The following is a 143,777-nucleotide window of genomic DNA, read 5'->3' on the forward strand; positions in this document are numbered from 1 at the left end:
GCGGAGTCTGCGCATACTCTCGGTGGACTCTGCGTGGACAGGTTTGTGCAAAGCTCAATTTTTCGACCGCATACCGCGGATTCACACTATAAACCTCATGGAGATAAGAAGTCTTTACATTAAACTGTTTTCTATGTGACACCGAGCTTGATACACTGAGCTGCTTTTTTTCCTTCCCTTCCCTTGCATCATCCCATTGGCAGAAAGTGTGGGAATTGTAGGAATTTTCCACAAGAAATGGGAGCAATAGGTACGATTTTTAAAGAAAATCCTTTAAAAATGAGACAATTAGTTGCAGCCTGCCCTGTGATAGACTGGCACCCTGTCCGGGTGTACACCGCCTCTCGCCCATTGGCAGCTGGAGATAGGCACCAGCACCACTCGTGACCCCAGTAAAGGATAGACGTGTTAGAACATGAATGGATGGATGGATGTTTGGAAAAAATAATGGAATTACTCAAGATAAACCCGCGGTCATTGTTATTAAACTTATTAAGATCGTCCTTGCAGATGGCCTATGTGGTTTTAATTTGAAAATTATAGCAGTTCACACTCAGGTTTTTTGTGAGATTAATTTTCTACCAGAGATTTAACTGTCAACTGATTTTGAAAACATTGCAAAGCAAAGCTAACCTCAAAAGGTCCATACTGACCTTTTGATGTCAGTATGGAGGAAACTCTACACAGGTATAACTAAAAAAAAATACATGGTCTATTCAGAAGTTCTCCCTTTGAAATGTTCTTTTAAGATACTGGGAACAATCCAGTTGATAACAGTATAAAATGTAAAAATACATTTTAAACATAAGTGGATCTTGACAAAAGTAAAATCTGAGCAGTTTTATCACAATTGTTGATTGAGTTTTAGTCTGTTTAATACAGTTTTGCACAAGAAGCCTCTGTAAATTGGAATGATTAGTTTGCTAAATAGATATTAAAGTGTCTTGGATGTAACTCCAAAATGTGCCTGAGTTCTTTTATCAGTCTGTGAACATTCAAATAAGTTGTCTTTCTTCACAAAACGTTTCTAATGTTGTTTAAAGCTTCTTAATATCTGGCTTTCAAATGCCTCTGAGGTGTTGATGTACTTTTTGACACATTTTATTTACTTATTTTTAGTTAAAGAGTCTAAAAAAATCTTTGATTAAATTGAATGGATGAATGAATGATTTCTTTCAGACAAACAATCCAGCAAACCTATAAATTTAACACAAAAAACATGTTCAAATAGCAATATATGTAATTAATATTATATGTATAATTTAGTGATTTTATGTAGTTGTGGGGTTTTAACAAGGTTTCATGTAATGTGTCAGATGATGGCGAACTGCAACACAACAACCTCCTTTTTAAGTATTTTTTTAACTAAATTACACTTATTTTTAACTAAATTGTTTTGTAAATCGACTCTTCTGTAAATAAAGTTAAAAGTTAAAAAAGTATTCTTTTTGAGCTGTGCTTGGACTGAATTGGATTGTATTTAATCAGCTGGTATTTTTTTTATTCTGTAAAGAGCATTGAAAGGTTAGTGAATCTTATATAAAAAAATTATTTGAAATTGATGTCGTGGCAAGATAAATCTATTTGAGTATTACAATATTTGTTCTTTCCCATACATGCCGTCTTAATCTGAAATATTAATAGGAAGTGCTCTTTGAATTCAGAACTTTACTCGTCATTCATTGGTCAGTGAGCAGGAAGTTAACGGATGTGTCAATGTTAGCTTGGCTGGCTAAGTCCTGAGTCTTGACAGAAAAGCGCCTTAAAGTAGATCTAAAATAAATGTGTAGTTAGTGTCTCAGACTCTACTTACCGTGAGGCTTCTACGTGTTTGTTTTGAATCACCGTGATTATTTTTAGGAGACGTTTGATGCTAGTTTTCTTTAGCATATTTACCTGTTAGACACCATGGGGCTAAAGCTGCTAACAGCAAGGACTTAATCAGTGTTTCTGACGTTGAACCTCTTATAAGTTCATGGTTTAGAGCTACGAGATGAGTCCATTCTCCGAGTTGATCAGACTGTGTGAGGAAGACTCCATCCTCTGTGGACACCTCCTCTAACCTTGTTGTCCAGCTGAGGACCGAGAGACTGGGGACAGTTCCAGAGAGGACACAGAGCTGCTGACCAAGGTATCAGACTCTCTGCTCTGCAGCATCACTGCAGCTCTGCTACTGTTTACATTTTCTGTTAATGCTCTTTATCTGATCAGATGCTGATTTGTGTCTGATTCCAGTTACAGGCAACAGAAAAAACAGAAGATACAAGTTATATGACTGTAAACTTGATCTACTAGAACAAGTAAAGCGTGCACACAAGGATTGTGGAAAGGAGAATCCCAGGTGTGCAGAGGATGTCTGAGATGATGAAAGTTGAAGCAGAGGACCCTGGAGGACTGAGTTCAGTGTCCTCCATACCTGCAGCATCCTCATCAGAACTGGAGCAGAAACAAGATAACAAAGATCTCAGTAAGTGACACAAAAAAAGGCAATTATAAACACGCTACAATCATTGCTTGTGCCAAACACATTGTCAAACTGTTTTCTGGACTGGGTGTTTCCACTTTCTATGCTGTATTACATAGATTAGCTAACTCTACAAATTACATCATCTTAACGCTGACGAATCCTGCACATAGTTCAGCCAGGTGTAAGTCCAAGATGTGGAACCATTGGCGTTTTTAGTCTTTCTGTACATTTGTGATTATTTTTCATTGATTTTTATATATATCTTTTATTTTATTGTTTCTTCTGTTATTTATTTGGTTGCATGGCTGTTTATATGGACCTATTTGTGTCTTTAATAAAGTGATGATGATAATAATGCAAGGTAAGTTTGAAGAGTTGGAAATAATTTTGTGAAATCACTCCCTCTAGTCCCTTCTAGGACTGTGGCAGACCCTGGCTTTGAGATCAGATAAAGTGTAAAATGTTTTGTACTGGTAGATATTGTCCAACAAAATTTAGTTATAGCAGTACAATGACAAATAAACATTCTTTTATCATTCTTTTAAGACAAAGCCACCAAAGGACTCCTGTAATTAACTCTCTACCTCTTCTTTAGCAGAAAGTGTTTTGGAATTGGTGCTGTTTTTGTTAACATACCTAGTCTTAAAACACTCTCTATGGTAGCTCTGTAGAAGTTCTTTAGTAGTTTAGTGAAAAGTTCTTTTCAGTGTCCTGAGGAAGAAGAGCCGTTGTTGGGTCTTCTTCACCAGGTGGGAGGTGTTTGCAGTTCAAGAGAGGTCGGAGGAGATGTGAATGCCCAGGAACCTAATGCTGTCCACGCGCTCCACCACCTCCGCCTGTATGCAGAGAGGAGCGTGTTCAGCCCTCCTGGACCTCCTGTAGTCTATTATTACCTCCTTGGTTTTACTGGTGTTCAGGATCAGGTTGTTCCTGGAGCACCACTGTCTGACATTGCTGACCTCATCCCTCAGTGGGACTCATCATTGTTTGGAGATGAGACTCACTACAGTGGTGTCGTCCGCAAACTTCACCACTGTGTTTATGGGGTGGACAGCAGAACAGTCCTGGGTGAAAAGGGTGAAGAGAGCAGGCCTGAGGACACAAGCCTGCAGCGTTCCTGTGTTGAGGATCAGTGGAGCAGATGTGCGTTTCCCTATCCTAACCACCTGGGGTCTGTTGGTGAGGAAGTCACTGATCCAGGAGCAGAGAGGTGTGGATAATCCAATGTTGTGGAGCTTCAGAGCCAGCATGTCTGGGAGCATGGTGTTGAAGTCCATGAAGAGCATCCTTACATAGGTGTTGGGATGCTGCAGATGAGTAAGAGCTGAGTGCAGTGCTAACGAGACAGCGTCCTCTGTGGAGCAAATCTCCCTGCAGGTGAACTGAAGGCTGTCCAGCCAGCAGAGATGGTGTCCTTGATGTACTTTAGGAGGATCCTCTGGAAGCCCTTCATGATAATGGGGGTCAGAGTGATGGGACGATAATCATTGAGGCAGGTGATGATTTGTTTCTTTGTGACAGGCACGATAACAAAGGATTTCAGACAGGCAGGAACCATGTAGAGCTGCAGGGTTGAAGATGTCCAGAAAGACCCCCGCTAGCTGGTCCGCGTATGATTTAAGCGTCTGGGCTGACACTTGCCGCCTTGTTGGTGTTGACCTTTTTCAGGGAAGAGGTCAGTTGGTGGAGCTGCAGGACGAGAGACTGATGGTGCTCCTCTGGCTGGGGAAGATGTGTGTGACAAAATGTAAAGACGCCATGGTTTAATTAGATATGTTTGTTACTCCTGATAAACCCTTTACGTTATTTACAGACATTTTTTAAACCCATACAACCCACACCCAAACAAAATGTAAAAATGTCTTCATGTTTGTACTTGTCCCTCTTTTCTCACATCTTTTTTTGTTTTTGTTTTGGACCAACATATTTCTAGGCACAGTTTGGCTGACCATGTAATTGGTCAAACAAAAAAATAAGTTTTTGCTTCACCAGAAGAAGCAGAGTCACGGACAGATGTTCTTTTCTCCTTTCAAACATGTTTAAAGTTTGAGGGTTGTATGTTTCATCTTATTCATCACAAAATGGTCTCAAAATTTAAATAAATTGTCTTAGAATGGTCTATTTAACTAAACTCATCCTTGTTTTTTTTTTTTTTTTAAAAGCAAGGCAGCTGCACTAATGGGTGCCTGTCAAACAGCAGTAAAGTAAAGTTGCTACCAATGTTTAGAGGTTGTTATGGTTTTAAAGAAATTACTTTTGTTGGATCGCTTTGTAATATTGTGGTGTTTTTTCACAAGTAATAAATGTCCATGTGTTTTTAATTGTTCCCAGTCCATCACATGTTGGTGAAGAAAGAGGAGGTTCCCCATCGCCACAGACACGTTAAGGAGGAAGAGGAGGAACTGCGGATCAATCAGGAGGAAGAGCAGCTGATTGTGAAGATTGACGATGAAGAGAAACCTCAGTTATCAGAGCTTCGTCACAACAAAACCGAAGACAAAAGAGAGCCAGAAGCTCACACGGGCAGCTCAGTGGAACAGGTGGAAACAGAACCCGATGAAGAGGACTATGGAGGACCAGAACCAGACAGGAACCTGGATCCATTATGTTCTTATCAACACAGTAAGATAACTTTTCACAAAAGGGATAAAACATATAAACTGTCTTCCAAACTTAATGTAAAAGAAGCAAGATTTCGTTGCAATGTTTGTTGTGAAAGATTCAAACGGAAGATTCTTGATGCTGCGAAGGGAGAACATAGCTCTGATCGTTGTGGTGAAGGATTTAAAGAAAAGGCGTCTCCTCGGACACACAGGACACTCGACCCAGGAGGAAGACCATTGGCCCAGGATGGTTGTGGTAGGCTTCATGCAAATAAACTCTTTAAACAGAACCCAGAGGACCACTCACAAGAAAAACCCTTTTCCTGTGATGTTTGTGGAAACAAATTTAAAAGAAAGCACCACCTCAAAAGCCACATGTGGATCCACACCGCAGACAGACCATTTGTCTGTAGTGTCTGTGGTAAAGGATTTTCACAACAAATGCGCCTCAAGAGTCACATGCGTGTTCACACAGGAGAGAAACCCTTCGTTTGCAGCATTTGCAGTAAAGGCTTCGCATTACAAGAGAATCTGAAAAGACACATGCGTGTTCACCAAGGACGGAAAACGTTTGTTTGTGGAGTTTGTGGTAAAGGGTTTTCACTACAGCAGACTCTAAAGCGACACATGCATGTTCACACAGAAGAGACCCCGCTCATTTGTAGTTATTGTAATAAAGGATTTCATCAACATTGGTTGCTGAAGAAACACCTGCGTGTTCATACAGAAGAGAAACGGTTTATTTGTAATACTTGCAGTAAAGGATTTTTATTCCAAGAGAATTTAAAGAAACACCTGCGTGTTCACACAGGACAGAAACGCTTCATTTGTAGAATCTGCAGTAAAGGATTTTCAATCAAATATAATCTAGACAGACATATGTTCGTCCACACGAGAGAGAAACTGTTTATCTGTAGCGTTTGTAGTAAAGGATTTTCCGAACATCATCATCTCAAAAGGCACATGAAGGTTCACAACGGACCGTTTAGCTGTGGCGATTGTAGCAAATGTTTTGCGAACGAAATCCAGTTACAGCGGCATGTGAAACTCCACACAGTGGAGAGACCATTTGGTTGTGATGTCTGTAAAAGCAGATTTATTCAAAAGTGTCACCTTGAAAAGCACATGAAAGTCCATACTGGAGAGAAACAGTTTATCTGTAGTGTTTGCAATAAAGCGTTTTCCCTTAAAGATCGTTTAAAACGACACATGCGTGTTCATGCCAGAGAAAATGGTTATTTGTAGTAAAGCTCTTAAATAATAATAATAAAATCTGAAGGGTCTTTTATCTATTACATTTTCCGTTGATATTTTTTCAGAGGTTATACACTGCCTGGTAATAAAAAACATGTCGTCACCCAGGTTTAACTAAGCAAAGAGGTACGAGCCTCCTATTGGATAATTACTGAATGGAGTATCAGCTTTCCACTGGGAACAAGTTATTTTTAACCCCATCTGATGCAATGGGTTGCTTCTCATTTCTTAAACAATACCATCGAAAGGCAAATCCTGTGATCGTGGAAGAGATGCTAGTCTGTTTAAGAACAATGAAATCTTTGGCATACATCAAGCAAAGAAAAAAATCTAAGCAGATTGCAGACACTACTAAAACCTGATTCAGAACTGTCCACCGCATTATTAAAAACTGGAAGGACTTTGGTGAACCATCGTCTTCAAGGAAGAAATGTGGTCGTAAAAAACTCGGTTGAGGCAGATGACCGTTCATACTGAGCCCGGTTCTGCTGGAGGTTTTCCTTCCCGTTAATGGAAAGTTTTTCTTTCCGCTGTCGCTTCATGCTTGCTCAGTATGAGGGATTGCTGCAAAGCCATGGACAATGCAGACGACTCTCCCTGTAGCTCTACGCTTCTCCAGGAGTAAATGCTGCTTGTCGGGACTTTGATGCAATCAACTGGTTCCCTTATATAGGACATTTTTGACCAATCTGTATAATATGATTGATATTGACTTTGTAAAGTGCCTTGAGATGACATGTTTTATGAATTATGGCGCTATATAAATAAAATTGAATTGAATCATTTAAAGGTTTGGTCAAATCAAGTCGAAGAGAAACCAACATTAGAACTCATGGGTGTGTTTTAATAGTCTTTAATAGGCTTTAGCCTGTGTGGGCAGTAATATGACCTGGGGTTGCTGCACTTGGTCAGGTCTAAGTTCAGCAACTGTATGTGCCCAAAGAATGAGATCAGCTGACTACCTGAATATACTGAATGACCCAATTATTCCATTCATTTTCTTTTCTTCCCTGGTGGCACGGGCATACTAAGACCTTGGTGTAAAACTGATGCAACGCTGAATGGAAATAAATCTTGTGGCATTGCAGAAGTTTATCGAAACAAGGCCACAGCCAGTGCATGCTGTTATCAAGGCTAAAGGCGGTCCAACGAAATATTAGTGTGTGACCTTTTATTTGATCAGGCAGTGCATTAATCCAGCTCTGCTTTTTGTGGCTGAACCTCTGTTTTCATTACTGCTACATGTTTTATACAGTTGTCTCTACTGTAGACCTGTGAGTTCCACCCTGGTGGATCTGCCTTATTATATGAAGTTCCCAGTAAATAAAAAGACTTGTAAAATGTGAAGTTTAAATTTATTTTTAGTTTGATCAACTCTTGTTCAAAATCCAAATTTATTAAAGGCAAGTTGAACCTGAACTGGGTTATATCAACAGATATGTCCTGTACTAGAAATGTTTCTACGGAGTTTTGCTGAATATGTAATATGACTATAAAACATTTTGTCCTGTAAAGGAGTTCGAGGTTACGTTTTTGTGAATGTGACAAATCATAAACTCAGCTGAAATAATGGTTAAAAGGTTTAAAATCAGTGGAGTATAAATGATGGAAAAATGTAATGAATGTTTAATTATGAGTTGAGAAGGAAAGTGTTTTTAGAATAGGAGCTTTTATCATCATATTTTATTATCATTCATCATCAGTGTAAAAGAAAGCCAATTTCACACTGGCTAATGTGTTCCCTTAGTATTTGGAGGTCAAAATTTTCTTCAAGAGCGTCTAGCTGCTGATCATAAGCAGAATCTTAGCTGGGAACACAAGGCCTCCACTTCATTAAACACCCAAGCTCCACCAAGAAAGGTTTGAGAATGCACAAGAGAACAGGTGCAGTGACCTGTTCACTCGCTGTTCGCAGGACTAGAACTAGACAAAGTGAGACAACATAGTTTCTGTGCAATATGGAGGGTATTATAATCTGTATGATTTGATTGAATTGAATTTGACTTTGTAAAGTGCCTTGAGGTGACATGTGTTGTGAATTGGTGCTATATAAATAAAATTGAATTGAATTGAAATTATTATCCTCAATAATGGATTTTATAATAAATATTCTTTACATGGACAGATATCATTTAAAATCTCCTTTCTATCTGTAAAAGGGAACACATGATCTGTTAAACGGTAGATGAAAATGCCTTATTTATGTTTCATCAGAGCATCTAATGAGGCAGTATGTCTTGTTTCATTAAAACAGAGAATATTACCCATAATTGTGTCTAATTTTTTTATTTTTTTTTTTACTTTTTTCTGTTAGCCTTTTAATCTGAAGACTGTACAACAGTCTGACATCATTAATTTGATTCCCTGTAATGTTTTGATCCAGGTGGGACCTTTTTACTTCTCTCCACTGCTACAGACTAGACTAAATGCAGAAGTGGAGGACAGCTGCTTGATTGGCATCTCATACATTTCATAGCTCTATATTTCTATGAAGTTTGGATTGGAGTGATTTAAATTATGATTTAGAATAGTCAAGCTCGAATATCCAGGGGTGCCAGAATGAAATGTCCAAGTTAAGGGCCCATATCTGGTCGACATTTTATTTTGAAAAGAAAGATGTAGGATAATTTTTAATTCAAATACTGTCCTCTCTATCAGCAGGTTTTACTTTTTATTTCCAATAATATAATTTTATCACAGGCCGACATAAAATAACATCACTCACTGAAACAGTATTCTATAAAATTAGAGGAGGAAACACTGAGAGATGAACAGTTTCATTGTAGCTGCGAACAGTGCCTTTATAAATAAACTCGATTTAACGAATTAATATCCGTTTTAGTTTGATGCGTTCATACTTTCTTCTGAAAAGCTGATGGTGAGAAACGGAAGTGTAATCTCTGCGTCAAAGCTTTCCTCGTCTTCCATTGGTCGTTCTAGAGGCTAAGACCGGATGTTACAATATTAGCCTAAGTGCCGAGAGAAAAAACGTCTTAATGTTGGTATAAAACAAGCCTGTGATAATAAATTACTCAATGGTCTTGATAAAGATGGCGCTGCTGCACGTTTGTTATGAACCACTGATTATTTCTGGCCGAAATTTGCATTACAGAATGTAATTAGCCTCCATTAGCAACATGAATGGACTGGTAGCTAAAGCAGCTAACAGCAGAGATTTACATCAGTGTTTCCGACATTATGGATTTTAAAAGTTCAGACTTTAACGCTTAAGGATGATTCCTCAGTCCCAGATGTGAGACGGTGACTGGCTTGTTATCCAGCTGAGGACCGAGAGACTGGGGACAGTTGCAGAGAGGACACAGAGCTGCTGACCAAGGTACCAGACTCTCTGCTCTGCTGCTGTTTACATTTTCTGCTGATCCTCTTTATCTGACTGCATGATGGTTTGTGTCTGATTCCAGTTTCACGATCCATGGCTGAAACCTTGATCTGCTCGAACATGTAAAGGGTTCAAACCAGGATTGTGAAAAACAGAATCGCTGGTGAATCTAGGATGTCTGAGATGATGAAGGTTGCAGCAGAGGAGCCTGGAGGACTCAGGTTTGGTGCCACTTATACCTGCAGCATCCTTATCAGACCTGGAGCAGCAACAAGACAACAAAGATCTCAGTAAGTGACACACATTTGGTTGGGTAGAATCGGGAAAACTAAGTTTGATTGGACGTTTTAAAAGGACTGCTGAACTATGGTCTGTAAATTTCCAGCATTCATAGTAGAAAAGACAAAATAGACAGGTCAGAAAATTATCAGACAGACATTTCCTATTTCGTAACTGTACCCTTCAGAATTGTGTTGTAAAAAAGTGATCAAAACTGATTTTAGTCTACAGAACAGATTTTTCAGCTCGGATGATAAGGGTGTGGATATTTGCTGACTGCTAATTCACTCCTAATTAAAAAAATCGTACTATTAACCACTTACTTTCAATCTGATATTATATACCGGGTACTGGAAACCTGTGCTTCCCAGCATTCTGACGTCATCTGTGCCTCATAGTTGGTAGGATGTGCTTTTCCTGGGATGCTGTATTCATTGATACAGACCCTGGCAAGTGTCAGTGGGTAAAAAACAGCAAAAAACAAAGCAGGTGGAAATCCATGCTCACGCTTTACTAAACATTGTGCTCGGTTTTGCGATATGTGCGCACAGATTACTACGTACTGCCCTGTTTTAATCAGCACACCTCACAGCTTGTAACATGACTTTATTTATTTTACGCTGGGTTTAAAATGACGCTCGTGTGGGCCATGCGTCTGACAGATTTCACTAAGTAATCTGCTTGAGGGGATTGCAAAACGGAGTGCACAGTTTAGCAAACCATGCACATGGATTGCAGAAACTGAAATCCCACTCAATCTGTCCGCACAGATTCTAGAAACCGAGAGCACACTTTAGTAAAGCGTGAGCACGGATTTCCGCCTGCTTTATTTTTTTAATTTTTTACCTGCTGACACTTTCCGGCCTACATACATTTAACTCTTTGCTTTGTGCGTGTGTGTGTGGGTATCTTTTTTATTTTTATTTTTTTTTATGCAAATCGTGTTGTCTGTTCTGATATCCAAATAATTTGCTTTTATTTCAGAACGTTAAAGTAGTTTAGAAAAGTTTCTGGTGTCAACTTTTTGCTTTGTATCTATGTACAATATTGTAAAATGGTCTAAAAAGCTGCTATTATTCAGCAATGATACCACTTAGTAATTACTGACTATTCACTAGCAGAGCTCACATGTGTAGTCCACATGAGCGACTCCGAGAACTTGCACTAACGGCTCAGTGAAATACAACTTAACTCGTTTAGTAAAGCAACACCAAGGACATGTGATGGTGACATTTAATTTAACCATTTTATCATATGTGCTAGAAAAAATTATCAGAGTAAAATAAAGTAACCTAATGTTGCTGCTGAAATTCTTGCTACCGCTATGTAGAACTCTGTGCCCATATTCGCAAAGAATCCTAAGACTAAATTTAGCTCTTAGTTGCATCATTTTAGGAAAAATCGTAGAACGTCCCAAACTCTAAGATTTTTATTTTTACCTCTGTAAGATAAAAGTTATTCACACAGCATCTTAAGGCGCTCAGAGAGCTCCTAAAGTGGAGAAATGTCAGATATAAGTCCGATGAGAGTGGTGTCGTCCGCGAACTTCAGGAGGAGCTTTACAGACTGATGACTGGAGGTGCAGCTGTTGGTGTACAGGGAGAAGAGCAGAGCAGAAAGAACACAGCCTTGGAGGGAACCAGTGCTGATGAGCTGTGAGTCAGAGACATGTTTTCCCAGCTTCACGTGCTGCTTCCTGTCAGACAGGAAGTCTGTGATCCACCTGCAGGTGGAGTCAGGCACATTCAGCTGGGCGAGCTTCTCCTGAAGGTTTATATGAACTAGCTGTCCTTCATGAGTCACATATAACAAATAATGAGCTAATGAGGTGCTTTTGTGCAATAATTTGAGGCTTTATTTACAGAAATGTGCATTTAGACATTCTGAGATAATAGTGTGCAGTAGGCAGTAACATTAAAGTGATTGTAACGCATGACTGGCTACTAACAGTGGGGTGATTTTAAAGCGTTGGACTGCCGTCTCCCATTAGGGGGCAGTTGGCTTTTATGCTTCTAAAGCGTTTACCTGATGGGAGAGAGGCAAACAGTTCATTGCCTGGGTGGGTGGGATCAGAGGAGCATAAACTGAGTCTAGATCCTGCAGACGGCATCCCACAATCCCCTGTGCTGTTCTCACTACCGGTGTCAAGTCCTTCCTCTCCTGGACTGTGCAGCTCCCATACCACACAGTTATGCTGATACATAAAACACTCTCTATTGTAGCTCTATAGAAGTTTTTTTTAGCAGTTTAGTGGGAAGTCCAGATGTTTTCAGTTTCCTGAGGAAGAAGAGCCGTTGTTAGGCCTTGTTCACCAGGCGGGAGGTGTTTGCAGTCCAGGAGAGGTCGGAGGAGATGTGAATCCCCAGGAACCTAATGCTGTCCATGCGCTCCACCACCTCCTCCTGTATGTAGAGAGAAGCGTGTCCAGTCCTATGAACACGTTGATCCGTTGATCCCCATAGATCAACAGTTATAGAGACTCTTTGTGAATACAGGCCCTGAAGTTTTCTATTCACTTTTCACACACTAAATGTTTGCACAAAATACATAGATGGCTTGTACAGCGCTTTATCAAGTCTGACGACCCCATAGTGAATGGGTCATTTATCCATTCACGGTGGTGAGCTATGTTGGTAGCTAACTGCCAAAAATTGTCTCCCTCCGACCACTGCCAGCAGGCAAAGCAGGTGAATTGCCCAAGGACACAACAACTGGAATGGATGGAGCGGGGGATCGAACCGGCAACGCACAGAAAAACTCCCTAACTCCTGCACCACCATAATCCATAACCATCACATGTCTCACATAATCTCAACACTAAAATGTTTCTTGGACAAGATACTACAGGAGCAAGGTGCTCAGTCCACTAATATGACCAATATATAATTTATTCTGTATGTGGTTATGAACGCTACAGTTTTTCCTACTCAGATAATTTTAAAGTAGTGATCAAACAAAACTGAAAGACAAATTGTAAATTAATCTATCCACAATTTATTAACAATAAATAGCTTTTTTTTCTTTCTTAAGCCCCTTTCATACATAAGTCCCATTATGGGGACTACGTTCCAGGCTCGAACCTAACCCGGCAACAGTGGACTGGATGTACATAATATCACCTGGTGTCACCAGGTGTCAGTAATGCAAAGGGTATAACTATAACTGATCAAGCCAACCTTTAAAGAACATTTTCAGTGGAAATTATGTTTGTCAAACAGCTGATAAACCACAACATACAATAACTTTGGCATGAATGGTTCTTACCAGAGGTTTGTAGCTTTATGAAAACTGCAGAAGATATATAATTTCAGCACATTTCTCAGCCAGACAAGCGACTTGGAGACAACAGGGGAAGAGCTAAACCATGACTAGAACATGATCTTGCAGTTACTTGCCAAAATTATGAAAAGGACAGGCAGTTGTGGATTAGGCAGTTCAAACGGAAACAGTGTTTGAGCCACAATGTAGCATCTGACAGCAAATGTGTGCCTTACCCAGGAATGTAACGCCTATATTCACATGAGAGCAGTCCCAGTAAATTACTGGGTATGATACTAGGTCTTGACCCAGTAAATTGCCGGGTCAGTTTTACCCTGTAAATCAGTTCTGGCTTTATTCACACGGTAAATTACTGGGTAAGGTTGTAAGTGTGAAAGGGGCTTCTGATTTCAATAAAAATGAATGCCAATTAATTTAATATGCAAATGCTTAGATTTATTTTTAATTGTTGTTAGAGACCAATGTCCTTGTTTATTTTGATGTTTCTAGACTACCGGGTGTTGGTGATTAAAGAGGAGGTTCTCCCTGACTGGAGCTCCAGTTTGGACCAGCAGGACCCAGAGCCCTCCCACATAAAGGAGGAAGAGGAGGAACAGTGGATCAGTCCGGAGGAAGAGCAGCTTGCTGTGAAGAGGGAAGATGAAGAGAAACCTGAACTAGCAGAGCATCATAAAATCAAAAGTGAAGAGAAAGAGACAGAAGCTTCAAGCAGCAGCTCAACTGAACAGATAGAAATAGAACTAGATGGAGAGGACTCTGTAGGACCAGAATCACACAGGAACCCGGATCCAGCAAGTTCTTCTCAAGAGAGCAAGATGGCGGTTCACAGGAGAGGTAAAAGTTCTAAACTGCGCTCAAAGCTTACGCCTCAGATTGGAGAGAAACCATTTGCCTGCAATATCTGTGGTGAACGATTTAAAAAGAAGTCTCATGTTAAATTACACATGATGACACACATGGGAAATGAAGAACACGGCTGTGATCTTTGTGGGAAGGTATTTAAAAAAAAGAGTTACCTTCAGATACACATGAGAGTCCACACAGGTGAGAGACCATTTGCCTGTGACGATTGTGGTAGAAGGTTTCATAGAAAGACCATTCTTAAAAACCACCTGGCAGTCCATTCAGGAGAAAAACCTTTTTCCTGTGACGTTTGTGGTACAAGATTTAAAAGAGAGAAATCTCTTAAAAACCACACATGGTTGATCCACACGGCAAAGAAGCCATTTTCTTGTACTATTTGTAGTAAAAGATTTTCACAACAAGAACATCTAAAAAGTCACATGGGTGTTCATACGGGAGAGAAACAGTTTGTGTGCGGGTTTTGTAGTAAAGGTTTTTCCCTGAAATCAAATCTAAAGACCCACATGCGTGTTCACACAGGAGAGAAACCTTTTATCTGTAATATTTGTAGTAAGGAGTTTTCGCGACAAGATCATCTAAAGAGTCACATTCGCGTTCACACAGGAGAGAAACAATTTATATGTGGGGTTTGCAATAAGGAATTTGCGCTAAAACAGAATCTAAAGACTCATATGCGCGTTCACTCAGGGGAGAAACCATTTATTTGTAGCATTTGTAGTAAAGGATTTTCACAACAAAATCGTCTCAAAAGTCATATGAGTGTTCACACAGGAGAGAAACCGTTTGTTTGTAGTGTTTGTAATAAAGAATTTTCACAGCAGCGGAATCTAAAGATTCACATGCACATTCACACAGGAGAGCAACCGTTTCTTTGTAGCGTCTGCGGTAAAGGATTTTCACTGCAAAGGAATCTAAAGATTCACATTCGCGTTCACACTGGAGAGAAACCATTTGTCTGTAGTTTTTGCAGTAAAGGCTTTTCACGACAAGATTATTTAAAGAGTCACATGCGTGTTCACACTGGAGAGAAACCATTTGTTTGTGTTGTTTGTAATAAAGGATTTACACAACAACAAAATCTGAAAAGGCACATGGAAGCTCACACTGCGTGATTTACCTGTAGTGATCATAGTGAACGTTTGGTCGGGGAAATTGAGATAAATCTACTTGTGACACTTCTCCCAGTGGAGCAGCTATGTGTTTGTAATGTTCGTAAATACAGATTAAATCAACAGACAGATCTTGTAAATCATGAGACTTCATTAATGTATAAAGCATTTGTAGTCTTTACAATGATGATATTTCACAACCTGTGAATCTAAAGAGATTCATGGGTAGCATTGGTTGATATAGCAAAAAAATAAATAAATAAAAATATCAATTTCATTCTTACTTTAAGATCATGATCATGACATCATCACAGTTTGCCCATAGGCCAATGGGAATTTCTAAGCACATTTTAATAGGCTTGCATAATTTTGCACAGCTGAGATTAAGTAAAAATATATATATATATTACGGATGCACCTATATAAAATTGTTGGGTCACTTTCAATGTCCAAGACTGATATTACTGTTAAGGGAATATCAGGGTCCTTCCGTAGTGCAGCTTCAAGGGGGCTGTTTGTCAGGCTAATAACAGCTAGCACTAGCTTTAATGTTGTCTGGGAGGTTTATAGTTGCGCTGATGTACATTCAAGAGCTCTATATAGTCATATATTATTATGAGAATATAGCTGCAAAATCGTAAAGTTGTTCAGCAAATCAGCACAAAATTATTATTAGTGCCTGGACTTTAAACCAATTATGCAAATGATTGTGAAACTTTACTCTCTTAATTTTAGGACTTTGTTCTTGTATATGACTTTATTCTCATAATGTTCTTTGTTCTTCTACATCTTCATTATTAAGTCTTTATTCTTGTAATTTCCAAAAAATAAACATTTGTATTACGGTCTTTGTATATTAAATAAGTACATTTCACCTATAAAATTCAGAAATTTTGAGATTGGTTTAACATATTTACAAGAAAAACCTTGGATGTTTTCTGATGTCAAAATGTTGTACATTTTCGAGAAAATATCTTTATCCATCATTAAAGGAAATTTGCTATATTTAAACAAGACATTGTAACAACAAGACATTGTAATATCAGAAAATTTGGATCATCATTTGGATCATCTCACAACCCCCACATAGGGTCAGACGCTGGAGAACAAATACCACATGGCCATCCAACCCCTCTGGAAACACACACACAAACATCAATAAGATGGGAATAAATATCAGTTATTATTGTTGGCCCAGTTTTACTTATAGGACCTATACCAATATGTTAAAAATTACAGCAATGTCAATGCTTATATATCCTGAATTCCTAATAAATATTATAGATTTTGAGTATATTCTATCTCAGACTGATTTACCTAAGGGGTTTTTCAAGATTCTCAAAATTTTCAAAAGGTTACTAAACATAAACTTTTTTGGCCACCCTCTTGACTCTGATGATTCCTTGGAGCAGGTACTTTTGCAGGCGACTCAATCTTTCATCACTGTCTTGCCTTCTCTTTCAGAATCTCTTCTGTATTGCTTTATATCTGAGACGAGTTACTGTGTTTTGACCTGAACAAAAAAAAGCACCCAAATATGCTTTTAAAGTTTAGACCTCCTTTCCCAATGTTAAGGCTCTTATTCAAGTTGGAAAAAAAGCTAAATAATGTAGCATTAGCCATTAGGCAGCAAGAGAAATGGGTGTCAACTCTCAGTTTGTAATAAACCTTCTGCATTTTATCATTGTATAGCAATATGACAAACATTTTGGAGCTACTTTATACATTTGTAATTAAAAGATTAAGTGTTTGGTCTAGTAAATGTTTTACTTTAAACGCTGTTATCTATGAGTGCCTGTTGGCTGGTCATCAGTTTCCTGGATCTAACAATGAGTTACTTGTGCAGGTAAAAACTGAGCGTCTCCTGAGTGTTCTTGTCCAACATATTAGAGTGAAAAGTAACAGCTCTCTGATCACATATGTTTAACTTCAGTAAAGTTATAAGTATTATTGTTTAGAAAGTAATACAGAGTTTGTTTACTTATGAGTTATGGAAAATTAAATGTCTGTGCTTACGGATTTGCAGTCTGGATTCTTCATCTAACCTCAGGTGCTTAAAATTAAAGGAAATGGATGCTTCTTGAATAAACTTTTCATATTGTTGCATCCTTACCTATAAAGTTTTCCCTGATGCCTCTTTTTGCATATGACAGCAACAAATTAAACAATGACGTGTGAAGGTTGTTTTTTCTTTTTTTCTTTGGATTAATTCTAGTTTCCAAATGTCAAGGACAAAACTGGATTTTTCTTCCCTGATTAATTAGAACTCATTTTGTCATTGTGGATCATTTATTATATCCATTAAAACACACAAAAAATGAACATTTCAATGCTTCTTAATAAGTCTGCAACTTTAAATAGTTCAAACATCTAGGTTGGATAATTCTATATTGAATGTAAGCTTTTTTGTTTATTTTCACCAGGAAAATGGGGAAGGTGATTTTTGCAATGCTTTGTGGGATGCGACCAATACATGCCCTTACAATTGCCCGACGTGTAAAATGGATTTTCTTCTAGTAGTTGCCTCTAGCCTCAGATGGCTAAGCTAGTGCTAACAGCCTGCTAAAAGCTCAGTGTAAAATACCATAACAAACTGAGAAACACACAGGCCTATTATTATTAAAATTACTTTAGTTATAATGGAATATCACTATCCTCCAAGGAGTGAGGACAATTTATGATAAAAAGTCTAAATGAATCTCGTAAGCATGGAGGAAATAGAGGGTATTCTACTTTGTAGACAAGGCCACATTCACCCCTTAGTCTCCACTCCCATTAAAACGGAGAGAGAGAGGACGAGACAGAGCCAGAGGGAGGGGGAGCTCCAAGAGTCGAGGGAGAGAAGGACAAGCAAGGGAAAAGGCTCAATCATCTGATTATGAAAGGCTACAGGACCTTCAACAGAAGAGAAGAGCTGACATGCAGGTTTGTGAACGATATTTACTGTATTTTGTAATAATAACCATGGCCATGACCGGTGGGACTCTTTCAGCCCTGCAGTTTCATGCCTCAGACCGACCCACTTAAGATAACGACCTATTATTATTAAAACATAAGCAAATTTATTAGATATTTTATCCTATTCCCTTTCACTTCAGGGCTTTGTGTGTTTGCTATCTTTTTAATGATAAAAAAAAATACCGGTAATGGGTCACGGATATGGTTTGGGCAAAGAAAGCAGTTATATTACAAATAATTCTTGTTTGTTCACTCAGTGTTACAACAGCTCGCCTGCTTCTTCCACACTAACAGGAGCAATCCCTTCATCACTACTGGCTCTGCTTCTGACACTTGATCACATTTTAAAAATAGTCAAAATTCTCAGCACAAATTAAATCACCCCTTGTTACAAAGCCATCTGATAAAATCAGGGCAGTTTCATGAATGTGGTGCTGAATCATCTAACATCTCAGGGCACTATTCAAACAGAACAGCACAATACTCTTCATTATACTAATTCTAATATTCACTTAATGAGTAATCCTATCTGCCCACTCAGGACTTGTGGGCTCATGGGTGGTACTTGGTGCTTTATCTTGCTTCTGACTCTGAGGAGCTACAACACAAAAAATCCCAGTTATGTGGCGTTGCATCATACTATTATGTAAGCTACATAACGTTACATTATACTCCACGAAAATCAATGACTTGATATTTTACTTGTATGGTGGTTTGCAAGCAAAGTTCAACATTTTTCCTTACCCATTTCATCGTCCTCATTTGACATTTCAAACCGTGAGCTCATTTTATGAAAAAGCTGCCAATTTTTTCACATTTAGCAGCGGCTGTTTTCAGAGTTTACCTCTTTTTAATTCTAGCTTTCTCCGCGCTACCCTTGCTCTTTTTACTCTCCATCTTTCAAACACCATTGGACGAGTACACTGACATTACATCAGGGTGCGTAAGGTTTGCTCTCATGTTTAAGGGGAGCTTAGACTGCCGTAAAGCGGCACTTTAGGTCACATGACCCACTCAGAGCTGGATCCTCACCTTTCAAGTTACATAGGCGGGTTTTTTGAGAAGGGCAGCTTGCACTGAGCATCCGTACGCACCAAGTGATGTGTATTGACCTCAGAAATCGTCTAGTATATCTCAAATTAAGCTAATACTTGAGTCAAAACTTACACAGATCTGCTTTAACTATAATTGCAGCAAATGTGGACTGAATCATCTGAAGAATATGTGTTCCACAAAGGTTTTAGTGGGCAGTGAGAACCTGTCAATTTGGTTTTTCACCTTTTAAAAAATGGAATCTAGTCAAATAAAAGTGTTATTTTCTATTATAGGACTCTTTCTGCATATGGCAGAGCCTTGGGTCATGTCATTTACGCTGAATATCATCAACTGTGTCCGGAGCAATTCCCACAGCGAACTGTGCGTAAAGCACGCAGGTCATAAAAGTGAGTACCACCACTCCTGCTGTGTGAAGCAGCCTTAAGAGCTGCTTCATCAACCTTCTTTGCTTTATTCACCATCGGTCTGACAGTGGGCAGCGTGGGTTCCTTCATAACCGTGGCTCCCGGGCAGCCTCACCCTTTGCACCCCCCATTAAGAAACATTAGGTTTCCTAATGTTAATGTTTCAATACTGTGGGGCGCCGACCCCTAATGTTCCTTACGCTAAAACATTTTACCACCAGCCTTCAAAACAAAGGTTAAATGGACAGGCCTTCTATATAATATGCGATCAGGCAACCAAATAACCAACTTGCAAAGAGTGCTTTTCAGATCATGACGCCAGTGTAGTTCTGTTGGACTCTTAACCCCATTTGGGTGAGTACCAGTTTTATAACCTCTGTTGTGCACGGAAATTGCATCACCAGACAATGTTGGAAAAAAAGAAACGTTCAATGGCTTATTGGGAAGGTGTGACTCCAGTTTTCAAGGATGCCATCCATGAGAGGTGATCAAGAACACATCTCCTAAAGCATTTTTCTGGAAGAGTTCACCATGTTTTCTAGACCGTTAAATTACATCTTCTATGTTTAAAGTGTTGTAAACCCAATAGTATTTGTGAAAGAACACTTTTAGCAACTAGTTTTAAAAACATTAAAGCCTTGTCCATCAAAGGATTCAGGGAAATTAAATATGACCATGTTTAAACTACTTTTAGAGACGAGTAGTTTCTAAAAAACCAGGGAAGAAGTTAGTTGATTTCTGATTTGAAATGCAATGTATTAAATATAAATACAAGCCAATTTTTTTGTCACTTTTCTGGAAATAAAAAATGTATTGGCTGGGAAAGAATAAAATTCCCCTTTTAAAATTTTTGATTGGAGGTCTTTTGATTAGCTTTCCTCTTGAAAGGGTTAATTTGGTACTCTTGTATTGCTTTTCTTCTCTCTTTTATGACGTTCATAACAATTATGTTTTCCAAGTTGATTTTGGAAATAAACTTTGTAGCTTCCCATCAAAATAGTTTATTAATATGGTTATAGAACAAAGGGATTTTCATGTTACCTGGCACAAAATGAACATGCTGTATGGAAAAAGTTTATCCAAAAAAACTGTTGTGAAATACGCACCTGTCTAACAATTTGTTTAAAAAAAGGTATTTAGGTTCAGAATTGTATTTTTTAAATAAATATTTCCCTATATATTCCCACTGAGGGGAAAGTTGTCTCTGCTTTTAACCCTTAGTGAGCAGTGGGCTGCAAACACTGAGTGGCACACGAGGTGCAATCTGTGGTTAAGAGTCTTGCTCAAGGATCCAGAGTGACAGACCTACTTTCTAATCATGTGCTCTTTGAGCCCTGTCCAAGATTCAAACACCCAGCTCCCTGATCACTAGGCCACCACTCCCACTGCTATACTTTGTATAATGCCACGAACTTTGTTACTTTATATAAGAAATTTTATTTAATCTGATGTTTTTCTTTATCAGAGCCATATAAGTAAACTCATTTGATAATGATATAAGTATTGTGAAATCTATTTTTGCCAAATCTGGATTTATTTTATTTTATTTTGAAAGGTTGAAAGAGGAAGCAGATTTTCGCCTGAGAGGAAGTTCTCGGCTTGTAGGCTGAACGTGACAGTTAGCTTGACTGGCTAGGTGCCGATGGAATAATAGTTACACACATTAAACCTTTGGTGTAATCCATGTCACTGACTCTCTCCTGAATAGTCTTGGTGTTTAGATCGTTTCCACGTGTTTGCTTTGAACTTCCGATTATTTCTAGACGTAATTTGCATTACGGAATGTAATTAGCGATCATTAGCAGCACGAGTCGACTGTTAGCTATAGCAGCTAACAGTAGAGACTTAATCAGTGTTTTTCACGTTAAAGCTCTTAAAATGTAATAGTTTAGAGCTACACGACTCCGAATTGATCAGACTGTGTGAGGACAGACTTCATCCTCCGTGGACTCCTCCTCTGACCTTGTTGTCCAGCTGAGGACCGAGAGACTGGGGACACTTTCAGAGAGGACACAGAGCTGCTGACCAAGGTACCAGACTCTCTGCTCTGCAGCATCACTGCAGCTCTGCTATGATTTACATTTACTGCTGATACTTTTGATTTAATCAGATGCTGATTTGTGTCTGATTCCACTTTCATATATTACTGAAACCTTGACCTACTAGAGCATGTGAAGGTTGCAAACCAGGACTGTGGAAAGAAGACTACCAGGTATACAGAGGATGTCTGAGATGATGAAGTTTGAAGCAGAAGTCCCTGGAGGACTCAGCTTTGAGCCTCCCGTATCTGCAGCATCCTCATCAGAACTGAAGCAGGAAGAAGACAACAAAGATCTCAGTAAGTGACACACGTTTGTTTGTCTGGGGTTGAACGTTAAACACGACAATGACAGGCAAGCACAAAAATCTTAATGAGAATAGTTCACACAGTATGACGGTGGTGGTAAACACATTTCAAATTACCACTGTAGAACAGGGGCCTGATGAATGTGCACATTTTATTGGAGAAAATAGTACATGCTCAAAGATTATTTATTATTACTGCGTGTTACTGTGGGGAAATTTGTTTTTGGCCACTTCGGCTAAGAGTACACATAAAAGACACAAACAGGCAATGAGCAAGGATTACGGTGTTTTTTTTCTTCTCATTATAGCATTCAAAACATTAAACAATTAAAAAGTTGAAGATTCAAAAGTTTGTATGAACTAGCTGTCCTTCATGAGACACAGATAACAAATAATGAGCTAATGAGGTGCTTTTGTGCAATGATTTGAGGCTTCGTATACAGAAATGTCCATTTAGATATGCTGAGATAATAGTGTGCAGTAGGCAGTAACATTAAAATGATTGTAACATGATGGAACGTATGATGGACTAGTAACAGTGGGGTGATTTTAAAGTGTTGGACTGCAGTCTCTCATTAGGGGTGACTGCCCTCACAGATCTTGGGAAGAAGCTGTTTCTAAGTTTATTTGTTTTGGCTTTAATGCTTCTGAAGCATTTACCTGATGTGAGAGGGGCAAACAGTTCATTGCCTGGGTGGGTGGGATTACAAGAGATGCGTCTGGCCCTTCTTTGGACTCGTTCTGCATAAATTGAGTCTAGATCCTGCAAATGGCATCCCACAATCCCCTGTGCTGTTCTCACTACCCGTGCTAAGTCCTTCCTCTCCTGGACTGTGCAGCTCCCATACCACACAGTTATGCTGATACATAAAACACTCTCTTTGGTAGCTCTATAGAAGTTCTTTAGCAGTTTAGTGGGATGTCCAGACATTTTCAGTTTCTTGAGGAAGAAGAGTCATTGTTGGGTCTTTTTCACCAGGCGTGTTCAGTCCTCCTGGACCTCCTGTAGTCTATTATTACCTCCTTGGTGTTACTGGTGTTCAGGATCAGGTTGTTCCTGGAGCACCACTGTCTGACATTGCTGAGCTCATCCCTCAGTGGGACTCATCATTGTTGGAGATGAGACCCACTACAGTGGTGTTGTCCGCAAACTTCACCACTGTGTTTATGGGCTGGACAGCAGAGCAGTCCTGAGTGAAAACGGTGAAGATAGCAGGGCTGAGGACACAACCCTGCAAACTATATAGTTCCTGTGTTGAGGATCAGTGGAGCAGATGTGTGTTTCCCTATCCTCACCACCTGGGGTCTGTTGGTGAGGAAGTCACTGATCCAGGAGCAGAGAGGTGTGGATAATCCCATGTTGTGAAGCTTCTGCTTAGTTTTATATAGATATTTTGGGGGTATTTACAAAGCTTTATTTCCTTATTCAGTTATCTGAGATAAAGATATAATCTTAGATAAAGGTAAAACTAAAAATCCCAATAGTTTCATTTATATTGGGCTGATGCCCTTTATCTTAGCCTTTAGACCCACTTCGATCAGAGTGTAGGAATACCCTAATATAACTTACAAATTCACAAACTGTAATAAGAATCAATTTTGACTAGTTTAAAGATGAAAAGATCATAAAATGTTTTCATTTTAGCCAGATTTTGCCAATTATTTCCAGTCAGGCAGATGTCTGCACCACTCTCCAGTAGTTTGGAACAGTTGGCATCTAAAGGTTCAAGGTATGAAGCCCTTGAGGACTTGAGTTTGTCTTCTTGTTTAAATGTTTGATTATAAATCTCCAATATTGCCTCCTTACATTAATTTTTGGCATATGCTTTAGGACAGAGGCTCTCAACCCTGATGCTTGGGGTGCCCACTGCCCTTCGTGTTTCAGATGTTTCTCTGTGTCACGGTCACCATACGGTCATTTCCTCCTCAGCATGTCATCCAGTGCTACAGAAGTCTGTTAATTTCTCATTCGGTTAGGAACATACCTAAAACATTCAGTGGACCCTGAGCACAGGGATTAAGAAGCCTTGGTTGAGAACAAAAAGACAATAATCCAAGAAGAATCCTCCAGCCCCAGTATCTTAGGACACCCCTCAGCTGTGCCTCCATGATGGACAGTTTCTTGGCCTATTAGGGCAGCTGAAGCTATTATTTTTTTTTAAATAATTACAAAATGTGATAGAAGCAGTCAATTTTAAACATTTGCCCCTAGTGGCAACTAAAATAATGTTCTATCAATTTGACAATCAAAGATATTTTCAGCACGATGGACAAGAATGGCTTTGCCCACAAATTTTGACATATTTGTCTGATTAGTTGTGTCTTCGTCTCATATAAGAATATTGCGCGAGACATTACATTTTTTTAAGTTGCTTATATGGTCAGTGTATGCAGTTTCCCTTGTTTGAAAAAGATAAATAAAACAACCTCATTTAAGCATTCTTGTCTTAAGTTTTTTTCTCCTGGGCTTTAATGAAATCAATGCTGATGTTTCTGATATGTGAATGATTACATTTTTTAATTGTTTGAAACCAATCTTTAATGCACTTTTCTGTTGTAATGTTCCCAGTCCATCAAAATTTGGTGCCTAAAGATGAGATTCCCTATGACTGGAGCTCCAGTTTGGACCGGCTGGACCCAGAGCCCCCACACATAAAAGAGGAAGAGGAAGAACAGCGGATCAGTCAGAAGGAAGAGCAGCTTACAGTGAAAATTGAAGATGAGGAGAAACCTCAGTTAACAGAGCTTCAACAAATCAAAACTGAAAACCACATAGAGACAGAAGCTCCAAGCAGCAGCTCAACTGAGCAGAAGGAAACGGAACCTGACAGGAACACAAATGGGGAGTGTTCTTCACCGCAAACTAATATGGCTGTGTACAGAAGAAGTAAAAGATCTAAACTGTCTTCCAAAGATACGGCTCAGGTAGGGCTACATGCAGAGAAGAGGTTCAGTTGCAATGTTTGCGACAAAAGATTCAAATATAAAACTTCAATTAAATTGCACATGATGACCCACACTGGAAGGAGAGAACATAGCTGTGGCCATTGTGGGAAAGCGTTTAAAGACATGAGCTCCCTGCAGACGCACATGCGACTTCACACTGGAGAGAGACCCTTTTCTTGTGGTGATTGTGGTAGAAGGTTTCATAGAAAGACCATTCTTGAGGGTCACTTAAAGGTCCATTCAGTAGAAAAGGCTTTTTCATGTGATGTTTGTGGTACAAGATTTAAAAGAAAGGCGACTCTGAAAAAGCACCTGAGGACCCACACCTCAGAGAGACCGTTTGTTTGTAATGTTTGTAGTAAAGGATTTTCACTACAAAATAGTCTAAATACTCACATGTATGTACACACGGGCGAGAAAATGTGTATCTGTAGTGTTTGTAGTAAAGGATTTTCTCAATACGAGTCTCTGAAGAGGCACATGCGCGTTCACACAGGGGAAAAACTATACATTTGTAATATTTGTGGTAAAGGATTTTCTCTAAAACATCACCTGAAGAACCACATGGAGGTACACACTGCACCATTTAGCTGCAGTCAGTGTGATAAACATTTTGTGAAGGAAATCCAGTTGGAGCGACATGTGAAGGTCCACTCAGAAGAGAGACCGTTTGGCTGTGACATCTGTAAAAGCAGATTTTATCAAAAGTGTCAACTTGAAAATCACATGAGAGTCCATTCAGGAGAGAAACCGTTTGTTTGTGACGTTTGCAGCAAAGCATTTTCATTAATTGGAAATCTAAGGAGACATATGGCCATTCACGAGGCCCCACCTGTTTAATTGTTTTGAGAGTCAACCAATGTAACAATATTTGATCAGTTTATCAATGATTATTATTTTCCATCTCTACTTTCTGTGTGAGCATGTTCTGTTCTCTATTGGTAAATCCTTTACATAACTCAGTAAACTTCTGAATATCACCCTGATGCTTCTACATAACAAAAATTCACACTTGTGAAACATTAATTTGAGAATTTTTTTTTTATGTTTTTGCCTTGCTAGCTGGTAGTAAAATCATACTAAAGACAAGTCAAAACTCAACATTATTATTTTTTACTAAAAACTGAAAAATAGCATGTCACACTGTAGGTTTTGACATGGGCTTTCACCAGTGACGTCTTTTCCTTTGAAATGCCTCTTGTCTAATTTTCCTACAAAAAAGCATTGTGTTTTAGTTGAGTTTATTCAGTCTTCTACATTTATTGCTTACCACAAAATAGAATGTAAACAGAGATTTGTCCTTTAAAGTACTAGTAAGCCATTACATGTATTAATACTACCTCCACTGTGATGAAAAGAATAAAACTAAGTCCTTGTTATTAATGAATTTACAAATAAAATTCCTTTCCCGTCATCTGTGCTTTTGTTTAAATAGGATACGTCTTTTACATTTCATTGATATTTTGTTCATTATCAGCAGTTCTGTCACTTCCTTTTTTCTATTCCTTCTGCTGTAAACATTAAAGCAGGAGGGTACAAACTTTTCTGTATGTGGGATAGAATTAAGTTAGAAGTACTCAAGGGCTAAAAAAGTGAATAAATGATAATTTTAATTAAACTAATTAGTCAGATTTTGTGAAGGAACGGGATGTGTAAACCAGTGTAGATCTAAAGTTAAAAATGGGTTTTGCTCATTTGCATTATTAAAAGAGTGTCACCCAGTTTGCTAATTATTTTAGGCTCGGTTGAAAGCAACTGAAATCTTTTTGGTCTAGCGATATAGGAACCGGATTCGGGTCTGTATTTCTTAGAAAACACTTCCTGTATTTAGCTAATTTGAATAAATTATTTCAAAACAGATTTTAATGCACAAAAGTCTGCATTTAAGTCAAAGCTCTCGAAGAGATGTCCTATTTACCATGATATTAAAGAGAATGTAAAAAGTGTGGTTATTAAAAGATGAATACCTTGTGTTGTACCTAACATTTTTAATTGTAGGACCTTAACCTGTCTATAATAATTTTGTCCTAATTAAAAACAAAAAGCTGCCATCTGCATTAGACATCTGTTTCCTGGAGGATTAGGTTAGTCCAGTGGCCACAAATGACCCCTGGGCCACACTTTGGACAGGCCTGCATTAAAGGAAATAAAATCTAAACATTAGATGCTGTTATTCAACTGTTTAACAATAGATGTGTAGGGATTGGAAACTTTTTCTGTGAAGGCAGCTGCCACTGAAACTCAAAAATCATAAAACATATTTATGATTTTCATAAACAAAGTGCTCTTCTTTGACAGTGTGATTTTCTGGCAATTAAGAGGAGCTTTTCAAGAAGCCTATACTGAGATGCAGAAAGATGTAAATTCCTAGAACGGGGGTCAAGAATGAAGCTGGTCTTTCTTGATTTCAGTTTTAAATATGCCACTGGTTACCTTTGCTATAAGTGTCCAGAATCTAGAAATACATTTATATTCCTAAAAGTAATGGAAATAGGTCCCACTTTCTGAGATAAATTTGATACAGAAAGGAGAAAAGGATTTGTCAATTTTGTTTAAAATGACAGGAGTAAGATGTAATCTATGCAATAGACCTCTGATGGATTTTGATCAGGCATTGGCACAGACACGCTTGCCTTTGGCCTGCCTTACTGCTGCCATCTTCTGGATGTAATCATCCATTACAGCATCTGAGCACGGAATGTGTATCTGCTTTTTGAGGTGAAGCAAAAACCATAAGTTTGGTGAGGTATTTCGACATCATCTATATCATCATCTATTTCGACGGTCATCTGAGGCAGATGACCGTTCATACTGAGCCTGGTTCTGCTGGAGGTTTTACCTTCCCGTTAATGGGGAGTTTTTCTTTCTTTTGACCAATCTGTATAATATGGTTGAATTTGACTTTGTAAAGTGCCTTGAGATGACATATTTCATGAATTGGCGCTATATAAATAAAATTTAATTGAATTGAATTTTTACTTTAAAAGTTTACTTAAAACAAGTGTTTAGTACCTTTTATATATCTAGTCACCAATGAGTTGTTTTCAAATGCATAATCGTCTCCTGGGATTTCTTTGGACAAATGGTTTTGGAAATGCTGAGGGCGCAGCGAGTCAGGCTGGCTTCACTTATTTTGAAATGGTCATCAATATTATCTTTGCAGAGGCCTGGTGTTGAGCATCACCATTATTTCAGGTATATGTGGCAGAGTTGGCATCTGATCAAAGACCCAATGAAATGTAAATTGTATATATATACAGCAGTTCAAACAGCCACTCACTCACTCACTCACTCACTCACTCACTCACTCACTCACTCACTCACTCACTCACTCACTTACTTTAGTTTTCCACCGGGGAGGTATAGTCATCCCTCTAGCAGACATTAACAGCAAAAGTCATTCCAGACAGATTCACCAGAGTTATATTTTGGCTTTAAACACAGATTATATTTCTGTTTTGGGGTAACATTACCATACAGAGTAAATTATATTGCCAAAAGAATAACAAGAACTTCAGAATCAGGAGTTTTGTTGTGAAAAACTTCCTGTGTTGAGGTTATGACCTGAAGCAGGGACATAAGGTTAATGGCAGCAAAGAAAATAGAAAGATAATTATTCAAATACCTAGAAAATACAGAAATGTGCATACTAACACTGTGGTGTAAGGATATCATTTGTTGTCCATTTATTCTCATTCAAGTGGTTTAGTGATGAATAGCAGGCTCGTTTTTATATTTTCTTCTACTTTTGGTATTATTTGTTACTGTCTCTCAAGGAATTTTATTTTCTTTTTTCCCCCCAGATAGATATCCGACTTTCCGTCGCTGACTCTTATTTTGAAAATCTCCCATCAGCGTTATAGCAACAACTATTGCGCATGCGTGCTCGGTGGACCTCGTAGTGGTCTGCAGCTCGATGGTTTTGAGCACTTGGCGGACGATTTTGTCTTTTCCCATCCACCACATGGTTCTGTTTAGATTAGGGGCCGTGAGCGCAGCCTTCAGGTGATGCAGCGCGGATTACAGAGCCGGGAGGATGCGGCTGACAACCCCCCGCATTCACCGGATGCCTCACATAGCTAATGTGTCGGGGAAATTTGAAACCGGTCTCTCTAGCTTAGCTTTTTGTCGCTGTCTGTATTTTTGATGCATGTGTTATTTTCATCAGTCTCTGCTGATCGCCGCATTTTCCACTTCAGACGGACACTGGAGGGTCATCCAGGGGGGGCTCTGCTCTGCTTGCATCCGAGGACGGTGCTCCTGCTGCGGGCTCTGCTGAGCATCGCTGCACAGGTAGCTCCACTAGCCAGGTTCTGATAGAGAAACGTCCCAAAGATGTTATTTCCCGGTCTGTCTACTCTATTGTGTAGGAAAGGGTTTCGACTACCTGTGTTTTTGAACCGCTGCGATCATGATCTGATCAGATCATGACTTGATTACAGTCATAGGTTGCAGAAACAGAGGATTCTGATCATGTGTCAAGGTTAACATGTTTTAAACGTTGCTCTACTAGAACATGTGAAAGGTGCAGACCAGGATTGTGGAGAACCCCAGGAGGAGCGAGGATGTCTGAGATGATGAAGGTTGAAGCAGAGGAGCCTGGAGGACTCAGTTCGGTGCCTCCCATACCTGCAGCATCCACATCAGAACTGGAGCTGACACAAGACAACAAAGATCTCAGTAAGTGGCACAGACATTGATTTGTCTGGATTGGAGCAAATAAGCTTTGGCTAGAAGTTGTGAACAGGTGCTAGACTGTGAAGACTTTAACAGACATTAAAGCAGTAATAATGATTTTTTTCCCTCCTCTGTGAGTACCTGCTATATACATTGTCATCAATACCCTGCAGGTGTTGAATTAGCAGCCTTAAAGCTGCTGTGACTGTCCTGGTGTCCTCCATCTGCCTGTCATAATGATCAAAGGCACGTTTATGTGTAAATGGGAATTAGCTGAGTGGGAGGAGATGCCGTACCAAGTGGAAAATGTTTTACAGAAGAGCATAAATATCTTTGTCTCTTCAGTGTTGTGTCCTGTTGATGCCAGTTTCTCCTTCCACACAAAGTGGAAGGCAGTCATAAGGCTCAATGGAAACACCAAAGGTTTATCCTAGCTTTAAACGATTGGTAAAGACACAGTCAAGATCAAGCTTCATATGTTACCTAATATATTTCACAAAATAACCTAATTGCTGCATTTTGCTGTGCTTATTGCTTGGTAATGAATATCACTTTGCCCCTATTTAACCCCCCCCCCCCCACCCCCACCAAAAAATAAATAAATAAAAATAAAAATTAGACAGATAAAATTATTGGGCCGTTCCTTTTTTTTCCTGACATGTAACAGAGTGTCTCGAAATGTTGCTTGCTCATACCATCTCCCTCTTTGTCAGGTTCTTTAGGCTCTTTGTAGGTAGTCCAAGTGTAGGTTTGGTAGTTTTGGTAGGCCATAATCTTTTCTAGTGCACCAGGACAGCTAGAGTTGGCTCTGCGGGACTCCCTTTGCTCTAAAATTGCAAAATATGATACAAGCATCAAATACCGAACAATTGTTCCCATATGTCATCTGAATAATTATTCTGATTATGTGTTCAAAAATCCAAGGTGATGGATGTTTTCAACATGGCAAACATATAGTAAGCCCCTTGAATCACATCTATCTGTCTAATTTGTTTTTATTTATTTATTTAAAAAAAATAGCTTGCTTCTGTGTTAAATAAATTGTGCTTTATTCTTTTTGTAATGAGTCAAGAAAAAATATATTTTTTTAACATACCTGCCTTTATCAGTATTGATCAGTTTTATTTCTTCCACTTGAAGTAAAGCAATGGTCACTTTTGTTGTTGTGTAAAAAATCACATTTTTTAAAAAGGTTTATGAGCAGTAACACTGTCCAAACGTGTTTTGATGTTTCTAGTCCGTCAGATGTTGGTGATTAAAGTTGTTCCTCATGACTGGAGCCCCAGTTTGGACCAGCAGGACCCAGAATCCCCCCACATAAAGGAGGAAGACGAGGAGCTGCGTATCAGTCAGGAGGAAGAGCAGCTTACTGTGAAGCTTGAGTCTGAAGAGAAACCTCAGCTATCAGAGCTTCAGCATCTCAAAAGTGAAGACAACAGGGAGACTGAAGCTCCAACCACCAGCTTAGCTGAACAGATGGAAGCAGAACCTGATGGAGAGGACTGTGGAGGACCAGAACCAGAGAGGAACCCGGATCCAGTGTGTTCTTCTCAACAAACTAAGACGACTTCTCACAAAAGAGCAAAAGCGTCTAAATTGCCTCCCACTGGAGTCCACATAGAAGACAAGCCGTTTTGCTGCGACGTTTGTGGCAAAAGCTTCAAACGTAACGCTCATGTCAAATTACACATGATGACTCACACCACAGAGAGAGAGCACAGCTGTGATATCTGTGGGAAAGGATTTAAAGAAAAGAGCTCTGTTCAGACACACATGAGACTCCACACTGGAGAGAGACCATTTTCCTGCGATGATTGTGGCAAAAGGTTTCATGCAAGGACCAATCTTAAAACTCACCTGAAGGTCCATTCAGTGGAAAAACCCTTTTCATGTGATATTTGTGGTACAAGATTCAAAAGAAAGGAAAACATAAAAAAGCACATGCGGATCCACACTGCAGAGAGGCCGTTTGTTTGTAGCGTGTGCAGCAAAGGGTTTTCACTGCAAGAGACGCTAAAGAGACACATGCATGTTCACACAGGAGAGAAGCAGTTTATTTGCAGTGTTTGTGGTAAAGGCTTTTCACTAAAACACAATCTCAAAAGCCACATGGAGGTTCACACGGCACCGTTTAGCTGCAGCGATTGTAGCAAACGTTTCGTGAAGGAGATTCAGTTGGAGCGACATGTGAGGGTCCACTCAGAGGAGAGGCCATTTCGGCTGTGATGTCTGTAAAAGCAGATTTTATCAAAAGTGTCAACTTGAAAATCACATGAGAGTCCATTCAGGAGAGAAACCGTTTGTCTGTAGCGTTTGCAATAAGGGATTTTCACAACATGGAGACATGAAGAGACACATGGGCGTTCACAAGGGCTGCGACTGAACATGTATTCAATAATCAGCTGATCTGTCATTATTTTTCTAATTCAGACTATCTGATGTCCATATTGTCTTAACAAAATTCACATTAAAGTAAAATGACACAAAAAAACACAAAGTTGAAATTACTTTTTCAACTTGATAAGCTCTAGTCTAAAATCCATAATATTATAGATGAGCTAATGCTCATTATTTTTAAGTGATACCTCCAAAGGCACTAATGAAAACTAAGATTTACACTAGACACACACCGTGTTTTTACTAAGGCTGCCTTGAATAAAGATGAGCCTTTTCAGTAGTATTTATTAAAGATATAAAAGATTTATTAAATATTATAAAAGAAATAAGACTGTAAATTTCTATATAGTGTAAAATTAGCTTGACCTTATTCACTGAACACACACACACACACACACATATAATATATATAATATATATATATATGTGTGTGTGTGTGTGTGTGTGTGTACTTATGCATATGTATGTGCATATATATATATATATATATATATATATATATATATATATATATATATATATATATATATATATATATATATATATATATGTATTTGTGTGTATATATGTATTTATGTGTATATATGTATATATGTGTGTGTGTGTTATTATTTTAGATATTATTTTAGATATTTACAACCGGTCTGCACTGTATATGGAAAATATGTGTTCAATATTAATATGCAAATGACACTATGTGAATGCAGTTATTTTTGAGCGATATATTGCAAGCATCATGAATACACATTCTGCATGCCATTAAGATATTCAGCCTGTTGGACCGTGTCTCACTGCAGTAGAAGTCCATACCTCACCCAGATGAGGGTCCAGGGGGAGGGACAGACGGAGACTAGCAAACATTGAAAGGAGCTAAGGTGTTTACATCTTTCTTTTAACGACAGCAGTCATTATAACTACTGAATATTTATGTGAAAGGGAGTCCATATGAATCCCAGAGTCTGCTTTACTTCTCATTCTCATAACGGTTTATTTATACTGGTTACACATTTAACAGAACATCTCTGAAACTGAAAAACTATAAAATTCTCCCAATTCACTTTGTATGTACTGAATACTGTGAAATCTGTTTATTTATTAAAACATTTACTTATTTATTACATTCATATGTCCATTTATTAAAGCATTGAGACAGTGACACTAAAAAATGGGGCGTCAGGAATGCACTAGAGGTCGAGGATTACAACAACACAACGATAAACTAAAAACAAACCTGTCCATGGTCACATGCCTGCTGCTGGATTATTAAGTAATTACCTTATGTGTTTTTTCCCTCTAACAAAAGGTTCATAAAACTGTATTTGTAAAGAAGTCGCCATTCTATCTTGTTTTCTTGTTGTCTGAGTCTTCCGTTTGGATTTGTATCCTTGAGAGAAATTCGCATCTGCACCAGCTTCCAAGGGTGAGAGGGATTAATTAAACTTAATCAGATGAAGGTTGACACAAAAAGCACTGATTGGCAACAAGCACAGAGAGCTGCAACTTAGGGAAGTTTTTAAGTAACCATTAAGAGACCAGCATGAAGTCACATGGAAGCCAGAAGGTCAAAAGCAGAAATGCACTTATCTGGCCAGTGTCCCTGGCCATTAAAATGTGACTCAAGACTTAAACCCAGAATGGGAATACTGAAAAATCAAAGGCAGACACATTTTATAAGATAGCAGATGTAATTACTTTTTATTTCTTAAGTTATGTTTCACCTACTGTCACTTTTACCTGCAGTGTTGATAGGGGTGATACCTGTGCGCCCTTTATTGATACGCTGCCGCTGTACTGAGGTAATATATGTTTTTTACTACTTATTGACCAGTCCTGTACAAACAGGTGAGTATTTCCACTTTAACATCTCAGCTGGGTCTCAATTGGTGGCCAGTTGGAGCCTGGACTTTAGCTGCTTTTTAGGTTTTTAGTTTTCTAGGTGCAGAACTCACATAATATGGACTGCCCTCTGTTCTTGGATCTGGACCAGGAGAATAAATGTCTGCTGCTCGCAGCAGAGCGGCTACCCTTTTATCCCTCCTGGGAGCTCTTATAAAAAAATAGTTTCTCACTGTTTTCAGGTGGTGGATGACACACTTTTTAGGCTTTTTAGTTTAATTAACTGACGAGGTATGGAGCTGCTCTACAGGAAAGGTAATCTTTAACTTCAAATGTTATAAATGCAGAATATATTCCAAAAAAAATCACACTTCGCCATGAAGGGGGTAAAGTGTCCTAATATATCGTTGGGGAGAAAACACTGAAGCAGACAACATGTGTAACACATATCCCATTAGTGCATTCAGAACTTTGACAGAAATTGTTTTATTATGAAAAGCTGATGGGTGGAAGCGGAAGAGGTTTCCGAATTACGAGCTTTACTGTTCATTCATTGGTCAGGGAGGAGGAAGTAACCGGATGTAGTCATGTTAGCTTGACTTGCTAAGCCCCAACAGTAAAACGTCTTAAAGATTGTGCAGAACAAGTAATTAATGTCTCCGAGTCTCACCTTGACATTCTTCAAGAAGCCAGTCCCCGCTTGATTATGTTATCTGGACTGCTGAGAGGTTTTTTTTTTTTCTAGCATACGTTTGCAAGTTCAGAAGGTAAATGACCTTAATTAGCATAAGTGTACTTTTACTAACTGGAGCTAAAGTAGCAAACTGAGACTTTAAAGGTTCATGGTTTAGAGCTACAAGAAAATGCTCGCTCCGAGTTGATCAGACTGTGAGGGACAGACTCCATCCTCCGTGGACACCTCCTCTAACCTTGTTGTCCAGCTGAGGACCGAGAGACTGGGGACAGTTCCAGAGAGGACACAGAGCTGCTGACCAAGGTACCAGACTCTCTGCTCTGCAGCATCACTTCAGCTCTGCTGCAGCATAAAAACAGAAGATGCAGTTTATAGGAACATGCGAAGGCTGTAAACCAGAGTCGTGAAAAGGAGAATCCCACGTGGATCTAGGATGTCTGAGATGATGAAGGTTGAAGAAGACAACTCTGGAGGACTCAGTTTGGTGTCCTCCATACCTGCAGCATCCTCATCAGAACTGGAGCAGAAACAAGACAACAAAGATCTCAGTAAGTGACACACATTGGTGTGGATTAGAACAAAGTAACTCTGGCAGGACGGTATAAAAGAGGTGCTGGAATGTGGAAAGGTTTTGATTAGGAAGTATATTTAACACACACACACACACACACACACACACACACACACACACACATTATATAAGTCCAATAATGTCTTCCATACTATCTTTTTGACTTATACGGCAAATTCCTGCTGTAAAGGACGATACGTGGCATAAATCCCCAAATAAAGCAAACTAAACAATTAAATTATACTGTAGAAGATAATTTTATCTAAATACATAAACACATTTATCTGTATTATCTACTTTAATATTCGTTTATCTTTTTATCATGGTTGTAATTTAACTAGCACTGTTCTTTCATTTTCTATTTATTTATTTTTATTTTGTAAAGCACTTTAGTCAATACCAGACACCCTCCACGGTATTACTCACCTGAAGGCTTGGTTTTTGTTTCTGAACATGAATGGTAAAAAAAACCCTCTGAATTATTTTACATTTTGGTTTCAAAGTCTAAGAGAGGGGCAACCCCCTCCACCCACCAATACTTTATTAACACCCAGAAGAGTGAGATAATATGTTAATTATTGTCTTATCATTCTGAAGCAATCAGTGATGTCTATGTGTGTTTTCATGTTTCCAGTCCATCAGATGTTGGTGATTAAAGTGGTTCCCCATGGCTGGAGCCCCAGTTCTGACCAGCAGGACTCAGAACCCCCCCACATAAAGGAGGAAGATGAGGAGCTGTGGATCAGTCAGGAGGAAGAGCAGCTTGCTTTGAAAATTGAGGATGAGGAGAAACCTCAGTTATCAGAGCATCATCAGGTCAAAGCTGAGGACGTCAAGGAGACAGAACCTTCAACCAGCAGATCAGCTGAACACATGGAAGCAGAACCAGATAAAGAGGACTTTGGAGGATTAGAACCAGACAGGAACTCTGGTCCATTATGTTCTTCCCAACAAAGTAAGGTGATGGTTGAGAGAAGAGGTAAGACATCTAAACTGTCTTCCAGCTTCACGCCGCAACATGGAGAGAAGCCATTTGGTTGCAATATTTGTGGCAAAAGATTCAAACTTAAGACCAACATAAAATTACACATGATGATTCACACTGGACTAAGAGAGCATAGGTGTGATCTTTGTGGTAAAGGATTTAAAGAAAAGCTTTCTCTTCAGACACACATGAGAGTCCACACCGGAGAAACGCCGTTTTCCTGCGACGACTGTGGGAGAAGGTTCCATGCAAAGAGAAATCTTAACATTCACATGAAGCTCCATTCAGGAGAAAAGGCGTTTTCTTGCGACGTTTGCGGCACAGGATTTAAGGTAAAGGAAAGCCTTAAAAAGCATATGTGGATCCACACTGCAGAGAGACCTTTTGTTTGCGGTGTTTGCAATAAAAGTTTCTCACAGCAAAATATTCTAAAGAGACACATGCTCATTCACACAGGAGAGAAACACTATATTTGCAGTGTTTGTAGTAAAGGTTTTCTGAGACAAGGGGATCTAAAGAGCCACATGCGTGTTCACACAGGAGAGAAACCCTTTATGTGTAATGTTTGCAGCAAAGGATTTTCCCAACAAGTATACCTGAGAAGGCACCTGGATATTCACAACGCACAATTTAGCTGTAGCAATTGTGGCAAACGTTTTGTGAACGAAACACAGTTAAAGCGCCACGTGAGACTTCACACGGAGGAGAGGCCGTTTGGTTGTGATGTCTGTAAGAGCAGATTTATTCAGAGGAATCATCTTGAAAATCACATGAGAGTCCATTCTGGAGAGAAGCAGTTCGTTTGTCACGTTTGCAGCAAAGCGTTTTCACTGCATGGAGATCTAAAGAGACACATGCGTATTCACACAGGAGAGAAACCGTTTGTTTGTAGTGTTTGCGGTCAACGATTTTCAAGACCAGCATATCTGAAAAAGCACATTGATGTTCATACTTTACCTTTTAAAAGCTTTAGTGATTTTAGTTAAGTTATTGTGAAAGAAACATAGATAAAGCAACAATAGACTCTTAAAATCACGAGGTCTTTTAGTTGTGATGTAAATGTGATATAGATTTGATATGAAAAAAACAGTACAGTAACGAAGTACTGAACCATTCATTAAAAGTGCATAGTGCAAGTTTTGATATCAAAAACTAAGTGTTTTCTTTCCCATACATGCCCTTACTATTGCCTAACATCTAAAATGAGTTTTCCTCCATTTACCACAGTTGCCTCTATAGGCTGGATTAGTCAGTTCATTAGGGAGTGATTCTGGACAAATCCTTTGGAGCGTGAGTATAATGCGCTGCATGCTCTGGTTCACCTTGCTACTTTGTTGAGTCTCGATCGTAATCGATGCATTAGCGAGAGAACACGGGCTAACTTCAATATTTATAGCTTTCTTACCTCAGAAGACTTTACGCCTCTAAACAACAGACCTGTGCAGTCACAGCGACAGATGCTTTTACTCCCATGAACATGCACAACACTGGTGTCATTTCAAGTTGTCACCAGAGGGGGCAGACGACCGCAATAAATCTTGGAATTTAAAGGTGCATCGTTACGTTATTTGACATTTTTTTTAAATTTATACATCAGTAACTCACTCTGGTTACATACAAAGTTTTTATGAAAGTTTATCACGTCCTGCTGACATAGTAGTTGTTATTACTTTGTTTTTGCTCAATTCGTTAAAAAATAAAGCCCTTCGTGTTCATTTATAATAACAATGGAAGTATGACACACAGCAGGGAATAAACCAGGAAGCAGCTAATGGCTATTAGCATCTCCCAGCAAACTATGTAAACAGTTCAGAAAGGTCCAACATCCAGGGGGAAAAATGCAAAAAATAAATGATTTCGCTGAGGAATACAGTGAGTAAATTTCTGATTTATACTGTGATATTAGTAATAGCAATGCTCTTCTTAGCCTCTACAGTCTAAAGTAAAAACATTATAAATTGATTGATTGTTCTTACCTTGATGTTCTGTCCTTGTTTCCATTTATGAACGGGAAATTAACTTCTCCATAATGTTCTGATATGACGCTGTTAGAGTTGCTATAGATTGGTTTATTTAATAAATAACGGTTGGTCTTCGATCACACCGAGTGGCTGCATTTCAGAGGGTCAGGCTTGGTTCGGCATTATTATTAATAGTGATTTCTTAATCGCTAAATAGCTTTCTGATAATTCTGCGGTACTGCTGATAGATGGCGCCACATCTGTTTATATCTGCTCATCGTGCCCGATGAGGTGGTTATTTTTAGGACTCAAAAAGGACAATCAGTACACTACCAGGATGGACACATGGAGTATATCACCTTATTTTACCATGATCAAACGGTTTTTGGTCTTTTTTTATAGGCATATAATGTGGCTATGTATCTTTAAGCTGTGCTCCTTTAAGACAACCGTCTCCTTTGTTTGCTGTAAATCTTTTTCTTCATACATGGGTGTTCAAAAGGGCTGCAATCCATTATTTTAAAATTGTTTTTGCTACCTTTGTATGCTTGATATGGAAATGCTGTTTATCAGTGCTGGTAAATTTTTGGCTACCTTCACAAGTTGCACACCTGAGAAGCATGAGCCAGTTTAAGCAAGCAGTATTAGGGTTTTTCTTTTTTTTACATGGTGTGCCAAACTGTACTAAAGTTTATGCACTTTTCTTTGTTTATCGAAGTTGTTGTCAGCTGATGTCGAAGCTTTTTCTCACACTTCTCTACATCATAAACAATAAAAGAGGGGCTTCAGCAGCTCCATGTTTGTGTCATGTGACCTGTTCTGCAACATTAATATCCACAGACAACGCTTGATGGAGGAGAGAGAGCTGAAACCTTGGTCATTCAATTACATTACTTAAAAAAATAAAGTGGCAAGTTTCTTGGAGGAAAGAACAACCTTGTTGTAGTTTTATCTGCACATATTTAAGTGGAACTTAAATAACATGTTAGCGGCTGAATTATTACAAATCACCCAAACTGAGACTAATCTCTAGTAGCCTTGGAGTTTAATGAATGTAGTTCAAGGTTCCAGGTTCAATGTTACTTTAGTAATACTTGTAAGTAGCAGTGGTTCACAACAGCCCATGTTGACATAAAGATTTTAACACAACCAGAGCCATTTAAATAATTAAGATGGTTGTCAAAGTTCTTCAGGCTCCATATATCAAATCCAAGCAGGACACAAATAAATAAATAAATAAGCAAGACTTATTAATTGTATACATTTATAATAATTACGCTTTTGATATCTAACGGGTAAAAACCATAAACCAAATGATCTCGACTTAAGATATGTGAAATCCATTTGATACAAAGGATAAAGCTATGTGCATTTTAGGTGATTTGTTTTCTTAAATAACAGTTCTAACAAGAGTTAAAGGGGACACATCATGCAAAATACACTTTGTAGCCCTTAAATACATTTTGTTGTGTACTTGGATTTACCAGGAATGCAGAAAAGTTGAATGTATTTTTATATTCTTTTTGGGTCATGTTTTTCAAGCCGTTCAGTTTTTTTCTGTTCTCTATTATATTTTTAAACAATTACGTCACAGTGTTTGCTGTGGTGCTGCCAAGCAAGGTAATGGAGTTCCAGCTTTCCAAATTCGCCAAACTGCCATTCATATTCCTCAGAGAAATTTTTGTAGTCCAAGCTGAAGAATGCTGAAGCTACAAGTCTAAATGTTTTTCCTCCTCATTTCACCGTCACCCAGTATTCTTCAAAAATGGCCGAGCAGGGTGCTCTGGAATAATCTGTAATCTGGAGGGGACGGGGTATGAAGTGCCTCCTTTAGATTTAACCGCACCAAAACGAGTCGCTCTCATACGAACCTCCGAACAGGGGGAGAAAGGGGGAATGTGTTTGGGTAAATTAACGAGGAATTCAGACCAAAGCATTGCAGTTCCACATCAAATAGCCCCCAACTGAATGATTTAAATATGAAAAAGAAGAACTGATATGTCCCCTTTAAACCCTTTTAAGAGGGGTTCCCACAGGAAATCCCGTCTCAAGAAATTTCAGTTTCTTTTTTTATCGTTTCATGAAGTGTTGTTTGATTTGTTGTGTGTGCTGTGCAGCACATTTGTGCATGTCTGTAAAATGCCATGTAAATAAAGTTGATATTGACAGTTATCTGTTGGTTCTGGTCATTGTGCATAAAGACTGAATCAAATTGCAAGTGTCTATTTAGGTAATCTAAGCTCTAATTACTACCCATCACTTTATTACCTGTTATCGAGTCCTGATCCGGTTTATAAACCACAGTGACCTGCAGGTTTTACTTATTTTCCTGATTTAAACAGAGTGTGCTTATATGGCGCTTTGCCAGCCTCACCAACCAGCCAAAGTGCTTTACACTGTTAGTCTTAATCAACTGGCTACACTCTCAATGTTCACACTAATACGCAGATCATTAGGCAACTTGACGTTAAGGTCCTTGCCCAAGGGGTATCAGAGAGAAGCTGGAATTGAGCCCACAACATTCCAAATGCAAGATGACCCCTTCAATTAAGCCACATACACTGCTTGAATAAAACTGGTTTCAATGTACTACAAATCTTGATGGTTACAGATTTTTATAACATTGAAGTAGCTGTTAAAGTTGACTCATTTAAATACTGTATATGATAATTATTTTAAGCTGCATCTGTTTCTTTTTCGTAAATGCCCTCCCTCCTATGGTCCTCCTAGCAGAAATACCACAAGGTGGCGGTAAAAAATCTCTGCTCTGCAGCATCGCTTCAGCTCTGCTACTGTTTACATTTTCTGTCAAAATACATTATCTGATTAGGTGCAGATTTGTGTCTGATTCCAGTTTCATGCAGCAGAAAAACTGAAGATGCAGGTTATATGACTGTAACCTTGATGTACTGGACCAGGATTGTGAAAATGAGAATCTCAGGTGTACAGAGGATGCCTGAGCTGATGAAGTTTAAAGCAGAGGATGGATTCTGGAGGACTCACTTTCGTACCACCCATACCTGCAGCATCCACATCAGAACTGGAGCAAAAACAAGACAACACATATCTCAGTGATTGGCACAAAAAAGTAGATGTGATATTGTGGTATCCTATTTGTGGTAAGTGTTTTGTTCATGTACAGCACTTTGAATCTTCTTGTTACTGCAACATGCTATATAAATAAGCTTGCCTTGCTAAACATACCATTTTCAAAATCAGAGTTAAACCAAAAAATAAGGCAATAAATAAGTTTAAGGAATCTGCACCAGTCAAGGATCAGACCTGTTATACAGTGATATATCAGCTTGGTGATTCATCTAAAGATTTATAGCTGAAGCTCTATAACAAGTTATGGGAAAAGAGGGAAATGACACAAACCTGGAAAGAAGCCATAATAATTCAAATATGGAATCCAGGAAAAGCTTGTACTAGTCCAGGTAGTTACAGACCCATTGCTTTAACGTCTAACATTTGTAAGGTTTTGGAAAAATTGATAAATAACACATTGATATGTAGAGACAATGGGTTATTTAGCTAGTTAAAAAAGTCGTTTTAGGAAAGGAAGGAGTACAATTTATATGTTTAGAGCATGAAATAATGAGAGCACAGATGAACAAGGAAAGTATTGCAGCTGTCTGTTTTGACATTGAAAAGGCATGTGACATGATGTGGAAGGAAGGATTGTTAATTAAACTTAGTAAATTTGGTATTTTAGGTCATATGTTTAAATGGATCAAGATTTTTTTATTTGGCAGAATCATTCAAGTTAAGGTAGGAAAATGTTATTCTCAAAAATACCTTTTTGAGAATGGTACACCTCAAGGAAATATTGTGAGTCCTCCGTTATTTTCTATAATGATAAATGATAAGTTTTATGAAATTGAAAGTGGAATGGGGTTTTCTCTTTTTGCGGATGATGGGGCAATTTGGATAAGAGGAAAGAACTTGGAATTTTTAGTAAAGAAATAACAGGAGGCTATCACAAAGATAGAGGAATGGTCATATAAATGGGGTGTATTTTTTTCTGTTGATAAAACGAAGGTAAAAATAAGTGAATGTAAGTTAAAACTCAAACTCTATAATCAGGATTTGGATAGAGTGAAATGCTTTACATTTTTGGGAATATGGTTAGATGAAAAATTAAGATTGGCATTCAGAAACTTTCAGATAAATGTAAAAAAAATTCTAAATATAATGAGGTGCTTAGTAAGGAGTTGGTGGGGTGCAGGTAGAGTGGCGCTAAGGGCTATTTATATTGGATTAATTAGGTTGGTTATAGACTATGGGTGTGTGGTATTTGGATCAGCAGCAGACATGGTTCTTAAAAACCTAGATCACATTCAATTTCAGGCATTGAGACTGTACAGGAGCATTTAGGACAACCTCTTTATCAGCTTTACATGTAGAAATGGGTGAAATGCCATTGAAACTAAGAAGAATATAATTGTTATTAACCTACTGGGCAAGTTTACAGATGATTGGATGGCTTTGGATGGATAGTGGAACAGAGAGCTGTAGAACTAGGAGTTGATCAACTGGTTATTAGTCCAACCATTCCTTTTCCAGTGATACATCCATGGATCCTCCCTGAAACTAAAATAGATTTTCCAGTCCTTAAAAGGAAGAAAGATAAGGAGTGTATACAGAAGTATACAGAATTATGTTAATAGTTATAATAGTTATATTATAATTTATAATAAAACTTAACAGGTCAACATTTCATTGTTTAATATATTAAGTAAGCCAAAGACCCAATTGTGGCTCTGGAACTGCAGGCTGCAGACCCCTGATCTTTTCTCAATACAGCGGCAGATTAACGTGAAACAGCTTAATTTTTAATTATTGTTATTTTTTATATATATATATATATTTTTTTTTTATTATTTTGTTATTTTATTATTGGGTAAAAACATAAGCAAAAAAAATACAACTGATCCAAATGATCAGTCAGTCACGGTATCTTTGTCAGCATTTATCAACCTAAGAAATTTAATATTATGTCTTTAGTACAGAGGCCATAACAGGGGCCAGGAACAGTTCTACAGGGGCACAGGCCCCTGTTGGCCCCTGTCTAGAACCGCCCCTGTTCTAATGTGGAGACTTTGAAAGTCTCCATAGCAGTAATTCAGAGGGTAGACCAGATATCCTTTTGGAGATACAGCAAACATTATTTAGAGTACAAAGAATGGGACTGGTAGTGGTGTTTTTATGGATTCCAGCACATATTGGTATACATGGAAATGAGATGGCAGACAAAGCAGCAAAGGAACACTGCAGAAAATCTGTTAAACAAAGATGCATTATAATCAGAAACCTTGAAAAGAATAAAACAAGATACAAATTAACAGAAGTTTTAGGGAATAAGAAATGCTATCCATTTATATTGCAGTTTCTTGGGAGTACTGGCTTATTGGATGATTTAATTTGTTTAAGTATGCATTTAGTTTATTGTTAATTTAATTTTTGAATGAACATTAGAATTCTGATCCACACTCCTTACCAGTTAGTGGCGGTAATGCGCCATTAAGTTGTTTGCCAACCGCCACAAAAACACATCACAAGCAGAAGAAGAAGTAGAAGGAGACGAAGAAGAAGAACACAGAAAAACATCTCAGTTGATCTAAAGCGTCTCTGACTCTCTACGCGACAGTTTTCGTGAGGATATCGCTTCTGCGTGTTTATTTTTAACATATGCGGTTATTTCTAGCAGAAGTTCGCAGTATATAATGTAATTAGCCTACATTAACAGAGTGAATGGACTGTTAGCCACAGTGGAGCTAAAGCTGCTAACAGCAGGGGGGCTAATCAGCGTTTCCGACCTTTAAAGCTTTTAAAGGTTCATGGTTTATTGCTACAAGAAGAATCAAGTGTGTGAGACAGCGCAGTCTGTGGACACCTCCTCTAACCTTGTTGTCCAGCTGAGGACCGAGAGACTGGGGACAGTTGCAGAGAGGACACAGAGCTGCTGACCAAGGTACCAGACTCTCTGCTCTGCAGCATCACTGCAGCTCTGCTGCTGTTTACATTTACTGTTAATGCTTTTTATCTGATCAGATGCTGATTTGTGTCTGATTCCAGTTTCAGGCAACAGAAAAAACAGAAGATACAGGTTCTATGACTGTAAACTTGATCTACTAGAACTTGTAAAGGTCTCAAGTCTGGATTGTAAAAAGCAGAATCCCAGGTGTGCAGAGGATGTCTGAGATGATGAAGGTTGAAGCAGAGGAGCCTGGAGGACTCAGTTTGGTGTCTCCCATACCTGCAGCATCCTCATCAGAACTGGAGCAGGATCAAGACGGCAAAGATCTCAGTAAGTGACACATTGGTTTGAAGCTATAAGTTATAAAAGGGCTGATGGACTGTGGAGAAAAATAAAAAAATAAGGTGATAAATAGCCCAGAAATCATAGCAATCAAAGTACATTCAATACAGATAAGCAGTCCATCAAATGTTTCCTGGTCTTCTTGCTTGGTTCCTACAATCTTAATGTGATGCAGATGTTTTTCTTCTATATCTTTATATTAATGCATAAAGTGAAATATAAACCTTTTGTGAGGCACTAATAATGTACTTTATACTTGTGGAAACCAAAGGCAGTGAGCCTCCCTAGCAGGTGGACTCTTTGGTGACCCTGCTTAATAACACAGGCATTTCAATGGAAATACTTCATCTTCTAACACACGTGTGGGATATTTATGGAAACCAGGACTTTCTCTCACCCTCCAGCAACGTACATTGTGGGTTAATTGGGTACTTTTAATTGGACTGGGAAGAGACTGTATGCATGCATGGTTCTCTATCCTGTGGGTCTCTGTGTTGTGCGGTAATGGACATAGAACTTGTCCCAGGTGTATCCTGTCTCTTGGTTGCTTGAAATATGGGCACCAACCCTCCACGATGGTGCAAGGTTAAGCCTGTATTAAAAGAAATGGTTCTGGGATGGATTTTAAAAAAAACATTTTGTTCCCATTCAAATTTGGAAAAAGTATTTGAGAATAATATTTCATGGTTATGAAATAATTCCAAACATTCTAATTGAAAGAATATGGGGATGAAAATGTAATGTGAAAAAATTAGTTAAAAATCAATACTAATTACATTATGTACTTTCTTATATGAAACCAACTGGTATAACCTTGGTCAGCTCCACATTTATATACTCAAAATAATGTGTTGTTATGTTATTGTTTTATTGTTTGTTTTACAAATATGCCAAGCATTTCTGGGATATTCAATGATAATAAACCACTTGCTTAACTATGGTAAATTTGTTGTATTTGTTTATATGTGTTGTCTGTTTTAAAAAATTATCTACTTAAATAGATTAGAAATATCATAACATATCTACAGTTATCAATATTGAAAAAAAATGTTTTATTGGACTTCAAAAGAAAAGGTTTGAGTTCTCTCAGCCTTGGAGACTTCATGAGCAAACTGAGTTTTTCACCTCGGATGGACAGTACTGACTTTCTTTATTGAGATTTCCAACCAGCTGATAATGTTATAACTGGGGAATTTGTTAGCATTCTCTGTCCCTGCAGTGTCACTCTTTGAGTGGGAACTGTAGTAAAACAATGCAATTTATGTATGGTAGGGATGCACCGATTCCAAATTTTCTTTTTCTTTTCCAAACGGAGTACGAAGTACCTACTTTTGAGTACTTGCTGATACCAAGTATGAGCACTAACAAATGCCATTACTCTCCTTTACAATTTCCATTTGGCACATTCAACAGAAATACACCTTTAGTGTATTTTACTTAAGGACTAGCCTTAATTGTATTTTACTGACATAGAACCACACGCTTAATGTAACAAAATGTTACTTAGAGTATATTACATAACATTTACATGTTTTAACAGACAAGCCATGCCAAAACATTCTCCTAAATGTTAATTAAATGTATAACTGTTTAAGCCTAAAACTTTGGCTGAGCAACTGATATTACATTGTGTTATCTATAAAGTCTCTGTAACATCTAAACCTATTTTAAGAAAGTGAGAGACAGGGTTTTGTCAATGAAAAGCAGCATTTCTACATTATTGGTTGTTAGTGTGTTTTGGTTTTCATCTACAATGTGTGACACTGAGCAGGTCATCAAACACATCTGTTATGGCTTGGCTAGTGTGTAAACCTCAAAACAAATTTATATGCAAGACGACTCTCTGTGGAGTAAAATATTTGCTTATCCACTGGACAGTTAAGCTAATGAGGGCTAATACTGCTCGTCCAAATGTCGGTTATCTGGCTAAGGACTGAAACCTCTTGCAAAAAGGCTGTAAATTTGACTCTGGAAAAGGTTTGTAGTTGAAGCGACATTGTGTCAGAAATGTGGTTCTCATACCTCAGTTTTAGCACACCAGGAAGTTGTCAGAATCCCATATTATCAGCAATTGATATTGTCTGGTAATCAATCTACTTGGTAAGAGCTTCCTGTTTTCATTGCGGTCGGATTATCTGTGGACATCTTTTCCCGCTTCTTGAGTGTTTGCTGCAAACTTGATTGCCGTTTCCGACTGCCATTGGAAAATTGCTTGAACTTGGCCTTGTGTTGATTTTTCAGATGTTTTATGAAATTACTTGTGTTCTACAAGTTCTACATTTTGTTCCTCCTCTTGACAACTTGGCCAAACGTAATTTGTGGTCGGCCTTACTTTAGCCACCTTCATTCCCTTGGAATACCTCCACACCGCTGACATGGCTCCTCTTCTACTTCCTGGCTGCTTAAAGTCACGCTGCCATTCAGTGGTTTGTCCAGGTACCGTACGTCTTCTTTTTATGTAGCTTGCAATAATGTTATGGTGTATTACTGCTGCTTACTGGCCTTGAATATTTCTCCACTAAATAATACTAGCTATTAGAGGGAAAGTTAGGCTCCTATCACACTATATCGGGTATTGTAGCACACTTATGAGTACAAGTACAAGATACCAGATGCTGGTATTGGCATCGGTGCATCCCTTAATCTGTCATGCTACACCTAATATTTTCTTTGATTAATTGCAAAATAATAATAAAAATGTTTATTTTTTATTTAAAATTAACAATAAAAAAGATATCATGTTTTTATTAGTAATTTATACGTTTTTTCATTGTTTTCTTAGATTTTAAGAAAAAAATGCTAACTTTTGTTGATTTGTATAATGAAATTGCTTGCAATATTTAAGGACTGCCGTTCCTTTCGGTGTCCGCAGGCCATCAGATGTTGGTGATTAAAGAGGAGTTTCCCCATGACTGGAGCTCCAGTTTGCACCAGCAGCATCCAGAGCTCCCCCACATAAAGGAGGAAGAAGAGGAACTGTGTGTCAGTCTGGAAGAAGAGGAGCTTACTGTGAAGTGTGAAGATGAAGACAAACTTCAATTAATAGAGCTTCACCACATCAAAACTGAAGGTGACAGAGAGACGGTAGATCCAACCAGCAGTTTAGCTGATCCTGATGGACAGCGCTGTGTAGGAACAGAAGCGGACGAGAACCCAGACCCAATATGTGCTTCCCAACAAAGTAAGATGATGGATCACAACCAAGATAAAGAAACTAAAGTATGTTCCAAACCCACGATTCAGGTTGGAGTTGCTGCCAGAGAGAAACCATATGGATGCAATATCTGTGGCAAAAAATTCAAGCACAAGACTTCTGTTAAATTACACACCATGACCCACACTGGGGAGAGAAAACATAGCTGTTGTCATTGTGGTAAAGGATTTAAAGAAAAGCGTTCCCTTCAGACACATATGACGCTCCACACTGGAGAAAAACCATTTGTTTGTTCTGTTTGTACTAAAGGTTTCTCACTACAGCAGAGTCTTAAGACTCACATGCATCTTCACAAGGGAGAGAAACCATTTTGTTGTAGTATTTGTAATAAAGGGTTCTCCAGACAAGGCAATTTAAAGAGACACATGCGTGTTCACACAGGGGAGAAGCCTTTTATCTGTAGCATTTGCAGTAAAGGATTTTCACTGCAGCAGAATCTAAAGAGTCACATGCATGTTCACACAGGGGAGAAACCGTTTATTTGTAGTATTTGTAGTAAAGGATTTTTACAACAAGTTAATCTGAAAAACCACATGGTGGTTCACTCAACACCATTCAGCTGTAGTGATTGTGGTAAATGTTTTGTTAAGGAAATGCAGTTGCAGCGACATGTAAGAGTCCACACAGAGGAGAGGCCGTTTGGTTGTGATGTCTGTAAAAGCAGATTCAATCATAAGTGTAACCTGGAAAGTCACATGAGAGTCCATTCAGGAGAGAAACCGTTTGTTTGTAATGTTTGTAGTAAAGCATTTTCACAACAAGGAGATCTGAAGAGACACATGCGTGTGCATCAGTGCATCTAATCTGTCAACGAGGCTGCATGGAGGGGCAGCAATTAGCACTTTTGTCTTGCAACAAGAAGGATTTAAATCCTGTGGTCTTTTTGCAATAAGATGGCATGATTTCTGTACATGCATGGGTCTTCTGCAAGTATTCTGACTTTCTCAAACAGTACCAAAATACACTATGTATGTAGCCAGTATTGCATACTGTTGTCTGCCACCTAATTAACTTGTACCCCAATTCAACATATGCTCCTTAATCACATAACATTCAGGGTTTTTTTTTATCAGTAAATCAGGATTTATTCTGTCAAAGGCTTTTTCTGAGCTATAAACAAACACACCAACATCAGTTTCCAGTTGTTACCATTAATATTTCTTCAATACCTTCAAGTGAGGCTAATGTTGATTATTTTGATCCAAAACCATATTGACTTTCACTGAAATAATTTAAAAAATATTTATTTTTCTCATTTCTTTGAGAATTGGAATAGCAGAAATACAAGTTTGCAGTCAGAAAACTGATCCTTATGTCCATTTTTTTGTATTAGGATTGGTTTCGTTTTCATTAGGAAATGAACCAATTTGAAATTAAAACTTTATCTTGTAGTGGTTTTGAAATTCCCACAGTTAAATCTTTTAGGTAAGGATGTATACCATGTAAATTGGTGGATCGATTGATCTCAATTTTTTTTTTTTTTTACTGTCAATTATAAATTTTTCCGTAACTCCACTTAAAAAGATTGAGTGTGGATTTCTATTTATTTGTCAAACTCTTGTGCATTGCTGGAAGAGTCAGCAATGTTTTTGGACAAATCTAATGCAAGATTTATGAACAATGTAATAAAACTGTCAGTTTATTTCATTGATTTTGTAATTGTTAACGTTTTAATCACATACCATTGGGGTATATTAATTTATTTGTGCTATGTTTTTAACTACTAACCAGCTTATTCCATGTTTGTTTCATGTTATATTTATCATATATGTCCTTACATTTACACTTGCATAACCTTAAATTATTTGTTAGTGTATATTTAAATCTTTACTTTTTAGTTTTTCCTTAGAATGTTTGTGTTAGGACATTTGTATAAAGTGCTTATTTTCTACAGTTTCACAATTCTTTTGTCATCCAGGGAGAGCTACTGTACTTTTTGTACTTGTTAAATATTTTCAGGGGACACTGCAGTGTTTATTATACACTGTCACGTAGTAATGGGTACAGAGTTCTGTACTTTAACAGGTACTGACTGAATTCCATCGGTACTACAGAGCACCTATTCAAGTAAAATCAAATAGTACCATGTTTCAGTATTTAAACACATCATTGCGACAAAAAAAGCGACTAGTGATAAATCTAGGGACTTTCTTCTGCTTTATCGATGATTTCCCATGAAGGCACCAATCGTTCTGCAGTTATTGTCATGAGAGAGCAGCGAGTGCTGCGGTGAGCGGAGCTCCTTCCCACTTCACCAAGTGCTGTATCAGACGCAGACACAGCTACTGCCTCGTCCTGAAACCCCTGTCTGCAGTCAGAGCAAAGATAGCAGAAAGGATTCCCTCCGTTTCCATAATGCAAATTTATCCAGCCCTGGATAACAAAGCAGGATACATTTTTTTTTATATATGTAATCCTTCGATAGCTGTCGTTATGGTAAAATATATATATATATATATATTTTCAGGCAATATATTAAAATTCATAAATTATTTTAAAAGATTGATTTTTAGATCCTAACAAGTTTAAATAAATATGTAAAATTGAACAAAAATTCAGAGATTTTGTTAGACTAACATTTATTATTACATAAACACAAAAAAGTACCAAAAAGAGGTATTTTTGAGGGTATCGGTACCGTATCACTTCAAATGTGAAAGGTACCCATCCCCAGTATCATGAATATATTTGATTCATATGCTGAAATGTTGCATTGATAGATGGTTTGCCAGTTATCTTCCATTAAATTGCTTTGTAATGAATTATTGGACTGCTCTGTTCTCACTATATTATACACTTTTCAGAGTGTATGTGGAACAGCTTGAACATCTTTCAAACTGGATGTGTAGAAACCAGATAGCTGCTAAAATGAAGAAGCTGTTTTGGGGTTATTACTGTTTCTAAGCTACGTATCTGCTGTCAGTGAGAAATGTCAACATGATCATCATAATAGGAGTGAAAACACAGACCAGTTAGATTTCCAGACAAATGGGAAAGTTATACTTTTAACTGAAGTCTAATCCGTTTAAGAGGTTAATTTCACAAATTAGTTTTGATATGAGCCAAATACGTTTATTTAAGCATTTATTAGGTAAGGTAGTACAGTTTTAAAAATTAATTTGTCACAATGACCAATAAAAGTGATGTATTAAGGTGATGTGAATAGGTTTAAAACTAAGACAGTATTTAAAATCAGTAATATTGCATAAAAAGCAAACATAAGAAGTTGTTTAAAAATTAAAAACTGATTATAAAAAGTTGTCATAATTTATAGTGCTTTTTAGACACTGCTCTATTAATTACAGCAAGCATCTATGTTTATTTCAATGGATGGAATAAATATTCCCATATTTTTGATCTCTTTATTTTTGGCATATGTTAGGGTAAACCTTGCATTGAAACTCCTAAATAAAATTATTCTTAACGCAAACCATAAGGCTCTTTTACATTATTAATTTGCATCCTTTATATTTCACTTTGATGTTTTTTCTGTCAACACTATTGATCAGTTTACTTGTAGAGGCTTCTATAAGATCTTGGATCTTTTTGCTGTTTTCTTTTCTTTTCATTTTACATTTTCTATGGATGTTACCATATACTTCCTCCAAATAGAAATTTAAAGAATAAAAACCCTGAAAAATATGTCACCTACCCACATTACCCACAGTTGAACATATAAAATAAAGCAAAAGAGCCACTTCAGATTCTAGATGTTTTTAGATCAGAGCTTCAGACAGGACATGTTTGGTTTAAGTTGGGCATCCGACAAGTGCATGGAGCTTAAATCTTACAAGATAAAAAAGAAATAAAACTTTTGGACTTTATTTTTAGCATTGACTAATTCAGTCCAGATTGTACAAATCTATTTATGCTTAACTGTTCAGATTTGACATATGTTTTAAAGGTGTAGTGTACAATTTTCTTTTGCCTTCGAATTCCGGGGGGATAATTTTATCTATTGGTGTTCCCACGTGCCAATCATTGGGACATGCTCACCTGATGTCAGTGTGCATGCATGCTCCTCGCTAGCTTCTTCTTGTTGTGCATGCACACTTCTAGTTTTTTTGTATCTAGTGAGCTTTGGTTCCAGCTGTTCATTGTAGCTCCACAGCTCTCACAGTTGACTTTGTAAATGTCTCAGAGTTGCAAGAAGCAAATTGTCTTACAAGTTTCTCAGAATAACAGGGCGACCTCAAAATAAAGAAATAAGACGAGAGTGTATTTGGGAGATTCCCCTAAGGAGCAGAAGAGCAGGTAGGTTGGTCTAACACATGCGCAGTTATTCAAAAAGTACCTTTAAGACCCAATAATTTTAGTCTTAACAGAGGCTTTTTGATGCCTGAAAATTATCAGTTTCTCTTCAACACATGTTGTTCTTTCTTCTGACTAGGGATTCAAACAAATAATCGACTTATCATTAAGTTTCCATTAATGATTTATTAGATTAAATTTTGTTCCATCCGATTAATTGATAACGCTCGCTTGGACTTTCTTTCACTGTTGTAGTATGGCCACCATCCAGCAGCTGGCGCTACCAGTCATTCTAAAGTGAAGTAACACCGCAGGAGTAAGAGAAAAAGTTATGGTGTGGACGCAATATGAAGCGGTTATAGCGCAGTCTTGTGTGTGATTATTTTTGCACTGTTTAACCAGCTTACAAAATGCTCTTTATGCAATTCTGTTTTTAAAATATAAGTGCTCAAGTTCCAGATGCCAGCTGAATAGCTCCCATTCAGTCGGGCTGCATTGCGGAGCAGTACCAGTTTCTCAACCAAAACTCACTGATGTGCTTTGAAGGCAAATGGCTTAGCAACTAATTGTTAGTCAGTCAATAACATCAATCGACTTTAGATTAACTCATTAATTGATAATTGGTTGATAATTGATCAAACATGTATGCTAGAAGAGAAACTGATCTTTTTCAGCCTTTATCCATATGTCTAAAAGCCGTTGTTCTGTCTTAAGAGGTTAAACCAGCGTCTTTTTTCATTGCTGGATCAGGAGTTGACGTCAGCATCATGTTGTTTCCTGATTTATAGTTAAACCTAACTAAGAACCATTCTTTTGTACAAATTTTTAACCCCCCCCCTAAAAAAAAGTCTGTGAATCTGGAAAAGTACATAATTTTAGAATGAAAAATGTGCTCTTTGTAGTCTTTAACAGTCTTGAATTAGTATGGAAATAAAATATAAATAAAAGGAATGTTCAGGTTATATACTTTTTATTAAAATTAATTATAAAGAGAACACAATTTGTGTAAAACAGAATTTAAAAAATAATCCACTATTAACAATATAAAATGGAGGTTAGAAATACTGTGATGGCTGTAGGCATTAGATTTCTCAGCCTCACAGATAAAATCTGGTTCCTGAACCTGCCACACAGAGACCAGCTGAACTGCTTCTGTGTAGACGAGCTAAAACAATCATCTCATACTTCGCCTGCTCTCTGCTTTAGGTCTTGCGCTTGCCAGAACTACAAATTTTGAATCATCTGTTAGTTTATTCCCCGTATAACGGTTTCTCTCACAGGGAATATAAAAGGATTCATGTTTAATCAGGAGAAATTGTTTAACAGAGCCAAAGTTAATTTTGAGTATGAATGGAAGGGTGTATAATGATAGAAACCTGGGAGGCTAAAGAAAGACAACCCACCCCAACCCATCTAGGCTCTTAAGAAAAAGACTAACCAAATTTATCTTCTAAGTTTAACATTATTATATGAAATGACTTCTTAACTTAAAAATCCAATTGTTAAGCAATTCCATCTTTACAGTTAAGTTCAGATTGATGCTTGCATCCATTTATTTTAAAAGCTCTCGCATACGTAAGGCATACTCCGGCCAGGCAGATGCATGCAGAGCTCAGTTTTTATGTACGCAGAATCACACTACAGACTGCTTTGGGGGAAGAAGTCTTCACATTAACCTGTTATATTTGTGACAGCGAGCTTGATACACTGAGCTGCTTCAAGCAGGCAGTCGTGTCAACACACGTTGTCACAGCCCCTTTTAGTGCTGCACTTTCAGGTGGGTGCCTGCTGGAGAAGAGATGGCTCTCGTAGTTCAACTAGCTAATCAAATGTGCTACTAGCGTTTTCTCGGGAACGGGACATTTTTTAGACTTATTTTTTTTAATTTATGAAGGTTGGGAAATGTAGGATTTTGTCGCAAAAAACGTAGGGCGAAGGGTAAAATGTCCACTAAGAGTCCGCAACGTTCTCAGTATGCACACACTACGCCTGGGTATGTGGGAGTTCAAGGGCTCCCAGTGTCTTAGTTTAGCCTTTTGTTCTCTAATCCACATTTGGTCAGCACAACAGTGTTGAGAATCTGCAAACTTTCAGTTGTATTCAAGGTAAAAATTAGACATTAAGATTCACTCATTCATAGTTGCTTTAAACAGATAGGGAGATATTAAATTCTAAAGTTATTATTGGAACAGAAACTTATGTTTCATTATGAAATTACATTTGGGGAATTATAAAACAATTCTAGTTAACCATGGTATCCATGTGTCTCCTGTAGGTAAACAGCAGCCGTTGGTGGTTAAAGAAGAGGTTCCTGATCTTTGGAGCTCCTGTTTTGACCAGCAGAACCCAGAACTCCTCCAGATCAAGAAGGAAGAGGAGGAACTGTGCATCCTTCAGGAAGGAGAGCAATTTGCTGTGAAGATTGAGCATGAAGAGAATCAGCAGTTATCAGAACTTCATCAAATCAAAACTGAAGACAACAGCGAGACAGAAGCTCCAACCTGTAGCTCAGCTATACCAGTGAAAACCAAACATGGTCAAAAGGCCTGTGCAAAAGGACCAGAACCAGATTGGGACCAAGATCCAAATACTGAAATACAGCCAAATACTGATAGAAATTCCTCAGACTCTTCTGAGACTGAAGTCAGCACGGAGGATGATGATGATGATGATTACAACCTTTCAAGTTTTGGATCTGAAACTGAAGAGACTGAAGAAGCCAAGACACTTCAGTCAGGAGTAAACAGCAATGTGGGAGATAAAACTCTCCAGAAACTCTTTCGCTGCCCAGAGTGTTATAAACAGTTTACGTATCGGCAGTCATTCATGAAACATCTGAAATGTCATTCAGGAGAAAATACTTATCAGAAACCATCAGAAAGCAAAGCTGAGAAGAACATTTTTATTTGTAAAAAATGTGGTAAAACATTTAAGGATATTTTTCACCTTAGATCACATGTAAATATCCACACCAAAGAGAAACCGTTTGCTTGTGATGATTGTGGCAAAGAATTCAGGCAAGCGCATGTTCTTAAACTTCACATGAGAGTCCACACTGGAGAAAAACCATTTACTTGTGATGAATGTGGCAAAACATTTAGCCACAAGCACAGTCTGAAAGGTCACATGACTCATCACACAGGAGAAAAACCATTTAAATGTGAGGAATGTGGTAAAACATTTGGCGTTTATGGAATTCTGAGAAACCACATGACAATTCATAAAGGAGAAAAACCTTTTGCCTGCAATAGCTGTGACAAATGTTTCAGACTTCGTGGTGATCTTCACGCACACATGTTAACCCACTTGGGGATAAAACCATTTGGCTGCAGTTATTGTGGGGCCAGTTTTACCCGGCAAGGGACTTTGACAAGACATGTTAGACGGCACACAGGTGAGAAACCTTTTTTTTGTGATAAGTGTGATAAAATGTTTTATCGAAACTCAGAACTAAGGTATCACATGTCAACGCACTTAAGGGAACGGAAGGTAGCCACTGGAAAAAGAAAATTTGCCTGCAAGGAATGTGGTGAAAAATATATCCGAAAAGTGCATCTTACAGCACACATGAGTACCCACTCAGGAGAAAAACCTTTTAGCTGCAGTGTTTGTAGTGCAAGTTTTACACGCAAGGATAGCCTCAAGAGACACTCAGTGAGAGTTCACAGTCAATAGAAACTGCTCAGTTCAGTGTTTATTCTAAAGTATTTTCTAGAGGAGTCACGTGGGACAGCTGAGAGTAATGGCCGCACATTAGTTGTGCTCCTGAAACCAATTTTTATTTTCATACCTTTTGAGAGGTAAACTTCAAGTTAAGGTCATATTTCTGAGCGTGTTGCTGATTGGGAACGTGAGGCACTGGTGAAAATGTCGAACACCAGTAAAGCACCTTTTTTCAAAGTAGCAAGGGCTACGAGGCTAACTACTAAAAAACAAGCTAGCTCGGCCACACCGCCTCAACCACCTGAAGAAACCAACGCCACACTCCTGGTGAATGAATGCAACGCACAAGATGAGAGCGCTGATGTGATGTTGCATGAACAGCTGAAGAAAATTAATAACATCCTGACGATGGTGGCGGCTGACGTGACCACCGTTAAAAAGACAACCGAGGACCTAAAGGAATGAATGAAGATGTGGATGAATGAAGCAGAACGGTGTATTTTGGATTTGGAGGATCAGGCTAAGAGCAAGTTGGACAAATGTGACAAACCAGTTGAAGCATTGTGGGCACAAGTGGAAAATTTGCAAAGTCGAAGAAATAATGTCCGCTTGGGGAATCTGAAAGAGGGGCTTGTGCAACCAGGGAGGATGAAGCAATATGTGCAAAAGATCCTTGCAGACGCTTTTGGTTACGCTGTGTTTTGTTTCTGTTTAAGTTGTTCTTTCAGACAGCATTTTAAATGGGTCAAGGGATTGTATTTCAAATTATTGTGTTAAATGCCTATACATTTCAAGCCACAGCTTACAGTATATATTCTGTTTATCTGTAATGTCTGGATACATTAAACTTATATCTTGGAATATAAAGGGATGTGGAAATCCAATTAAGAGGAAAAAGGTTCTTTCATATTTGAAAACAAAAAACAGACATTGCACTCATTGAGGAATTGCATGTAGAAGGGGAGGAAGAAATTTAAAAGGGATTGAGTTGGGACACTATTACATAGCTCATATTCCAGTAAAAGAAACTGTCATGATTTGTATAAATTCATTTGTGTAGAGGTCCTTATTAATGTGATTCAAAATTTTCTGTGTGATATACTCCTAATTCAGAGGAACCACATTTTTTTCATACAGTCATATCCATAATAGTGTAATAGGTAACCGAGAGGGACAAGTTGTTTTATTGGGAGATTTCAATCAGGTGATGGATGGAACTATTGACAAAAGTAAATTAAGTGGCCAGTCTTCACCCAGGGAAAGAGAAGAAATTTACATGCTGGCAGAGGACATAGGTTTAGTGGACATAATGAGGTTAGTTAATCCATGTAAGAGAGAGTATACTTCTTACTCACATTGTCATAAAACATACTCAACAATAGATTTCAATTGATATCCAGAACCTTAATCGACTCTGTGGTGGGCTGTGACATTGGGACAATACTTATAAGTGACAATGCTGTGGTAGAATTACATATCAACCTGAATGTTGATAGGTCATGGAGGGGTTGTTGGAGGCTCAACACTATGTTGCTGCAAGACAAATCATTTAGTGAAGAGATCTCAGAATATCTCAAAATGTTTTTTTGAAATCAATATGGGTTCCACAGATAAAGTAGCTACAGTGTGGGAAGCATCTAAAGCTTATGTAAGGGGGCAAGCTCATTGCACATGCCACAAAAATAAAAAAGGAAGATATGGATAAAGAAAAGATGGTGGGAAAGGAAATAAAAACCTTAGAGAAGAATTTTCAATTGATAAATATAAGAAACTTGGTAAAAAAAATCAATTAAATGAAATGTATTACAGGAAAGCTGAATATGTATTGTTTCGACTAAGATCTAAATTTTACGTGGGTGGGGGGGGGGGGAATATTGGCAAGACAATTAAAACAACAGGATAGCCTCACAAATATATCAATGATCAAAAAGAATGACCGAGTGATAACGTCATCAAAAAAATAAATGACATTTTCAAATCCTTTTATCAGAATTTACATATACATTTTGAGTCCAATTTTGCACAAGGTTTACTTAGAAACATTTGATTTGGAGTCCCTACAAAGTTCGTTTAACGACGATCTTTAATTCTTAAAAAAGACAGAGATATCTGCGATCCAGCAAATTATCGCTCTGTCAGCCTCTTGGGGGCAGATTGTAAAATTTTTTACCAAGATACCAGCTTTACAATAAAAAAAAAAATACTACCTTTGATCATCGATGGGGATCAGGTCGGCTTTATCAGGAATAGATGTTCTGGAGACAATATGAGGAGACTTGTTTAAATAATGCACAGAAGTAAGGCTTGTCTGGATCTGGTCACGGGCTCCTCCCTTGATGCAGAAAGGGCCCTTGACCAGGTGGAGTGGGGTTTTCTCATGACAGTCCTCTCTAGGTTTGGTTTTCGGACGGCATTTTGTACACAGTTGAAGACTATATGTTCATGTCCAAAGTCTGCAGTTCTTACAAATGGATTGGTTTCAGAATGTTTTCTCTTTCCAGAGGACTGAGGCAGGGATGTAGCCTATCTCCATTGTTTTTCACAATAGTTTTTAGAGCCATTTGCCTTAAAAATACGTGCATATTCAAAAATTAAGAGAGTGATGGCTGGTGGCAGAGAACATAAGCTACCTCTGCCTGCACTAGTTAAATTTACAATTTACAAGATAAATTGGAACAAGTCTGAGGTCTTGTTCCTCATTTTCTGAGCCCACATCCTCTTTTCTTCTCAGCAGATTTCCTGTACAACATGTGCTCTCCCTTCAACCGTTACTACCTCTTTCCACCCATCGTTTACCCAACTCTCACTCTTACCCCACATCCTCTTAGCTGAACATGTTCAAACCTATTTTTTCCTCAGCATCTCTGAAACATCTACTACACTAAAATAACCATTATTTCACTTGTGTAATACATAAGTGCTTGATCCTTTAAAACAGAAAACACAACCAATCAAACATATAATTTAGTAAAGAGAAAACAATTAATTAAAACATACAATTACAGAGCTCTTATGTTATCTGTTTTACTTAATACATTTTAATGTAAAAGCAAATGTCCAAATTATTTATTAATTTGTGAATAACATGTGATATGGACAAACTCACCACACCACCGATTTTAGAGGTATTTCGACACCACCAATAAAGTAGAAGACTTTTAACAAAACTTTATTTACAAAAGGTCAAACAATTAAACAATTTAGTTTAACAAATGCGTCATTTACTTAAAATACTTAAATAAGGAGCTTGTTAAATTGAAGTTCTCATAAAATTTCCACAACTGCATAAAATCCTCCATGTTCTGTGTGGCTCTGTGGAAGTGAAACTCCAGCCTAATCCTGGCTTTAACGTTGCACTTCCACAGAGCCACAGCATCAAGGTGAGGTCCCCCCTGCAGAATTTTTACATATCTGGAATGTAATTACGGATAGTCAGACGAAACCTAATTTATGTTAAAATGGCTTGCCATAGTTTTACTGAACATTGTTCGTGACGACATCGCTTCTAGGCGTTTCTTTAAACCCGCTTTAAACCCACAGAGCTGCTGACCAAGGTACCAGACTCTCTGCTCTGCAGCATCACTTCAGCTCTGCTATGATTTACAGTTTCTGTTAATACTCTTCATCTTATTAGATGTTGATTTGTTTCTGATTCCGGTTTCAAAGAAGCTACGAGAACAACACGTGAAGGCTGCAAACTAGGATTGTGAAAAGGAGATTCCCAATTGGAGCAAGAATGTCTGAACTAATGAAGGTTGTAGCAGACAAACCCAGTCTGGTGTCCTCCATACCTGCAGCATCCTCCTCAGAACTGAAGCAGAAACAAGACAACAACGATCTCAGTGAGTGACACACATTTGTTCGTGTAGAATCAATAAAATTATGTTGGGCTGGTGGTTGTAACACAGGGCTTTATATTAGGGCTGTCACAAACGATTATTCTGATAATTGATTATTTTGACAATCAAGTAATCGGATAATAATTGGCATATTCTGCAGATTTTTTACTTAATTATTTTCTGAGTAATAGAATTGAAAACAACAAATATAGAGGCTTGAGTGTTAAGTTTAGATGCCAATAAGGCATTGGTCTTGGTGAGGTGGTCTTTTTTGTATCAGACACTTAAGAGATTTGTTTTTTATAAATAATAATAATAATCAACATTATGCCTGGGTTATATAATAAACCAAAAGCTAAGATCAAAATTAATGGAAACCTCACTGAATTATTCATACATGAGCGTGGGACGCAACAAGGCAGAGGCAAGGCAGATTTATTTGTATAGCACATTTCAGTACAAAGACAATGCAAAATGTTTCAGAAAAACAGTTTAACTAGAACAGTCGAAGGCAATCCTAAATAAATGTTCTTTAATCTTGACTTAAGAAACTCAAGCTTTCCACACTTTTACAGTTTTCTGGGAGTTTGTTCCAGATAAGTGGGCCATAGGAACTAAATGCTGCTTCTCCGTGTTTGGTTCTGGTTCCAGGTACATAGAGAAGGCTGGAGCCAGAAGACCTTAGTGGTCTGGATGGTTGATACACTGATAACAAGTCTGTGATGTATTTAGGTGCTAAGCCATTTAGGGATTTATAGACTAACAGAAGTATTTTAAAGTCTATTCTCTGAGATACAGGGAGCCAGTGTAAGGACTTTAGAACTGGGGTGATGTGCTCTACTTTCTTAGTCTCAGTGAGGACGCGGGCAGCAGCGTTCTGGATCAGCTGCAGCTGTCTGATCAAGTTTTTAGGCAGACCTGTGAAAACACAGTTGCAGTAATCAATTCTACTAAAAATAAACGCATGGATTAGTTTTTCCAAATCCTGCTGAGACATTAGTCCTTTAATCCTGCAAATGTTCTTAAGGTGATAGAAAGCCGATCTCCAGGTTGTGTATCTATGACACCTGTTGTGCCAAATGAGCAACAGTGTTGCTGCATGTCAGTTCTCCTTTTTGCCTTGTTTATAGAACCCTTGAGCCAGTGGATCAGGCACAGATAGGATATAACTGGAATAGAGACAATAGGGCATTTCTCAAATAAGTCCGATTAGCTCCAACACCCGGAAATCAACTCCAGTTTTTCAGACGGTCTCACAAGCAAATTACCAACTGAGAAATGGCAACGTTTGAAACACCAATACTTTTGGAAGATGAGGATGTTCCAGGAGCTTCATTTCAATTTGCTTCAATCGAAAAGTACAGCGTCGAACAACTGAGACGTTGGTTGAAATGTAGAGGGCTGAAAGTTGGCGAACAGAAAGCTGTATTAGTGGAAAGGTAAGATTTCCTTTTGCTAGAAGTATGGTTGGGCTTTGTTGTAGCTAAGACATTCAGCATTGTGAGCTAGGTCTAGCCAAGCTATTTGTAGTGTTTTCCCAAACAGAAATAGAAACCTAAAAATTCCACCTAACATTAATCACCGCGCTGCTTCTCCAGGTTGTGTATCTATGACACCTGTTGTGCCAACACGAGTTATCCCTGCCAGAATCTGTGTCCCCCGTGTTGGGATCCCACATGCAGCAGGGACAGCGAACCCAGTCTGCTCCATCTCATTTCGAACCATCTACACGTGAAAATAGAGATGTTTTATTTTTGTTACTCGAGAAAAAGAAGCAGGTCGTTACATTACCAGTTCAGTTCAGTTAGTGGGTTATTACTGAAGCTTTAAGACATTGACACGGGGTTGTTTTAACAGATCGAGGACGTTTGGCTAATGAATGATGAAGTCTGTTTAATCTCGACTGATCCCTCAATAACCCGTTCTCAGAACGTAAACGGCTCTGTGGTCATTCGCAGATGTCTCACATAAATAATATCTGCGTTGTTTTATTAGATTGTCGCGTGTCTGTCTGCTGAAACCAAAAATCCCCCTTCCTGAGTCCGTCACAGCTGTCTTCTTGTTTGTGTAATTCTTTGTTGCTAGATAGGCCCACATGAATGGATCATATAACACAGATCTCTTGTGATCAAATAAACACTGAATAAAGTTACAGCCTAACTGTAAAGCCCTCCTGCTTACACGCTCTTATCCAACAATGGCATTTCTCTACCTTCTTTCAGGGTTTAGGAAAGTGAATGAAAAAAAAATTCCTTTCATATGGTCACCATGGCCATATCTAGATTCACTCCGGCAGACCCCGAAGAAGCAGTGTTCATTGTTACCATTATATTTGCTGATGCAATATTTGGGAGAAAGCTGTCTGCTTCACCACTCTACACAGCATGTCTGACCACAAGATGGCCACGAAGCAGAAGCACTGCTTGTTCTAATTTTTGTAATTTGACATCATTTGAAGAATGCCCCATAAGAGGGGAACAAAAACTGGCACTTTTTGCAGATGACCTATTACTAACTATTAGGGGTGCACCGATTGCAGTTTTCTGGCCCATCACCGATGTTTGAAAGGCCAGACCAGCCGAATGCGATTTTGGCTGACACCCATTTTATTTTTTAGAACTGACATTGTAAGGTGTTTTAAGATCACAATACACCTTCAGTGTTTCAAACTTATTTTATTGAAAATATTGAATCTCAAATCTAATTAACACATTTTGAAAATTGCTAAAAACTATGTAGTCTTTCATTTTTGACATCATGAAAACGAACAAAACCAGCACAGCAGGTTAGACTACAGACCTCTTTCAGGCCTTTGGCCAAAACTAAAGAGCACAGCAGTTTTTTGCTTTTACAAAATCTCAAAATTTATGCTCAGCTGAGGACAAACTAATAAAACAACTTAAACTTCCAATAAAGTGTGCTGAGTTATAGGTTTTCTTGGCCATATCGCCCAGCCTTAATTTACCCTGTGTTTCACCAACATGTAACAATGATGGTGAGATGATTTTTTTTTGTCAAGTATTTTCAGTGCTTTTTCAATATAAACTTTCTATAGATTTTAGAGTTGTGGGAAAAGCAAGTGACCAGCTTGTTGAGCAATAGTCCAGGTTGGATATGATTATAGAGTTGAAGAACATTGTGTTTACACTAGGGCTGGGCAAGTTAGCGCGTTAATTTCGCGTTAACTCATTAGACTATTAACGGCGATATTTTCTTTAACGCGCGTTAACGCATGTTGCTCACATGCTTTTATTTTGTGAAGGTCTGTTGCTGCGGTGTAGGGGTTTGAATCAGAACAGTAGGTGCCGATAATGCGCCAATAACCTCGCTGTCAGCCAAACCTCGGATTCAGAGTAAGAAAGGTGCTGGCCGGAAAAAAACAAAGCTGACATGGGGAAGGCGGTGTTTCCCGCAGGAATTTGCTTAGGCGAGGCGGTGAGTTGGCGAACGGAACAAGTTTTGTGCGGAGCGGAGCGGAGCGGAGCGGGGGGGGGTCTGCTTAGACGCCGTCGGTGAAGTCGCTTCTCGTTTCAAAGTATCCATGTGTTTTTGCCTGTTTTTCCCTGCCATTCACTATATGCACGCGAGAAAGCAACAACAAAAAACCGCGTGTCAACGTCAAATAAACGCAAGCAACGCAAGCATATCGAGTTAGCAAGCATTTCAGTTTAAAGTTCTTCCAGCATCGAATATGACAGAAACAAGTTAGTTGTAACCACTGCCAAGTTAAACTTTGGTATTGAACATAAAATGGTAATGCTGCTCCCTGCGGTTACCTCAGAAATTGCCTGTTTGTGGTAGATTTTTTCCTCACAAAGAGAATTCCCTGTCAGTGGCAATAAGCTTTAATTTATTATTATTGCTATTTTTTGTTTTACATGTTTAAGTTGAGCTTTACACTAAATATGTGTTACTGATAAGTGCTACAAATGTTACAACACTTTTGTTCATATGGCAGCAGAACATTAAAATAAAAGTGCTCTTTACACTACTTTTTAATTCATTCTTGGAGTTTGTAAATACAATGCGATTAATCGTGATTAATCGCGATTAATCAGGGCGATTAATCGCGATTAAATATTTGAATCGTTGCCCAGCCCTAGTTTACACGCATCATTGTGCACAGCATGAATCTATAACATGATAAGAAAACTCATAAATCATAAATTATATCGTCTTACACTGCCTCCTTTCAGCTTCTATTAGTGCCAATTCAACGCTGTCTATTGTTTTGTCCTTGTCTGTCGCACAGCTCAGGAATAGAGGCTTCAAATGCCAGACCTGACACAGTGGAATTAAATTCAAGGTTCCTTTAATACAGTTTTGTGTCAAACACTAAAAATCCAGTAGAAACAGAGGAATCAAAGAAGAGGCAGAGATGGTCCAAATTCAAGCTGGGTCAAAATGCCACTAGAAAGCTTAAGTCTTACAGGCAAAAAGGCTGGAACACTTGTCTCCACGAACAAAGACAAACTGGCAAGGGGAAGCTGCATGAGTGGGAAATAAATAGGCCAACAAACAAAGGAGGACCACAAACTCCAGTTGAATGGCATTAGGTTGTGGCAGATCCTACTTGCAGGGAGGAACTCAGGAAGTGAAGCTGCCTAAAAACGACACAGGAAATGAGTACAAAATAAAACAGGAAGTGAAAAGAACAAGTAACACAAGTGACTTCTATCTAATCAGAACTGTCTCTGACATTGTCAAGACAAGTTTCAAGTCCTTCCACAATATCATGTGTTTCCATTGTTCGGGACTGTTCTCATGAGTTTTAAGTACATCGCTGCAATTCCTCCAGTCATTTAGTCCATCACTGATGAGTTTGTATGTTTTCAGTGAGAAGAGGTTGCAAAAGAACAGTACAAACTGTTGTTTTTAATGGGATATACCATAAAACGTCTCTTGCTCATTCTCTATTTATTAACTGTCTATGGAAGTAGTGGTGATGGCACCTTTTCCCATTTCCTCATTTTGGGAATTCAAAGTCAGATTTCTCTGTGGACTAACTCCACCCTCATCTTATCATACAGGGAAGGACAGTCAGCAGGGTCTAATGGTGCTGACTTGGGAAATTTTTCATGTGGAACAGTGCATGCTGCCCTTGTCCCTTCAACTGCAAGAAAATAAAACACAAATGCAAATGTAAATACTAATCTTTCAGTATTAGTAAAGTCATACAATGATTTACGAATAACAGGACATCAGGCAATAAATACATCTTAAGCAGGAATTAGCAATATGGAAGAAATACAGTCTCATTGGAATCTGCCTTTTTAACACCAAATTTATCACTGAATTTTTTTAGACATTTAATTCCCTACACTGATATTTTAGCTGGTAAAATTATGCATGTGAATATTTTTCATTAAACCCTTCCAAAAAATTCCCCAAATAATTTTCACCTGCAAAAAAAATTGACTTGCAAAAAATATGCCTGTAAGAAATTAAGCTTGTGATTAAAAAAATCACAAGCAAAATATTTGGCTGCAAAAATTTCACCTGCAAAACATTTGGCTGCAAAAAAAATCACCTGCAAGAAATTCAACTGCAAAAGATTGGCCTGCAGATGTGCTGACCTTTTGGTGAACTCAAGCCAAAGCACTCTGCACTCGATGGAGTTGAGCAGTTTCTAGCCAATTAAATTAGCTCATTTTGGTCACGTGACACAACACAGCCGTATTTTGTGCGGCAGGTCCGTTTCAGTGCTTCCCTAGGCCAAAAAACATTAGCTTGACTGAAATGATAATCTGCCGCGTCAACATTTCCAAAAATTGCAGAGCAATCGAAGTGGCAGGTCAATGCCACAGCCTCAAACTATTCATGACTGAGAGGATGACATGAAAGGCGGTGTCATATAACTTGCAAGTTATCATTTGGTGCGGATGGCTCTGCTCCGAAAATTGGAACAAATTCTTGAAAATTAGTCAAGCAATTTTTGGACAGTCATAATGAGGAACTTTGACTTGGTTTTTCTTAAAAAATGCACAGTGCAATGATGAAGTATTTATTTTAGTTAGAGCATAAGTGACCCTTGAACATATTAGTGTCGTTGCACACATCAGACAAGCCTCTTTTGTTTCTATTTTTAAATCTGCTCTGGAAACCCACTTTTTCCTCTTTAGCTTTTTGCGTAGCATGACTGGGTTCACTTCCTACCACATATTTAATGTGTTTTAAATTGTATTTTACTCTAGTTGCACATTTAGCAGCTGCTGCTTTCAGAGCTTTTCTCTTTAATTCTAGCTTCCTTTGATCTTTCTACACCTTTCAAACACTATTGACAGAGAACAGTGACGTTACGTTAGGGTCCATAACTACTACAAAGATTAAAAATATATAAATACAGTATATAAAATATATTCTGCTCAAATCCTATCACGACCACAGAGCAGCTCAAAATCTCAGCATGTCAGGAAAGATGAATAACTAGGTGTCTCAGCTGTGGCGATAATATCTGGTTCATGAACCTTCCAGACTGTGACCATATAGCGACCATCAACCACCTTTTTAATTGCTTCTGGGTGCGGGAAATCCTGGTTCTAATATGCTTACTGTATGATGTCCAGACTGGGAGTAAGTTGTGGGCGTTCCCATTTATTGAATACAGTTTGTAAAAGAACAAACAATCCAAAATCTCGAGTTGCGGTCTTTGATAACAAGTGAGATGGACAGGTAATTATGGAAAGTGTTGATATGACAGAACTTAAACAGTAGCTTTAGGCTATACTGTGCCAAAGAAAAGCGGTAAAAACAGTATGACCTTCCGTCACCCAAACCCTTTCCTTGCTGTTTGGTGAGGCTGAGGGCCAGGTTGGTGCATCCCGATCAAGATGGATGTACAGCAGGGACCTCGCCTTTGTGTCTTTTGGCATTCGTTGGGCTTTGTCGCTGCCTGGTTGGTGCCGTTGACAGGCTCAGATTAGGATGTTCCACCCCCAGGGACTCGGCTCTCCTTGTCTCCGCTGTTATGGAGTGAATCTGCGGAACTTGCGGCCTCTGTGCTGGTCCTACCTGTCAGCTGTTCCCCCTGACCTGCGAGCTCTTGCCCCCCCCTTCCCAGACAATTTTGAAATTTAAACTCTCGGAAATGCTATTTCCCACATATTAAGGTGGAATGCAGCCAACTTTATGTCTTTGCTACAACATTACATTTGTCCTGAGGCTGGGAGTTATGTGTGGCTGACTAGAGCTGGGGATGGCTTAAGAAAGACATGAGATAATTTTTAGGTACAATATAATGTTTATTACTTTTAGATTTGACTGCAGCATTTGATACAGTGGACCTCGAAATCCTGATTGCTCGTTTGGAGCATTTGGCGGGCATCAGAGGCACAGCACTGGAATGGTTCATGTCCTACCTGTCACATCGGACTTTGTATGTCAGCCTTGATTACTCTGTTTCTTCCACTGTTCCTGTCATGTGGTGTCCCACAGGGCTCTGTGCTTAGCCCTCTTTTATTTTCTTTGTATCTACTACCACTTGGATCCGTTCTTAGGTATTTCTTTCCAGTGCTATGCAGATTATAATAAGGTATATGTCCCCCTCAAAAAATTAGACTGTTACTCTGTTAATCCAATGCTAGAGTGCCTACATGGCTTTAAAGCATGGATGTCTTTACATTTTCTGAAGTTTAATGAAAAAAGATTGAAGTTGTGGTCTTTGGTGGCACTTCTGGGCGGGAACTTTAATGACCGTTTTATGTCGCTATCAAACATTGACACATTTAAAATAAACAGATGATGCTTAGCCTGGCAGTGGAGTAAACCCTGGAAACGCACCAGGCTTATAATACGCTGGGAGAAACCCTGCATTTAAATGCACTCATTCATAGCTGCTTTAATCATAGAGGCAGATCTGAACTTAGTTATTATTATTAGAGCAGAAAACTTTGTGCCCTGATCCAAATTTAATTTGTGTGATTATAAAACTTCCTGGTTAACCATGATATCCATGTGTCTCCTGTAGGTAAACAGCAGCTGTTAGTGGGTAAAGAAAAGGTTCCTGATCTTTGGAGCTCCAGTTTGGACCAGCAGAACCCAGAACTCCTCCAGATGAAGAAGAAAGAGGAGAAACTGAGGATCCTCCAGGAAGGAGAGCAATCTGCTGTGACGATTGAGCATGAGGAGAATCTGCAGTTAACTGAAGACAACATAGACTCAGCTATACCAGTCAAAACAGAACATGGTCAAAAGGCCTGTGGAGAACCAAAACCAGACTGTAACCCAAATACTCAAATACAGCCAAATACTGATAGAAATTCCTCAGATTCTTCTGAGACTGAACACAGCTCGGATGATGATGATGATGATGATGATGATGATGATGATGATGATGATGATGATGATGATGATGATGATGATGATTACAGGTTTTCAGATTCTTCATCTGAAACTGAAGCGATTGATGAAACCAGGACACTTCAGTCAGGGGTAAACAGCAGTGTGGGAGGTAAAACTGTCAAGAAACTCTTCAGCTGCACAGAGTGTTATAAACAGTTTACATACCAACGGTCATTCCTGAAACATCTGAAATGTCATTCAGGAGTAAACGCTGATCAGAAGCAACCAGGAGACAAAGCTAAAGAGAATACTTTTATTTGTAAAGACTGTGGTAAAACTTTTAAGAATCATTCTTGTCTTAGATCACATATAACTATCCACACTGGAGAAAAACCATTTGCCTGTGTTGATTGTGGCAAAGAATTCAGGCTAGCACAAGGTCTAAACCTTCACAGGAGAATCCACACTGGAGAAAAACCATTTACTTGTCGTGAATGTGGTAACACATTTAGCTACAAGCACAGTCTTGACTTTCACATGGCTTACCACACAGAAGAAAAACCATTTAAATGTGAGGAATGTGGTAAAGCATTTTCCAACAAAAGCACTCTTAAGACCCACATGACAATTCATAAAGGAGAAAAACCTTTTGCCTGCAGTACTTGTAATAAATGCTTCAGACTTCGTGGTGATCTTAGCGCACATATGTTAACTCACACAGGCATGAAACCGATTGTCTGCAGTTATTGTGGAGCCACTTTTACTCGGCAGTCAACTCTGACAAGACACATTAGACGTCACACAGGTGAAAAACCTTTTTCCTGTGATAAGTGTGATAGAATGTTTTATCGAAAATCAGATCTAAAGTATCACATGTCAACTAATTTAGGAGAACACAAGATACCCAGTGGAAAAGGAAAATACGCCTGTAAGGAATGTGGAAAAAAACATATGCGTAAGGAGCGTCTTGTAGCACACATGTGTACCCACTCAGGAGAAAAACCTTTTAGCTGCAGTTTTTGTAGTGCACGTTTTGTACGCAAGGATAGTCTCAGGATACACACAAGGAGTTTTCACAGTCAATAGAAACTGCTCATTTCAGGGTTTAAGATTCAACAGTTTTTGTTTATAAGACACTTCTGGACAGTTATTTGTTTTACTGTGTTGTCATGTTTCTTTAATTCAAACATATTTAGAGTATTAGGGGTTTACATGAACTTTTTTGTTGAGTTATTTTTTGCTGGAGAGCAGCAAATGAGAGAAAATGAGTTTTCTCCGTAGTGTGTCTGGGCTCTCCCTTAGAGATAGGGTGAGGAGCTCAGTCATCCGGGGAGGACTCAGAGTAGAGCCGCTGCTCCTCCACGTCGAGAGGAGCCAGTTGAGGTGGCTCGGGCATCTGGTCAGGATGCCTCCTGGACGCCTCCCTGGTGAGGTGTTCCGGGCACGTCCCAGCGGGAGGAGACCCAGAGGGAGACCCAGGACACGCTGGAGGGACTATGTCTCCCGGCTGGCCTGGGAACGTCTTGGAAGAAGACGGACGGACGGACGGAATTTATTGCTTCTGAAAATGTTTTTTGATAATCCAATTTAGTTAATCAACCAGGACACCCAGCTGTTATGTGGAAATACTGCCATCATGTCTTTGTTAATAGTGTGAAAAAGGCCTGATCCATCTCTCATTTCTCTCCATTTCTCTTCCAAGCACTCAGACTTGATTATAATTTTTCTATAGTGTATTCCCTACCGTTCTGCAAAAGGGCTGCCACTTAGGTCAATAAGTGCGCTCAAGGGAAAACATCCGCTGAGAGTCTGCATGGCTCGCAGTGTATGCATGGTATTACCAAGTGTGCCCAAGCCTTCAGTGTGTTTTCTAAGCTAAGTCGTTGCTCCTCTGCTTTCAGTTCAGTCACCCAGATAAACTCACACTCCCGCCAGCAGAGAAAGAGTGCAGTTGAAACATAATTTTACATGCTTTGGTAAACATATCTGCGTTTAGGAGGTTCACGTTATGCAGCCACTGTGGACGGTCGCATGTCTCTTAGCTCTGGGTAGGCCTCAGCGGTGATAACTTTATATTAACAGCCACATTGCTCCAGAGATAAAATGTATATTTAAATCAACATGGACATTCACTCTCTACTTGGACTTGACCAACTGCAGCCACAGTCCCATTTTTTCTGGGGAGTTTTTCTCCCGCTTGCTCAAGGCATTGTACTGACTTGTGGGGAACATGGCGACTGACCAAGATATGCCAACATTGAAATCCTTGATGAATGCTATCCCTGAATAGAAAGAAGAGCTTACTGGTCACATAACCGAAAGACAGATGATATTCAACAATGGCTGACAAAGACTGAACTGTCATTATCAATGCTGGCAGAACAGCTGAAGGAAATGGAGACAAGGATCAGAGCTAACAAAGATAACCTCTCTGAAGCCCTCATAGGTAAAATGGAGAAGGAGATAGCCTTTCTAAAGCAGAAATGGATGACTTGGAAAACCAGAGCAGAATATCAAATGTTGAAAATGTAAACATCCCAGAAATGGCCGAAGGTGACGATGTGTTTGGCATGTGGAGCGACGCATCCCGCGGCTCCTCGGGGACGAACACTTTCCAGCCCCTGTCACCATCGAGAGAGCACACCGCCTTGGACAAGAGTCGGAGTGAGTCAGCCCCATTCTCGTGAAGTTTCTCAACTTCACAGACAAGGTGCTCTGTTTGGACAGAGATAAGGGGGCTGTCCATCTGGATAATCATCGGATCTCATTTTTCCCAGATTACACCATTGAGGTACAGAGCAAAATGATTGCTTTCAACAAGGGGAATTAAAAACCGGGGAAGAAAAATTGCCAGCTGCTACCCTGCTAAACTGAGGATCCGACACGAAGCAGGATTTAGCGCTTTTCATCACTATCTTCCTGTCCACTGTTTGGTTGAGGGATATGCGATTTTCTATATACAAGGCAAGTCCATGCTGTGACCTTAAATGGTTAACCACTTTTACATAAGACGGCGCAAAATTATTAAGACCGTGCCTTCACTGTCATAATTCTGTAATTTTAAGTTTTGTCAATTGTACATATATGTAATACAGCTCTTTTTTTTTTTTTTGGAGCATTATCATATTTTTCAAATCGTTCTCCGCTGAGGGTGCCAAAAACTGAACAGGAATGGAATTTAGACCATCCTGTGTTTTTTGTTTTCAGGGGCTTAAAGAGTGGGTTTTCTTCATTGTTTCTTTTTTCGTGGGGATAAGACTATCAATAATAACATTGATATTGTAAGAGTTAGAAGCTGTAAACATTTGTTAAAGCAGGAGATCTTATTTTTTTCAAGTAACTATTTAGTATTCCAGTTATTATAGTTAGTATTTGCATCTTATGTTGTTACATAATGATCAGAGTTTTATTTTTTCATAATATTTAAAATGGACAGGACTGTTAAACTGCATTTCGTTAATGTGTGAGGGATTAACTCTGTCAAAATACCTCTAAAATCGGTGGTGTGGTGAGCTCAACCATATTCTCTATCATTCAAAATTAAGAGATAATTTGGAAATTAAAGGTATTACATAAAAAAGATAACATTAAGAGCTCTTTAATTGTGTATTTAAATTGATTGTTTTCTTTTTATTAAACTGCATGTTTTGACTGATTGTTTTTCTTTCTTAAAAAGATCAAGCATTCATGTATTAAATTAGTGAAATGATGATTATTTTAGTGCAGTCCAAGTGTCAGACAGGCTAAGGAGAAAAAAGTTTGTGGAAAAAGGAAGTAGCGCTTGGAAGGAGACTGCAGCTGCTGGCTACAGGAAATCTGCCGAGAAGAAAAGAGGAAGTGGAATCAGACAGTTTGGTTCAATGACCTGCTGCCTGGGGTCGGAGAAAGAGGAGCGAAAACTTTTGACTCGGCCAGATATCTGCTTAGGGTGAAAAGTTTATGAGGTGATAAGGTACTGGGTGCAAGTGTTCGGTGGAGACAGGGGGAGGTTGAGGTTTGCAACCTCCCAACGGCTCTCTCAGCACATAAAAGAAGGGTGATTTGGGTACTCGTGGCTCAGATTCTCATCTCAGAAGACATGCAGCGCGGAGCAGAAGAGAAGAAGACCCAAGACGGAAGGACGATCGTGGAGCCAAAGGAAGAACACGGCGCCCGTGTCTCTGAGAACTGCCGAGACTGAGTCAGATTATCTATTTTTCGTGTTTTTCCACAATTCGGGGCCAACGATCTGCAAATCCTGTCAAGAAGAACTGCTGTGGTTTGACCTGGTCGATGAGCTGAACCTAGATGCCCCGAAGATGCGAGTTGCACCTGCTAGATGTCAGTTCTGCAGTTAAACCACCCTCTCGAGCCAAGGAGAAGCACCTCAGGCACGGACATCAAGGCAGAGACTCGTGGTGTGAGTCTTTGTGAGTGGGGCATCAACGGGACGTCAGGTTTGCCATCAAGAGAAGGCGCGTTGTTCGGTCGAACAGCTCTTCATCCAGCAATCAAAGCCACTATGAGTTTCCATCATAGGTTCGGGTCAGTTGCTCCTCTAAAGTCAAACTCCTCTCCTGAACGTATTAGTAAGCAGCCTTAGATAAGAGATAGGAAGTTGATTAAATATTAAATTGTAATCTGTTAAATTGCTTAATGCTGTTTCTAATCCCCTGCAAAAGCATACTAATTAAAGAAGCATATAAAATTTTATTAGAAGTTGTGGACATTCAATTTGTGAGTCAACATTTTCTTGGTTCTTCTATGATTGTAAAATAGTCATGGTGCGTGGTTCTAGAAGTATTTTGGAGGTCTTAAAAGGTTGCCTTTAGCCCAAACTATAAAACAACACCCTTAGGGACTTTTGAGTCTTTAAAAAATACTGATCGTGTAACAAGTGCTGATTTATAGGAGTAGGAGCCACCGTTAACTAGGGCGGTGGTCGGGGTACAGGTGGCTTCGGGCTACTAGGTTGCCTGACCTGTCCACTGAAGAAGGGTGTGGCCCTAGGACGAAGGTGGTTAGCCGGTCAGTCGTATCCTACTCATCTAGCTGAAAAGGTCTCACAGGAATTCTAAACAGGGTAATACTCGTTAGATTCAGAGGTCCTTAGAACCCCAGCTAGTTTGAGCTTTAACCCAAAATAGGAAGGATGTGGGGGAAGTGGGGTTTTAGTTCAAAGCCGAAGATCTGACATGGCGCCCAACGTGGGGCCCTGAGAGAGGGAGACCCCAAAAAGTAGTGGTAGGGAGTAGAAAGGCTGCTTCATAGACCACAACCTGTAACAATCTGAAGTTGAGTAGGATTGTTAGTGGCTGGCTCCGGCCGTCAGTCACAACCCTCGCAGTAACTACCGTCGGCGTAGGTGAGGGATGAGCTTTATTGAGGGTAACTGACCTGACCCATATAGTAAAGCTAGTAGCCAGTGGTCTGCACTCATCCCTGCTCCGAGGATCCAGGAGAGGCTTTGGGGCGGCAGACAACTCGAGACGACAAAGACAAAGGATGGCTGAGGCCATTGAAAATTGTGAGTCCCAGTTCTCGGATGACCTCTCTGGGCAAGAGGTACCGAGGAGAGATCCAGGGGAATCCCAAGGACTGACAGATGCAACTCCCCGAAAATTCAAAGTAAGCTATAACACTGAATTTTTATTTCATGGAAGAGGCTATGACAGTTGGACTGTGTCAATGAAGAAGTTATTCCTCGGCCGCCATGCTGGCGCTGAGGAGACAGCGAGAACGATGATGGAATATAGTTGTAAACAGAAAGGTTACTATGAAGTGCCTCAGTTGTATCATAGGCTCAGACTGACGGTGTTGGTGGATCCGGGACCGACCCACAACTGTGAAGAGACCCAGCGTTGGCTGAAGTGGCTTGCCGACGTCCTGGAAAAGTGGGAAGGGAAGGTAATATCCCTGTACAGCCCGTCTGTCGAATATGATCCACTGATAAAAATGGTGTCCAGAGTTCTGGGGGTAAATGGTTATTTGATTGATGAAAGCACCAGAGCAGCACCCCAGAAAGCCCAGTATAAGACAGAGTTGGAGAGGTTGAGCCTGTTCAGAGAGATGAATGAAAAGAGAAAAAATGAAGACACCGAGTCTGAAGTCGGCGAGGCCCCCCTTTCATCGCGGCAAGGCTCTCCTTCACCGGACCCATTGCATGGAGAAGAGGAGGTAACCGTGATTTCTGATGACGAAAAAGGAGCAGGGCTTGTTAATGTTAAAATGTCCGGGAAAGATTTGATGAGACGTGCGGGAGAACAGCTCGACAGCATCGACAATAGGTTAGATAACATCAACGCTCAGCTGAAGGAAAACCCAAACCACACAGAAGGTTGTTTAGGGGAGGATTTGCTGAAAATCATGAGCTCTTCAAGACCATCTGTGAGCCATGACTTCCATCCCCAGATGAGTAGTACCACGAGGCGGGCTTCGCTGCCTGCGAGAGGGCGCGTTTCGGGGACCATCCCGAAATTCCGAGAAGTGGATTCCCAACAAGATTCAGAGGAACAGTCGCAGTCCTCGGAAGAAGAAATTAGCAAACCAGGAAGAAATAAAAAAGCTTCAAAAAAGTCCAGGACGAAGAGAATGAAAAGGGGGTTGGACCCCATCCCGATTTCAGCTCAACGCACCCCATACCCCCACGGTGTCACATATTACAGGCTTGTTGCGGAGCCATGGGACCTGGAGGGAGATGCATTATTGGTGATCACCTCGTATGGATACAAGCTGTATGATCGCAACTTCAGGAGGCAGCTGAAGGAGCGGGCTGGCCAGGAGTATCAACATATGGTGAGAGAGAAGCGGAGAGAAAGCAGACAGCCAGGGGACATCATGATCACATACGGTGCAGAACTCCCTTACTGGTTAGTAATCCACATTCCATTCAGAGCCTGTTCCGAAGGAGAAGATCTGGAACGATATCAAGAACAACTGATGGACCTTTTGGGGGCTGGGGTTACTGCAGCGAACAATGAGCGCTGTAGGAGGATTGTGGTGAGTGTGAGCGGGGTCCGAACCAAGCATATGAGTTGGACAGATGCTGAAAATGTGACCGTGGTGGGTATAACCACCACAGCTAGGACAATTAGCCCAGATGCGCCCTTGAGAGAGGTAATTGTCACCATCCCTCCAGCCCTGCACATGAGTAAGAAGAAAGATGGGCTAACAATGTTGTCAAAAATGAGCGGGAACAAACCAGCAAATGCCTTCCACTCGGGAGTGACGACTATCATACCAACTGGTCTTCTCCAGGGCCGGCGGCCGGAGAAGCAGAGTGAGGAGTCGAATGAGGATGATCCTCCTCCGATCACTGAGGAGGACCTGAAAGCAGCAGCAGTGAGGACGGCGGTGAGGAAAGGTACCCGAGCCATGGCCTATAGCGCTTCAGCCGATAGTAAGGGAAAAGTGACAAAAATCAACCTCCGGCCGATTAAGTCACCAGAAGCAGCCCGGGACCTAACGCCAAGACCAGCCAAGATGACAGCACTAAACGAGGGGGAACCTAAGGATGTCGCCCGAGGAGATCGACAGCGCACTCAGTGAGGACGACGAACCCAAGCTTCCCAGCGGGTCGGAGGACGACGACCGGGACAGCGACAGCATCACTTCGGTTCCTGCACCTCTGGCGTCGGGACACAAGGCCTTGAGGATCGGTCATCGCAAGGGGCAGAAGAAAGAAGTGGAGGTTTTCGACATCTACCAAGCATCCAAAAGGATCGCAAGGGACCTAACATGGAGTCCTGTGCAAACGAAGGATGGGAGACGGGCGTTCATCCCTGATGTCGGACAGAGGCAGTATACCATCCCTGTGGTGTGGCGTGACCGGCAGGACGACGAGCTTGAACTTAAGGTAAAAGCTACTGTTTGTGAGTGGGCAAATGTTTTAATGATGCCGTCTTATCCCACCTTAGCTGCTTATCAAAATTTAACCCACAAGTTTCGGCCCGCCTATGTGGGGATAGCTCATGATGTGATGCTCAGGAGAATGAAAAAAGCAGTTTATAACTATTCCAAGGAGCTAGTACATAAAGTTGAGGCTGTTTCGGAGGGAGAGGATAATGTAGCTCCTGGGTTGTTATCCTCACAAAACCCTATTTCGACTCATAGCGATTCAGCACCTGCAGCTCCTACGGTTAACTCAGAGAATATGGGATATCAGGAGCTGAAAAAGATAAGGATGATGGTTCCCCAAAAAGATCCGAGTGAGTCTATTGATGCTTATCTTAAAAGAGCTTGGCCGATGGTCGAATATGCCACAACAAACGAAGAAGCAAGAAAAATGTGGCTGGGACAGACTACCGGAAACCCCGTTGTGAAGGATGAGTCTGCACGGAGTTACTATGAAAGGCTTGTTGTGGATGAGATAGATGCAGAGGACTCATGCATCGAACGAGCGAAGGATCGGCTGGACCAGGGCCAGACCCTCTCTGCAGTCTGGGCCGACCTCCGACGGGTGGTGGCACCGGCGAGGTATCTAAAAGCCCTGCGGGAGGTGACCCACAACAGACCTGGCCACATCAACTTTAAAAAGATGCCCGTGCGTGACACCACACTGACCCAGATTGAGTATGAGGTGAGATCTTATGACCTGGAACGCAAGTTTTATGACGACAAGCGGCGTAAAGAAGCCGGGTCGGGAACACGAGTCCCAACCAAAACAAACCTGAAGCCTCCGGCTGACCTTCCGCCTCGTTCCACGTTCCAAACAGCTCAGGGGTCAAAAAACAGGAATTCGGGGCGGGCCTTCACATCCCAACAACCAGGTTATAAAACCTATTTGTCTTCTGAAGAGTATCAAAAGCTGACACCAGAACAAAGGAAGGCTCTTTATGAGTCCCGGCGTGCAGGGACTGAAGAGCCAACCAAATGATAACGGACAGGTCGCGGGTCACCCTGGATAATGCCTACTGGGTGGGGGACGAAATCTATACAAAGGTGGATGGGGATCCCTACCTGGTGGACACGGGGGCAGAGGTGTCGATGACCCGCAAAAACCTAGTCACCACGGGACACCTGCAGGTCCAGTTGGCTAACGGGACCATTGAGGAGATGCAGTATGGGACCTGGAAAGGGATAGTTTGGGTAAAAGGTCCATACAATTTAATCACAGTAACAGATTTAAAAAGACTAAACCACCCAACGAAAAATCGACGTTCAGTGGGTCGCAGGCTGAAGAAGTTAAAATCCAGGTTAGTAAAGATTGGCTCCACATCAGAGAAACCAGCTGCTAGTGAATGGTATAAACCTGTAAATGTGCCAGAGGTGACAGAGCAAAAGTTGAAAGAGAGCAACTTCTCCCCTGACGGGAAAGAGAAGCTGCGACAGATCATCACTGCAGCTAATGTAGCCAGATTCAAGAATGATTGCGGGGATCTGGGAACTAAGTTTGTTCACCTCATAGAAGGGGGGGTTCACCCCCCTGTTCGGCAGTATCCCTTAAATCCAGGTGCTGTAGAAGAGATGGACAAAATTGTGAAAGAACTGAAAGCCTTAGAAATCATCAGAGAAGAGCTCAACCCCATCACAAACAGCCCTATTCAAGCAGTGAAGAAACCGGAATCGGCTGGAGGCGGCTGGCGGCCGGTGATAAACTTCAAGGCCCTTAACCGCAGGACAGTGGCTAACAGAGCCAGCCTGATTAATCCACAGGGAGCCCTGAAGACACTGAGGGTTAAAAAGTTTAAATCTTGCATTGACCTCGCAAATGGATTCTTTTCTCTCCGAATTGCAAAACAGTCACAGGGTAAAACGGCTTTCACCCATAAAGGCAAGAGCTACGTGTGGCAAAGGCTGCCGCAGGGGTATAAAAACTCCCCCAACGTGTTTCAGTCAGCGGTCATGGAAGTTCTGAGTGACCTAGAGGCGACGGTGTATATTGACGATGTATTTATCGCAGACGACACGGAAGAAGAACATCTGGAGAGGCTGCAGAAAGTAGTCGAAAGAATCACTGCAGCGGGCCTGAAGCTGAACTTGAAGAAATGTCAGTTCGGGCAATTCCAGGTAAATTATCTGGGGTTTCAAGTATCGGCTGACCTGGGGCTTTCTGAGGGGTACAGGGAGAAGCTAGATCGGATCAGAGCCCCGAGATCCGAGAATGACTTGCAAAAAATCCTGGGTCTGTGTAATTATGTCCGTGATCACGTTCCTAATTATCAAAAGTACGCCAAGCCACTGTATGCCTGCCTGAGAAAACAAGAGGGAGAGAAAGAAGAAAGGACTGGAAAACAATGGACATGGACAGCATCGAATCAACACGACCTCGATCAGCTGAAGAAAGCAATTCAACAAGCCGTACGGCTTGAGCCGAGAAGCCTAACGTCCAGGTTGGTGGCAGAAATCAGCTGTGAGGGTGAAGATGCCATGATCAAAGTGAGTAATGAAATGGGGGGGTTGGTGACCATTTGGAGTTATACATTGTCATCGGTTGAAAAGAAATACCCCCAAGAAGAAAAAGAGTTGGCAGTACTGGCCAGGTATTGGAGCGTGTTAAAAGACCTGGCGCAAGGACAGCCTCTCAAAGTGATCACACAAAGTCAGGTACATAAGTACCTGAGGAAAGGAACAATTGAAAGTACCAAGGCTACGAACACAAGATGGGGCAGGTGGGAAGACATCCTGCTCGACCCTGACCTCGAGATCGGACCAGCACAGCCAGCCTGCAGGAAGAAGCTATCAACACACGAGCAAGAGGAGCCTCCGGAGTGGGTGCTGTACACGGATGGTTCAAGGAAAGGGCCTGACCAAGCTGCTTACTGGGGGTTCATACTGAAGCAACACGACAAGGAAAAATGTCGTCAGAAAGGTAAGACCCCAGGGAGTGCACAGGTGGGTGAAGTGACTGCAGTATTAGAGGGCCTGCTGGAGCTGATAAAGAGGAAGGTGAAAAGGGCTAAAATTGTAACGGACAGTTACTACTGTGCTCAGGCCCTGAAAGAAGATTTATCCATTTGGGAAGAAAATGGTTTTGAAACTGCCAAGGGGAAACAAGTTGCATATCATGACCTGTGGAAGAAGATAGCCGAGTTGAGGCTGGACCTAGATCTCCAGGTGGAGCGTCAGAGAGCTCACACCAGAAATGGAGCGCATTGGCGCGGAAATGATGAAGTGGACCGTGACGTCCAACAGAGAAGAATCGTCTTTGTCGGGATCGAGAAGTGGGACAGGACACCCCGGGGTCGGGTGGTCCCAGCTGTGTACGTGGATGAGGTAGTGCGGAGCGTGCATGAGGCCTTGGGACATGCAGGCGTGCTACCTACCCGTAAGGAATTGGAAGAGCAAGAACTCTGGGTCCCGCTAAAACAGGTCCGTCGCGTGCTGAGGGGCTGTGAAGTATGTGGTCGATACAACGCAGGTCGCCGAGGGCAGCGTACGGATGGCTTAACCATTAAAGCATCGTCCCGTGGGGGGTCAGTTTGCATAGATGTTGTGGGCCCCATGGGGATGACAGGAAAAAGAGGTGAGAAGTACCTTTTAGTGCTGGTAAAGCAGGTTTTAGATTGTAACACTGTGCTGCTGCACAAGAAGGGGATCCAAGGGGTGGAGCAGCTCAAGCCAGTTCTTAGCTAAGGAAAACCAGAGACCGGAGAATGGCCAGTGAATCATGCACCGTGCCACCCTATATCAGACTGGCCACTGTAACAGGGGTGGTTGTCATTAGAAGAACCACTTCAGAGCTCTGGGTAGGAAGAGCTTTGAAGAAATTGAAATGGGTTAAAAAAGGACTCCTGCCAGAAGAAGATGAGAAGTTCTTGTGGCAGAAGCTCAACTACTGCTGCACCGTTTGCCAATCTTCAATCCAGCTTGAAGTCCGCTGGCAAGTGCCGGGGAAAGGAAAAACCCTGAGTCACCATGCCTCAGGCAGAGAGCTCACTCGACTACTGGAACATCAAGTCAACGTCACTGATGCCGAAGTATGTGGGGACTGCCGAGTACGACACCTTCCTAGTGGGATTTTCATCACATGCTGGGACCTGGGTAAAGTTTTCCCTACCTCATGCTGCTGTTCATGGAATGAAGGTAATCTGACGTACTGCACCGCCTGTCAAGAAGAGTTTAAGGGGAGGCGGCTTTTAGAAGTCGGACGTGTCTATGGTGTATAGGCTGCAGTTTATCTCAGATTTTCCATCCATGATGTGGTTGATGACCTATGCTGCCGTGTTCACCTACACCAACGCGGCCTTGGACCCTGACCCGCTGTTCAGTTCCCCCTGGCTGGCTGCCCAGGCCGGAACCTCGGCGTTAAAGGGCCTGTTTTTTTATTTTTTGCTTGCTGCTCAGCTGCGAAGATTTTTATTTTTATTTTTTTTTTCCTGCCAAGATTTTTTCTCTTCAATTTTATAATCATGTAACATTAATTTCCCTAGGGTAAGGTCAATTGTTTTGAGTGGGGAGTCACAATCTTAAGGGTTTGATTCATATGGTTAACTGAAAACTCTGTGATGATGTCCTGGAGATCAGCTGTTTTGACCTGAATGGACTGTTCTGGGGTCCTGCAGGGACCTTGGCTGTCGAATCTGGTTGACCTCAAGAAGGGGGTGTCAAAATACCTCTAAAATCGGTGGTGTGGTGAGCTCAACCATATTCTCTATCATTCAAAATTAAGAGATAATTTGGAAATTAAAGGTATTACATAAAAAAGATAACATTAAGAGCTCTTTAATTGTGTATTTAAATTGATTGTTTTCTTTTTATTAAACTGCATGTTTTGACTGATTGTTTTTCTTTCTTAAAAAGATCAAGCATTCATGTATTAAATTAGTGAAATGATGATTATTTTAGTGCAGTCCAAGTGTCAGACAGGCTAAGGAGAAAAAAGTTTGTGGAAAAAGGAAGTAGCGCTTGGAAGGAGACTGCAGCTGCTGGCTACAGGAAATCTGCCGAGAAGAAAAGAGGAAGTGGAATCAGACAGTTTGGTTCAATGACCTGCTGCCTGGGGTCGGAGAAAGAGGAGCGAAAACTTTTGACTCGGCCAGATATCTGCTTAGGGTGAAAAGTTTATGAGGTGATAAGGTACTGGGTGCAAGTGTTCGGTGGAGACAGGGGGAGGTTGAGGTTTGCAACCTCCCAACGGCTCTCTCAGCACATAAAAGAAGGGTGATTTGGGTACTCGTGGCTCAGATTCTCATCTCAGAAGACATGCAGCGCGGAGCAGAAGAGAAGAAGACCCAAGACGGAAGGACGATCGTGGAGCCAAAGGAAGAACACGGCGCCCGTGTCTCTGAGAACTGCCGAGACTGAGTCAGATTATCTATTTTTCGTGTTTTTCCACAATTCGGGGCCAACGATCTGCAAATCCTGTCAAGAAGAACTGCTGTGGTTTGACCTGGTCGATGAGCTGAACCTAGATGCCCCGAAGATGCGAGTTGCACCTGCTAGATGTCAGTTCTGCAGTTAAACCACCCTCTCGAGCCAAGGAGAAGCACCTCAGGCACGGACATCAAGGCAGAGACTCGTGGTGTGAGTCTTTGTGAGTGGGGCATCAACGGGACGTCAGGTTTGCCATCAAGAGAAGGCGCGTTGTTCGGTCGAACAGCTCTTCATCCAGCAATCAAAGCCACTATGAGTTTCCATCATAGGTTCGGGTCAGTTGCTCCTCTAAAGTCAAACTCCTCTCCTGAACGTATTAGTAAGCAGCCTTAGATAAGAGATAGGAAGTTGATTAAATATTAAATTGTAATCTGTTAAATTGCTTAATGCTGTTTCTAATCCCCTGCAAAAGCATACTAATTAAAGAAGCATATAAAATTTTATTAGAAGTTGTGGACATTCAATTTGTGAGTCAACATTTTCTTGGTTCTTCTATGATTGTAAAATAGTCATGGTGCGTGGTTCTAGAAGTATTTTGGAGGTCTTAAAAGGTTGCCTTTAGCCCAAACTATAAAACAACACCCTTAGGGACTTTTGAGTCTTTAAAAAATACTGATCGTGTAACAAGTGCTGATTTATAGGAGTAGGAGCCACCGTTAACTAGGGCGGTGGTCGGGGTACAGGTGGCTTCGGGCTACTAGGTTGCCTGACCTGTCCACTGAAGAAGGGTGTGGCCCTAGGACGAAGGTGGTTAGCCGGTCAGTCGTATCCTACTCATCTAGCTGAAAAGGTCTCACAGGAATTCTAAACAGGGTAATACTCGTTAGATTCAGAGGTCCTTAGAACCCCAGCTAGTTTGAGCTTTAACCCAAAATAGGAAGGATGTGGGGGAAGTGGGGTTTTAGTTCAAAGCCGAAGATCTGACAAAATAAAAGAAGTACTAGCAACAAAACACAGATATTGCTTTTGTCCAAGTGATACATCTCACAGACATTAAACATTGAAAATTATGTAGGGACTGGATTGGCCATGTTTTTTATTCTTCATTTACATCCAAAGTTAGAGGTGTAGCCTTGCTTGTTAATAAAAACCTCCGAATTATATACAGATCGGACAGATTTAATTTGCTAGATTGTGTAATAAATACAAATAGGATTGTACTTGTGTCCCTATATGGTCCAAATTTAGACGATCTGCAATTTTTTAATTATTTGATTCAAAAGCTGGCAACATTTGAAGCTCTGTGTATTTTGAGTGCCGATTACAAACTAGTTCTAAGCCCATCAATGGATTGCTCTTCTTCTAAAATTGTTGCACTAACCAAGTCTGCAATGGCTCTAACTTGAGGCATGAGAAAATTAGGTTTGGGGGATATTTGGCTCTTACACAGTTCAACCAACAAAGAGAATGTTCATACCTATTCAGGAGTTTACATGTTTTTGACTTTACAGAGGCTTCTGTCACAAATTAAAACTTGTTCCTATTTAGATGCTGTGATTTCAGACCATAATCCCATACAAATGGAATTGGAACTTAATCTTCGTGGAGAAGACTTCAAGTTTTAACCTCCTGAGACCCTGCGCCCACCTCCGGGGACATTGCATTTTTGCCCTTTAACCCACTGGCCTCGTTAGTAGACACTACCAGCGTCCTCTAGTTGTAGGATGACAATATTACACTCATTTGAATGAAAGCAAGATGGCTGGGAACCCAGTAAAAAATTTCTACTGTACAACAACTCTCATAAGAAAAATGGCCAAGGGCAAAACCCAAATTATATTTCATGCTTGACACCAGTGTTTTTATGGACAATTACATCTTTAGCCCAGTGGATCTTTTGATCTTTAATTTTTTTACTGTCAATTATTCATTTTTTTGTAACTCCACTTAGAAACATCGAGTGTGGATTTCTATTGATCTGTCAAACTTTTGTGCGTTGCTGGAAGATCCAGCAATTTTTTTGGACAGATCTGATTCAAGATTTATGAATAATACAATAAAACTGTCAGATATTTCATTAATTTTGTAACTGTCAACATTTTTATCTCACACCATTGGGGTATTTCATTTACTTGTGCTATGTTTTTAAATACTAACCAGCATATTCCATATTTGTTTCATGTTATATTTATCATATAATATTTCTTTAAATTTAGACTTGCATAACTTTCAAATATTTGTTAGTGTATATTTAAATCTGTCATTTTTAGTTTCTCCTTTGAATATTTGTATTAGGATGTTTGTATAAAGTGTTTTTTTTTCTACAGGCATTTCACAATCCTTTTGTCATCCAGGGAGAGCTACTGTACTTTTTGTACTTGTTAAATATTTTCAGTGGACACTACAGTGTTTATTATACACTGTCACATAGGAATGGGTGCCGAGTTTCGTACTTTAACAGGTACTGACTGAATTTTTTCAATACCAGAGAGCACCTATTCACGTAAAATCAAATGGTACCATTTTTCAGTCCTTAAACACATCATTGCGACAAAACAAGCGACTAGTGAAAAATCTAGCGACTTTCTTCTGCTTTATTGGTGATTTCCTGTGAAAGCACCAATCGTTCTGCAGTTATTGTCAGAGAAGAAAAGGAACTGGGGATCCTTCAGGAAGGAGAGCAATCTGCTGTGAAGATTGAGCATGAAGAGAATCAGCAGTCATCAAAACTTCATTGAATAAAAACTGAAGACAACAGCAAGACAGAAGCTCCAACCTGTAGCTCAGCTATACAGGTGAAAACCAAACATGGTCAAAAGGCCTGTGGAGGACCAGAACCTGATTGGGACCAAGATCCAAATACTGAAATACAGCCAAATACTGATAGACATTACTCAGACTCTTCTGACACTGAAATCAGCACGGAGGATGGTGATGATAATGATTACAACCTTTCAAGTTTTGGATCTGAAACCGAAGAGACTGAAAAAACCAAGACGCTTCAGTCAGGGGTAAACAGCAGTGTGGGAGATAAAACTGTCCAGAAACTCTTTCGCTGCCCAGAGTGTTTAACAGTTTACATACCGGCAGTCATTCGTGAAACATCTGAAATGTCATTCAGGAGAAAATACATATCAGAAACCATCAGAAAGCAAAGCTGAGAAGAACATTTTTAATTGTAAAAAATGTGGTGAAACATTTAAGGATATTTTTCACCTTAGATCACATGTAAATATCCACACCAAAGAGAAACCATTTGCCTGTGATGATTGTGGCAAAGAATTCAGGCAAGCACATGTTCTTGAACTTCACGTGAGAATCCACACTGGAGAAAAACCATTTACTTGTGATGAATGTGGCAAAACATTTAGCCACAAGCACAGTCTGAAAGGTCACATGACTCACCACACTGGAGAAAACCATTTAAATGTGAGGAATGTGGTAAAAACCTTTGGTGTTGATGAAGCTCTGAGGAACCACATGGCAATTTATAAAGGAGAAAAACCTTTTGCTTGCAGTAGCTGTGACAAATGTTTCAGACATGTGGTGATCTTCAAGCACACATGTTAACCCACTTAGGGATAAAACCATTTGGCTGCAGTCATTGTGGGGCCAGTCTTACCCGGCAAGGGACTTTGACGAGACACATTAGGCCACACACAGGTGAAAAACCTTTTTTTCTGTGATAAGTGTGATAAAATGTTTTATCGTAACTCAAAACTAAGATATCACGGTGTTTGTAGTGCAAGTTTTACACTCAAGGATAGCCTCAAGAGACACACAGTGAAAGTTCACAGTCAAAATTTTGACACTGTAATAGCGTTCTCTTGCCAGGCCTATAACACAGTGGGGAAAACCCTAGTTTAGAACCACCTTCTTGCTTAGCTTCTGTAGAAAATGTCATATTTTCTCAAGCAGATGTGTTCTAGAAAGTATTTAACCAGATACATGAAGAATAATGGGTTGCTTGTGACTGAAGGGTTGAGGGGTGTGGGCATGGCTGGACTGGCCATTTGGCGTAGCCTACTTGTGCCTGCCTGAGTTAGCTTAGTCACCCTAAACACTGATGCCAGAGACCAGAGCGACAAGACAGCAAGAGATTGAGTTGTAGTAAGTGGGGAAAATATAGGGAAAAGGTATAATAAAGAGTGGGAGTGTGCACTGAAAGATTGGATCCGACCTTAGATGGGAGATGTCTGGAAGTATTCCCCCCTGAATCAGGAAGAGTGAAATAAGCCTATGTGCTCGCAATGTTGATTTAATTCAGTATGCTAATAGTGAGAAGTACAAAAAACATGTACCAATGAACACAGGCTTATGGGTTTCACTGGCACAAAACATGACAAAGTAAAGAAAATTGCTAAAAAAAAAAAATACACTCTTCTTTTCATCAGGGTTTATAAGAATGTTATTCAAATACTTTGAGTTGTTCAAAATTCAATAGTAAAAGTGTTTAGCATAATTTTGCTCCTGGCTATGTATAACACCATAATGAATTAATACATTTATACTATTTACTAGCAGACTTTGTTTACCAGTGTACTGTGTTGCTTGTTGGGCTTGTTTTCTAGCTGGTTGCTTGTTTCTCTCCAAAGATCTGGCAACATTGTTCTGGACCTGGTTCAACTGATGACCAAGAGACTGAGGACAGTTACTATATGAACTTCTGAGTTATCTGAGGTGGAAGGATCACAGTTCTGATGATGAGAAAACGTTTCAGAATCAGAGAGAACACATGAAGACTGTGCAGAGGAAACTGTTGAAGGAGAAAAGGAAACCACAGAATCAGGGAATCTACCCTACGTTCCAGCTGGACCACTTGATGTGAATTTATGCTCTTCAAATTTTCCTGTGCAGAGGCATTAGGTGCTACATTAAATAACATATTTTCTTTAAAGGCCTGCAAGTTTGTTATTATGTCTTGTGCACTTAGGATTGGTTGTTTATAACCAGTAATCCTTATTAATAATGATGTCTAATATCAATTTAAACACAATAAAAAAATCAAATTCTAAGATAACAAATTACACACTAAATATACTTTTTTCAAATGATATAAATTAAATAACTGGAATTCAATGGGAATTTGTTTAGTATGTCCTGCTAGTTGGCAGTAAATTAATTTAATTAATATGTTTGGAAGGTTTAAGTGATTGCAGGTTCTAATAATATCCCATAAATTAGAAATGTTGGGTTCCAGTTATCTTTTTAATAATTGAGTTGTTTTCTAAGGGCTTTAACAGGAGCCAAAGTAATTTTTTTATTTATTTTTTTATTTTTTTTTGATGTGTGAGCTCAAACCTGACCAGTGGCACTGATATGGTGTTATTATTTGTTAAAGGAAAGATTTTTTTCGGGTTGGAACTTTACTGGTTCAATTTGAAACTTGTTGATATAGAATTATGGAATGCTCTTAGATTCTGTTGTGGAGCATTCAGAACACTAGGATTACAAGTTGAAATGGGAGAAACGCCTCTACAAATCAGAAGGCTAAAACAGATGGTAGTATATGAAGTTAGTGTTAAAGTTCACAATAGGTCCTATTTGGTCAAAACTGCAGCATTGAGAATACAGTAAGCCAAATATGGATGAATTGGTAATGTAAAAACTCAATATGCAGGATTAAGTACAGGATTTATGTACAACTGCACCACATCAAAACACCCCACATTAACTATTTAATAATTCATCTGTTCATTTAACTTTGCATAAATTAATCAACAATAGAGTTAAATGAGTTCCAGAATGTAGTATTGTATAACAGTAACCCATCAAACAGTTTTTGGATAAACCTAATATTTACAAAAGGATCAAAAGATCCAGAATTAGGAAATACCAGGGCAGCTGGTTGACAAGTCCAGTCGTGTATACAGATGATTCAGAAATGGAGAATGAATGGATTGGATATGTTGTTCCGGATCTTGGCATTAAAGTTAATAAACGAACAAGTGACAAATGTGCAGTCAATACAGGAGAACTGCTGGCATTGCGTTGCACTGGGTGGAAGGAAATGCACCTGATAAAGTTTTAAATGCTTCTAATTGTAGTAGTGCATTAATAAGCATTAATAAGAACATTGAATCAGAATCAAGGATGGACATATTATTAGAGGTAATGATCAAGTGATGTAACAAGTAATGCTTCCATGGAAGCTGGCCCATATTGGTAGAGGATAATGAGTTGGCCAATGGATTTGCAAAACGTGGTGCAAGAAAATAAATAATAGATTCTCCACTCAGGTATGGGAATGCTGAAGTTAAGAGTATTATTAAAACAAATACGAAGAGAATGTGGCAAACAGACTGCGAATGATGGGATGTCAGGCCATTTCTATTATTTGATTCATGGAAATGTAACAAAGGCAACTGTGTACAGTGGTGAGTTTAGCTGGAGAGAGGACATAGTATCACGTTTGAGACTTGGACACACAGTACTTAGGACTGATAGGAAGACATCCAAATGGGAAATTTGAGTGTTGTAGGGAAGATACGACTGTTGAACACGTGCTTATGCATTGCATGAGACATGAACGGCAGAGAGACATCTTCAGATTACGGTTGAAAGAAAACAAAATCCCATTTATATTTAAGTCAGTATTGCAGGATTGTTCTCAAAGAGATTGTGAGTTTTCTTTAAAAAGACAGGACTATTTTATAGAATTTAAGTTGGAAGCGTTTGACTGACGAGGAGCCTTCTCGGCTCACACCCCATACTGGAAGGTCGCGGTAATGCACCTCCATGTTGTTTGCCGACCACCAATAAACAGCAGAAGAAGAAGAAAAAGAAGAAGAAGAAGAAGAAGAAGAAGAAACAATCCTCGACACCACTGAGCTATATAATACACTGGAGTGCTAATCGCCGTCTGTTTGAACGAGTCGCTTTGAAGCCACCAGCCGCCATATTGGTACTCCCTATTTCCCCCCAGTAACTAGGGAATATGTGCGCTACAGCATCGAATAACGAGGATTTTCCTCATGTTCAGGGGGGGCTTAAGACTTTTAAAATGTCAAATGCCATATACTTTTATGTTATGTTCTAAAAATATCAAGTACTGACAAAGTCGTGTGCTGAAATATTTTGCATTTTATTCATTTAAATATATATATTTAACATTTATAAATATGTAAATAACAATATACAAAAACATATATTTACATATGTGTATACATATATACATATACACATATACACATACTTATGTATACATATATGTATATTTAATATGAATAACAGGTAAAACATTTCAGCACCTAATTTCCTAGTAGTTGATAGTGTTAGTACATCCACTGACTGTAGAATTACCTGTGAAACGTTTTCAAACAGCCAGAAAACTGCTTGTTGTTGCAACCAAATCCTATGGGATTCTGTGAGAGTAGGGAGTAGCAAGATGGCGGCCAGTGACTTCAGTTTTTCGGCAAAATCAGCACTCCAGTGTATTATATAGCTCAGTGCTCGATACGAACTTTGTGGAAATACCCCTCATTACTTGACACGCCCTTCAAAGCCTCGGCTCATCTCATAACATCTTTAGTGTTTTAGACGATTTACTGAACATTGTTCGATCGTGACCACGTCGCTTCAACGCGTTTCTTTAAACCCGCTAAGCTTATATCCAGCGGAAGTTTGCTTCTTCTTAGGAACAAAAACAAAGTGAACAAGCTTATGTGGGACAGACTGAATCCTCCGTGGACACCTCCTCTAACCTTGTTGTCCAGCTGGAGACCGAGAGACTGGGGACAGTTGCAGAGAGGACACAGAGCTGCTGACCAAGGTATCAGACTCTCTGCTCTGCAGCGTCACTGCAGCTCTGCTGCTGTTTACAATTTCTGTTAATACTCTTGATTTGATCAGATGCTGATTTGTTTCTGATTCCGGTTTCAAAGAAGCTACGAGAACACGTGAAGGCTGCAAACTAGGATTGTGAGAAGGAGATTCCCAATTGGAGCAAGAATGTCTGAAATAATGAAGGTCGGAGCAGACAAACTCAGTCTGGTGTCCTCCATACCTGCAGCATCCTCCTCAGAACTGGAGCAGAAACAAGACAACAACGATCTCAGTAAGTGACACACATTTGTTCGTGTAGAATCAATAAAATTACGTTGGGCTGGTGGTTGTAACACAGGGCTTTATATTAGGGCTGTCACAAACGATTATTCCGATAATTGATTATTTTGACAATCAAGTTTTCGGATAAAATTGGAACATTCTGCAGATTTCTTACTTAATTATTTTTGAGTAATAGAATTAAAAAGGGAAAAGCTGTTATGGAAAAAAATCAACATGAGGTGGATATAGTAATATCATCTTTATTGTCATTCAAACACACATTACAATGAAATTTGTTCTCTGCTTTTAACCCATCCCCTTGGGGAGCTGTGGGCCGCCATGTGCGACGCCCTGGAAGCAATCTGGGGTTAAGGGTCTTGCTCAAGGAGCCAGAGTTCTGGGATCAAACCGGGTACTTGCATCCTTCTCTGAGTGCAAGCGCGCTGCTTTAACCACTAGGCCAACACGCCCCATACACCGAGACGCAGCTCGGTAGGCAATTTGGGGTTAAGTGCCTTGCCCAGGGGCACATCGACATATGACAAGGGGAAGCTGGAATTGAACCCACAACCTTCTGATTGGCAGACGACTACTAGAAAATAGCTATTATGGAGCGGAAAATCCACAGACAAGTTGGTCAACTGTATTTGGCTTAAGACATGACTTCTTACATGTGACAATGCTCCCTACTGTGTATATATATATATATATATATATATATATATATATATATATATATATATATATATATATATATATATATATATATATTTATTTATTTATATAGTATAACTATTTTGTTTGAATGTTTTATTCTATATTGTGCACATGAACTCTGTATTTTTAAACAAGTTTCGAAGAGTTATAGCTATTTTTATTTCTTTTTATATTTGTATTGTTCACTGTAAAATTCTTACTGTTGTGTTTTTAAGTAGACTATTTTAAGATCTGTCCAGGGACAACAGATGAAAAATAGCATTTTGGCTAATTCTGGTGCATTTGCAGGCACGCTAATTAATGTACACTGTCCCTGTCAAATAAATAAATAAAATAAAATAAAATAAGAGATCTCAGCCACTCTCAGACCTGCATGTGCGGTAAACGGTTCTGCGACATGTTGATTTTTATCGATTCGTTGTTGCAGCCCTAGGCTAATGGATAATCACATCTCAATTGATCCCTCAATAACCCGATCTCAGAAAGTAAACGGCTTTGTGGTCATTTGCAGATGTCTCACGAAAATAATATTTTCTTTGTGTTATTAGGTTGTCGTGTGTGTGAGTTCTAAACAATAACTGACTTCCTAGACTTATTGACTAAGGAAACGGTGGAGCCATGAAGTTCTTTTATGAAGCACTTTTTTGAGAAACAGAGCAGAGATCACATAGATGGAAAGTAATCACACCCCTCGGTTCGGCCACCAGCCCATCTGCCCTGTTTCTGTCCAGCCTTCATTCTCGCGTCTCTAGTAATACCCCAGTGGCCTTGTCATGAGACAACAACAGAGACATTCATATCCCGGACATTCATTATCTGCACAGTAAAACCCAAGCATTTGGCCTTGGCAATCAGCAGAGCCGTGGAGTTGTTGTGTAGCTGCTTGTGTGCTCTTGTATCTCCAGTCTGAGTTGGCGTCGTGTCATAGTGACCTCAGAAAAATATTCCAATAACAGCGTGTCTGTCTGCTGAAACCAACATTCCCCCTTCCTGAGTCCGTCACAGCTGTCTACTTGTTAGTGTATTTTTTGTTGCTAGATAGACCCGCATGAATGGATCATTTAAAACAGATCCCTTGTGATCAAATAAACACTGAATAAGGTTACAGCTGAACTTTAAAGCCCTCCTGCTTATACGCGCTTATCCAACAATGGCATTTCTCTGCATTCTTTCAGGGTTTAGGAAAGGGAGTGAAAAAAAGCTCTTATCATATGGTCACCATGGCCATATCGAGATTCACTCCGACAGACTCATAGCAGTGTTTCGTTGTGTTGTGCAATTATACACAGTTTAAAGTTATTTAATGTTTAATAAATAACTCTCTGTCTGTTAAGTGTTGTCTGGTGATAATCACGTGTTCTGTTAAACTGTGATAAGCCTCGTGTGTTGTTTAAAGTTATCAGCTCTGCTCTGACTCCGCTACAGACTGGGATTCTCTTGCTGTGTGTGAGAACTTTCTTCTCGGCTTTATTGATAAAGGTTCTTCTACCACAGCACTTATTTCACCTCCTGCTTCTGATCCTTCAATGTTTGTCCCTTGTTAATAGCAGTCTGTCATCTGGTGTGGTCCCTGCAAATTTTAAACATGAAGTTGTGCAGCGTTTGTTAAAAAAAAAAACCTACTGTTTTGGCTAATTTCAGGTCTATTTCTAAATTGCCTTTGTTCTTTAAAATCTTAGAAAAGATTGTGTATTCCAAGCCCATGGATTTTTTGAATGAACAAAATATTCTTGAGCTCTTCCAATCCTGTTTTAAACATTACACAGCACAGAATCAGAGCTTTTAAGAGTTGTTAATGATATTAGCTACTGAGTCTTCTCACTGTGTTGTCCTGGTACTTTTAAATTTGACTGCATCATTTGATACAGTGGACCACACAATCCTGATTGCTCGTTTGGAGCAGTGGGCGGGCATCAGAGGAAAAGCATTGGAATGGTTCATGTCCTACCTGTCACATCGGACTTTGTGTGTCAGCCTTGATTACTCTCTGTCCTCCACTGCTCCTGTCATGTGGTGTCCCACAGGGCTCTGTGCTTGGCCTTCTTTTATTTTCTTTATATTTACTACCACTTGGATCCATTCTTAGGTATTTCTTTCCACTGCTATGCAGATGATAGCCAGGTATATGTCCCCCTCAAAAATCAGACTGTTACTCTGTTAATCCAATGCTAGAGTGCCTACATGACCTTAAAGCACATTTTCTGAAGTTTAATGAAAAAAAGATTGAAGTTATGGTCTTTGGTGGCACTTCTGGATGGGAACTTTGACTGTTTTATGTCGCTATCAAACATTGACACATTTAAAATAAACAGATGATGCTTAGCCTGGCAGTGGAGTAAACCCTGGAAACGCACCAGGCTTATAATACGCTGGGAGAAACCCTGCATTTAAATGCACTCATTCATAGCTGCTTTAATCATTGAGGGAGACCTGAACTTCTAAAGTTATCGTTGCAACAGAAACCTTTGTATCATGATCAAAATTGTATTTGTGTGATTATAAAAGTTCCTGGTTAACCATGATATCCATGTGTCTCCTGTAGGTAAACAGCAGCCGTTGGTGGTTAAAGAAGAGGTTCCTGATCTTTGGAGCTCCAGTTTGGACCAGCAGAACCCAGAACTCCTCCAGATGAAGAAGAAAGAGGAGAAACTGAGGATCCTCCAGGAAGGAGAGCAATCTGCTGTGAAGATTGAGCATGAAGAGAATCTGCAGTTAACTGAAGACAACATTGACTCAGCTATACCTGTGAAAACAGAACATGGTCAAAAGGCCTGTGGAGAACCAAAACCAGACTGTAACCCAGATCCAAATACTCAAAAACAGCCAAATACTGATAGAAATTCCTCAGACTCTTCTGAGACTGAAGTCAGCTTGGATGATGATGATGATGATGATGATGATGATGATTACAAGTTTTTAGATTCTTCATCTGAAACTGAAGCGAGTGATGAAACCAGGACAGTTCAGTCGGGGGTAAACAGCAGTGTGGGAGATAAAACTGTCCAGAAACCCTTCAGCTGCCCAGAGTGTTTTAAACAGTTTACATACCGATGGTCATTCCTGAAACATCTGAAATGTCATTCAGGAGAAAAGACAGATCAGAAGCAACCAGGAGACAAAGCTAAAGAGAATACTTTTATTTGTAAAGACTGTGGTAAAACTTTTAAGAATCATTATCATCTTACATCACATATAACTATCCACACTGGAGAAAAACCATTTGCCTGTGCTGATTGTGGCAAAGAATTCAGGCTAGCACACGGTCTAAACCTTCACATGAGAATCCACACTGGAGAAAAACCATTTATTTGTGGTGAATGTGGTAAAACATTTCGCTACAAGCACGGTCTTGAATTACACATGGTTCACCACACAGGAGAGAAACCATTTCAGTGTCAGGAATGTGGTAAAAAATTTGCCCTCAAAGGAACTCTGAAGACCCACATGACAATTCATAAAGGAGTGAAACCTTTTGCCTGCAGTACTTGTGATAGATGTTTCAGACTTCGTGGTGATCTTGACGCACATATGTTAACTCACACGGGCATGAAACCGATTGCCTGCAGTTATTGTGGAGCCACTTTTACTCGGCAGTCAACTCTGACAAGACACATTAGACGTCACACAGGTGAAACACCTTTTTTCTGTGATAAGTGTGATAGAATGTTTCGTCGAAAATCAGGTCTAAAGTATCACATGTCAACTCATTTAAGAGAACACAAGATATCCAGTGGAAAAGGAAAATGGGTGTGTAACGAATGTGGAAAAAAACATATGCAAAAGGCACATCTTACAGCACACATGTGCACCCACTCAGGAGTAAAACCTTTTAGCTGCAGTTTTTGTAGTGTACGTTTTGTACGCAAGGATAATCTCAAGATACACACAAGGAGATTTCACAGTCAATAGAAACTGCTCATTTCAGGGTTTAAGTGTTTGAGATTCATCACAACAGTTTTTGTTTATAAGACACCTCTGGACAGTTATTTGTTTTACTGTGTTGTCATGTTTCTTTAATTCAAACATATTTACAGCATGAGGGGTTTGTATGAACTTTTATTGTTGAGTTAATTTATTGCTTCTGAAAATGTTTCTGCTAATCCACTTTAGTTAAAACCTCCACATGGTTGGCATGTGGAGTTTTTACGAGATAAGGGTGCTGTTCATCTGGATAATCATCGGATCTCATTTTTCCCAGATTACACCATTGAGGTACAACGCAAGATGATTGCTTTCAACAAGAATATTGCTTTCAAATATTTAATATTCCAGTCGCTACCCTGTTAAACTGAGGATCCGACACGAAACAGGATTTAAGTCAGGCATCACCAACCTTTTAGAAACTGAGAGCTTCATTGGTACTGTGTCATACGAAGGTCTACCTGTACTGACCTTTGAACTACAAGAGTCCATGCTCACCTTAACTTTACATATTATAAATGTTTTTAATGCTTTTGTCATTTTTAAATCTATGTAAATACAAGTATGATTGGAAAGGAAGAGCAACTGAATAAAATAGCATTTTAAAAGCAGCTCACTGCAGGGTTCTACTGTTTCTTTGAAAAGCCTTGAGGGCTCCACATATGGGGGCTACCTGGTGCCCACGGGTGCCATGTTGGTGACCCCTGATTTAAGCTCTTTTCATCACTATCTTCCTGTCCACTTTTAGGATGAGGGATATGCGATTTTCTATATACAAGGCAAGTCCATGCTGTGACCTTAAATGGTTAACCACTGTTACATAAGATGGCGCAAAATTATTAAGACCGTGCCTTCACTGTCATAATTCTGTAATTTTAAGTAATGTCAATTGTACATATATGTAATACAGCTCTTTTTTTTTTTTGGAGCATTATCATATTTTTCAAATCGTTGTCCGCTGAGGGTACCAAAAACTGAACAGGAATGGAGTTTAGCCCATCCTGTGTTTTTTGTTTCCAGGGGCTTAAAGAGTGGGTTTTCTTCATTGTTTCTTGTTTGTGGGGATTAGACTCTCTCTCAGTAAGATTGATGTTGTAAGAGTTGGAAGATGTAAATATTTGTTGAAGCAGGAGATCTTATTTTCTTCAAGTTATTTGCATCTTATGTTGTTACATTTTGATCAGAGTTTTACTTTTTCACAATATTCAAAATGGACAGGACTGCTAAACTCCCTTTCGTTAATGTGTGAGGGATTAACTCCCCCATTAAAAGAAAAGAAGTACTAGCAACAAAACACAGATATTGGTTTTGGCCAAAAGACATATCTCAGAATGCACTTCTCAAGTGCATTCAACACCATCCAGCCCTCCCTGGTCAGAGACAAACTGAATAGCATGGGAGTGGACCCTTGCCTGGTGGCATGGATCTTCAGCTACCTCACAGACAGGCCACAGTATGTCAGGCTGAAACACAGCATCTCTGACACTGTGGTCAGCAGCACTGGAGCCCCCCAGGGCACAGTGCTGGCTCCTGTGGTAGAGTTAATACAGTTAAAATGAATATTTTACCTAGATTTATTTACTTATTTCTTTGCATGCCCTTAAATTTTCTTGTAAAAATTTTCAATGGTTTAGACAAGGCAATATCTTTATTTTTATGGGACAATAAGGTCTCAAGAGTTAGTGAATCTGGACCAAAGAGACTGATTTCTGTTAATCTTTGCTGTTTTGCTTCAATTCTTTTAATTATTTTGTTTATATCTTGCCCTTTAAATGATCTGTCATGTATATGCTAAATAAAATTTTTGCTGTTAGCATTATTATACGAGTGTGTGTGTGTGTGTGTGTGTGTGTGTGTGTGTGTGTGTGTGTGTGTGTGTGTGTGTGTGTGTGTGTGTGTGTGTGTGAACCATTCACGAGCAGACTTGCTCAATCAGTTCAGTGGATTTACTGACTTTTATTTTACATTGGAAGCTGTTAAGTTTTGTCTCTAAAGACCGTCTGATTCAAAAATGTGTTCACAGTGAGATCTCCTACGCTGTGTGGTAGATGTCTGGTTTCAACCAGGGGAAAAGCAGAGACAACCAGAGGGAGGATTGCCTACTAATTTGAACAAAGATAATTTCACTCCAGTCATTAGACCACATTTTTTGATGTTTTCGATGTTATTACCCTGCCAGGTAACTGAAAATACTTTCCTTGTTAAATGCCTGAAGAACACTATGTATCAGTGCCCAGCTGTAGTCAGTCTCCGCCTGGTGAACTTTGAACTTTGTGTACAGTGACAGGAAACACAGAAACTGTGTCCTGTTGATTCATCCTACTCATCAGTGAGATGAGTAGGATGAATCAACATTAGTTCTTTGGTTCATGCAAGTCAAACCCAGGACTACAGCCTTCCAAAAAAGAACCACAATTAACACAAGTTAGAAAAAAACTTATATACAAAACAAACAATGTGTACAACATAAACAGATGATCAGAGTTTGATTTTCAAGGTTGACCTATGTACACTACAATGATCTGTAGTGTAGTTCTTGGTCATTTTATGTTTATAATAGCGATTCAAAAAGACTTAACCACATTTTCCCAAAGTAAGAGTTGTAGTATGATCCAGATGAGGTTATCTATGTGTTATATGAGTTTAATGACACTAAAACATTTTATAGTGTACTTATTGCTCATTTTACACATGATAAAACATGTGAAAATGTAGAACCTATCTAAATGATAAAACCTGACAGAAATAAAAGCCCTTTATCCGAAGCTATTTGATTTATAGAGCAAAATGTTATTTCTAATGGATTTCTTTTCTATCCTACACCTTGCAAAAGGGACATTAATTAATATTTTGTTTCCATTTAGGCTTTGGGAAATTCCGAATCGGAACCTTCCTGGCCATTCGTTGAGCAGGAGGACGTAACCGGATGTAACACGTTAGCTTGACTAGCTTAGCCTGAACAGTAAATCGTTTTTAAGTTTGTGCGAAACAAGTCTGTGATTGTTGCTTCAGACTATTTAGTCGATGGTCTTCGTGAAGATTTAGCTTTTACGGATTTCGTTTAAACCGCTGAGATAATTTTCGGCAGAGGTTTGCTGTACATAATGTAATTAGCATTTGGTAGCAAAGCAAACGGGACTATTAGCTGCTTAGCTCCATGGTGGCAAACAGCAGGGATTTAATGGGTGTTTTCAGCGTTGACTCTTTTAAAGGTTAATGGTTTAGTGTCATAAAACGAGTCCATAATCCGACTTTGTGAGACTATGCGGGACAGACTGAATCCTCCGTGGACTCCTCCTCTAACCGTGTTGTCCAGCTGAGGACCGAGAGACTGGGGACAGTTGCAGAGAGGACACAGAGCTGCTGACCAAGGTACCAGACTCTCTGCTCTGTTGATAAACTTCAGCTATATGTTGATTTGTGTCTGATTCCAGTTTCACACAACAAAAATGACTTGGACATTTAAAAAAAAAAAAAAGCCTATTAGAACACGTGAAGGTTGCAAACCAGAGTTGTGAAATGGAGAATCCCAAGTGGAGCGATAATGTCTGAAATGATGATGGTTGAATCAGACAAACAATGAGCTCTCTTCTATATGATCAGATGTTGGTTTGTGTCTGATTGTTGTTTCAGGGCGCAGAAAATCAGAAGACCCAGGTGATATGACTGTAACCTTGATCTGCTGGAACATGTGAAGGTTTCAAACTAAGATTATGAAAAGGGGAATCCAAGGCATACAGAGGATGTCTGAGGTGATGAAGGTCGAAGCCGAGGAACCTGGAGGACTCAGCTTGGTGTCTCCCCGACCTGTGGCATCCACATCAGAACTGGAGCAGAAACAAGACGACAAAGATCTCAGTAAGTCACACATGTTTGTGTAGAACCAAGCAAATTACGTTGGGCTGGAGGTTTTAAACTGGGCTGTATATTTATATTACACACTGTGCCAACGATTAGTTCATCCTTACAAAGGAGTGCTGCTGTGCTCTGTGGACACAAATCTCGTCCACAAATGTGATTAAAAACTGGGACAAATCATAGCATGACAAGCTAGGTTGACTAGATCTCAAATAACCAAATGTGGAACAATAGGATGCTTGTGAGGGACAATGTGGGAAACATTACAATAATCAGTCTCTGCTTAGTCTGTTACTGCACAGCAATGAATTATCACGACTCACTAGTTTATAAAAGGCATATTTAAACTTTTTTGAAGTTTAAAAAAACTGTAAAAAAAATGGAATTACCTGTCCAGGATGTGACCTCTCGCTCATTAACCGCTGGTGATAGTCAGCAGCACCTGAGCAAAGCAGCTTCACAGTTTTACTGAAGAATAATATATCATCCTCTGCCCTCCTGTGGCTAAAATTACAATTTAGACTTTGACATGGTTTACATGTCAAAAAAGTGTTGAGTGGATACCGGTGTGCTGAGTGCAGCCGATCAAGCTCCAGGAGAAAATGAATGCACAATGATTGAAGCGATTGTTTTCTGAAAACACCCCGCTACCTTTGATTGGCTGGGTTATGATCACGTGGTATCTCAGCCAATCAGCGTTGCATTGAAGCATACCTCTGGGCTTTTTATTCGTTTTGTTAAAGGCGGGAGGCAAAACACTTTAAAGGTACATGCTGCCACCTAAGTGTGTGAGTGTGTAACTTCTGTAAAATAGAAAAAAAAATTCTATTTTGTTTAGTTTATATTCAAATTGTTAATTTTCACTCATGTTAAGAAAATAAAACAAATAATCTGCACCTGTTTTGACGTCTTTATGATGGCCAAAAAACTAACAAGTTTGATGTTCAAACATTGGCCTCGCTTGCTTGTCATCCATAATTAGTTATCGACCAGCTGACACAATATAGACATGATCTATACGTCCATCATACGTGTAATGTTAAGTGGGTAAAGAGTCAGAGAAGCTTAACTGGAGCGCACTATCTGGGATATACAGAAATAAGATGGGAGTTTATTACAGCTGGTTGGTACAAGAGGGAATGACAGCACTGCCCCACTCATTGTGACGCAAGCTGTCTGCTATGAGATCATGAAATATGTCTGGAAAAACAGTAGTTTTCTCAGTTTTTTCTTTGTTAAATTATTTAGTTGTTTGAATTTATAGCTTAGAAGTTGTGTGTGAAAAGTCTGAGAGCTTCACAAAACAGTTAAGGACTGAAAAACGGTGAAAACTGTGATGCAAAATTTCCCGGGCACCGCTTAATAGCAGCCCATTGCTCCTGATGGGAGGGTTTAAAGGCAGAAGACAAATTTTCATTGGAATGTACAAAAGGTGCAATGATGAATAAAGATTATTATTATTGAAAATCACAACAGCATATAAAGAGCAAAAAACATATAAAGTATAGGATAAAGCATAATATTAAGGCAGTGTTAGAAGTTCTTCCAACATGACAAAAAAAACTACCCGCACCCTGATCTCTCCTCTCCAGCTCCAAACAGTGAGATATTCAGTAACATAGCAGAAAGGTGCACCAAATGATTTCCATCTCCAGAAAGCAGTTTCCCACTCATATTCACAAACTGCCTAATTACCTCTTCTGTCTGCTGTTGATAAAGAAGAGAGGTGAGAAAAGAAGAGGTTTAAAATCTTTATGGTAAAGCACCAATATTTCCTCCTTTTAAAGACAAACTAAAACAATGAATACCTACTATTATTAACATGATTGTTTTTTTTCTTACATTTGAATGAAAGCAATCATTTATTTTTTGTGCTTTACATAAGCTTTTAGTTGTTTGCAAACTATTATTGATGTCCATGTGTTTTCCAATATTTTCAGTACGTCGGGTTTTGGTGATTAAAGAAGAGGTTCCCTTCGACTGTAGCCCCGTTTTGTACCAGCACGACCCAGAGCTTTCCCACATAAAGGAGGAAGAGGAGGAACTGTGGGTCAGTAAGGATGAAGAGCAGCTCGCCGCAAAGACTGAAGATGAAGAGACGGCGGAGTTATCAGAGTTCAATCATCTCAAGGCTGAAGACAACACAGAGACAGAAGATCCAACTAGCAGCTCAGCTGAACAGATGGAAACAGAATCAGATAGAGAGGACGATGAAAGACCAGAAACAGGCGGGAGCCCAAATCCAGTATGTTCTTTTCAACAAAGTACGGTGACACTTAACATAGGAGCCAAAAGGCCTAAACTCATGGCTTTTACAGGAGAAAGGCCGTTTTGTTGCAATGTTTGTGGCAAAAGATTCAAACGTAAGACTAATCTTAAACTACACATGATGATTCACACTGGGAATAGAGAGCATAGCTGTGACGTTTGTGGTAAAGGATTTAAGGAAAAGAGTGCTCTTCAGACACACATGAGACTCCACACTGGAGAGAGACCCTTTGCCTGTGATAAATGTGATAAAAGGTTCCATGCAAAGTCAAATCTTAAAACCCATCAGAAGGTTCATTCAGGAGAAAAACCTTTTTCATGTGACATTTGTGGCACAAGATTTAAAATTAAGGGAACTCTTAAAAATCACATGAGGATCCACACTACAGAGAGGCCATTTGTATGTAGCGTGTGCAGCAAAGGATTTTCACTTCAAGTTCACCTAAAGAGTCACATGTGTGTTCACACAGGGGAGAAGCTGTTCCTTTGTAGTATTTGTACTAAAGGGTTTTCACAACAAATTCATCTCAAGATTCACATGCGCATTCACACGGGGGAGAAGCCATTTATTTGTAGTGTGTGTACTAAAGGGTTTTCACAAAAAGAGACTTTGAAGAGACACATGTGTGTTCACACGGGAGAGAAACCGTTTATTTGTAGTGTTTGTAGCAAAGGATTTTCACAGAAAGAGACTTTAAAGAGACACATGTGCATTCACACTGGTGAGAAACCATTCGTTTGTGCTCTTTGTACCAAAGGATTTTCACAGCACATTCATCTGAAGAGTCACATGCGCGTTCACACAGGAGAGAAACCATTTGTTTGTAGTGTTTGTGCTAAGGCATTTTCAAAACAAGAATCTCTAAAGAGACACGTGTGTTCATTCAGGAGATAAACCATTAATTTCTGGGAAATGATTTTTATACAAAAAATACCGACAAAATTCCAAAGTAGGCATCAGATTTATCCAAGCTTCTTGGTTACATAATACATACATATGTCAAAGTTTTACTAACAGTACATAGGGACAAGCATCTGAGATGTACGAACCCTTAAAGCGGCCTTTTCTGCAAATTAATTAAAATTACCTTGTAGGACCATAGAGATGATCAATGAAACTATTATCTGCTGGTGGCTGACTGGGATTTCACAAGTATAAAGCCTTGGTAGGGTGTTTGGCTCCAAGTTTATTAGAATGTTTGACATGACATGTGAAAGTGACGTTTTTATGGACCTAAAAAGAAGTGTGATGATCTTATTTGTTTTTTCTCGTATTAAAGTACGCTTAGTTGGTGGACAGAGTACATGACCTTATTTAAAACTGTTTTTGATCTTGTTGTGCATTGTTTTACTTGTTTGTTGTTATGTTTATGTATTTGACTTCTCTCCAGGGAATGTGTCTTAATCTCTTTGTAAAGTTTGCGATAAGTAGAGATCAGCATACCCCTTACCATTATTCAAGGGGTCTCCCTGCCAACCACACCGACCGCCCCTCCCAGGAAGATCACGGCGTGTAGTAATTTAAAATATGTAAGAGAGATCAGGAAAAGGAGTGCTAAGCAAGCAAGAATGTCTATATTTTTAAAGCATGCTGATTTTTGTGATGATGGTAGCACTTACTCTCCCCTGAGCAGCAGGAGTAATTCTCCAATTCCTGGTGCAAGTATACAAATTAACCCAAGCGATTCATGCCTTGCCCCTGACACGCAGCAATTTAGTAGTTTAAAGACTGAAATGTGGAGAGAGATAGTAAAAAAGAAATAATAAAAGAAACATTGATAAATGGTTTGTACAGCGCTTTAACTAGTCTGACGACCTCCAAAGTGTTTCACACTACAGTTTAGTCATTCACACACATTTACACCCTGACGGTGGTGAGCTATGTTAGTAGCTACAGCTGCCCTGGGGCAGACTGACAGAGGAGAGGCTGCCATACATCAGCACCACCAGGCCCTCTGACCACTGCCAGCAGGCAATACGGGTTTAGTGGCTTGCCAAAGGATAAAACGACAGAGACAGTCAGTGCAGAGGATCGAACCGGCAATCCACCAGGACGAACTCCCGAACCTCTGTGCCACTGTTGCCCCAGGATAAATAAGAGAAAGATGGAGAAGAACAGACAGATAAAAAGGACACAGGAAGACAGGAGTTAAATTGAAGTCAATTTTTAACCTGGCAGGATCAGTCCAATAAGCAGAACCGGGCCCTTATTGTGAACCAGTTTTTTTATGCATCTTGTTGCCGTTTGTGTATCTGTTTTGTGAGGAGGTTGTACACGTATTTGTTCGGGCACGTGACAGAGGAGCAATGTTGGCTGTGTGTTCATTTTCTCATGGTCTCAAAAGGGTATCATATTGCACGGTTAGGTAATTCATTACATGATCGGTCCCACAACCGATATGATGCAGAAATACATTGAACGTTTTTAAATTGAACTTTCCACTGAACGACAGTGCATGAAAAGTTTATGTGAAAGGAGTGAAAGGTAATATTACTTTTGAGAAATGTTTGGCTTGGACTTGTCTATCTTGAAAGCGTATACTGTAGCAGCACATCCTTATTATCACATCAGTCATTTCTTATAATGTGCCCTAAGTGTTTATTCTTGTTTCCCCTATACAATAACAGTCAAACGTTTGGACTCCCCGCTGTCATTCAATGGCTTTTTCTTATTTCTACAACTTTCTACATTGCAGTTACATGAAGACATCAAAACTATGACTCTAGAGTATGTAGAATTATGTAGCAAACACAAAATCGTGAAATAAATCAAAACATCATGGTTATTTATTCTTTTTTAGCTTTTTCAAAGTAGCCCTCCTTTGTTTTTGATTGTTGCTCTGGTCACTCTGGGCCTTTTGTCAATGAGCTTCACGAGGCTAGTCACTTGAAATGGTTTTCTAACTGTCTTGAAAGAGTTCCCAGAGTTGTATTAAAAATAAAGACTAGCCATTGAATGAGAAGATGAGTCCAAACTTTTGACCGGTAGAGTATAACTGCTGGTCTGACATTGAAAAAATTTAAATATTATTTATAAACCAATTTTGGCAATCCTAACATTCATTTTGGGGTTGAAAAGAATGTAATTCTGAATAAAAATAGATGGTATATGTTCTGTAATAGGAATATCTGCAAGTAAAAAACATGAAAGGAGACCTTTCATGTTTTTTACACTTCCAAATAGCCAATGCGGATGAGTTTTATTAATTTAGTAGGGGAAGAGTGGACATCTTTGTATCGGTTTCATCCTTTAGTTGTTTGATTTAGTAAAAAAAATGTCTGACGCGGCGACAATAAAATACTGATTACTCTGATTCCTGTAAAGCTGAGATTTTTTTTTTTTTTTTTTGTAAATTTGATAACCTGAACTGTATCTATGTGCTTTTAGAGTTAAATAGTAATTGTAGTGAGTTAAAAAAAACCTAAATATTCCATAATGTAGCAATGTAATGGTAATGGCCGGATTTCCAGATATGTTATATTTTGAAAAACTAATGGTTGACAGCGGAAATTGTTCTTCACATCAGCGTTGGTACCTGTCACTGATTGGTCAGGGAGGAGGAAGGAACCGGAAGTGGCAACGTTAGCTTGATTGGCTAAATCCCGAGAAAACGTCTTAGAGTTTGTGCAAAATTATTGTGTAATTAATTTCTCTGGTTGCGTTCAACAAGCTTTGTCAGGATATCATTTAAATTTCTTTGTATTGAACAGTTGTGGTTATTTCTAGTCGGAGGTTTTGCAGTGCATAATATAATTTGCCTTCATTAGCCAAGTTCATGGACTGAAAGTCTAAGCAGATAACAGCAGTGAAGTAATCAGTGTTGCCGACTTTAGCGCTACAAGTCGAGTCCACAGATTTGATTTGTGAAGCTGTGCGGGGAAAACCTTGTTGCCCAGCTTAGGACCGAGAGACGGGACATTTACAGAAACCTAAGTGTCAGATTCTAGCTTCTGCTCTGCCTCTGTTTAGATGCTAGTTTTTGCCTATTTCCAGTTTCAGGCAGAGGAAGAAAAGGACACTGGTCAGGCCTATATGGCTGAACCCTTCTCCTACCAGAACATGTGAAGGTTTCAAACCAGGGCTGTGAAAAGGAGAATCCCAGGTGGATCTAGGATGTCTGAGACGATGAAGGTTGAAGCAGAGGAGCCTGGAGGACTCGGTTTGGCATCTTTCCTGCCTTCAGCATCAACATCGGAACTGCAGCAGAAACAAGACAGCAAAGATCTCAGTAAGTGACACACATTGGTTTGACTGAATTGGAAATAACTGGAAGCTATCTAAAACTCCACAGTGAAAGTTATAATTGTGTAAACATTCCAGCCATCATTGCAGCAGAGGCAGAGTACAGCCTGCACGGGTCAGATGTCCTGTAAAAAGTCCCTAAAATGGTCCACCAGCTAAAATATAGTCAGTCCAGTTTCAAAACAAAAATGAAGCTTAATTCTGGCTGTTCAGTTTAAAAAATGGAGGGTAGAATACAAAAAAAAAAAGAAAAACTAATAATAATACACAGAAAAACTAATAAAAGTTCAACTCAAAAAACAAAATTACGATAGTTGGCACAATTTGAGAATTAATATATTTGCTGACAAGCACCCAAGTTGGACCACTTCTCGCTGGCCAGGGATTTGAAATATTGAATGCAGGCTAAATTATGTGAGGAAAGACAGTCATTAGGCGTTGGTTAGCTTATATATAAGTGAGGTTTCCCAGCAACAAAATTTTGCTCCCTTATATGTTGACATGAACTGATAAGGTGAATCATTAAACATTTTTGTCATCTAATAACTTGGAGAATGACATGGAGAGTGACAGATTGTTGTTTATCAGTCAAACGTTTGCAGCATTCTCTGCACTGCGCCTAAAAGTCTATGAATGTCTGATTCCTCACCAGGGGTCCGTTCTTCGTACGTTGCTTAAAACATCCGAGATCAAATGACACATCCAAGATTATTTCATCTGGCTAATCATGATCCGGCTAATTGGGTTCTTCAAACACACCTGTTGTTTATGATTAGTATGGCTGGATTGAGTTATCTGAGACAACTGCGTGTTCATGCGTTTGTATAAAAGGGAAAATGTATCGATAGTAGAAACAATGATCAGCAGCGCTGCTATTGGCTGTTCAGCATGGCCAAAGAACGCCCACAGTTTTTCTCTCAAGCAGAACACGAGCTTTTAATGGAAGGTTATGCTTAATTTGAGTAATTAATTAAAACGACAGGGAACACCTCAAAGTCTGCTAAAGCCAGGAGAGAGGGCCGGCAAAAAGCAGCAGACAAATTAATGTGTAAATACTGTCCATGGTAGATGTTTCTATCACATTCTACAGCATGAATTTTTTGCATTTTAATAATGATATTATTTGTTCTTTTATATCAGAGCCTCCACGGGACCCACTAGAACATGGGGACAAGTAAAAGTGAAATACAAGAATATTCTACAAAATGGTAGCCTTTAATTATTATTCTTTATTTTAAAAATGCACTTGTTATGTCAAGAGATCCAAATTTCAGTGTCATTCCTTAGACAGTGGAAGTAAAGGACGCGTGCAAACTGGGAATTTTACCAAAAAAAAATCTTTATCAATAAAAAATGAAAATCTTCCTTTTCCAAGTCATCCACAGTTTACACGGTAAAACTGTATTGCTCCGTGTCTAGATAATCCATCCATAGTTTTTTCTAATAAAATATACGGCTCGACAGGAAGCAAGCCTTTCAAAGTAAAACTAAACTTCACAATAAAATGGCCTGAACAAATCTTCTTGCTGAATATGATAAAAATAAAAAGCAAACCATCATACAAATAACTTAAATATTTTTCTATTTATGGCTCTAACACCACTTTTTCCTCTTTAAAAGCCACTGTTAAATGATGTGTTTGTCTGTTTATAACAGCCACCAAGAGAAATCTCTCTACAATTACACTGTCACGCTGCACTAAAGGATCCTCTCTATTGCGCAATACGCGATTAATTCGAAAAACTCTGCAAATTATTCTTGCACCTTCCGCAACAGGTTGCTGTCGTAAAAATGGACATGGCTACGACAGACTTCCCTATCTCCTCCACTTATACAGCTGCGATCTAATCCTGTTTACATGAAATAAGCCTGCTCTCAAGCAGGTTTAAGCTGGTGCACATGTTGCTATGACAGCAAGTCCAGGATGAGTTTCGAAGAACCGAACAATCCAAGATCATGCCAAATCGTCAACAATCAAATCCAGCTAACTGAGTTAGTGACGTACGAAGAACGGGCCCCTGTTGTTTATCAAATCCCAAAAAAAAAAAAAAAAAAATGTGTCATTGAAGATACAGAAGTTACCTCAAACTCCCTGTATTCAAATACTCAAACCTAATCTGTCAACCTGGTTTAATAATGTATTATAAACAGACTTACAAGCATAAATGTAGAATAAAAAATTATTTGTATCTTATTTGGTCGATCAGGTTGGCTGGTTTTGAGAAGGCTCAGTCTAAAACAGAAGCTAACCTGTAATTTAGGTCTCCGCCAAGCATCAAAGAAAGTAAGCTCAGGCCCGAAAGGCATTTAGAAAACCTTGAAAATCTGTTAGAAATTTATAGGTTCAACCAAATCCATCTTGAAAAGATAAACAACTTGGGGTTCTAATTTAATGTTCAAATTTAATTTAAAACCTTTATTATGTTCTTTGATGATATCTTTTTACATTTTAATCATTAGTTACACCATTTCATTAATAATCACAATATAAAATATTTATGTTAAACCTAAAAAGTAGGGATTTCCATAACCAGCCATAGCTTTGGTTGATATTATTTAGGCTATTAACTTATCTAGCTGGTGCTCGAATCGTTTCTCTGCGTTTAACTATATTCTAATTTGCTGTTTGGTTTGGATTTGCGCCATGATATTGTTGGTGTTCTGATTTAGATGTTTGGTTTTTGGGAGGTTTTGCAAAACTGATTTTATTCTCTTCTTTGTGCTGTTGTCTTCTCACCTTAGTCAGGGTTCCCCTGGAGAAGTCAGTATACAGTGATTCTTGAGATAAGGGACAAAATGGGTCCAAGTTTTGCTCCAAAATAATGTAACTATTTCTAAAGCTTGTGTTTTCCGATATGATAAACAGGGAGCCTGTACCTTGTTTACAATGTACAGGCTCCCTGTTGCAAATTTATTTAGAAAATTAAATTTTTTACTGAACCAGAACTAGAACTTTGTCAACAGCATCAGGCAAAAATAAATGAATATTGAATTAATTTTGAATGAATCTGCAACTGATATTTCTACTCTCTATGGTTTCTTAGTTCTTTTAATCATATACATGTTTTTAAATCAATCATAAAAAATTATTCAGTCAGTATTTTATTATTCATGTTCAGTTGCAACAAACTAATCAATTTTCAATTTAATCACCACAATAAACAGTTGAATTTATAAGTGAAAGAACATAAGCACCAAATTGAATTTCCACAGTTTTACCAACAAATGCTTTTAAAAAATTTTAAAACAAAAAACGACAAAAGTTCCATCTGACGGAGTTGACGGCGCATGAGGGAGGTGACGCAGAAGTGACCACAGTCAGTTCAGTGTCAGTAAAAAGAAAATACTGCATTCAAAATGACAACTAAATTCAAATAAATGCTGAACTGATGTACAACATGCTGAGGAAATGTGAAAATAGCAATAAGCGAAATTTCATTATTTTACATAGAAAGAACTAAAAACAGTTTGGTGAAGCTATAAAGGTATATTTTTAGATGGACTAATGTTAAATGTCACACACTCTCTTTGTGTTGTTCTCCAGTCTTTTGTTTACATAGCCGGGCCGGCTGCACGGGCATGTGAACAGCTGCCATTCAGGGCTTAACCACTCTACTAGGGTGACCATATTTTCATTTGGAAAAACCAGGACACCTTGGGGGAGGGGGGGGGTGATCTCTGTTCCCATGCATAGAGATGTCTGTGGCATGCACTCACTTAACATAGGCCTACGTAATCCTACAATAACATGATATTTACAGTTGGTTTATTAAAAATGCTTTTCGGTAAAAGTCAACAGCAATAACTCCATTAATAAATGATAATTTTATTCAAAATGTATTTATTAAAAAATGCTTAACAATTCCTGTAATGAATGAATAGCACAATAAAGGCCTTCCATTTGTCTCGACCAGGTGTTGTGCGCAATTCTGTTCCCCCATGGAAATCTTGTGCGCAATTCTGTTCCCCCATGGAAATCTGTTTCCCCTGCGTCGGGAGCGCGCATTGCAGCGAGGGAGACTGGGCTGAACACTGTCACGTGACGTCCGATAGATTTCTCGGTTAAAACCAAAAATTGAAAAAACTCAAGTCAAGGTTTTAAAATTTACTTTAATCGGTAGCTGTTTCCAAAATTATAACATACACACCACAAATTAATAAAACAAGGTCTTTAAACATTTTCTAAACAGTAAAAAATCACGTGATGCACATTTGCATTATTGATTGAAGGACTAGCAAATCCGCTGGGTTAACTCGCCACTTCTTCTAAAAATCAGCGTAGGAAGAGCCTGCTTTATTACTTTGTGCTGTGTATTTTATAAATTTGGAAACAGCTACCGATTAAAGTAAATTTTACAACCTTAACTTGAGTTTTTTTTTTGTTTTTTTTACCGAGAAATCTATCAGAAGTTAAGTGAAAGAGTTAAAAATAGCATAAGAAGACCCTGTTTTATTAATTTGTGGTGTGTATTTAATAATTTTGGAAACAGCTACCGATTAAAGTACATTTTAAAACCTTGACTGGAGTTTTTTAATTTTTGGTTTTAACCGAGAAATCTATCAGAAGTGACGTGACAGTGTTCAGCCCAGCCTCCCTCGCTGCAATGCGCGCTCCCGACACAGGGGAAACAGATTTCCATGGGGGAACAGAATTGCGCACAACACCGGTCTGAAAGCGGGGAATCTCTTTTGTAAATCGTCGGTAAACATACATTTGAGCTTCGGCATGTTGTTAGCGTACTGACAGCCACGCTATCTATCTTCTGATTAAGAACAGGGCTGCCCATAGACATAATATAAGAGTTTTATATATGTCTATGGGGCTGCCTGCACTGACGCGGCTCAGGGATTACGTCACACGCAGCGCCGTGCGCAGTGCCCTAGTGCCTGTCAATTTAATGGTCCAATGAAGGTAATTTAAAAAACAGGACATTTCCTCACTTTCTAAAAAAAACCCCGGGACGCCCGGGACAGGACGTGAAATACGGACATGTCCCGGGAAATACGGATGTTTGGTCACCCTACACTCTACCCACTTCTTCACTAGACATGTTCCTCTGAAAGGTGATGCAGTTCTGTTGTGTATTTCCCCTTTACAAATGGGCTCATACGAGAAGGGGAAATGGGTGCAGAGTGCTGGAGCGAGTTAGTTATTGGTGTGGCTTGATACACATCTTGTTTTGGTCTACAGACAGTGCTCAAGCTCCACCTAGTAGTGAAATATTGCATATTGGTCCTATAAGTTTTCAGGAGAAAGACAGAGTAGAGGATGAAACTGCCTCTGTGGCGGCTTTTTTTGTAATTGGTGTTCTGTTGCGCCGACCCAAAGGTAAAAGTTCTCACAATTTGTGTCCAGGATGTGTGGGGTCTGCAGATATTTTAGCTGCCCTTTTCCTAACCCTAGACCTGTACAAGTTCTGGATGGATGGAAGATCAGCGATGATGATCTTTTCTGCCAACCTAATTGTTCCTTCCTTGCAGTTTGGACTTGTTCAGATTTGTGGAACCACACAATGAGGGATAAACACAGGGCTGTCCAAAGGATGGCAGTGTAGAAGATGACCTGCAAGCTCCAGTTGAAGGTTGTACTTCTTGAGTTGCAGCAGTAAGTACAGTCTCTGCTGGGCCTTCTTCCCAACAGTGTCTGTGTGTGAGGACCATCTCAGATACTGAGAGGGTGGTTCTGAGGAATCAGAAGTGTGTACAGACTGGTCTGGCGTACGTTGGGAGGAGCTAGCCTGTTCTATACCTCAAACGTGGGGAAATATTTACTGTGGTAAAAGTTTAAATAAATTACTTGAGATCCCAACTTCCTTGCTAATCCTTATCCAGGCAAATATCTTTTACTGTCTCTGTAGTGATAACTCAGCTGATCATAGTTAGTAGGATGGCCACAACTTCCCGATTTCTTTTATGGTCCTTCCATCCCGTCAGAAAATGTGCCACTACATCACATAGCTGTCTCTCTGATTTGTTGACGCTCTGTGTCCAGCTGCAAAACTCCAGATTTTCCAACTCTAGTGTCTGCTGCTTTGGACGTTCGGTCGCTTGAAATGTCAAAACAAGCCGCAGAACCTCTCAGCGCTCCTATAGGCGTGTCCACCATAGACTTAGCTTGGAAACCAGATTCCCCTGATGCTAAGATTTTTCTTTATTTTTAGTTTTTAGTGTAAAATTGTCTGTTTTTGTCCATGCATATAATTCTATTTCCATTTTTTAATTCATACATGTCCCTGTGTTTTGTTCCCAGTTCATCAGATGTTGGTGATTAAAGAAGTTCCCCATGACTGGAGCCCCGTTTTGGACCAGCAGGACCCAGAGTACCCGCACATAAAGGAGGAAGTGGAGGAACTGTGTATCAGTCTGGAGGAAGAGCAGCTTGCTGTGAAGAGAGAAGATGAAGAGAAACCTCAGTTATCAGAGCTTAATCACCTTAAGACTGAAGAGGAAGGAGATGTAGAAGCTCCAACCAGCAGCTCTGCCAAACCGATTCAAACAGAACATGATGAAGATGACTTTAGGAGTCCAGAAACAAACAGGAGCTCAGATCCAGTATGCTCTTCTGAACAAATTAAGACAATTCAGATCGGAGTCAATTCAGGAAAGAGACAATTTGGTTGCAATATTTGTGGCAAAAGATTAAAAAATTATGCTGCTTTTAAATTACACATGATGACCCACACTGGACTGAGACAGCATAGCTGTGTGTTTTGTGGGAAAGGATTTGAAGAAAAGCGTTCTCTTCAAACACACATGAGACTCCACACTGGAGAGAGACCGTTTGCCTGTGATGAATGTGGTAAAACGTTCCATGCAAAGGCAATTCTTAAAATGCATTTGAAAGTTCATTCAGGAGAAAAACCTTTTTTCTGTCATGTTTGTGGCACAAGATTCAAAACAAAGGGAACACTAACAAGGCACATGAGGATCCACACCACAGAGAAACCATTTGTATGTCATGTTTGCAGTAAACGATTTTCCCTGCAGCATCATCTAAAGAGACACATGCGTGTTCATACAAGGGAAAAACAGTTTATTTGTAGTGTTTGCAGTCAGGGATTTTCTAAACAAATTCAGTTAAAGAAACACATGCGTCTTCACATAGAGGAGAAGTCATTTAGTTGTAGCGCTTGTACGAAAAGATTTTTAAAACAAGAGTCTCTTGAGAGACACATGCGTGTTCACACAGGAGAAAACACGTTTGTATGTTGTATTTGTAGTAAAGGATTCTTAAAACAAGAGACTCTGAGTGGACACATGCGGGTCCACACGGGAGAGAAAATGTTTATTTGTAACGTTTGCGGTAAACGGTTTACACGACAACAGAGTCTGAAAAGCCACGTGGAGGTTCACACCGCACTGTTTAGCTGTAGTGGTTGTAATAAACGTTTTGTGAAGGAAACGCAGTTAATGCGGCACGTCAGACTTCACACAGAGGAGAGGCCGTTTAGTTGTGAAGTCTGTCAGAGCAGATTTAATAAAAGGCTTCATCTTGAAAATCACATGAGAGTCCATTCAGGAGAGAAGCCATTTGTTTGTAGTGTTTGCAGCAAGGCTTTTTCTCGACATGGAAATCTGACGAGACACATGGGTGTTCATGAGGGCTGTGACTCTTTAGTTTAATTCTCAACTGATCTGTCAGTTTTTTTTTTTTCAATTGGTGAATGATCATTGGGAATAATTTTTCTTGATTTGTTTGCTGTGGAGATATCTTGACCTTTGAATTTAATCCTGATGCCACCACATTATTATATACATTTAACACAAAAAAATGAAGAGTTGAAAAACATGCATTTCAGATATTTCTGGTTTGCTTTGGTTCAATGTGTAAAATACTGTAGGGATTAAAAACAAACTGGTTTGGGTGTGAATCACCCTGCCGTAATAAAAACAGTAACTTTGGCAAGTCACAGCTTTGGAATGCTGGGTTAAATTTCTCTAGCTCGACTATCAATCCATCCATTAACACGTTTAATCCTGTTGGGGTTGCGAGAGGTGCTGGTGCCGATCTCCAGCTGTCAATGAGCAACAGGCGGGGTACACCCTGGACAGGTCACCAGTCTATTGCAGGGCAACGTAGAGACAAACAGGACAAACAACCATTCACGCACACACTCACACCTAAGGAGAATTTAGTGAGGCCAATTAACCTAACAGTCATGTTTTTGGACTGTGGGAGGATGTCGGAGTACCCGGAGAGAACCCACGCATGCACAGGGAGAACATGCAAACTCCTCTAGCTCGACTAGAGCCTGATTATTGCCACACCCCAAGTGAAGTAGACTGAAAAGATCCTTAAAATACCAGGAATCATGCTATGATTTTTTTAAAAATCCACAAATAAATGAGAAACAAACCAAGATTTATCAGTCTGGAAAGTGTTATAAAGCCATTTGTAAAGTTGTGGGACGTCAGGGAACCACAGTAAGGAGCCATTATCCACAAATGGCGAAAACATGTTATGGTGGTGAATATTCCCATACAGACCTATTTGATTCACTGCGACGTATGATCTGAGCCCTGACCTGCTGAACCCCCCCCCCCCCCCCCCCCCCCCCCCCCCCCCCCACCCCTTCAACTTCTGCAGCAATACTGCCAGCATTCATTTGTCTATTTTTAAAAACAAAACCTCTGGATATGATGCTGAGCCCTCAGTTTCTTTGGTGAGGCCTGTTGTGAGTGGAACCTGTCCTGCTAAATCTGCTAAATCACTCTTGGTCACCAGGCTGCAGTTCAGTTTCATGGTCAACTTCATAACCTTATGTATTATGTATATTCCTTATGTAGAATAACTGTTCTTTTTTTTCACTTCCTTCTTTGCCATGAGGTGTGATGTTGAACTCCCAGTGATCAGAATGGGAGAGTGTGACGTTTTAATTTAACACAACTGCTTCACATTCACTCCTTAGACTTTGTAACATTAACAAGTCCCATGACACCGAGGAGGCAAAATGGCTAATTGGGTATAATTTAGACATTTTCACTTATCTGTGTACACACCTTGGTTGCCAGTGGTTTAACAACAACCAAACTTAGCACCTTCCACCCATAAACTCTGGCCACTTCAGTTCACCAGAATATCTGTTAGAAGAGCCTTACTTTGGCCAGAAATTAAACTCTGGTGTCACCCTTGTTTGCAACTGTATTTGGATATTTTCAGATACATGTCTCATATTCACCGTTGTTTATTAGGTCTTGTTTAAACACACATTAACCTGACTATAAAGTAGAGGTACTGTTCAAATGAATCCAGGTCCCGATCGCTGTATGTTAAATGGTTTGTATCTGCACCTAAATCCTGATCTCTGTTTCGTAGCCATCTGTTGTTTAACTTTGGCTCTATCTAATACAGTGGCTGTGAAACATTGTGGTAGAACTGTGTTATTTTTTGTACATTTTATAACAGGAATGTTGGCTGGATGGGGATCCTTGGCTCTTGTTGGAAATCAGAACTATTCCTTTAAATCAGCTGTTTTGCAGGAACAGACTTAAACTACGCAGAGCATGTTGTCCTGTGGATCAGGCGAGTCAGTTTATGACATTCAGCTACCCACAAACTACCTTTTATCATGTGTTAGGGGACGATCTGTCCCACAAGGGACCATTCCACACTCTTAAATAGAATATTTATGGATTACTAAAAAGCCAAAATCAAGTCAGTTTAATAAACTCTTACACACCCATCCTCTGTAAATAAGATTGTTTGTTAAATTAACATTAAAATGTCTTTGTAACTCGCTTCTTGTGTCTGGTTAACTCAACACCAAAAAAAAAATCAGCCTCTCAAGATTTTTATTGATCCTGTATTTTCTCCTTTCAGTTTTTTTTAGGTAAAGTTACTAGTTATGCACAGCTTTGCACAACTATTCACTCAATTATTTTGTCCACAGGAGAGTCCTCCACCTGTACAGGCTGTGCAGAAGCTGTCAAAGCACAACAACAATCACTGACAATAAAATACCTTAATTTATTTCTCATTGCGTAATTATTCTTGATTAGATGTAATAGTCAAAGCAAAGGTTTTCAACATGTTTCCATACAAATAATGAAGACCTTGATTACTCTCCTAGAGGCCATTTTTTGCTGCTCCACAGGTTGGTCTTCTTTTACCTATACGATCCAACTTTGCATCAAAATTTTGACTTCATATTATAATAAACTGATCAGCTAAATCATCATATGTGAACCTAAAGTCTCATCTCTTAATTGGAGTCAGCAAACTTGATGAAAACAGAGAGCCAGAGCTCTGCTCTGAGTGGTGGATAGAAAACCTCTTAGAGGGAAAAACAAGCATATCCATGGAAACGTGAAGGAAAACCAGAGAAGGTAAAGATTAAACAGTTTGTAAAGGATGATGGGGGTGGTTTTGAAAAAAAATTAGACAATTCATTGACCGATAAGACCCATACCAGGTACCAACAGAGCTACTGAACATTGTATACAATAATTATTTGGTTTTGTCAGTGAAGTACATGATTAGTTTATATCTAGTCAAGTAAATGTCCCTGTGGGTGGGCTAGAGAAAGTAAAACACAGCTGTTATTACAGGCAAAGTAAGAAATATTAACTTAACCAGTGGTGAGCGCTACCAGCCACAAACCTTTTTTTAAATCTGAAAGCCTATAGTTTGTCTGTAAAACATTGCTTTATTAGTAGTAGTATTATTAAATATTATTAAATTATTGTTATTAAGTCCTGAGTGCTTTTTTCAAAATGTACCCCCAGCCTATACCTAAAACGACCAAATTCAGAGCTACTAGTGTGATATTAAATCTTGTAAATCCTCCTGTACTAATTATACCACCTTTGTATACACATAACAACAGGTCTCTTGTTAATCACTTAGTTCTTTGCAGATTAGCTGTCCCATGGGAAAACTGAATTCAAATTGGATGTAAAAAGAAAAATCCAGTCACAAATTAGTAGGTCTAGAGCTTAAAACTGATTGCAAAATAAGTCTACACTTTCTAATCTGGTGGTTAAGACATAAAGGTGTTGCTTAAGTCAAATAAGAGCAGTCTGACTTGAGTCACATGGCCAGTTTTTGATCTGTCCTGATTTGCAGGAGTGAGCAGGTTTATCTTGAGGAAAGCTCAATGTTTACATTTGTTCTTCTGTGTTTCATCCAGGAAAGTCTTAACCCACTCTTACCCAGGTTACTCCCCCACCCCACACATCTGGCTTGGCACTAGTAGTGACGATGCCAAATAAAACGAAAGACATGTAAATATTTTGTAATAGATCTGTTTCGTGTTGAATTGAGTGCCGTTGCTTTTCTTTTATTGTGAAAAACTAAAAGGCAGAAAGAGGATGTTTTCCCGAAGCAGATCTTTACTCGTCATTCATTGGTCAGCTAAGAGAAAGTTTTCCGGATGTAACAATGTTAGCTTCATTTGCTAAGTTCTGACAGAAAAAAAGCGTCCTAAATAGTGCATAGAATAAGCGTCTAATTGATGTCTTAGAGTTTCTACTTGATAGTGGGCCCTAGGAAGTAAATTTAGCGTGTCTGTATCGAACACGCTGATCGTTTATGTCTGAAATTGGTTGGCCTTGTTTAGCAAAATGGACAGTTAGCCGCCGCCGAGCTAAGGCGGCTAAAGTTCACGGTTTAGTGCTACAAGGCGAGTCCTTTGATCCGCTGGACCACATGAAGATTGGCAGCCAGGATTGTGAAAAGCAGAATCCCAGGTGGATCCAGGATGTCTGAGATGATGAAGGTTGAAGCAGAGGAGCCTGGAGGACTCAGTTTGGTGCCTCCCATACCTGCAGCATCAGAACTGGAGCAGAAACAAGATGACAAAGATCTCAGTAAGTGACACACATTAGTTTGTTTGTCTGGGTTGCAGCAAATCAGTTCTGGCTGGAAGGTTTAAGAGGGCAGCTAGATTACATGCAATGAAATGTGGTAAATGTTTATGTTGTAAACAATCTGTTCTGGCTATTCAGAGACCAAAACAAATAACAGCCGAGCACAAAACCCCGAAATGTGAATATTTGACCACTTTTATTAGAGTTCACATACAAGGTAAGCATCAACATGGCAGATACATGTTCTGTGAATAAATCAGCAGCCTAGTAAATGCAGATCTTGTCCCATTTTATGCAAAATGCAGTTCAAGTTTAGCTTAACTTAACTTAGTTCTTAGCCGTTGTTAGCTTTTTATGCATGGCTCCTAAACAGTCTAAAAAGAAGTGAATTAAAAAGTTATATTTTTCAGGTTAAGACATCTGTGTTTAGAAAAATGTAGCCCTGGGTATGCAGAAATGTTTGAGTTTCCATGTGTTTATCTTTTTCAAATAAAATACGGCTGTAGTTTGACTTACTTTAGAATAATTTAATAAACAGTTTTTTAAAAAAAAGTTGCGGTGAATGCAAGTATGTAGACCAGGGGTCACCAACCTTTTAGATGTCGAGAGCTACTGTGTCATACGAAGGGCTACCTGTACTGACCTTTGAACTAGAAGAGTCAGAGCTCACCTTAACTTTATGTAATATAAACATATTTTAATGCATTTATCATTTTAAATCTATGTCAATACAAGTATAAAGAAAAAGCAAGAGCAACTAAATAAAATAACATTTTAAATGCAGCTCTCTGGAGGGTTGTGCTATTTTTTTGAACAGGCTTGAGGGCACCACATATGGTCCTCGGGGGCTACCTGGTGCCCGCGGGCACCATGTTGGTGACCCCTGATGTAGACTGTCAGCTTTGCATAGTGCTCTTTCTTCATGATAACATGTATTTTGTGAAAAGCACTAATCCCCCTGAAGTCACTCAAACCCACACTAGATCCTGACTCCTCCATACTTCAGTTAAGCTTGTTCCATACTCTGCAAGAACCAAGAAATGTGTTCTTATTCTCAAAGTGGCAAGAATAAGAAGCAAAATTCTTCGCCCAAAATTTACTCAATTATTCAAATTATGGGGTGAATGTATGTATTACATTTCCCGATCAAACCGTATGGTCCCGGACCCAAAACTGAATATAACGGATGTGGGTGGACACAGTGATTTTTAATTATTTGGGTTCCTTGCAGCGCCGCAACCATGTCTGCTTCGTATTGAATTACCTGCATTACCTGAGGTAATGCAGCATCAGCCGGTCTTCATCATTGGTCAGAAAATCTTTGATCACTGAAACTGAATATTCCCTTCTAATATTCACATTTCCAAGGTTTGCCAGTGCTGCCAATCTATCCACCATGCAGCATTATGCACAAGTGTATTTAACTATTTGCAGCAATTAAAGTAATGGCCTCACCTCTTGTCACAATTTATCTGTCGATCTGGTACACGCCACACTGGTGATCATCACGGTCAGGAATGTGATGGTATAAAATTGCAGAAATGTTGTGCTGACTTTTATTTAAGATTTAAGTTGGGTTATGGGCATTTATTTATTTGAGAGGTCCTTACACATAGTTAAGTGTTTTCTGAAATCAGACAGGAAATAACAGTAAGACTCCAAGGCTGAAGCCACAAGAAATGTAGGGGACTCCTGCAGTTGATCCCTTCACAAGTTACTGCCCCTACAGCAGGGGCCATTGCTATGAAGTTAAGCTCCCCCAGGGTTATCTTTATCTTTTTCCGTGGCCTGTGAAGGGGTCTGGACTGGGGAGACGGAGCCACCGGGGTCCGAATGGAGTTTGATGAACTACAAAGGTGCTCAAACTGGAAATGGAACTAAGTCGCTGCCGTCTGTCTTCTGTGGAATCAGACGCCAGAGTACGGAACCAGCCTCTACAGCAACCAGCCTTCGTGTATTTTCTCAGCTTTTACATGAAAGCTGAGCCGAGACTGCATGAAGCAGTTTTCCGCGGCTGGACAGTGCCTAAGTACGCTGCAGCCTCTGCACCGCCGGGCTTCACACGGCCAGAGAACCCACATAATGGAGTGAGAGTCGCTTGCTCGCAGCCCCTGTCTGAGCTAACCATTTGCTTGCCGCCGCGGCCAGAACTAGCTTTACCCTGGAGGAAATAATCGCAACTGGATGTCCTAAAGTCAACACAATGGACACAGAGGCAGATGTTTGGCATATAAATGAGCAGGGAATAGGGCTCGACGATATAGAAAAAAAAAACATATTGATAGAATAGAAATCATATTGATCGATATCGATAATTATCAACAAAGTGCAGCCCTGGCCTGCTCTCTGAACTCTTTGAAGGGGGCGGAGCTTGGTGACAGAGCATTCCTGAGTCTGCGTTTGTGATTGGTTGGAAGGATGGAATGACTGTAATATTCACCTACATGGCTAAAATGCATAAGGAAGGAACTCTATTGACCTAATTTCTATCATTGATATACGTCTATCGATCGATATATATCATTATTGAATTATCATCCAGCCCTCACAAGGAAAGCTAAATGGTTTACCATTTATGTGTTTTAAGGTTTGACTGAGCTAACAGGCTTAGCTCTCGCTAGCACTCTTACAAAGCTATGCTGATGCAGAGTTTCCCCCAGCATATTATAAGCCTGGCAGGTTTGTACATCTGAGTCAAGGTTCACTAGCCTAGTAGAGATGATTTGTTGATTGAAATATAGTGTTAATTCAGATAAACAACATTCTATAATGGCGTTTCCTTGGTGGGCATTTGTTTCTTTTAATAAATTCTTATACCTGAAGAGAAACTGTTACTCCTTTATTCTATAAGTGTGCAGAGTTTGCTTTTAAAAGATCGTTATTGCTCACTCACTCTTTCAACTATATCCTAATATCAGCTGTTTGAGACGATATCCACCGGACAATACCTAATAGACGAAGAGTTATTTAATAAACATTAAATAACTTAAAAACATGTGTAATGGCACAACATATGGGTATACCTCAGGTGTCAGTCCCAAATCCTCTACTTTTCAAAATGTATGTTGTTAACTGGTGCGATTTAGAAGGAATAATTAAAAAAGGATTTCAATGAATGAATGAATCCAAGATGGCGGCCCAGGTTACTGCTGCTGCTAAGGTGCTCTAATTAATTTGGTTTGTTTTTGTGTTTTCTTATTTGTGTTATCACCACTCCAAGCTCTAATACAATACAGGAGAGAGGGGCTGTTGGAACTGTACTGAATAGGTTTTCTTTTGTGTTTTGTATATAAAAAGAGGGTATCTTTAATGTTTATCAATATTTTATTAATTTGAATTGTTTGCAAGCAGTCATTATTGTCCATATGTGTTTTGTTGCTCCTAGTTCGTCGGATGTTTGTGATTAATGTGGTCCCCCAAGACTGGAGCCCTGGTTTGGACCAACACGGCCCAGGACTCCCCCACATAAAGGAGGAAGAGGAGGAACTGTGGATCAGTCAGGGTGGCGAGCAACTTAATGTGAAGAATGAAGATGAAGAGAAACCTCAGTTATCAGAGTTACAGGAAATCAAAGCTGAAGACAACAGAAATACTGACGATCCAGTCAACAGTTCGGTTAGACACATAACACAAATTGATGGAGAGGACTGTGGAGTACCAGAACCATGCAGGAACTCTGATCCTGTATGCTCTTCCCACCACATTAAAATAAAAGTTCATAAAAATGGTAAAAGATCTAAACTGTGTTCCACACGTTCGACTCATATTGAAGTCGATTCAGGGGAGAGGCCGTTTGATTGCAATGTTTGCGGCAAAAGATTCAAACGCAAGTCTCACGTTAAATTACACATGATGACACATACCGCATATCGAGAACACAACTGTGATATTTGTGGTAAAGGATTTAGAGAAAAGAGTTCTCTTCAGACCCACATGAGAAGGCATACAGGAGAGAAACCATTTGCCTGCGACAATTGTGGCAAAAGGTTTCATGCAAAAAAGTTTCTTAGCAGTCACATGAAAGTACATTCAGGAGAAAAACCTTTTTCTTGTGATGTCTGTGGTACAAGATTTAGGGTAAAGGAGTCTCTTAAAAATCACATGTGGATCCATGCCACAGAAAAACCATTTGTTTGTAACTTTTGTAGTAAAGGGTTTTCACAAAAGGAAAGTTTAAAAAGTCATTTGCGTGTTCACACAGGCGAAAAACCATTCATTTGTTCTCTTTGTAGTAAAGGATTTTCACGACAACAAAGTCTAAAAAGTCACATGAATGTTCACACAAGAGAGAAACCTTTTATTTGTAGTGTTTGCAGTAAAGGATTTTCACAAAAAGAGAGCCTGAAAACTCACATGCGTGTTCACACAGGTGAGAAACCGTTTATTTGTAGTGTTTGCAGTCAAGCATTTTCATTAAAAGAGAGTCTAAAGACTCACATGCGTGTTCACACGGGTGAGAAACCATTCACTTGTGATGTTTGCAGTAAAGGATTTTCACAAAAAGAAAGTCTAAAGAGTCACGTGCGTGTTCACACAGGGGAAAAACCATTTACCTGTCGTGTTTGCGGCAAAGGATTTTCACACTCTGGAGGACTGAAAACACACATGGCAGTTCACACCGCACAATTTAGCTGTAGCGAGTGTGGCAAATGTTTTGTAAAGGAAATACAATTGGAACGACACATGAGACTTCACTCTGAGGAGAGACCATTTGGTTGTGATGTCTGTAAAAACAGATTTAAACACAAGTGTCATCTTGAAAGTCACATGAAAATCCATTCAGGAGAGAAACCATCTGTGTGTAGCGTTTCCTGTGAAACATAATCCCAAGATGGATTCTGTGGAAATGTAGAAATGGTGATGAGTGCTGCAACTAATGATTATTATAACAGTAGACCAGGGCTGAGCAATGACAAAAAAAATCCTATGATAAATTTTTGGCTGTAAGATCATGTCTTTATTTTGATTTACTCACAAAAGGCATGAAAGAAAAAAAACAGCTTTGTACTTATCACCCTATAATAACCAGTTTGCACAATTTTGCCAGTTTCTGTCAAGCAAACCAGACATTTAAAAATGCAATTAAAATCTAAAGACACAAAGCTCACTGTTCCAAGTGTCTGTTGTTGGTGGTTTCAGTTGCCTTTAAGCTATTCCAAGTTTTGCGCACTTAATTTTGGGTTCCATTTGCCTCGGAATTTGAAACTAACAAATGTCACAGATTACCTCATCTCCGCTTTTTTCTGTTCCAGTTTCTCTCTTGGTGGATAGCTGAACTGTTCAATTGAGTATGAAACGGTAAACAACGGTGGGGATTTTTCATTCCTTGTTTAGCCAATATGGCTACTGTTTTTAAAACAATAGCAATGACAAAACACTATTCTATGTGGTATTTTGAGCATATAAACAGCACTGAAAAATCCCATTTCATTTTATTTTTTAAGTTGTAGGAAATGAAAGAAAAAGTAATTTATACTGTATATCTGAGCAAGAGCATAGAACTATGTTGCATAGTTGAATATGTCTTATTATAAACAATATCACACTCTGCTTTGGTAGCTAGTCTTTCTGAGTAGTTGATGTTATTTCAGTCAATTTCACCCTCTAAGACCACGTTCTGAGTGTGAGAAAACATTTTATTCAACCTTCTTGTTTCTGATGACTTTTGCGTTGGCTGCAGTGGTGCTACTAATGTTTTAAACTTAGACCTACTGCCACTTCAGAGCTTTCTTCATCCCACCAGCATAAACATTTTTAAATGTCATGTATTTTATTTTGTAAACAGATGTAAAGCATTGTAATGTTTTTAAATATTTGATTGTTTTGTAAAAATGGTTGAAAGTATTTTAAAAGCATCATTGCATACCAAGGTTAACAAAGAGTGGATATTGTTGTTATTAACAGTAGTAGTCATTTTTATTTGAGTTTATAAGTGTCACATTTTAACTATTTTACCAACACATATAATGTCTTCTGTATTTGATTCTGGTTTACCTTTTGTACAGTGTTGACATGGACTTTAACTGCATATCTCTGTGAGATTTCTTATTTAGAAAAGGTTAATAAGAAATAAGACGTAAGGAATAATTATTAAGTTCTAGTTTATAATATCTTTCAAAAGGTGGAGTTTTTATGTTCAGAAAGAATTGGGCGTCAAACCGCTGCTGGACATCAAAAAAACAACTATAGTTGCCGTTTTACTATCATCAGTGCAATAATCATGAGCCACACAACATGTAGTTTCTTGGTTCTTTTACAGGTGGTAATTAACGTTAATAAATTCCGCCTGATTGCTCCCCGGGCGCCACACATGGCAGCCCACTGCTCCCCAAGGGTGATGGGTTAAAAGCAGAGAACAAATTTCGCTGTAATGTATGTTTCAATGTATGTTTCAATGACAATAAAAATGATATTACTATATTACATTTATTAGAAAAGCAAACATGTTAGGAGATGAGTCAGGAACGAAACAGATCAAGGATTGGGACTGCTGTTTATTAACAGAGAAGATCCCACAAGCTCATTTTCATAATATAACCCTTTTTAAAGGGTGCATCAGCTGGAACACATGGACTCAAGTCAAACATTGATGTTTTTCGGTCAATGTATCCAGGAAAGAAGAACGCTACATAAATTAATAAGATGTCAATGGTCTGCTTACATCCAGAAAATACGTTTTAGTTATGTGAAACTTCTTGCATAACAACATGTAGACATTTTGCTGTTCTGAGTGTAAGCAGACCCTTGACATCTTATTAATTCATGTAGCGTTCTTTCTTGACGTATAGACAGAAAACATCAATGTCTTTACTGTAAAACACATTAGCCAAAACAGTGTGACCAAGAGAAAAAAACTGTTGCTTGTAAGGATAAGAAAAAAGCAGCACAGCTATTAATAATGGTCTTTTATGTAGCGCCAACCGCGACTGCTGTGTGTGGATGTGTAATGAGAGTAACGTGAAAGTTGTATAAAATGCGACTTGACCGTTCAGACTGCGGACGCTTTGAGAAAAATCCAATAAATATCCGAATTTCTTTGTTTTTGGGGGAGATTGGAACTGGGCTGTTCACATTGCCACGTAAAAGACGGATTTGAGTTGCAATATGGGCACAAAGATCGGATTTGGGTCGCATTTCCTTGCAGTGTGAACGTAGCCCTTTCCCCTGCTTTGCCTGGTAGCCAGAGGGGCCAGTGGTGCTGGTTGTATGATATTTAACATTTAAACCCACTGGCAGACAAATGGAGATAAGATCCCGACACTTAAGTTGAGCATTTTATGGTAAAAAGCAAGCAAGGGGTTCTTGTCTGGAAGATAACCGTGTCCACGTACCAGTTGTAGTTGTCTCTGCTGTTGTGCAATTAATTGAAACTAAATAGGTTGTGTCTCTTCAATTCACAGCTTTGCTAACGTTGTCTAAAGCTTCTTTATATCTGGTTAAAACATGAATTAATGAACAAGCCTCTGTGGTTTTGATTTATAATGTTTTTCATTCAAAGCTATTTTACGTTTACTCTCGTTATGATGAAGCAGGTTAAATCATGGAAATCCTATGATTGTTTGTTTGTTTCTATTTTTACTTCCTTGGTCACAGTGTTTGTTATCTTTTCTTTTTTTTTATGATTTTAGGAGAAATGTTGGAAGTACTCAGTCCCACTGCTACAAAGTAAACTTTTCTTCAACTTGACCTTGTAGATTTTTTTTATGCTCAAAGAGCATTGTTTTAAAAAAATGTGAACTGCCTTGAAATAATTTTTTGTATGTATTGGCAAGATTTAAATGACAGGAATTAAATTGATATTTTCAGAACAATTGAATTTTCATGGAGAAAAACTAAGAGTTGTTAGAGGTATATCAAAGCATTACTTGTCTTTCGTTGTTCAGTGAGGAGATAGTAACCATTTGGGATTGTAAAATGAAACTTTCTGGAACATTTCAAGCTTTTGTTGAAAATGAGGGTCCATTAAAAAAAGCATTTCAACACGGCCGTCTTTGAGGGCATCTGGGGGTCAAATGTAGGAAGAGTAGCTTCAATCTACAAGTACAAATCTCCAGCTTCATGATGATCGCCCACGCTAACAACTATGTAGCGATTTTCTACAATCTGGCCATCACTGTGGTGCTTTTAAATATATTTGTGTTGAAAATTTGAAGTTGTCTCATTAGTATATGCAATAATTTGATGAATAAACTTGATTTACTGTCTGCCATGGATTTGTCCTCCTTTTTTGTGATTTTCAATTCCGGCAGCAAAAAAGCTACCTGGGCGTCCATTACACCTCAGCAGAACCACAGCCTGATCTCCATGCCACACCTCATTAATGCAGAAATTCATCCAAAAGGAGGCCCAATGAAGGACTGAGGGCAAAAAACTAAACATACACACGCCTGGCATTTCTGTTTAAGACATCCTTTTCATTGATCTTGAGTAACTGTAATTTTAGGTTTTGAGACAAATGTACCCAAATCACTGACTGGATGCACTAACGCAAGGCTACCAACATGCATTAAAAAGAAAATTAAGTCATTTTATTTGAAAGCTTTGAAAGAGTGTTGTAACTAGCACAGAAAGATAATTATTTTTAAAGAGCATGGATGTGGACACCGCGACCCCATGAGGGATAAAGCAGATCAGAAAATGGATAGATGTGGACATTTCCTCTATTGATGTTCATTTGGTAAATGGTTTGTACAATACTTTAACTAGTCTGACGACCCCAAAGCACTTCATACTGCAGTACATTACGCCACCGGGCCCTCTGACCACCACCAGAAGACAATGCGGGTGTTGCCCAAGGACAACAGAGCAGGGGATCCAACCGGCAACCCACCAAGACGAACTCCCTAACCTCTGCGTCACTGTCAACCCGACATTTGACAACATATTTTCACCTGTTTCTACACAGGGAACAGAACCTCAAAATTTAATAAAGAAAAATAAATGTTTGTTTTAAGCTGAAATATTGAACACATAAATATGTAATTTAGTTATCTCTGAACTTTAAAGAAAATGTACCCGTTACTAAGGAGGCAGAGTAACAGATCCTGAGTACCCCATTGTCCAATAAGTTCAGCTAAGAAGAAGCATATTTGACCTACATTAATAAGTCATCCCATAATATCCTTTCAATTGATGAAGCTGTACGGACCTCAAAAGCGTGCTGCCTTGGTTTATTGTCTTGCCTGGTCAATTTTGGGCCACAGAGCCTGTCTGGACTGCCAATCCTAACATGTCAATTGTTCTGCATATCAGTTCCCTTCTTTGCAGACAGGCAAAATAAAGATATAAAATATGACAGTTCAAAATGGAAATAGAAAGATATATTTGTAGCAGATTATCTAATAATTTATTGAATAAGTGACTTATTTTTATTACTTTGTTGCATTTAATGACGCACAAATGTACATGTTTAGCTACATTTAGGCACTTTATTGTGTCATTTATTTAGTTCTGTATGTATTATTAATTATGGCAGGATTGGTCCTCCATATTTTTCTTTCAGAATTTGCTACATTTGGAGACTTTTAAGCATCAATTATTATCAGTTATCAAATTGCAGGATTAGATTGATAGAATTTAATTTTTTTTCTTGGTGACCTTTGACATTCACATTGATTTCCTCTGCTATAATGCTGCTGCAGATTCTGTATCAATCACAGGGTTTTAACCTTAAACATGTGTCAGTAATCACTTGTTAAATCATGCAATCTATTGTTAGCTTATAAAACAAAACAAACCAAAAACAACGAAACAACACAAAGGGTTTGAATAAGACAAGGTTTTGGATACAGGTTTCATGAATTTATATCCTCGATTACATTTCATTTTGAAAGGCACTACAATTATTTTGTTCAAGCTTTTAACTTGTTCATGCCTTAACAGGGCCATAGTTATAGGAAATCCAACAACTAAAGTAAAACAGATGCATGTTTTCGTCCTCCTTTAGTTTTAAAACAAGTCTGTAACAAGTAAGTAATTTTAATTTCGCATGATAACATATTTAGGGCAGGCTATGTAACCCTGAAGATGTTCAAGTCGTCCATTGTTCAGATATCAGGAGCGCCGTCTGGTTCCAACGCAGCAGGGGGAGCTGTAGCAACTATAAGAAACTTATATTTGGAAGATTAGTCATTTGTAACCTTTATTAAATCTTTGGAAATCTTGTAAATATGTCAGATGTTTTTCTTTAAGTACGACAGAACTCTGCTGTTTGCAAGTTCAGTTAACTTTTCTTATTTTGAAAACCCTCTTGAAGGCATTTCCGCTCCAAAAAGTACTTCCGGTGTATCTGCCTCTTTTCTTTCGGTGCTCCTCTAAACGCGATTTCTGTGGCCAAACTCTCGAAAAACGTCTTCAACTGTTTTTCTAAGCATCACAATTGTCATTGCAATTTTTCCCATTCCAATGAAATCGGTCCTCTGTGGGATTCAAACCGGGGAACTTGCAGCCTTCCCTTCGCTTCAAACACTAGTTCGCTCCTGCTTTGCATAAAACAGGTCTGTCATCGAGTTCCCAGACTGAAATCGACAGTCCGTCTGAATATGCCACTTTCATAACCCTTTTTGCTGCACTGAAAGTAATTTGCAGTCAGTAATCTGGACTATTAACCTCCGTGGAGCTAAAGCTGCTAGCAACAGAGACTTAATCAGTGCTGTTTTGTTTACGTTGAAGCTTTAAAAGTTCATGATTTAGAGCTACAAGACGAGTCCAGACTGCGAGTTGATCAGACTGTGCGGGACAGACTCCATCCTCTGTGGACACCTCCTCTAACCTTGTTGTCCAGCTGAGGACCGAGAGACTGGGGACAGTTCCAGAGAGGACACAGAGCTGCTGACCAAGGTATCAGACTCTCTGCTCTGCAGCATCACTTCAGCTCTGCTGATGTTTAAATTTTCTGCTCTCGGATGTTGATTTGTGTCTGATTCCGGTTTCAGGCAGCAGAAAATGCAGCCTATGACTGAAAACTTTATCTAATACTGAAGGTCGCAAACAAGAGATTGTGAAAAGGTGGACAGATGATGAAGGTTGAAGCAGACGACCTTGGAGGACTCAGTTTGGTGTCCCTCATACCGGCAGCATCCTCATCAGAACTGGAGCAGAAACAAGACAACAAAGATCTCAGTAAGTGACACACATTTGTTAATGCAGAATCAGTAAAATAAACTCTGGTTGGTGGTTAGTAAAGATCTGCTATAGTGGGGCAAGTATCAAAGTGATAAATATATGTATAAATATTCCAATAATCATTGCAGCAGTCCATCAAAGTACGCTCTGGACAAGTCATCAGTCCATCAAAAGCCTGCACACATAATCCAGGAGCAGAAGCTTTTATCTAGTCTGGTTGCAAAACAGGGGTGAAGCTTATATCTGTTTTTTTCAGTTAAAAAGCAGGGAGCTGGAAACATTAAACAAACCACTGAGAAACGCATAACAGCCAAGCATAAAAACCTAAAGCTGGGCATATACTGTACTATTATTTTATTTATTTTTTTGCCCTATTTGGGCCGATTCTTCAGTCGTGCAAAGGTGTTTTTAGATCTGGCCGGGTTTCAGCTGCATCCTTGCGTTGTGTAGTATACAGGGGGTAACGAGGGAGTTTCGTCAGCAGAGCTACGAGAGTCTATGAGCTGATTTCCTCCAACCTCTCGCCAGGCCCGTATTAAGACAATGTGGTGCCCCTGGAGCACTATACCTCAAAGCCCCCCCCCCCTTACCCGTGCTGTCCTCCGGTCAAAAACATCAGACATAATCAAGGGGATTTCTGTAATGGATTAATTTTCTGTAGCGTTAAAAAAGACGATACATTTGCACGTACTTGTGGACCAGCTCAACTATGACAGATTGGGGAGGGGGAGTGATAGATCATGTAGCCTAATCTTGATATATTTATCATTTATTATTATTGTGACATCAGTGTTCACAAAACGAATAATGCATGGTCTTTCAACAATTTCAAGTAAATAATATAACAATTTATGAAAAATATATTTTTAAAGCATGGGTCATGTGGTGCCCCTGGGCACTGGCTCACTGGCCCTTATGGATAATCCGGCCCTGCTCGCGCACTGCACATGTGCAAACAAGGGAATTTTTCTTCTTCTTCTTCTTCTCAGACGAAAACATAGGTGTGGAGAGAAGCATGGCGGCGGTACGTGTGACATGGAGTCAAACCACGGATGAGCAACACTTGGAATTGCCAAGGCAGCATGTTTCGTTTTAGTGAGCCTCACATTTAACAGTGACCATTGACAGTTCTGTCAATGGTCACTGTTAAATATTTTCTTCTTCTACTGTTTACGTCTGGCTTCCGGATAGATGAGTCCTACAAGCGGCATCTCTCTACGGTGCTGAGTCGGACGTGTAGTTTTTAGACGTACAGTGTGAGCAGTCAGGTCGCATCAGAGCGTCGGGCCGTACAGTTCAGGAACAGATATCGTGAGCAGTGAACTTTTAAACCCTCCGCGGTTTCGTCGTACAGTTTGAGCTGCATCTGAGCCCGGCTTAACTGGGCTTTTCTGAAATTACGTTACATTTAACCAGAGAAATCTTGAGTTTCCCAGATGTTTGGACAAGCAGAGTACAAACAATTTAGGGTTCATACTCCCCTCAGCACTGTTTCACAAGCACAACACAGCAGCTGCTGCCTCGTCATATAAACATGGTTTTTAAAGTACTGCTTTTTTTGCACTAAAATTATTCTCAGAATTTGATTCACACACAGCTTCAGTCACTTATTCAACTTGTGCCTCTGATATGTCTTTTTGGTGCAGTTTGTTTTATGTTGTATTGATTCAGGCAATTTGTTAAAATGAATAAATCATTTTATAAATGTCATTTTTCCATTCCATTCCAGACACATTTAATCTCTGGTTTCAATGCCTTTTTTGTCTTGGCAAAACCTCTCCTACAGCCTGGGTCCCAAATGTGTGAACAAATATGCAAATAAGATGATGGCACAAAAGATGTTCCTTGGGAAACTAAGAAATCTGTTTGTCATTTTACTCTTTTAGGATTTTTGATGATAAATTAAAAGCAATAAACAAAATGTATTTATGTCAGGCCCTTAAGACTTGACACTGTCTAGATTAAGCACCTTCCTTTTAACTTCAAACATCTTCAATTTTATTTTAGATGTTTATCCACAATGTAATGTTTTCTGTTTGCACTGGTTTTGATTTATTCTGTGGCAAAGAAAAAAAACTAGCTGCTTGGCGATGTGGAATATTTATTTTTAGCTTCCTTATATGGTGTTCAATTAACACTTTCTCTTTTTAAGGTAAAATATAAATATGATACTCAATCATAACTGTAACTATTAATATTTAATGTTTTTAATTTTATTTTGGATTTAAGCAAAGGGATTAATTAATCATTAAAATTGTTTACAAGCACAGTAATTCATGTTTCAATGTCTCCAGTCCATCATGTTTTAGTGATAAAAGAAGAAGTTCCCCATGACTGTAGCCCCAATGTGGACCAGCTGGACCCAGAACCCCCCCACATAAAAGTGGAAGTAAAGGAACTGCTGATATGTCAGGAGGAAGAGCAGCTTATTGTGAAGAGCAAGGATGAAGAGAAACCTCAGTTATCAGAGCTTCATCACCTCAAAACTGAAAACAACAGAGAGACTGAAGCCTCAACCAGCAACTCAACTGAACAGATGGAAACTGATGGACAGGACTGTGGTGGAGCGGAACCTGACAGGAACCCAAATTCAGTATGTTTTTATCATCAAACCAATAGGATTGTTAAAAAAAGAGGTAAAAACTATGAAACAGGTTCACTGTGTTCCAAAGTTACATCTCTGATTGGAGTAAAAGCTGAAGAGAAACCATTTGGTTCCAATGTTTGTGACAAAAACTTTAAACATAAGAATTCTGTCAAATTACACATGATGGTTCATACTGGAAAGATGAAACATATCTGTGATCTTTGTGGTAAAACATTTCGAGGAAAGAGTTACCTTCAGACACATATGAGAGTCCACACTGGAGAGAAACCGTTTGCTTGTGATGTTTGCAGTAAAAGGTTTCACGTAAAGGAAAACCTTAAAAATCACATGAAACTCCATTCAGTAGAGAATCCTTTTTCCTGTGATATTTGTGGCACAGGATTTAAGACAAAGAAAAGGCTTAAGAAGCACATGTGGAGGCACAATGGAGAGAAACCATTTGTTTGTGGTATTTGTAGTAAAAGGTTTTTACACAAACACAGTCTAAAAATTCATTTGCATGTTCATACGGGAGAGAAACCGTTTATTTGTGGCGTTTGCAGTCAAGGATTTTCACAAAATGGAGATCTAAAGCGTCACATGCGTGTTCACACAGGGGAGAAACCGTTTATTTGTAGTGTTTGCAATAAGGGATTTTCTGTAAAAGAGAGTCTAAAGCGTCACATGCGTGTTCACATGGACAAGAAAGCATTTATATGTAGTGTTTGCAGTCAAGTATTTTCACAAAAAGAGAGCCTGAAAACTCACATAAGCGTTCACACAGGCAAGAAACCGTTTATTTGTAGTGTTTGCAATCGAGGTTTTTCACGAAAAGGGGATCTAAAGTGTCATATGCGAGTGCACTCGGTTGAGAAACTGTTAACTTGTAATGTTTGCAGTCAAACATTTTCACGAAAAGGGGACCTAAAGTGTCACATTCAAGTGCATACAGGTGAGAAGCCATTTATTTGTAGTGTTTGTAGTCAAGGATTTTCACGTAAAGGGGACCTAAAGTGTCACATGCGTGTTCACACTGGTGAGAAACCATTTATTTGTAGTGTTTGCAGTCAAGGATTTGCACGAAAAGGGAATCTAAAGCATCACATGCGTGTTCACACGGGTGAGAAACCGTTTATTTGTAGTGTTTGCAGTCAAGGATTTTCACGAAAAGGGATTCTAAAGAGTCACGTGCGCATTCATACAGGAGAGAAACCGTTTATTTGTAGTGTTTGCAGTCAAGGATTTTCACGAAATGGGGCTCTAAAGAGTCACATGCGCGTGCACACGGGTGAGAAACCATTTATTTGTGATATTTGCAGTAAAAGATTTTCACTTAAACAGAATCTAAAGCGTCACTTGCTTTTGCACAAAGGGGATAAACCATTTAATTGTCATGTTTGTGGTAAAGGATTGTCCAACTCTGGAAGACTGAAAACACACATGGCTCTTCACGCAGCACAATTTAGCTGTAGTGAGTGTGGAAAATGTTTTGTAAAGGCAATATCATTGGAACGACACGCTAGTCTTCACTCTGAGAAGCGGCCATTTGGTTGCGATGTCTGTAAAAGTAGATTTAAACACAAGTGTAATCTTGAACGTCACATGAAAATCCATTCAGAGAAAGATATAAATGGTCATGAGGGCTGCGAATCATGATTATTATGACAGTAGACCAAGGATAAGTGATATGACAAAAAAAACATGTCATTTTTTTTTATTGTGAATTATTTTTATTACTAGTTTTTGATTAATCCATGGGTCTGGTGTTTGTGCATGAAACTGGCACTAATCCGCTGGAAATTTGGAATAACTGACACGTTTGGGCTAAAGTCACCTGGTGAGGTGTGAGCATGTCCCCAGGGTGGCCTATTGGCAGTCAAACTCCTTTAGCAATGCGAGGTCCCTTGCCGGCACTAAGGAGTTATAAGGAATCCCGCAATACTTTGGGTGAAATGACTTATCAGCACAGCCCACCTCATGGAAATGTATGAACATTTCCATAGAACAAAAGTTTTAAATCTAAGGAAACAATAAAATTGCCAGTTGTGATGATATTTGATTTATATGTACATATGGTTACCTTGAAAATGTAACTCTGTTGTTTATGTAATACCATATTTTTCGGACTATAGCCTACACCGGATTATAAGGTGCATTAAATATTCTTCCAAAGTATGTAATATCACTCCGCCCCTCCGTGTACACATCTCTCTCCTGAAAGGGAGAGCTATCCTTCTCTGTTAAGGGGACAGAGTAGTTAGACTACACCGCTGTGTTTCTTACATAAAGACAAAATAAATGTAACTTTTATACTCCACTGAGCGGAGCGATTTGTTGCTAACCAAAGGCGTACTTACACATTTTAACAGGTTTTTGAGCGCATTGAACCACATAAAAGCAGTCATTAAGCACAACGGTAATCATATATAAGGCGCACCAGATAAGACGCACAATAAATTTTTGAGAAGATATAAGATGCACTTTATAGTTCGAAAAATACGGTACACATCTTCTATTTTGCATGTAATGTGTAATATACACCATTTTCTGTTAAAATCAAAACCTATTCATAAAATTGGAAAAAAAAAGAATAATAAAACAAAATTATTGCCAGCATGTCAACTCTGTTTAAGAAGACAATAAAAAGCAATTGGACCGGTTACTGTTGGAACTAGAAAGTCTGTATAAGTGTACACACCTTTAAATGTTTTTGGTTTGTATAATGTATAATGTATAATTGTATAATCTATTTGCTGCATTTGTCTAAATTTGCGTGTTTTGCAGTTCTTTTTCAGAAGGCTATAATCGTGGATTTGACTCATCAACCTTGTGCGTTTCCATCATGTAATATTGCATATGAGTAAAAGGCTATATCTGAAAATGTCGAATTATAGCTCCTACTTCCTGTTTATTGATCTTTCATGAGCCCAACAGTAAGAATACTATTGTGTGTTGGAAAGGAGCTGCGCTGTTCTGATTTTGGACAGTCGAAAATGATACTATAATTTTGCTGTAGACACAAAGGCGGAGATGGCCAAAGGCCTATGATCCACATGGATTACCATCAAGTCATGTAATATGTGACAAGGTAAATGATGCTACTTACAAGTGTGCACGCTGACTTCTCTCTGGACATTTTTTATTAAATTCCTGTGGGCTGTTCTTATACATCATGTGACGCAAAGGATTGTGGGATTCCTTAAAACTCCTTAGCACTGGTAAGGGCACTCTTTCCTACCTCTTCTCTACTCACTGCACTATTCGGACAGCACTTATAATGGCAACTACTGACACAGTTCTGCTTTGGCTAAAGAGTTCTCTCCCAATAGACGTTTCTTCTTCAGCAAAGGCTGTCTGAGATCAGCACAGCAATTTGAAGCTCCTTTCCTCCTCAAGTTAGAGTTCTTACTGTTGACCTCATGAAAGGTCAAGGAACAAGTCCATATTTACATATTTAATTTCTATTTGTGTTCATTTATTGTCTGTCTATCTATCTATCTATCTATCTATCTATCTATCTATCTGTCTGTCTGTCTGTCTGTCTGTCTGTCTGTCTGTCTGTCTGTCTGTCTGTCTGTCTGTCTGTCTGTCTGTCTGTCTGTCTGTCTGTCTGTCTGTCTGTCTGTCTGTCTGTCTGTCTGTCTGTCTGTCTGTCTGTCTGTCTGTCTGTCTGTCTGTCTGTCTGTCTGTCTGTCTGTCTGTCTGTCTGTCTGTCTATCTATCTATCTATCTATCTATCTATCTATCTATCTATCTATCTATCTATCTATCTATCTATCTATCTATCTATCTATCTATCTATCTATCTATCTATCTATCTATCTATCTATCTATCAAAAACCTTCATTAATAGGTTTCAAAAACGAACTCAAAATCTTCAATTCATCATAGCCGACAAATAGTAGTGACGTGTCACAATTTCTGGTGCTTTGACTTGTCAAAATACTAAAGTTAACATGATGCAAGGAATTGTCTCGTTGCTGAAATGGGTCTGTCTCTGTTAATTGTTGATTTTAAAACCTACATATGTTATATGTATTTATACTTTTGGAGATTGGTTTTGTTTACTTCCATTGGTTTTATTATAAATGCCTGTTAATTTATTTTCCTTTGCCTTGCACAAGTTAAGCTGATCTCCTGTATATAACTGTTATTTTCTCTTTTTTGTAAGAATGCAAAGTGGAGATTCCTACTTGAACATGTAATTAATGTTCTGATCAATAAAGTTAATTATAATTTTTATAATTTTTTTCATGTTTTATTTTTAAAACTTGTATGTAACAATCAATGTTATTTGACATCAAAATGTGGACGTAGTGCTGAAGTTGTTTATTAAGTTGTCTGCGGTTTTCCTTCAGGTATCAGGAGTGCCGTCTGGCTCCGAAGCAGCAGGGGGAGCAGTAGTAGTACGACATTTATATTTGGATGTTTAATTTATTGTGTTTATTGAAATTTTGGTAATAAGTCACATGTTTATTTAAATACGGCACAGCGTGTTTGATTACTACGGCTTCTGTAGTTTACGTTAAAATTACCTAAAAAACAAAAAACAAAAAAAAAAAAACGACTGCGTTTCCGCTCCAAAGTTGATGCACTTCCGGTGCATCTGCACTGCAGACAGACGCTTGAAGACGTTTCAAAAATATTTTTTTTCATTACATTAATTATCTTTTATTTTCGTTGCAATTTTTCATATTCCATTGAAATCGGTCCTCTGCATTTAACCCATCCCTTTCTCAGGCGGTGTAGGGGACTTAAACCGGGGAACTTGCAGCCTACCCTGGACACAAACTCCTCCATTTACCCGCTAGAACGTTCCTGCTCGCATTAAACAGGTCTGTAATTCAGACTTCAGTTGACAGTATATGTGAGGAAGTTTCTTTGTAAGTCTATATTGAACCTCCGATTATTTCTAGACCCTCTTTGCTGCAATAAATACATAAATAAATGTAATTCGTTTTCATAGTCTCGACGAATGGCCTCCATGGAGCTAAAGCATTGAACATTGAATGGTTTAGAGCTACAAGACGATTCCAGACTCCGAGTTGATCAGACTGTGCGGGACAGACTCCATCCTCTGTGGACACCTCCTCTAACCTTGTTGTCCAGCTGAGGACCGAGAGACTGGGGACAGTTCCAGAGAGGACACAGAGCTGCTGACCAAGGTATCAGACTCTCTGCTCTGCAGCATCGCTTCAGCTCTGCAATGATTTACATTTTCTGGTATTACATTTTATCTCATCAGATGCTGATTTGTGTCTGATTCCAGTTTCAGGCAGCAGAAAATCATAAAATACAGGTTATATGACTGTAACCTTGATCTACTAGAACATGAGAAGGCAGCAAACAAAGATTGTGAAAAGGAGAACCCCAGGTTTACAGAGGATGTCTGAGATGATGAAGGTTGAAGCAGAGGACCCTGGGAGCCTCAGTTTGGTGTCTCCCATGCCTGCAGCATCCTCATCAGAACTGGAGCAAAAACAAGAGGACAAGGATCTCAGTAAGTGACACACATTTGTTTGTGTAGAATCGATAAAATAAAGTTGGTTAGTAAAGATCTGTAGTTGGGGACATATCAGAATTGTAAATGTAAGGACAAATATCCCAGCAATCATTGCAGCAGTCCATCAAAAGCCTGCCTACATAATCAACAGCAAAGGAAACTTCAATTTTAAAACAATGGTGATGCTTAAATCTGGTTATTATGTTTAAAAGAAAGACGCTAAAACCTAAACCAGATCACAAAGAAACACATAACAGCCCAGCATAAGAATAACTAATAAGTGATGTCACATAGATAGATAGCTGTCACTCCTCTCGAGTCGAAAGGAGTGACAGCTTGAGTTTTTTTCTCTTTTTTGAAAAAATAACAAACAATGTACAAAACAAATCAAGGAAGTACATTTGATGAAACTAGTTCTTACAATCAGAGATAATATAGTGAGCAATTGTACATAAAGAGTGACAAAAAAAGCAGAAAAAGTGAAATGTGCTTTGGTGTCTTAAAATATTTAACAAGTAAGCAAATGAGTAGCATTTCTTCCATTTGCATGTATGAATAAAGTGTTGACTCAAAATGATCACAAGATTAATGACATTAGAAATATCCATCCAGGTTGTCTATGAAATCAACAACGTCCTTAGATGTGAAGGAAGGTATATCAGTGATTTTGAGTGAGATTCAACTATGAGACCAGAAAACACCAAGATATTGACAGCTATAAAACAGGTGAACTGCTGTTTCTTTTTCCAAGGAACAAAAGATACATGGATCAGTGTCCAACTTAAATCTTCTGTGTAGGAAATCTCCCACAGGGTTTATATACATAAACAGGGTTTATATACTACATATCATTTTGAAGTGGGTTTCGTTTATTTTTGGTGGAATTGCATATTTCACATAGAAAGAAAAATACTTCTTTTTGAATGTGTTTTCTAGGTCTTGTCTAACATTATTGTCTAACAATTAAAATTGCAAAAAAAAAAAAAAGAATATTTTTTAAGGCTAGAGTGACAAACTTGTTATTACATTTTCTGTCTTGTAATGGAATATTTTCAATCGTCAATGAGAGCAAGCGTGTGTTGATAGATGAAAACTGCATAGTGTTTTGTACAAGTTTAAGCAAAGATGTAGGAATTGCGTTACAGACCTTGATATAATCATTACATGAAATCTTTACCTTGTACCTCTTTATGAAGTCATCATAAGAATGCAACACTCCATCTGTATGCAACAAATCATAAATAAAACATATGCCGTTTCCATAGTAATCAGGTGTAAACAAAGATTTCTTGTTAACTGTTATGACCCTGTTGTTCCACAGGACTGAGTTTGAGGAGAAAAATTGTGGTTGAAAAGCAACTTCCCAAAATCTAATGCTAATGCTTATAAAAAGCTTATAAAAAGCTTATAAAAATGTGATAAATTTAAAGATATCTTGGAAATTTCAAAATCACATTTGAGCAAAAAAAATTCTAACCCTCCAACCTTATTAAATATTTTATTTGGAATATGGTACCATATAAATTGAGACTGGGAAATACACTCTTTTAGCCACTTGACTCTAAAAGCTGCTATAATAGACTCAAACTCGAAAGCGTTTAACCCTCCATTTTCATAATCTTTTACTAGTTGTGATAAGCGTATGTAGTGAGTTTTATTTCACCTGGGAAAATTAAATGTCATAGAATTGGACAACTTTATCGACTCTTTGAAAGTAAAAATTTAATGACAAGTATAAATTAGTCTTGATAAGCCCTCTGTTTTGGACCGCTATATACGGCCTAATATTGATATATCACATATCATACATAAGTCGAGGGGCCTGGCCCCAAAAAGCTTGAGAACCCCACTTGTCTAGATTATGAACCTTTTTATATGAAACTATGTATTTTTTAACTTCAATAAACTACAGCTTTATTTTAGATATTTATCCACATTGTAATGTTTTCTATTTGCATTGGTATTGATTTATTCTGTGGCAAAGAAAAATAAACCACTTTCCCATGTGGAATATTTATTTTTAGCTTTTTGATATGGTGGTCAATTACCACTTTCTCATTTTTTTAATAAAATGGCATATGATTAAGATTCTCAATCATAATTAACTATCAGTAGTTAATGTTTCCAGATTTATTTTAGATTTGAGCTAAGATAATTTAATCACCAATTTGTTTTCAAATAGTAAGTATTTTTTTATGTCTCCATCATGTTTTGGTGATAAAAGAAGAGGTTCTTCATGACTGGAGCTCCAGTTTGGACCAGCAGGACCCAGAATCCCCCCACATAAAATTGGAAGAAGAGGAACAGTGGATTAGTCTGGAGGAAGAACAGCTTACTGTGAAAATGAAGCATGAAAAGAAACCCCAGTTATCAGAGCTTCATCACCTCAAAACTGAAGACAACAGAAAAACTGAAGCTCCAACCAGCAGCTCAACTGAACATATGGAAACAGAGCCTGATGGAGAGTACTGTGGAGGACCAGAACCGGATACGAATTTAGATCCAGTTTGTGTTTCTTATCAAACCAAGATGATTGTTCCAAAAAGAGGTAAAATATCTAAACTGTGCTCCAGAGGTAAAACAGCTAAACTGTGCTCCAAAGTTACATCTCAGAATAGAGTAGAAGCTGAAGAGAAACCATTTGGTTGCACTGTTTGTGACAAAAGGTTTAAGCATAAGGATCCTGTCAGATTACACATGATAGTTCACACTGGAAATGTGAAACATAGCTGTGATCTTTGTGGTAAAACATTTAGAGTAAAGAGTTACCTTCAGACACATATGAGAGTCCACACTGGAGAGAAACCATTTGCCTGTGATGTTTGCTTTAAAAGATTTTATGCAACAAGAACCCTTAAAAATCACATGAAACTCCATTCAGTAGAGAATCCTTTTTCCTGTGAACTTTGTGGTGCAGGATTTAAGATAAAGACTAGACTCGAACAGCACATATGGAAGCACAATGGAGAGAGACCATTTGTTTGTGGTATTTGTACTAAAAGGTTTTTACACAAACATAGTCTAAAAATTCATTTGCATGTTCACACGGGGGAGAAACCATATATTTGCAGTGTTTGCAGTCAAGGATTTTCACGCAATGGGGATCTAAAGAGTCACATGCGTATTCACACAGGGGAGAAACCGTTTATTTGTAGTGTTTGCAGTCAAGGATTTTCACGAAAAGGGGATTTAAAGCGTCATATTCATTTCCACACAGGGGAGAAACCGTTTATTTGTAGTGTATGCAGTAAAGGATTTTCAATAAAAGAAAGTCTAAAGCGTCACGTGCGTGTTCACACAGGCGAGAAACCATTTATTTGTAGTGTTTGTAGTAAAGGATTTACACAAAGAGAAAGCCTGAAAGCTCACATAAGCGTTCACACGGGCAAGAAACCATTTATTTGTAGCATTTGCAGAAAAGGGTTTTCACGAAAAGGGGATCTAAAATGTCACATGCGTGTTCACAGGGGTGAGAAATCATTTATTTGTAGCGTTTGCGGTCAAGGATTTTCACGAAAAGCGGCTCTAAAAAGTCACATGCACAGTCATACGTGTGAGAAATAATTTGTTTGTGACGTTTGATTTCAACTAAAACAGTCTAAAGCATCACATATATTGTCAATCAGGGAAAAAATATTTTATTGTCATGTTTGTATTAAAGGAGAACACACATGGCTCTTCACACGGCACAAACTAGCTGTAGTGAGTGTGGAAAATGTTTTGTAAAGGCAATATCATTGGAAGGATACTTGAGTCTTCACACTGAAGAGAGGCCGTTTAGTTGTGATGTCTAAAAACAGATTTAAACACAACTGTAATCTTGAACGTCACATGAAAATCCTTTCAAGAGAATGTCTCCTGTAAAGTATTGTCACATCATGGAGTTCTTCAGAAACATAAATGGTCATGAGGGCTGCAACTAATGATTATTATGACAGTAGACCAGGGTTAGATGATAGGAAAAAAAAACATGTCAATTCTTTGTACTATCAATGTATAGTGCATGATTTTCTTTCAGCTTTGAATTAAGGGGTATCTTCTTATCCATTGGTTGTCCGATATGGAAATCATTGAGATGTACTCACCAAACACCAATGTCTGTGCACCTTCCTTGCTAGTTTCCTCTTACTGCGCATGTGCACTCCAAGAGGCAAAAACCTCTTACAAGTTTGAGGAGAAAAGGAAGGCCTCGAAAGAAAAGAAATAAGACCAGTGTGTAATTGGAAGATTCTTTCATGGGGAAAAAAGCAAAAGAGCAGGTTGGATGCTCTAGCACATGCAGTTATTCAAAAAGTGACTTGGGCATTTCTTTCCTACATTTCTGAAAAAGTCATCCATTACGCCTTTAATCAGTTTACACAACTAGGCCAGGTTATGGCAAGTAGGGCTGAAAAATGTTGGATAATAATCTAATAGCTTTTTACCTTAAATATTGTGATTTAATGCAATTATTTTTTTCAATGTATTCCTTTCATGTATTTTTCAACAAATCCAAGCAATAAATGAAAGTAGGTCTTTGGGTTTGCCTCGTTAATATTCGTTAAAATCATTTGTCGATTCATGAAACCTGATATGTAATTTTAACCTGATATAAATTTTTTCTTATTGCTCCTTAAAGGAGCAATAAGAAAAATTGCATTATTTTAAATATAATAAAAAATAGTTTTGTTAAGATTTGATTGTATGCTTTTAGATGGACTATGGTATGATGTCGCACACCATCTCTCTGTGTTGTTCTCAAGTCTCTTGTGTTGTGCCATTACGCATGCAAGTTATTTAGTGTTTAGTAAATAATTCTCAGTCTGTTAGGTATTGTCTGGTGAATATCAGCCCAAACAGCTGATATTAGGACAATAGTTGAAAGGGTGATTCGAGCACTGGCATTCTTTTAACAGCAAACCCTACACACATATAGAATAAAGGAGTGACAACATCTTCAAGTTCAAGAATTTATTAACAGAAATAAAATTAACATCCAGAGAACACCACTATAGAATGCTGTTTATCTGAATTAACCCTATATTTCAATCAACAAATCCTCTCTACTAGGCTAGTGAAACTTAATTAAAACTACTAAGCAAAATTAAGATAAAAGAAGCTAAGGAACTATGTACACACAAAAGAAACAAAAGACAAAATAAAATAGTTGATCGTCATCAGAATGATTCAGTGAATCCTGGTTCACGGCAGATCTAAGTTAAAGAACCAAAGTTAATCAAAGCCACAGAGTCTCCATTACATAGCTTTGCCAAAATAAGGCTGTTGGGTTATTACCCAAAAAGAGAAAAGGCACATGTTAAATAACCTGGGTTGAGTATATGAAGCACAAAATCATCCAGTTCAGATCATAAATCAGTGCAATCGTATCATTCCTTTCGTTTTGGCCATCATTGCTATTTCTGTGCCATAAAGCTTAATTTTGTTTTAGTTTGGATGCCAAACAGATTTCCGCTAAAACCACGGAAAGTTGCCTGAATCAGAGTAATGTTTGTTTACAATATTTCATGAATATTGTCAGGACTCCTGCAACAAAACAATGTCCTTATAGATTAGTTTAACATCTAATACAGGCAGGGTATTGACTCATTTGCTGATTTTTCTTGTGGATTTTACAATTTTGCAGGGGATAAGCGAGCTTCTGAGGGAAAAACTTTAATTTTAGTTGTTTAAGGTAGTTTTGGTTTCTTTGTTTCTTTATGCGAAGTTTCCTTATTTTGTGAGATCAAATTATCTTAACTAATTTAGAATAACATTTGGTATGTGTTTCAACCCATTCACAATGAAAATCCTGAGTTAAACAAAACATTATTTAAGAAAATAACATTTTAAAGAATGATTTGCTCAGTAAAATCAGTAACCTACAGGACACTTTATTTTATTAATGCGATTATTCCTCTAGGAAGCTAGGGGTCACTGTAGCGATGGGTCACTAAATGGGTTAATCCTAAAGTTATACAAAACACCATTAAATCAACATTAATGTTCCATATAAATGTGGTAATAATGTGCATAGCACTATCGAACTATGGCAGAGCGAAACTAAAACAAACCTTATGTTTAAAATGTACCGTAACTGCGTGGTAGCACGAATGATCCCGGGAAGCTAATAGCATTATGCTAACGGACATTTGGCGCTAATTTTAAAAGGCCTTAAGCTCTATTTTGGTCGTAGTGAGCACAAACATTAATATCCCATCAATCTATAAACCCTTATGGAAATAGAGTTTGTTATAACTGTAAACGCACTCATACTACATTAGCATAGCATGGTTTCAAAATAGCTAGCGGGAGCTATGCCTGTTTGCTCAGTCAAGCTTTAAAAACACTGTGAAAACCCATTAAGTAAACCATTCTAAACTTTCCCTGTTTATTTCTTTGCCAAACCTCTCCAGTTGTCTCTGGTTGTGGCGACGGGCATCCGGTTGTCAGTGAATTATTCAAGGAAAGCTGGTTGTCTGATCAATTATAGGTGGCTATGCGGCACGACACGTGGCTGTTAGGAGGCGGCTCTGGTCCTTCATGCGGGTCTCAGGCCTCTGAAAGGGGATTGCAGCTTGGGGTTTCTGCTCTCCTCTTGGATAGTGGCTCGGCTCCCAGGTCAGCTTTCTTTTTTCCTGGACAACTAAGACAGACCACAACTGATTTGATTTGATGTTAGCTTCACAGAAAGCAGACTTTATTTAGCGTTGTCGACCCTACAGATGCTTGTGAGTCTTTGAGCCCAATGCGGCCCCCATCGGTGGCTGGTCCCCCCAAGCGTGGACTCTCTCCTCAAGCGTTCACAGGCAAAAACGAAGATAAGTCTGGTGTAGCTTGGCTTCGTAGCAACGGCACCCTGCTGAGGGGGCAGTTCCTTGGTGCGTGTAAAAGTCTGATTTTTCTTCATGGCTTGATTGCACAACAGTAATAACAAACATTTTTAGTATTTAAATATCTATGTCTTCTCATTTGGATTCTTTCATGGTGAAAAACTAAGTTGTAAGAGGTATATCATAGCAGCGCATTATTTGTCGTTCGTTAGCTACGTTTACATGGACAAAAGTAACTGGAATAAAGGGTCGATCGGAATAAAAATGTGTCATGTAAACAAGCCAATCAGAATATTATGATCAGATTAAGCTCAATCGTATTTCAAGCTTGTGTTGACAATGAGGGTACATTACATAAAGCTTTTCAACACAATCGCCTTTAAGGCCATCTGGGGGTCAAATGTAGGATGAGTAGCTTGAATCTACAAGTACAAATGTCCAGCTTCATGATGATCCCCACACTACTGAGCTGAATTGACATCTGCTAATGAACAACCATGTAGCAATTCTGTCAGACATATTTGTTGTGGTGAAACATTTTGAGTTGTTTTATTTGTAATTCATTTTAATAAATAAACTTGACTGAACATCTTCCATGGTTTCGTCTTAGGTGTTTGAGACTTTTTCAATTCAAGCAGGTTTTATAGCAACCTAGTGGTCTATTACACCTCAGCAGAACCACAGGCTGATCACCTCCATGCCAAGCCGCAGTAAGAAGGCTACTCAAGTATTGAGTAACTAATCATAACATCTAACAATTTAATATTTAAAAATAATGTAATCGGACAGGCAAAAAAGTATGTTGAAATTCTGGTAGTTTAAAGACAAAAGATACACTAAAGACAAAAGAAACACTTTTTAAAAATTTTTTTCCAACATGAAACTTGAAAGCAATGTATTTACAGTATGTTAGAACACTGCAAAGTATTTCCAACGACAATTACTGTTTTCTGTACGTTCATTTGACCTCCAGATGAGTCAATGAGCTCACCAGATAGAAAATAACATTAAATAACAAAGCTTGAGTACAAATAAGAAGTTTCACTTTAACATAAACTCTAGATTTTTGTCTCTCTGGTGCATATTTGATTAAAACTATCCATCCATTTTCCGTCAAGCTTGTCCTTTGTCGGGTCGCGAGGGTTGCTGGTGCCTATCTCTGGCATTCAATGGGCGAAAGGCAGGGTACACCCTGGACGTGCAGGGCAACACAGAGACAGACAGGACCAACACCTTTCACGCACACACTCACACCTAAGGAGAATTTAGAGAGGCCAATTAACCTAACAGTCATGTACAGGGAGAACATGCAAACTCCATGCAGAAAGACCCAGCGTCAGACTCGAATCCAGGACCTTCTTGCTGAAAAGCAACAGCGCTACCCACTGCACAGCCTATGATTAAAACTAGTATGTTCCTTATTCATGGTAATCAGAGTAATCAGACATTTTACTCAAGTAAAAGTAGCAATACTTGAGTAATAATATTACTCAAGTATTGGAAGCTCAGTAATAATATTAATAATAATATTACTTCAGTAATAATATTACTCAAGTAAAAGTAAAAAGTACAGTGCAGTAATACTACCCCTAAAAGTAAATTTTGCTCAAAGAGTTACTCAAGTACATGTAACTCTCTCTCTGTATATGTATGTATATATATGTATATATATGCACTCTCTATCTCTATCGCTCTCTATTAATATCTGTCTCTCTGTGTCTATATTCTTATATTCTATATCCTATCTTCTCATTTCTATATCTCTATATATGATATTGTTCAAGAACCCCATCAATTTTCCTGTCACAAAAAAGGCAATGAACAGCCTTCGGCTTGACATCAGTAAGGGACATTTAAAAATAAAGATTGGTCTTGGTTTTGTTGACTTTGTCTTTGTTGTTTAACATTTGTTTTGTATAAGTCAAAGAAAATCTTACGTATACTAGAAGGACTAAGGTTATCAATTCTACAGAAAGGGTGAATTATTTGCTTGTCCTCTCAGTAAGGCACACATGTCTCTGTAATATACAGCAAATGTGTCTCATAACTCACAGGAGTTATGATA

At 39.0% G+C, this 143,777-nt stretch overlaps 9 protein-coding genes across 23 annotated transcripts in view; all 9 read left to right on the forward strand.

Moving 5' to 3' along the window:
- The first annotated feature begins 1,702 nt into the window (after positions 1-1,702).
- On the forward strand, positions 1,703-32,372 carry LOC105939478 (gastrula zinc finger protein XlCGF8.2DB). 5 transcript variants are annotated; one of them, XM_036142278.1, is made up of 3 exons: positions 1,703-2,131; positions 21,780-21,951; positions 24,520-26,319. In XM_036142278.1, exons 2-3 carry the CDS (start codon positions 21,837-21,839, stop codon positions 25,743-25,745), a joined length of 1,341 nt encoding a protein of 446 aa, XP_035998171.1. In that variant the 5' UTR covers positions 1,703-2,131; positions 21,780-21,836; the 3' UTR covers positions 25,746-26,319. The 5 variants fall into 5 exon arrangements, with proteins under 5 accessions (XP_035998171.1, XP_035998173.1, XP_035998170.1 ...); XM_036142280.1 differs by having other exon boundaries at positions 24,529-26,319; XM_036142277.1 differs by lacking the exons at positions 21,780-21,951; positions 24,520-26,319 and adding exons at positions 2,296-2,467; positions 4,799-6,362.
- On the forward strand, positions 9,249-17,374 carry LOC118556051 (gastrula zinc finger protein XlCGF57.1-like). The gene is made up of 3 exons (XM_021308119.2): positions 9,249-9,661; positions 9,747-9,954; positions 13,712-17,374. The coding sequence occupies exon 3, from the start codon at positions 14,038-14,040 to the stop codon at positions 15,196-15,198; it is 1,161 nt and encodes a 386-aa protein (XP_021163794.2). The 5' UTR covers positions 9,249-9,661; positions 9,747-9,954; positions 13,712-14,037; the 3' UTR covers positions 15,199-17,374.
- Positions 32,373-34,320: 1,948 nt separating the features above from the next.
- On the forward strand, positions 34,321-111,726 carry LOC110366533 (gastrula zinc finger protein XlCGF57.1). Of its 5 annotated transcripts, XM_036142262.1 has the most exons (4): positions 34,321-34,812; positions 34,897-35,057; positions 47,221-47,529; positions 54,089-56,525. In XM_036142262.1, exons 2-4 carry the CDS (start codon positions 34,943-34,945, stop codon positions 55,486-55,488), a joined length of 1,824 nt encoding a protein of 607 aa, XP_035998155.1. In that variant the 5' UTR covers positions 34,321-34,812; positions 34,897-34,942; the 3' UTR covers positions 55,489-56,525. The 5 variants fall into 5 exon arrangements, with proteins under 5 accessions (XP_035998155.1, XP_035998157.1, XP_035998156.1 ...); XM_036142264.1 differs by lacking the exon at positions 47,221-47,529 and having other exon boundaries at positions 34,325-34,812; XM_036142263.1 differs by lacking the exons at positions 34,897-35,057; positions 47,221-47,529 and adding an exon at positions 44,105-44,336 and having other exon boundaries at positions 34,327-34,812.
- On the forward strand, positions 43,600-68,819 carry LOC105939456 (zinc finger protein OZF). 2 transcript variants are annotated; one of them, XM_021308124.2, is made up of 3 exons: positions 43,600-44,000; positions 59,143-59,318; positions 67,282-68,819. In XM_021308124.2, the coding sequence occupies exons 2-3, from the start codon at positions 59,213-59,215 to the stop codon at positions 68,679-68,681; spliced, it is 1,506 nt and encodes a 501-aa protein (XP_021163799.2). In that variant the 5' UTR covers positions 43,600-44,000; positions 59,143-59,212; the 3' UTR covers positions 68,682-68,819. The 2 variants fall into 2 exon arrangements, with proteins under 2 accessions (XP_021163799.2, XP_035998178.1); XM_036142285.1 differs by lacking the exon at positions 43,600-44,000 and adding an exon at positions 59,011-59,030.
- Positions 88,224-93,991, forward strand: LOC118564374 (zinc finger protein OZF-like). 3 transcript variants are annotated; one of them, XM_036142287.1, is made up of 3 exons: positions 88,224-88,599; positions 88,680-88,884; positions 92,134-93,991. In XM_036142287.1, the coding sequence occupies exons 2-3, from the start codon at positions 88,779-88,781 to the stop codon at positions 93,498-93,500; spliced, it is 1,473 nt and encodes a 490-aa protein (XP_035998180.1). In that variant the 5' UTR covers positions 88,224-88,599; positions 88,680-88,778; the 3' UTR covers positions 93,501-93,991. The 3 variants fall into 3 exon arrangements, with proteins under 3 accessions (XP_035998180.1, XP_035998179.1, XP_035998181.1); XM_036142286.1 differs by having other exon boundaries at positions 88,712-88,884; XM_036142288.1 differs by having other exon boundaries at positions 88,715-88,884.
- LOC110366535 (gastrula zinc finger protein XlCGF57.1) lies at positions 96,402-100,940 on the forward strand. The gene is made up of 3 exons (XM_021308172.2): positions 96,402-96,884; positions 97,146-97,370; positions 99,311-100,940. Exons 2-3 carry the CDS (start codon positions 97,226-97,228, stop codon positions 100,531-100,533), a joined length of 1,368 nt encoding a protein of 455 aa, XP_021163847.2. The 5' UTR covers positions 96,402-96,884; positions 97,146-97,225; the 3' UTR covers positions 100,534-100,940.
- Positions 111,727-115,231: 3,505 nt separating the features above from the next.
- On the forward strand, positions 115,232-123,892 carry LOC110366530 (gastrula zinc finger protein XlCGF57.1). The gene is made up of 2 exons (XM_021308154.2): positions 115,232-115,689; positions 119,075-123,892. Exons 1-2 carry the CDS (start codon positions 115,581-115,583, stop codon positions 120,511-120,513), a joined length of 1,548 nt encoding a protein of 515 aa, XP_021163829.2. The 5' UTR covers positions 115,232-115,580; the 3' UTR covers positions 120,514-123,892.
- Positions 123,893-125,945: 2,053 nt separating this feature from the next.
- Positions 125,946-143,777, forward strand: part of LOC105939458 (gastrula zinc finger protein XlCGF57.1-like) — a 24,061-nt gene continuing 6,229 nt past the window's right edge. Inside the window, exons 1-2 of the mRNA XM_036142270.1 lie at positions 125,946-126,528; positions 126,624-126,810. Coding sequence (XP_035998163.1) covers positions 126,705-126,810 — 106 coding nt within the window. The 5' untranslated portion in view covers positions 125,946-126,528; positions 126,624-126,704. The remainder of the gene's footprint in view (positions 126,529-126,623; positions 126,811-143,777) is intronic.
- LOC105939457 (gastrula zinc finger protein XlCGF57.1-like) lies at positions 133,979-138,859 on the forward strand. 4 transcript variants are annotated; one of them, XM_021308156.2, is made up of 4 exons: positions 133,979-134,235; positions 134,510-134,565; positions 134,670-134,900; positions 137,128-138,859. In XM_021308156.2, the coding sequence occupies exons 3-4, from the start codon at positions 134,732-134,734 to the stop codon at positions 138,465-138,467; spliced, it is 1,509 nt and encodes a 502-aa protein (XP_021163831.2). In that variant the 5' UTR covers positions 133,979-134,235; positions 134,510-134,565; positions 134,670-134,731; the 3' UTR covers positions 138,468-138,859. The 4 variants fall into 4 exon arrangements, with proteins under 4 accessions (XP_021163831.2, XP_035998177.1, XP_035998175.1 ...); XM_036142284.1 differs by lacking the exon at positions 133,979-134,235 and having other exon boundaries at positions 134,416-134,565; positions 137,128-138,068; positions 138,153-138,859; XM_036142282.1 differs by lacking the exon at positions 133,979-134,235 and having other exon boundaries at positions 134,416-134,565.

This window comes from Fundulus heteroclitus, chromosome 10 (assembly GCF_011125445.2).
Source record: "Fundulus heteroclitus isolate FHET01 chromosome 10, MU-UCD_Fhet_4.1, whole genome shotgun sequence".
NCBI lineage: Eukaryota > Metazoa > Chordata > Actinopteri > Cyprinodontiformes > Fundulidae > Fundulus > Fundulus heteroclitus.

Excerpts from the sequence above, each read along its gene's own strand:
- LOC105939478 (XM_036142277.1), top strand. The coding sequence starts at position 2,353 with ATGTCTGAGATGATGAAAGTTGAAGCAGAGGACCCTGGAGGACTGAGT. Across the intron at positions 2,468-4,798 it reads ACAAGATAACAAAGATCTCA|TCCATCACATGTTGGTGAAG; the intron begins GTAAGTGACACA and ends AATTGTTCCCAG.
- LOC118556051 (XM_021308119.2), top strand. The coding sequence starts at position 14,038 with ATGGCGGTTCACAGGAGAGGTAAAAGTTCTAAACTGCGCTCAAAGCTT.
- LOC110366533 (XM_036142262.1), top strand. The coding sequence starts at position 34,943 with ATGTCTGAGATGATGAAGGTTGAAGAAGACAACTCTGGAGGACTCAGT. Across the intron at positions 35,058-47,220 it reads ACAAGACAACAAAGATCTCA|GCCATCAGATGTTGGTGATT; the intron begins GTAAGTGACACA and ends CGGTGTCCGCAG. Across the intron at positions 47,530-54,088 it reads AATATGTGCTTCCCAACAAA|GTAAACAGCAGCCGTTGGTG; the intron begins GTAAGATGATGG and ends TGTCTCCTGTAG.
- LOC105939456 (XM_021308124.2), top strand. The coding sequence starts at position 59,213 with ATGTCTGAACTAATGAAGGTTGTAGCAGACAAACCCAGTCTGGTGTCC. Across the intron at positions 59,319-67,281 it reads ACAAGACAACAACGATCTCA|GTAAACAGCAGCTGTTAGTG; the intron begins GTGAGTGACACA and ends TGTCTCCTGTAG.
- LOC118564374 (XM_036142287.1), top strand. The coding sequence starts at position 88,779 with ATGTCTGAAATAATGAAGGTCGGAGCAGACAAACTCAGTCTGGTGTCC. Across the intron at positions 88,885-92,133 it reads ACAAGACAACAACGATCTCA|GTAAACAGCAGCCGTTGGTG; the intron begins GTAAGTGACACA and ends TGTCTCCTGTAG.
- LOC110366535 (XM_021308172.2), top strand. The coding sequence starts at position 97,226 with ATGAAAAGGGGAATCCAAGGCATACAGAGGATGTCTGAGGTGATGAAG. Across the intron at positions 97,371-99,310 it reads ACAAGACGACAAAGATCTCA|TACGTCGGGTTTTGGTGATT; the intron begins GTAAGTCACACA and ends CAATATTTTCAG.
- LOC110366530 (XM_021308154.2), top strand. The coding sequence starts at position 115,581 with ATGTCTGAGATGATGAAGGTTGAAGCAGAGGAGCCTGGAGGACTCAGT. Across the intron at positions 115,690-119,074 it reads ACAAGATGACAAAGATCTCA|TTCGTCGGATGTTTGTGATT; the intron begins GTAAGTGACACA and ends TGTTGCTCCTAG.
- LOC105939457 (XM_021308156.2), top strand. The coding sequence starts at position 134,732 with ATGAGAAGGCAGCAAACAAAGATTGTGAAAAGGAGAACCCCAGGTTTA. Across the intron at positions 134,901-137,127 it reads ACAAGAGGACAAGGATCTCA|AAGAGGTTCTTCATGACTGG; the intron begins GTAAGTGACACA and ends TGGTGATAAAAG.